Below are 144,179 nucleotides of genomic sequence, written 5' to 3'. Positions count from 1 at the left end.
CCCATTACGACGTCTGTGTTCTTGCCGTTCAGCTCTGGTCAAAGTCCTATCACATTGCATAGGCTCAGGCCTATGCTCAGAGAATACTGCCAAATGGTGCACAGCTTTGCACTCACGCAAGCGCCGATCGATCTGAATGGCCAAGGACATAGACTCATTCAGACCAGCAGGCGTGGGAAATCCCACCATGACATCCTTAAGGGCTTCAGAAAGACCCTTTCTGAAAATTGCCGCCAGGGCACACTCATTCCACTGAGTAAGCACAGACCACTTTCTAAACTTCTGACAGTACACCTCCGCTTCATCCTGACCCTGACACAAAGCCAGCAAGATTTTCTCTGCCTGATCCACTGAATTTGGTTCATCATAAAGCAATCCGAGCGCCAGAAAAAACGCATCTACATCACGCAATGCAGGATCTCCTGGTGCAAGGGAAAATGCCCAGTCTTGAGGGTCACCACGCAACAAAGAAATAATGATTTTTACTTGTTGAACGGGGTCACCAGAGGAGCGGGGTTTCAAAGCTAGAAACAGTTTACAATTATTTTTGAAATTCAGGAATTTAGATCTATCCCCAGAAAACAAATCAGGAATTGGAATTCTAGGCTCTAACATCGGATTCTGAACCACAAAATCTTGAATGTTTTGTACCCTTGCAGTGAGATGATCCACACAAGAGGACAACCTTGAATGTCCATATCTACACCTGTGTCCTGAACCACCCAGAGGTTAAGGGGAAAAGAAAGACAAAAAACACTGCAGAGAAAAAAAAATGGTCTCAGAACTTCTCTTATCCCTCTATTGAGATGCATTAATACTTTGGGCCAGCTGTACTGTTATGGACCTGGTGGTTAGGAGCACCCGGAACGACCTGATGGTTAAACTCACACAGGACAAGCTCTGGGAAGTGGGAGCTCTGCTGACCGCAACCCCTAATCCTATCACACAACTAGAAATAGCCGTGGAGTGTACCTAACATGACCTAGACGCCTCTTCACAGCCTAAGAGCTAACTAGCCCTAAAGATAGAAAATAAAGCCTACCTTGCCTCAGAGAAATTCCCCAAAGGAAAAGGTAGCCCCCCACATATATTGACTGTGAGTTAAGATGAAAGTCACAAACACAGAAATGAAACAGGTTTCAGCAAAGGGAGGCCAGACTTACTAAACAGACTGAGGATAGGAAAGGTATCTTTGCGGTCAGCACAAAAAAACTACAAAAAACCACGCAGAGTGTGCAAAAAGACCTCCGCACCGACTCACGGTGCGGAGGTGCCACTCTGCATCCCAGAGCTTCCAGCTAGCAAAGCAAATCATGATAGCCAACTGGACAAGGAAACAATGAACAAATAATAACTAGCAGGGACTTAGCTTCTGCTGGAGTAGACAGGTCACCAGAAAGATCCAAGAGCGAACTGAACCAGTACAAGAACATTGACAGCTGGCATGGAGTAACGATCTGAGTGGAGTTAAATAGAACAGCCAGCCAAAGAATAAACTACGTCACCTGTGGAAGGAACCTCAGAAGCAGCAGCTCCACTCACAGCCACCAGAGGGAGTCCATGGACAGAACTCGCCGAAGTACCATTCATGACCACAGGAGGGAGTTCGAAAACCGAATTCACAACACCCTCTCTCAAGTGGGTGCTGTCGTGGCTCTATGAAAGAGTATTACCGGTAAGTAATCAGGTTTTTTTTTGCCACCGCAACATTGCAATAAAATGCAAGAATAGGCGTTCGAAACATCATATCTACCCCAAAATTGTATTAATAAAAACATCAGCTTGGTGCTCAAAAAAATAAGCTATCACCCAGCCCTAAATCCCAAAAAGTGGAGATGCTATGGGTATCGGAAAATGGTGACATAAGCAATATTTTTTTCCTTACAAATTTGGGATTTTTTTCACCACTTAAATAAAAAAGAGCATATATATGTTTGATATCTGTTTAGTTGTACTGACCTGGGTCAGTTTTACTATTTACTGAATATGGTAGATAAACACCCACAAAAACTATTGTGGAATTTTGTTTGCAATTTCACTGCACTTGGAATTTTTTTCCCATGTTCCAGCAAACTATATGATAAAATCAATGGTGTCATTCGAAAGTACAACTTGTCCAGCAAAAAACAAGACCTCACACGGTTATATTAACCAAAAAAAAAGTTATGGAAGAAGGGGAGCAAAAAAACAAAAGCGCAAAAACTGAAAATCCCAAGGTCATGAAGGGGTTAAAGTCTATACTGCTATTCACATGTTGTGTTTTGTAGCTTTGTCATTTTTTTCCTTTTCATATGAGAAAATCATTGTTGGCAAAAGACACCAAACACTTTTGCCAAATGGTCCATTTTTTTTTACCAACTCACCCTTCAGAACAAGCTACTGATGGATTCTCAGTAAAATCACTCTGCACCCAGCAATATACAGGAAAATAGCCTGTATAAGCCAAACATTTTTAATGCCTCCCAATAGCAAACATTAATTTTCGCCCAAATACATTCAAGTAAAAAAAAGTTTGCCTGCGAAGATGGCAATATCCTTTAAAGGGGTGGTCCAAAACTAACATGTATTTTAATCCTAAATGTCTATTTAATGTCATAATATAATGTCTTTTCTAATGTTCTATAATTAGAAAGTTCCTATCCTTCCCTCACTACACTATCTAACTGCTTTCTTTTTTTTTCTACTTCCTCTTTGATGAAGCTTATAGTTTGTGATTCCCAGTGCATGCTGGGTTAGTCAAACAAATCATCATTCCGGAACAAAGACTACAATCACTGCTACAGCCTCTGCCCCCTCCATGAAAAAGTCTTATCAGTGATGTCTGTTTCAGGGCCTAGGCTAGTCCTGCTCTACTGAGCATACATCAGATGTCAATTCCAAGTGACGAGTCATCAAGAGAGCGCATTGTCAGTATGCCCAGTGTGCATGAAAAGCAGAGACTAGCGTCACCCCTGCAAGTGATGTCACTTTCTGTCGTGGGGCTGGTCTCTGCTTTCTGAGTTTTCTCTTTAAAACATTCACTGACAGTGCACTCTTTTGACGACTCATGACTTCTAATCAGAGCCGGCAAGCTCAGAGGTTATTGATTATGCTTCATTTCAAGGTAGAGGCATAGGCCATGAGTGACTGCAGCCTTTGCCCCCTGATAATGACTCCTATGACTATCCCATTGTGCACTGGGATTCTCAAAGCGTCATCAAAGAGGAAGTAGTAAACAAGCAGCTAGATCAAGTAGTGAGGGAACGATAGGGACTTTTTAATTAAAGTATATTAAAAAAGAGATTAGATTAGTACATTAAATAGATTTTGAATTAAAATCCATTTTAGTTTCCAACCCCCCTTTAAGTGTGGATCCTGGCCCAGCATATGCGAGCGTTGTAGTCTGTAAGGAAAGGAGGTTTGTTTATAACCCCTTCCCGACCTGTGATGCCACGTAGGCGTCATGAAAGTCAGTGCCAATCCGACCTGTGACGCCTATGTGGCTTCATGGCGGGATTGCATTCCTGCAGGTCGGGTGAATGGTTTAACTCAAATGTCACCTGACATGCAGGTACAGGGGGACTTGTACTTGAGCCCAGGGGGGCTTTGCCCCCCTGTGGCTACGATCCCTCTGATTGGCTGTTTCACTTTCAACAGCCAATCAGAGCAATTGTAAAATTTCACCAATGAAACTTGGTGAAATATTACAATCCAGCCATGGCTGATGCTGCAATATCATCGGCCACGGCTGGAGACCACGATATGCCCCCTCCACGACTGACTGCAGCAATCTGCCGCCGCCGTAAGTCTTTCCTCCCCTCCGTCCCGTCCTCCGCTGCCCTCCTCTCACCTCAGTCCTGCGTTACCTCCCGAGTCTCGGTGTCCTTCCCGGTGTCCGTCCGTCTTCCCCCATGGGCGCCGCCATCTTCCAAAATGGAGGGTGCATGCGCAGTGCACCCGCCGAATCTGTCTGCTGGCAGATTCATTCATTCCAGGTACATTTTGAGCACTGTGATAGACCCTATCACAGTGATCAAAATAAAAAAAAATAGTAAATAGACCCCCCTTTATCACCCCCATAGGTAGGGAAAATAATGAAATAAAGAAAATTATATTTATTTTTCCACTAGGGTTAGGGTTGGAATTAGGGTTGGAATTAGGGTTAGGGATGGAATTAGAGTTAGGGTTAAGATTAGAGTTAGGGGTGTGCTTGGGTTAGGCTCGTGGTTAGGGTTGGGATTAGGGTTAGGGGTGTGTTGGGGTTAGGGTTGTGATTACGGTTATGGTTGGGATTAGGGTTAGGGCTGTGTTGGGGTTAGTGTTTGAGGTAGAGTTGAGGATTTTTCACTGTTTAGGCACATCAGGGGCTCTCCAAACGCCACATGGTGCTACCAGTTATTCCAGACAATCTTGCGTTCAAAAAGTCAAATGGTGCTCCCTCCCTTCCGAGCCCCGACGAGCACTCAAACAGTGGTTTACCCCAACATATGGGGCATCAGCGTAGTCAGTAAAAATTGCACAGCAACTTTCGGGGGTCTAATTTCTCCTTTTACCCTTGGGAAAATAAAAAAATGGGGAACAAAATTATTTTTGTGGAAAAAAAAGATTTTTTATTTTCACGGCTCTGCGTTATAAACTTCTGTGAAGCACTTGGGGGTTCAAGGTTCTCACCACACATCTAGATAAGTTGCTTGTGGGGGGTCTAGTTTCCAAAATGGAGTCAATTGTGGGGTGTTTCTATTGTTTAGGCATATCAGGGGCTCTGCAAACGTAACATGATGCCCGCAGACCATGCCATCAAAGTCTGCATTTCAAAACGTCACTACTTCCCTTCCGAGCCCCGATGTGTGTCCAAACAGTTGTTCCCCCTGACACATGGGGTATCAGCGTACTCAGGACAAACTGGACCGCAACTTTTGGGGTCCAATTTCTCCTGTTACCCTTGTGAAAATAAAAAATTGGGGGCTAAAAAAATATTTTTTGAGGGAAAAAAAGATTTTTTATTTTCACGGCTCTGCATTATAAACTTCTGTGAAGCACTTGGGGATTCAAAGTACTCACCACACATCTAGATAAGTTCCTTGGGGAGTCTAGTTTCCAAAATGGGGTCACTTGTGGGGGAGCTCCAGTGTTTAGGCACACAGGGGCTCTCCATACACGACATGGTGTCCGTTAACGATTGGAGCTAATTTTCCATTCAAAAAGTCAAATGGCGCTCCTTTCCTTCCGAGCTCTGCCGTGCGCCCAAACAGTGGTTCCCCCCACATATGAGGATTCAGCGTACTCAGGACAAATGGAACAACAACTTTTGGAGTCCAGTTTCTCCTTTTACCCTTGGGATAATAAACTTGTTGCTAAAAGATCATTTTGTGACTAAAAAGTTAAATGTTCATTTTTTCCTTCCATGTTGCTTCTGCTGCTGTGAAACACCTGAAGGGTTAATAAACTTCTTGAATGTGGTTTTGATCAGCTTGAGGGGTGCAGTTTTTAGAATGGTATTTTCTGTCATATTGTCCCCCCAAAGTCACTTCAAATGTGATTTGGTCCCTAAAAAATGGTTTTGTAAATTTTGTTGTAAAAATGAGAAATTACTGGTCAACTTTTAACCCTTATAACTTCCTAACAAAAAAAAAATTTTTTCCAAAATTGTTCTGATGTAAAGCAGACATGGGAAAAATGTTATTTGTTAACTATTTTGTGTCACATAACTCTATGGTTTAACAGAATAAAAATTAAAAATGTGAAAATTGCGAAATTTTCAAAATTTTCACCAAATTCACCATTTAGTGGTGCCCTGCCCATCTGTTGACTTTCCATTCTTTTGGTTGTTCATAGGTCCAACAATGAGGATAACGCATGTTAGGGGTGAAAGATGATGAAATATTTTCTAGTTGCGGAAGGCCTTTTTGTTATCTGACCATTTTTGGCTTTTTCGCAGAGCAGCATTGTCAGACCGCTGTAATGTTTCCTAATATAAGGTCAGCAATGCTTTCACCTTCCAATAATAACATTGTGCTGGGTCCAGATCATCCAACAATAAGCACAAGCTGCTGTCATTGAGCCTCCACAATTCATCAAACGGGAAATTCATCTCAATTACCGTTTGCTAGACAGTGTTAATGGGGGCAAATAGAAGAATGGCACAGGGCAATGGCAGGGAGCGAGCCCGCCCCCCATCGCAAAGCTCAGTGATATTGTTCGTATGTCAGATGATCACTGTGCGGTACAAGGACGTTCCCATATCCCATAATCATGCTATGTATGGGATAGACCTCTGATTTCACCGAGTGATTCTTCACCAGTAGTAAGAAGTGTATTCTAAGAGGCACAGCGATCATTATGATTTTTAAGAATCTCCATCTGCTGAAGATTCACTTCTGTTCCATCCGAGCAACCTCATTTAAAAGGAACCTGTCAAATTGTGCTCCTAAACCACCCCCGCGGAGATCAGCTTTTTAATAGCTGTATCATTATGCTTTTTTTATAAACCATATACAGTATATATACTGTTACAAAAAAAAGTTAAAAAATCTGCTCGCTATATGTAAATTATCTGCTGCTAACAGTGACATAGCATGGGGGGGGACTAGGGTGGGGGGCTGCCCTGGAAGTGAAGTAAAAAAAATATACAGTACAGTCCAAAAGTTTGGACACACCTCATTTAAAGATTTTTCTGTATTTTCATGACTAAGAAAATTGTACATTCACACTGAAGGCATCAAAACTATGAATTAACACATGTGGAATTATATACTTAACAAAAAAGTGTGAAACAACTGAAAATATGTCTTATATTCTAGGTTCTTCAAAGTTGCCACCTTTTTCTTTGATGACTGCTTTGCACACTCTTGGCATTCTCTTGATGAGCTTCAAGAGGTAGTCACCGGGAATAGTTTTAACTTCAAAGATGTGCCCTGTCAGGTTTAATAAGTGGGATTTCTTGCCTGCTTGATTTCTAGAGCGGCCGTATAGTCTGTTCTACCGGGTCTACCTGTCCCCCACTGGGACAACCCAAAAAGCACGGTACTCAGTGAAAGGAGGAGGGCATCTCAGACTATCCCTCTGGACACCTCTGGATATATATATCTATATATTTCTGAGTTACGTGTCCTACCCAATCTTTAATCACCTCACCACGCCTGATTCTAACAGTAATCAGGATTTCAGGATATTTTGACTATAAAGGGAATTACATCACTGGTGAATCCGGGGTATCCGTCCCTTATGAGGTACGGTTCGAGCACTGGGCCCCCAACGGAACTACACCTCTATATGATTTCACCCAAAAATCACCCCACCATCGGGGACAAACCTCAGATCCTCTTTGCAGCAACAAACACAGGAAAACCACACCAAACTGTCAGTCTGAACAGTATAACTGCCAACTTACCGTAGTTGTTGTGGGGGATGATCAGTCCCAATTTTCCAGTGCCTGTGTCCAGTCCGAGGGTCCTTTATCTTGTTGTCCTCCGGTGGGCAGAGGCATTCCTGTTTGGGACCCCACATTGGGCGCCAAGCTGTTGAGGCAGTATCTGAAGTGACCCTTCACGGTTGACACAGTGATTTTCAAATTGATCCACAGGGCGTTGCCGGCAACTGAATATGACCAGACGGAGATGTGTGTCTCTGTTTGGGGGGATCGAGCAGATCTCTGAGTCCCATCTATTGTGTCACACTTTTCATAATCTTAGAAATTATACTTCAACCAATCAACATAAGAACACGCTCACATTTCTTAACCTATAAGAATGCAGGAACAGCCTGCACGTCAAGGTCCGGTAGAACAATACACCCTCAGTGTCATATCTTGTTCGGACTGGAATAATCAAGGTCTCACAACCACTATGAACTTTTACTTAGTAACAAAAATGTATCTCAAAACAGCAAGATGGAGTTGAAAAGCACAAAATGAAGCCTGCTTTAATTTTTCTTAGTTTAACCCTTCACAGTTGGTGAGATACTTTGTGACATTTGTGCAGTAATGGCTTTCTTCTGGCGATTCGACCATGCAGCCCATTTTTCTTCATGTACCTCCTTATTGAGCATCTTGAAACAGCCACACCACTAGTTTTCAGAGAGGCTAGTAATTCAGCTGATATTATTTGTGGGTTTTTCTTTGCATGCTGAACAATTTTCCTGGCAGTTGTGAACTACATTTTTGTTGGTCTGTAAGGAGATGGCGGAGAGCCTCGTTTGCCCCACCCCTACGTGGAGCTCACGCGGCCCTGTTTGCACGTTTGCAGCAGAGTTTAGAATAGATTGGAGGGGTGCAAGAGTGTTAGAGGGGAGGCCACAGAGCAGGAGGTTACAGTAGTCAAGGCGGGAGATGATGAGGGCATGGACGAGGGTCTTTGCGGATTCTTGGTTTAGGAATGTTCGGATCCGTGAAATATTTTTGAGTTGGACGCGGCAGGAAGTGGAAAGGGCTTGCATATGTGGTTTAAAAGAGAGATCAGTGTCAAGGATTACCCCAAGACAGCGGGCTTGTGGGACTGGAGAGAGTGGGCAGCCGTTTACTGTAATGGATAGGTTCGTTGGGGAGGTCGTGTGAGATGGGGGAAAGATGATGAATTCTGTTTTGTCCATGTTAAGTTTTAGAAATCTAGTGGAGAAGAAGGATGAAATAGCAGACAGACATTGAGGGATTCTGGTTAGTAGGGTGGTAATATCTGGTCCAGAGATGTAGATCTGTGTGTCGTCAGCATAGAGATGATATTGAAAGCCGTGAGATTCTATGAGCTGTCCCAGGCCAAAGGTGTAAATGGAGAAGAGCAGGGGTCCTAGAACTGAACCTTGCGGGACTCCGACAGATAGGGGGCGAGGTGAGGAGGTGGTGTGTGAGTGGGAGACGCTGAATGTACGGTCAGTTAGGTATGACGAGATCCAGGATAGGGCCAAGTCTGTGATTCCAAGGGATGAGAGGGTCTGTAGCAGCAGGGAATGGTCCACTGTGTCAAAGGCAGAGGACAGGTCCAGGAGGAGGAGGATAGAGTAGTGTCGCTTGTCATTGGTGACCTTAGTTAGGGCAGTTTCAGTGGAGTGGTGTGACCGGAAGCCTGATTGAAAGCGGTCGAAGAAGGAGCAGGAAGATAGATGGGATGACCGTTCAAGATGGACATGTTGTTCCAGTAGTTTTGAGGCAAAGGGGAGAAGTGATATAGGGCGATAGCTAGATACAGAGGATGGGTCAAGAGAGGGCTTTTTGAGGATAGGTGTGATTGAGGCATGTTTAAAGCTTGAGGGGAAAACGCCAGTTGTTAGTGATAGGTTGAAGAGATGGGTTAGGGTTGGGATGAAGACTGTGGTGAGGTTTGGGATGAAGTGGGATGGGAGTGGGTCAAGTGCACAGGTGGTGAGATGCGATCTTGAGAGTGGAGTGGAGAGTCCGTCTTCTGTAATGGTGGAGAAGTTGGTTTTGGAGGTGGAGGGCTGGGTAGTTGGGAGGAAGGGTTCTGGGGGTTGTTTACTAAAACGCTCTGATGTTCTCAATTTTCTGCTTGAAAAATGAGGCAAAGTCTTCAGCTGAGATGAGTGGGGAGGGAGGAGGTGCTGGGGGACGGAGGAGAGAGTTGAAGGTGTTGAATAACTGTTTGGGGTTGTGAGACAGGGAGGATATGAGAGATGAGAAGTAGGTTTGTTTAGCTGTATGACTCCTTCTTCAGGAAATACCACATCAACATGCCATGGATGTTACCTTTAGTAGCCATTCAAACCCATTTGTGTCAACTGTGCATGTTATCAGGCCAAAATAACCAGGGTATGTGAACTTTTGATCAGGGTCATTTGGATGTTTTGGGTTGTCATTATGGTTTAGAAATAGAAAACACAGTAGATTGACAATAAATGGCTTCACCCAACCACTAACCATGAAGGGAGAAAAAGTTTTGGTATTATCATTCATATTCTCTGAAAAAAGGCCAAGAAAGCAAAAATTCTGCCGGGGTTTGTAAATTTTTGAGCACAACTGAACTGAAGAATACATAGATATATAGATATCAGTGACATGACACACAGACACATACAGTGGGTACGGAAAGTATTCAGAACAGAAAGAAGGACAAAATTATGCATTTGCGCGTAGCTCGCTGGCAAATTTTGCCACATCCCAATCCACTCCCATTCACCATTTCTTTCTCCCCTGGCAGGAGGAGATGTCAGAGGGGTGGAGGCAGTGAGGGAAATTCAACAGACGTCTGAGACTGTATGGTGTACAGTGGGTACAGGAAGTATTCAGAACCCTTTAAATTCAAAAAAGTTCATTTTTTTCTCATTAATGTACACTGCACCCCATCTTGACTAAAAAAACAGAAATGTAAAAATTGTTGCAAATTTATTAAAAAAGGAAAAACGAAATATCACATGGTCAATAAGTATTCAGACCCTTTGCTCAGATACTCCTATTTAAGTCATATGCTGTCCATTTCCTTGTGATCCTCCTTGAGATGGTTCTACTCCTTCATTGGAGTCCAGCTTTGTTTAACCCCTAAGGGTGATTTGCAAGTTAATGACCGGGCCAATTTTTAGAATTCTGACCACTGTCCCTTTGAGGTTATAACTCTGGAATGCTTCAATGGATCCTGATTATTCTGACAATGTTTTCTCGTGACATATTGTACTTCATGATAGTGGTAAAATTTCTTTGATATTACCAGCGTTTATTTGTGAAAAAAATGGAAATTTGGTGAAAATTTTTAACATTTTCCAATTTTCCAACTTTGAATTTTTATGCCCTTAAATCACAGAGATATGTCACACAAAATACTTAATAAGTAACATTTTCCACATGTCTACTTTACATCAGCACAATTTTGGAACCAAATTTTTTTTTTGTTAGGGAGTTATAAGGGTTAAAAGTTGACCAGCAATTTCTAATTTTTACAACACCATTTTTTTTAGGGACCACATCACATTTGAAGTCACTTTGAGGGGTCTACATGATAGAAAATACCCAAGTGTGACACCATTCTAAAAACTGCACCCCTCAAGGGGCTCAAAACCATATTCAAGAAGTTTATTAACTCTTCAGGTGTTTCAGAGGAATTTTTGGAATGTTTAAAAAAAAATGAACATTTAACTTTTTTTTCACAAAAAATGTAATTCAGCTCCAATTTTTTTTATTTTACCAAGGGTAACAAGAGAAATTGGACCCCAAAAGTTGTTGTACAATTTGTCCTGAGCACGCTGATACCCCATATGTGGGGGTAAACCACTGTTTGGGCGCATGGCAGAGCTCGGAAGCGAAGGAGCGCTGTTTGACTTTTCAATGCAAAATTGACAGGAATTGAGATGTGACGCCATGTTGCGTTTGGAGAGCCACTGATGTGCCTAAACATTGAAACCCCCCCACAAGTGACCATTTTGGAAAGTAGACCCGCTAAGGAACTTATCTAGATGTGTGCTTCACAGAAGTTTATAATGCAGAGCCGTAAAAATAAAAAATAATATTTTTTCACAAAAATGATCTTTTCACCCCCAATTTTTTATTTTATGTTGCATCATTCCCAAGAAGACTCATGGCTGCACTAGTTCAAAAGTGTGCCTCTACTGAATACTGAGCAAAAGGTCTGAATACTTATGACCATGTGATATTTGTTTTTATTTTTTAATATATTTGCAAAAATTACTACATTTCTGGGTTTTTTCAGTCAAGATGGGGTGCAGAGTGTACATTAATGAGAAAAAAATGAACAACTTTTTTGACTTTACCAAATGGCTGCAGTAAAACAAAGAGTAAAACATTTAAAGGGGTATGAATACTTTCCGTACACACTGTATATATACCGGTGCTTCTCTCACAAGATTAGAATATCATCAAAAGGTTAATTTATTTAAGTTCTTCAATACAAAAAGTGAAAATCATACATTATATAGAGTTATTACAATCAGAGTCATCTATTTCAAGAGTTTATTTTTTGTTAATGTTGAAGATCAGGGCTTACAGCCAATGAAAACCCAAAAGTTATTATCTCAGTAAATTAGAATACTTTATAACACCATCTTGAAAAATGATTTTAAAATCAGAAATGTTGGCCTATTGAAATGTATGAGCAGCATGTCCACGCTGAACTTTTCTCTCATGTTGCATCTAATATTCTCTTCGACAACCTGCAATCTGGCCTCTGTCCCCACCATTCCACTGAGACTGCCCGGCCAAACTTACGAACGGCTTACAGGCAAAGCTAACAGACATTTGTCTATACTCCTCCTTCTAGACCTGTCCTCTGCCTTCAACACAGTTGACCACTGCCTCCTACTACAGATCCTCTCTTCCTTTGGTGTCAAAGACCTCTCCCCTATCCTGGATCTCCTCATACCTCACCAACCGCACATTTAGCGTTTCTGTTGGTGTTCCTCAAGGCTGTGTCCTAGAACCTCTTCTCTTCTCAATCTATACCCTTGGCCTGGGACAACTCATAAAGTCCTATGGCTTCCAGTACTATCTATATGAAACTCAGATCTACATATCTGGCCCAGATGTCACCTCTCTGCTCTCCAGAATCCCAGAGTGTCTATCAGCCATATCCTCCTTCTTCTCTCGTTTCCTCAAACTCAATGTGGACAAAACCGAACTAATTATCTTTTCTCCATCTCACATATCTTCCCTACCTGATCTATCTATCACATTAAATGAATTCACACTTTCCCCTGTCTCGGTAATCCGCTGCCTTGGAGTAACCCTTGACTCTGCCCTGTCCTTTAGGCTATGTGCACACGTTCAGGATTTCTTGCAGAAATTTCCTGATCAAAACCGGACATTTTCTGCAAGAAATCCGCATGCGTTTTTCTTGAGTTTTTACTGCGTTTTTGGTGAATTTTTTTTTTGCGGATTTTTCCTGAGATTCCCAATGCAATAATATAGTGGGAAATCCGCAAAAAATCCGCAAAATTAATGAACATGCTGTGTTTTTTACCACAATGCGGTTTTTTTCGCTGAAAAAATGCATCATGTGCACAAAAAATGCAGAATGCATTCTAAATGATGGGATGCATAATGTATGCGTTTTTTTGCGTTTTTATAGTGTTTTTATAGCGAAAAAATGCAAAAAAAACACGAAAAATCTGCAACGTGTGCACACAGCCTTAAACCACACATCCAAGCTCTCGCCACCCACAGCTCAAAAATATTTCCAGAATCCGTCTTTTCCTCAACCCTCTATCAAAATGCTTGTGCATGCCCTGATTATCTCCCTCCTCGACTACTGCAACATCCTCCTTTGTGGCCTACCCTCTAACACTCTTGCACCTCTCCAGTCTGTCCTTAGGTCTGCTGCCCGACTAATTAATCTCTCTCCTCGCTACACTCCTGCATCCCCTCTTTGCAAATCCCTTCACTGGCTCCCAATTTCCCAGCGTATCCAGTTTAAACTACTAACACTGACCTACAAAGCCATCCATAACCTTTCTCCTCCGTATATTTCTAAACTAATCTCTCAATATCTTCCCTCATGTAAACTCTAGTCCACCCAAGACCTCTTTCTCTCCTCCATGTTTATTCGTTCCTCACCCAATCGCCTCCAAGACTTCTTCCGAATATCCCCCATCATCTGAAATTCTGTGCCCCAACATGTCCGGTTATCCACCACATTTGGATCCTTCAAACGGAACCTGAAAACCCACCTATTCAAAGAAGCTTACAACCTGTAATGGCCACACGACCACCTCAACACCATCGGAGCTACCGCAACCCCTGACCTACTGTCTCCTTCCCCACAATCCTTTAGAATGTAAGCCCTCAAGGGCAGGGTCATCTCCTCTCTGTATCAGTCTGTCATTATTAGTTTTGTTTACTGTAAGTGATGTTTACATTTTGATGTAACCCCGTCTCATGTACAGCACCATGGAATTAATGGTGCTATATAAATAAATAAATAATAATAATAATGTATGTTCAGTAAATGCACTCAATACCTTTTCCATCATTTACTGCATCAGTGCGGCTTGGCATGGAGGCGATCAGCATGTGCCACTGCTAAGGTGTTTTGGAAGCCTGGGTTTCTTTGATAGCAGCCTTCAGCTCGTCTGCATTTTTGGGTCATCTTCCTCTTGCCAATGTCCCAATGGGGTTAAGGTCAGGTGAGTTTGTTGGCCAATATAACACAGTGATACTGTTGTTTTTAAACCAGGTATTGGTACTTTTGGCAGTGTGGACAGATGCCAAGTCCTGCTGGAGAATTAAATCTCCATTTCCATAAAGCTTGTTGACGTTGGCACAGGGAAGCGTGAAGTGCTCTAAAATTTCCTGGTAGATGGCTGTGCTGACTTTGGTCTTGATAAAACACAGTGGACCTACACTAGCAGACGACATGGCTCCCAAAACGATCACTGATTGTGGAAACTTCACACTAGACCTCGATCAGCTTGGATTGTGGCCTCTCCACTCTTCCTCCAGACTCTGGGATGTACTTTCATCTGAAAAGGACACCTTGTACTACTGAGCAAGAGTCCAGTTCTTTTTCTCCTTGGCCCAGGTAAGATGCTTCTGGCGTTGTCTATTGGTCATGAGTGGCTTGTCACAAGGAATGCGATACATGTATCCCATGTCCTGGATACATCTATGTGTGGTGGCTCTTGAAGCCATGACTCGAGCAGCAGCCCACTTCTTGTAAATCACCCCCAAATTTTTGAATGGCCTTTTATTAACAATCCTTTCAAGGTTATCCCAGTTGCTTGTGCACCTTTTTCTACCACACTTTTTCCTTCCACTCAACTCTCTATTAATATGCTTGATACAGCACTCTGTGAACAGTCAGCTTCTTAAGGCTACTTTCACACATCAGGTTTTTGTCGTCAGGCACAATCCGGCGAGTTTTGAAAAAAATTGATCCGTTTTTTTTCCGCTGGATCCGTTTTTTTCTCATAGAGTTATATTAGCACTGGATTGTACCTGATGGCTACACATTTCATCCGTTTTTTACCGGATCCGTCCAAAATTTCTTTTCCGGCGAACGGAGAAAACATCCATATGAACGTTTTTTCTGTCCGGCGAAAAAACGCCCAGAGTCAGTTCCAGCGATAAACTTTCTCTCTCACTCTCTCTCCTGAAACAGGAAGTCAGAATTTTATGGCCAATAAACCAAAACTGATCCAGCAAAAAAAGACGGATCCGGTGCATCAGTTTTTCACAATTTGCATCGGATCCGTTTTTTTTCCAAAAATAGACGGATTATGCTTGAAAGCAAAAAACTGTAGTATATTGCCCAGCCACATAGTATATAGCAGAGCCACGTAGTATATTGGCCAGCACAGAGCCACGTAGTAGAGAGACTTAAAAACAAACAAACATATACTCACCTATAGCCCGTTGAAGTCCTGCTATACTTACCATCCGCCGCCTTTCCCGCTACTCGCCACACTCCCGGGACCGCTCCATTGCAAGCGGCAGCTTTCAGTGCCAGTGCTGGTGTGAGCAGGACCTATGATGACGTCGTGGTCACATGACCGTGACGTCACGGCAGGCCCTTGTCGCACACCAGCCCTGGGACAGGACCTCACCGGAAGCTGCCGCTTACAATGGAGCGGTCCCGGGAGTGTGGCGAGGAGCGAGAAAGGCGGCGGAGGGTGAGTATAGCAGGTTTTTGTTTTTTTAAATTATTTTTAACATGACATATTTTTACTATTGATGCTGCTTAGGCAGCATCAATAGTAAATAGTTGGGGACACACAGGGTTAATAGCAGCGGTAACAGAGTGCGTTACACCGCGGGCCGTTACCGCTGCCATTAACCCTGTGTGAGCGGTGAGTGGAGGGGATTATGGAGCGGGCGCCGGGCAGTGAGTGCAGGGGAGATGGGGAGGGACTAATCGGACTGTGGCCGTCGCTGATTGGTCGCGGCAGCCATGACAGGGAGCTGCCGAGACCAATCAGCGAATGAATAACCGTGACAGAAGGACAGACATACAGACGGAAGTACCCCTTAGACAATTATGTATATAGATATGAGTTTCATTTTTTGTATTGAAGAACTTAAATAAATTAACTGTTTGATATTGTAATTTTGTGAGAAGCATCTATATGTATATACAGTATATTACATAGATAGAAAAAAAGCTGGCAATTCAGCAGCCTTGTGGTGTAAAATCACAGCAGGTGCCAACAGGATAGAATAGATGGATTACATACAGTAAATACATATAGAATAGATAAGTGTGTAGATGTCAGAGACATATACAATTAGTGCAGTGTGTGTTCAGTTTATTGTAGATGTGTTTATTTATTAAAAGATTAATTTTTGAAAAAAAATGTTGTGGGATCCCGCGTAATTTTCTTAACCAGCAGAGGGAAAGCCCATGGCTGGGGGCAGATGTTTACAGCCTGGGAAGGGGGTAATACCCATGGAGCTTCCCAGGCTATTAATATCAGCTCACAGCTGTGTAATTAGCCTTTACTGGCTATTAAAATGGGGACCCCCCAAAAAATGACGTAGATTCCCCATATAATTAAAAACCAGCAAAGGCTATGGAGACAGCTGCGGGCTGTTATTAATAGCCGACTTTTCTTCTATCTATCTATGTAATATTTTTAGATATATATATGTTTGTGTCACTGACATCTATATATCTACCTATCCTATGGGTAAGTATATTTATTCTATCTATTCTAACTGTAAGTTGAGCATGAATTGCCAGCTTTTTATCTATCTATCTATCTATCTATCTATCTATCTATCTATCTATCTATCTATCTATCTATCTAGAAAAATCTGAAAAAAATAGAGCAGAGAGCAGCACCTGAACAATAGCAGTAGTTGGGTGCAGGGCTTCACAGGTACATACCAGTCCTTAAATTATAAAAATCAATGGAGCAGCACACCCTCATTTCAGTGCAAAAAAAGCTATTTTCATAAGCCATTTGTGTGCGATGTTTCAGCTCTCTGCATCAGCATTTTTCAAGCATCTATCTATTATATATATATATATATATATATATATATATATATATATATATATGTGTGTGTGTTGAAGAATATTTCTTTTGAAAACAATGTTTATATGACAGAGAATTTCTCTATGTAAAAGCTCATGTTAAAATTGCATTGCAGTCGGATAGAAATCGCAGTGTATTCGGATGTAAATCGGATGCTAGATGTGAAAAATCGGATTGTAATCACAGGAAAAACGCATGACACTTGCATTACACTTGTCCGACTTCGCAGGAACAAAATCGGACTAATTTTAAACTCATTAGACTCCAGCCTTAGGCCACATGCACACATTGAGTATTTGCTGAGTTTTTTTTTACATCAGTATTTGTAGCCAAAACCAGGAGTGGAACAATCAGAGGAAAAGTATAATAGAAACATTTGCACCACTTCTGTATTTATCACCCACTCCTGGTTTTGGCTTAAATATAACAATTATAAATTGTTGGGGATCTGATTGATACTAAAGAACATTAACAAGATTTAGGCTATATTCACACTTTGCGGATTTCACTGCGGATCCGCAGCGGATTTGACCGCTGCGGATCTGCAGCAGTTTCCCATGACTTTACAGTACAATGTAAACCTATGGGAAACAAAAAACGCAGTGCACATGCTGCGGAAAAAAACGCGCGGAAACGCTGCGGATTACATTCCGCAGCATGTCACTTCTTTTCTGCGGATTTTCACCTGCTCCAATAGAAAACTGCAGATGAAAATCCGCAGAAGAAACCGCAGTAAAAACCGCGATAAATCCGCAGTAAAAACCGCGACGGGTTTTCACTGCGGATTTGGGAATTCTGCTGCGGAAAAATCCGCAGTGGAATCTGCAAAGTGTGAACATAGCCTTACTGTGAGCTGTAGCGATATGATTACTATCACTTGCACAAGCTTCTTTAGCTTCAAATATATCAAGGATGCACCATTTTTTTAATTAAAAACACTGAGTAAATGCCCCCTATTTAGTTGTTGGAAATCTGCAGGTGGCTGGCAGTCCCTAAATCCGTATCAAAGCTCTGTATATCACAGGTTTTACTTTGGACAATAGCTACTTATTTGAAGGGTTCTTTTAAAAATATCAGAAAGTGTCCCCAGAGGCATAGCTTGAAGCTTTTTATAAAGGCCAAAGGGACTTTTTGGGCCCCTTTGGTACCAGGGCCCAGTTGTGATTGCAACCCCTGCACCTATTGTAGTTACACCCCTGCGTGTCCAACATCTGGGTCCTCCAGTGATCAGTGATTTGTGGACAAACAAGGATGTATTCCGTTTCCCTACAGGAGAAAATAAGCATTACATAGCGACCTGTCAAACCAGTATTAATGCTAGACAGGTTCTTAGTACAAGAACTGCTCTTTCTAACCCCTTTCTCAAGAACAGAGAATTCTGTAGAATGTCCCTCCCCATTAACTCTGAATAATAGTGTATATGAATACTAGACAACCCCTTTAACACCTTCATGTACGTCATCAGCCGTGTTTCAGCCTTTGTGAGCCCACATCTTTTCCCCACACACAAGTGCCTCTAACAGCTGCGGATGGATCAGAGATCCACCCGCGGCTGTTAACCAGTTAAATTCTGCAGTCAATCATTGACAGCAGCATTTAATATGCACAGACAGGTGGCATATCATTGATCCCACCCAATTTGTCTTGATAAATTGGGTTTGTCTTGATAGCCATTGGTCTGATGAAGATTCTCATGTTTTTTCACTACTTAAATAAAAAAAATAAAAAAAAACATACATGCTTGGTATCTGCATATGGAGCGCCCCCAGGCACAGGGCCACGAGTTCTCGGTACCAGGCCTCTCTGGTTCGGTTCTGAGGCTGTGATGGTGGCTAGACCCGGTCCGCGACCCTGCTAAGGGGCGTCCAAATAAAGGTGGTACAGTCTATCAGGGATTCGTGACGCCACCTGTGGTGTTCAGTCAAGGTGACCGACGCTGCTGTGGGGTCCGCTGGGGTGATGGAATGGCAGCTGGATGGTATACCTTCCCACAGGTGAAGTATGTCCCCAGGGCTTCCCAGTAAGGTGGATGGTGACGGTGTGAGGTGCAGTCAATAACGAGGACACAAGGTTGCAGTCTCTTTACCTCTTTACTGAAGACTTCAGGATCCGCAATCCAGAGCACGTTTAACAGGGCTATCTGAGACCGGCCGGTCCGATGGGCACTTCCAGAGTTCCCTTTGCAGGTGGAAATCAGTGCCTACCACCAGCGCCTGTGTGTTGTAGTGCTACCCTGCTGAGCATTCGGAATAGTCCTCACAACTGCTGTTCTCGTTCGTTCGTTCTTTCTAATTCTCTCTCGCTTGTTCCAGATGTTACTAGTTTCTCGTCCCCCAGTATGTTATGGCTAGGACGCACCCGTATGACGGGAAGGCTCGGAGCTCTTCCGGGACCCTAGAGACGCCCCTCTCCACGCGTTGCCCCCTATGTCTTCGTAGGAAATTTAAGGTAGACAGCCAATCTATAATTAACTGTCCTGCGGAGATCGAAGTAAGGCCTAGAATCAGTTACCTCCGCGGTGTTCTGGCCACGGCTACGCGCCTCAGTAGGATGTTGCCTCGGTCTCATGGCACGACTCCTATTGGTTCTCCTTTGTGCTTGATCAGTTTCTCACTGTTCCACAATATCCTTCACTTCGTGTCTTTCTTAGGATACCGCCGCGGGGTGTGCAGGCGCGGTTCCGTATCGTTCTGCTCTGTTCGCTAGGCACCTGCCAGGTTCCCACGCCTGACAGGGACCCCCCTGTGTCTTCTCCCTGCAACACCCCCTGCCACGGGATGTTGCCTGAATCCAACCCAGTCAGCTTCTGACTAACTTCCTATCCAACCCCTAGTTTTACCAGTGTGAGGAGTGGCCCAATAAATAAAGCCTTTTGCTCGCCCTAGTGGCCGGAATGTGAAGTGTAATGTGTGCTGGTGATACCTGGTCAGTAGAATTCCTTCAGTGCCATCAGACGTACCATCACTCCCCTTAGTGGCAGAGTGTCATACTGCAACGACCAGATCTCTGGGGCGCTGCACTCCCCCCCCCCCCCCCCCCGGCTAAATCCAGTACTCCTGGACTGGGAAGAAGAACAACAATACATTTCAGCAAAAGACATACAAAATTTTTGAAATGCTTAAAACAAGTAAATAGAACAATGCTTCCCTTTATGGGAGGTGACGACACTTGAACGTTACAAACAAAAACAGGATTAAAAATATTTTTAAATAACATTATGACTATAAATAACTCTTATCACCCAGCCAGGTATTCTACTAAGTGCAAACTCTGAACAATAAGTTAACTTTTCCTTTAAGGGCGTATAAGCTGAACCCACTAAAGGCCTACTACAAAATACTATAAAATAACTCAACTTGTCTTTCCTTTCTAGCTTCACCAATGCAGGACCGCCTTGCTCCTGGGCCGGGCCTACTGTCATTATCTCTCTTTCAGCAACCAACTGTCGTTCTACGGTTCTCAGGAGGACTCTCGCTCTAACCCCTACGGGTTCACTTTCAATCTTTCCTGTCCTCAATCTCTAGTAACATTATCAAACTTTTCTGAATCACAACATTATTAACATTTCAACTTTTCTTAAGGCAACATTATAACTTCAGTGCAACATGTGAACATTCCCTTTAAGAGGGAACCAAGTCTCTCTGAGGTAGTGCAGATTCTCTCTGTCTGCAAGTCCAATGAAAGCAAGACCTTCTGCGTCATGTCCAAAAGCGTTATCTTCGCAAAGTCTTCTTTCTTTTGTAAAACCAGTAGGGAGCACCTTTAACCCTGCTGTTCTGTTCGGGTCATAGTGACCCGAACAGATTTTTTGCGGCCCTGTAGATTTTTTCTGTAAGTCTTTAAAACTTGAGACTCCTTGACTTTTCCTCATTTGGGGGACCTACCTATGAGTATTTTTTTTTTTTTTTCGTTTACTTTTTGCTACACGCAAAAAGTTACACTTGTTGTGTTCGGGTCATAGTGACCCGACATCATTTTTTACAGCTGTGAGGCCATATTTTCAGTGAAATAAAGGAGTTATAACCTCAGTTGGGTCTATTTATTGCATCTACTATTGTATATCAATTGATTTATTTCCTAAATTATTTCAATGGGGTCGTACACGCGCTCTACCGCGGGTATGCATTGAGATCTGCGCACCATAAAAATGGCTTTATATTGATTATTTTTGGTGCGCAGTCTATTCTAAAATGTAGAGTGCATCCGGAGAGATCACTAGGTGTGCACTACACGTGTATATTATGCGCAGAACGGACTGCTCAGAACGCGCTGTCTAAGACGTTTTTTTTGTAAAGCTGAGCTGTAAAGTCTTGCAAATAATTTTTTTTTGTTAAGTAAGTCTGTCTTCCTGGCTTATCTGCTTGTTTTCAGAAGGGTTCTTATCTTCTCTGCTCTTATCAGTACACATATGCTAGCCCAGACATGTTACCTTTCAGTTTCTTTGGAGAGCAGCTGTGTGCTTCTACCCCCATGGCCTCTTCTGGCATCAAAAGAAAAAGATGCAGCTATTGCCCTTCTACTTGTGACAACAAGACGAGTATAACATGTTCTGGCTGTAAAACATTTCTATGCAAAAATCATGTGTATTGTTTTTCATGCAAGAATCCGTAAATTTATATGATCATGTAAATATATTCACATTATAATGTTTATTACCTTTATTTTTTTTTTATCACAAAATGTTTGATTTGATTGTTTTTTTGTTTTTTTTTACAAAATATGTGTAGTTTTCTATTTTTGTTTTGCTCATTGGATGGATCTTTTTTTTCAGAATAAAAACAAAAAAAAAAGATTTCAAGTTCATTTTTCTTTTTTTTACTACCAAACATGTTCACAAACAGTCTAGTAAGCAAAAAGTATAAAAAAAAAGGAGTTAGAGTGTCTAAAATCAAGGTTTAATAAGCCGGGTCATAGTGACCCGGAACACTACAAGTGTATAGTAAATGCAAACAAAACAGCAGGGTTAAGAAGGTGCAAACTATGTACAAAACAGTTTTGGAATCATTCACTGTTCATAATCCGGCAGTCTTTGGAAACAATGATGAACAAACAAAAAGAAGAGGGATCCCGGGTCAACAAAGGGATCCCTTTAAGAAATAAAGCTAGACGGGTTTTAAGCAGCAAAAACAGGAAACAGTTAACTATTTACATACTCGGTTCTTCGAGGTTTGTTACTGTGACTCAGGGGGTAGCACCGGTCGGAGTAGCCCAGCTGGATACTGGCGGCTACCAGGTGCCACATAAGGGGCTCCCTCACTCCAGATGGGGGCCTTATGGCTTTGCATATCTCTTTTCTCATCCGATGCGGTATCAATGTCACTAATCGGTTCTTCAGGTATAATCTGGGTTCGAGTGTCAATTTTGGTAGTAGATTCAGTAGCGGCACTAATGCCCACTGTGGTAGTAGTATCAGGATTCGTCAGTTCAGAGTTAATCTTAGTCATGGCAGCAGGTGGCGCTGCTGCGGAGCCTATCAGTAGGTCTTCTGTCACTGGGGCAGGGTCGGTGTTCTTACCTGCCACCACGGTGTCCTTGGGGTCGGCCGACTCTGCCGACGGCGGGCTCCGGAATGCCGACCGCGGGGCCTTGCGCTGAGGCGTTGCCATCTCTGTTTGCAGTAGCTCGCTTTCCGGCAGGACCTTGCTTTCTGGCTTTGGAGCGCTGTAACTTCTTTCTTGCTCCGGACCAGACGAGGCTGCCGACAGACGTCTGGTGAGGACCCCGGTGACGGTCTCCTTCCGCCCGGCCTCAATGCTCAGCTGCGTCCGCCGGAGTCGATCACCGAGCTCATCCACTCCGGCCTGCAGGAAGTCGGGGCTCAGAGGTGACGCTTGGCCGCGGTATCTCTCTGGGTAGCTGGGGGAGTCCTCTGCTCCGACCCCGCGCTCCAATCCCGATCCCGGTCGGCTGGCCATGGCATCCTCCACGTGGTTCACTTCTTTTCCCTCCTTGTCCTTTTCCTGCTCTCTCCTTCGTGGGCGGTTTCGTTTTCTTTGTCTCCGCCCACCATTTAGGATCAGGAGGCAGATCTCTTCCACGCCCCCCTTCTTCTCCTGCGCTCCTCGTGGCGCTGCAATGGCGGCGGTTTTGTCGGGAATCTTGCGGCAGATAGCAATACACAGTCTTTGCAATAAATCACAGTTCAAACACGTTTCAATCACAGTTCCAAGGCACACATGACCTGTTTCTCAGGCTTAAGTATGATCCTGTTCGTGACGCCAAGTTGGAGCGCCCCCAGACACAGGGCCACGAGTTCTCGGTACTGAGCCTCTCTGGTTCGGTTCTGAGGCTGTCACGGTGGCTAGACCCGGTCCGCGACCCTGCTAAGGGGCGTCCAAATAAAGGTGGTACAGTCTATCAGGGATTCGTGACGCCACCTGTGGTGTTCAGTCAAGGTGACCGACGCTGCTGTGGGGTCCGCTGGGGTGATGGAATGGCAGCTGGATGGTATACCTTCCCACAGGTGAAGTATGTCCCCAGGGCTTCCCAGTAAGGTGGATGGTGACGGTGTGAGGTGCAGTCAATAACGAGGACACAAGGTTGCAGTCTCTTTACCTCTTTACTGAAGACTTCAGGATCCGCAATCCAGAGCACGTTTAACAGGGCTATGTGAGACCAGCCGGTCCGATGGGCACTTCCAGAGTTCCCTTTGCAGGTGGAAATCAGTGCCTACCACCAGCGCCTGTGTGTTGTAGTGCTACCCTGCTGAGCATTCGGAATAGTCCTCACAACTGCTGTTCTCGTTCATTTGTTCTTTCTAATTCTCTCTCGCTTGATCCAGATGTTACTAGTTTCTCGTCCCCCAGTATGTTATGGCTAGGACGCACCCGTGTGACGGGAAGGCTCGGAGCTCTTCCGGGACCCTAGAGATGCCCCTCTCCACGCATTGCCCCCTATGTCTTCATAGGAAATTTAAGGTAGACAGCCAACCTATAATTAACTGTCCTGCGGAGTTCGAAGTAAGGCCTAGAGTCAGTTACTTCCGCGGTGTTCCGGCCACCGGCTACGTGCCTCAGTAGGATGTTGCCTCGGTCTCACGGCACGACTCCTACTGGTTCTCCTTTGTGCTTGATCTCGTTTCTCACTGCTCCACAATATCCTTCGCTTCGTGTCTCTTTCTTAGGATACTGCCGCGGGGTGTGCAGGCGCAGTTCCGTATCGTTCTGCTCTGTTCGCTAGGCACCTGCCAGGTTCCCACGCCTGACAGAGACCCCCCTGTGTCTTCTCCTTGCAACACCCCCTGCCACGGGATGTTGCCTGAATCCAACCCAGTCAGCTTCTGACTAACTTCCTATCCAACCCCTAGTTTTACCAGTGTGAGGAGTGGCCCAATAAATAAAGCCTTTTGCACCCCCTAGTGGCCGGAGTGTGAAGTGTAATGTGTGCTGGTGATACCTGGTTAGTGAAATTCCTTCAGTGCCATCAGACATACCATCACTCCCCTTAGTGGCAGAGTGTCATACTGCAACGACCAGATCTCTGGGGCGCTGCACATACTCGTACTGACCTGTGGAATCATAAAACTTTAAATGTTTTGGTATATAATTGTTTAATATTTTTAAAATATGTATTTTGTTTAAACTATAACACCTCTAGCCCTAGGACCCTGAACAACGACACGGAGGGCCGGTCAAGTAGCACTTGGTGCTGAAAGCATGTGTGTTTGAGTCTGTTTTCTCCCTGTCTATTTTAAGACTCCCCTTAGTCAGGAGAATAGAAGCCACTGGCTGCTCCCGTTGCTGCAATGACACCAGTCTCTCCAAGGAGATCAGGGGAGAATTGATCTTGGGGAACCCATCAGCACCCCACTGAAGAAGTGACCACAGAAGAATGGAAACTTTGTGCCCTTCTGAGGTCGATGGGGCTTCTGAAGTCTCCTTCTGTCTGGAGGAGGATGTCTCTCCAGAAACTGTTCTCAACAGTGAAGAAGCCGAGGATCTCACACAGAGGTACGCTGTCGTCGCCCCCAAAAAATCAGCCTGGATGTGGCGAGCACTACAGCTGTTAGAACCACACAGGGGTCTTCTTATAATCCCTTAACATACGATTGCCTGAGAGTGATCTGTGTTACTCCACAGCTTGTCCCATCTGTGCAAAGGTTTTTTTTTTCTATTTAAAGATGCATCAGAAATGACAGCTGGGGAATATTTGCTTGAGCCCCTCCCCTGTCGTTCTGGAAGACGGTCACATAATGATCCTATGCTGTCATGTGTGATGTGCCAGTTGTGTGTAATGCCTACTGATGAGATTTTGTTGATATAATTTACGCTATGAACATATCCGGCATTGTGTCACACTTATATATTTGACCTTTCAGCTTCTTCTGCTCAGATCTATCTAATTAATATATTTCTATCTCTTTCATATTTTACTGTCTATCTAATCATATACTGATATTCTGTAAATTATAAAAAACCTGCATACGTTATTAAATACATTTTAGACCTGATGGGGCTGGTTTAAAGGCTTTGAATATCCACATCAGAATGTCTGTATAATCCTCAAAGTTTCCCTAGTCCAATTCACAAAAAAATAAATCAATAAATACAATGCATATTTTGGTTCCAGGACTATAAAGTTATTCTAACATGGATTTCAAACTAAGGCCGGCGTCACACACAGCGTAAAACAATACGGTCCGTATATTACGGCCGTAATACGCTGAAAAGTCCCGAAAAAAGTGGTCCGTAGCTCCTCCGTAGGCAGGGTGTGTCAGCGTTTTTTGCGCATGGCATCCTCCGTATGTAATCCGTATGGCATCCGTACTGCGTGGTTTTCTCGCAGGCTAGCAAAACCAACATACCGCTATAGAAGTGATCCATGTGTCCCAAAAAGAAAAGAAAATATATATATACTGTCTATATATATATATATATATATATATATATATATATATATATATATGTGTCAGTAGACACATATATTAGAGAGAAAAGCCGGTAATTCAGTGCGGTGTACAGTAAAATCACACTGACAGCTTACAGTAGAATAGGTAGAATAAATGTGTACACATAGAATAGGTATATATATATATATATGTCAGTGAGACACATATATGTATATATATTAATATTTATTCCAGCGCTAGACAGCTTGAAAGCCGGTAATTCAATTACCGGCTTTTTCCTTCTCCTTCCTAAAACCCGACATGATTTGAGACATGGTTTACATACAGTAAACCATGTCTTCTCTCCATTTTTTTTGCAGATTCCACACTACTAATGTCAGTAGTGTGTATCTGCAAAATTTGGCCGTTCTAGCTCTTAAAATAAAGGGTTAAATGGCGGAAAAAATTGGCGTGGGCTCCCGCGCAATTTTCTCCGCCAGAGTAGTAAAGCCAGTGACTGAGGGCAGATATTAATAGCCTGGAGAGGGTCCACGGTTATTGGCCCCCCCCTGGCTAAAAATATCTGCCCCCAGCCACCCCAGAAAAGGCACATCTGGAAGATGCGCCTATTCTGGCACTTGGCCACTCTCTTCCCATTCCCGTGTAGCGGTGGGATATGGGGTAATGAAGGGTTAATGCCACCTTGCTATTGTAAGGTGACATTAAGCCTAATTAATAATGGAGAGGCGTCAATTATGACACCTATCCATTATTAATCCAATACTAGTAAAGGGTTAAATAAAACACAAACACATTTTTTTAAATTATTTTAATGAAATAAAAACAATGGTTGTTGCAGTATTTTATTCAACGCCCAATCCAGTCACTGAAGACCCTCGTTCTGTGAGTAAAAAAACATAATAAACCAACAATATACTTACCCTCCGCAGATCTGTAACGTCCAACGATGTAAATCCTTCTGAAGGGGTTAAAACATTTTGCAGCAAGGAGCTGTGCTAATGCAGGCTGCTCCTCGCTGCAAAACCCCAGGGAATGAGGCTAAAAATAGATCAATGATCTATATTTAGCTTCATTTGCGGTGAGGCGCCCTCTGCTGGATGTTTATAGATCGTGGGAACTTGCCTAGAAAGCCTGGGAGCTTTCTAGGTAATTTCCCACGATCTATGAACAGCCAGCAGAGGGCGCCTCACCGCAAATGAAGCTAAATATAGATCATTGATCTATTTTTAGCCTCATTCCCTGGGGTTTTGCAGCGAGGAGCAGCCTGCATTAGCAAAGCTCCTTGCTGCAAAATGTTTTAACCCCTTCAGAAGGATTTACATCGTTGGACGTTACAGATCTGCGGAGGGTAAGTATATTGTTGGTTTATTATGTTTTTTTACTCACAGAACGAGGGTCTTCAGTGACTGGATTGGGCGTTGAATAAAATACTGCAACAACCATTGTTTTTATTTCATTAAAATAATTTTAAAAAATGTGTTTGTGTTTTATTTAACCCTTTACTAGTATTGGATTAATAATGGATAGGTGTCATAATTGACGCCTCTCCATTATTAATTAGGCTTAATGTCACCTTACAATAGCAAGGTGGCATTAACCCTTCATTACCCCATATCCCACCGCTACACGGGAATGGGAAGAGAGTGGCCAAGTGCCAGAATAGGCGCATCTTCCAGATGTGCCTTTTCTGGGGTGGCTGGGGGCAGATATTTTTAGCCAGGGGGGGGCCAATAACCGTGGACCCTCTCCAGGCTATTAATATCTGCCCTCAGTCACTGGCTTTACTACTCTGGCGGAGAAAATTGCGCGGGAGCCCACGCCAATTTTTTCCGCCATTTAACCCTTTATTTTAAGAGCTAGAACGGCCAAATTTTGCAGATACACACTACTGACATTAGTAGTGTGGAATCTGCAAAAAAAATGGAGAGAAGACATGGTTTACTGTATGTAAACCATGTCTCAAATCATGTCGGGTTTTAGGAAGGAGAAGGAAAAAGCCGGTAATTGAATTACCGGCTTTCAAGCTGTATAGCGCTGGAATAAATATTAATATATATACATATATGTGTCTCACTGACATATATATATATATATACCTATTCTATGTGTACACATTTATTCTACCTATTCTTCTGTAAGCTGTCAGTGTGATTTTACTGTACACCGCACTGAATTACCGGCTTTTCTCTCTAACAGCGCTGCGTATTTCTCGCAAGTCACACTGCTTGTCCGTGTGTAATCCGTATTTTTCACGCTTCCATAGACTTTCATTGGCGTATTTCTTGCGCAGTACGGTGACAAACGCAGCATGCTGCGATTTTGTACGGCCGTAGAAAGCCGTATAATACTGATCAGTAAAATACGGCAAATAGGAGCAGGGGCATAGAGAATAATTGTGCCGTATTTTTTGCGAGTTTTACGGACGTAGATTCTGCGCTCTTACGTCCGTAAAACTCACATGTGTGACGGCGGCCTAAACCCACCAGTCTCATCAGGTCTAAGAGATCCATTTAATAGTGTATGCAGGTTTTGTTAAATCCGCTGACAGATCTGCTTTTAAACGATTTTCATGAACAGTTTGTGAAGTTTTCTAAGGTTAATATAATTTTTAAAGAATGTAATTAGATATGAGAGGTTCTAGTTTATTCCTACCACTACATATAATATTGTCTGCCATTATAAGGTGCTCGAAAGTTCATCATGGGGCTTATTGACCGATAAACCATAGGCCAGAGTCTCATCTGAGAAAATCCGTCTGAATATGCTTATCACACTGATCAGAGTTTGATCAGAGTGTCATCACAGTGTGATCCAAATTTTCTAGGATGATGAGAAGATAGACAAAAAAATTCCAACTTCTTCATTCTGTCAGATGTCATCATAGTGCAGTATGATTTTTTCCATGATCTCATTGACTTGCATGGCCACGTGCGATCCGAATAGCGGACGCAAATTATGCTTGGTGCAATTTTATCATTGGACAGACTCAGTTGGAGGAAAAAATAGGACATGTAACACCCCAGGTAATCGGTTGTTACAATGGCATTCCTATCCTCATGGGGAGAGTGATGTTACGCTTGGAAGTGAGGATGGATCCCTTTTATCAGGTATTCAGCACATACAACACTGTTCTGACTCCAGGCCAGAAAGGAACAACCAACTAAAATAATGTAAGGATATACTTAGTTGAACAACCAAAAAGAAACGCAATATCCTAAAAAAATATACTTTATTAATAATATCTAAAAATCTCATAGACAATTAAATATGCTTCAATGTATGCTACAAACATCAGCCACCTGGGTTCGGTTAGGGTAGGAAAAATTCAGGAAATAATAACAAATGTATTCCTGACACAGTCCCTGTAAGGTGGCCCTATAGTAGCTCACACCTACCTAACAGCGGAGGTTGGCACCCTAAATTGCGATGTGGCGCCCCCGCTCCACGTCGACTGTCCCTTCTTGCCCTACTGGGCCCTACCAACTACCCACGCCCAGGTCCCCACAACATACAGACAAATTGACCAATAGGTCACACTAACCAAAAACGTGAAAAAAAGTGTAAAAAAGAAGTGAAAAAAGTGTAACAAAACATACTAAAAACAACGCGGCAAAAATAATGCTGCGTAAAGGTCCACTAGATTACATGTACCCCATGGGCTATATCAACAAATAATATGGATATTGCTCAATGAAAATATTCTTATAGTGTAAATGATGGTACACAGGTAATAGTCAAAAAACCATTGGGGTACAGTAGAGCACGGATATATTGTGCTCATAAATACTCAGAGGTCATAAAATAGGAGCCTCTAGTATGTATACCAATGTGTCACTGTCTTTGTTAGTACATCATGACCTACAGGTCATAAGGGCAGACCTATGCATAGGACTTATACAAAAAGTACTAAGTAAAGAAAAATAAGAAAAACTAAACAAGATAAGATAAATAATAAATATCCCGATTCGATACCTAAGACAGTGTGTCTCAAATCCGGAATAGCAGATATACGGGCTCACTCGATAGGTGTTTATATGTGCATGCCCTCAGAGTCATATATAGAGCAGTTCAGATGCATGCTATACACAATTGCAAAAAACAATGGCTATGCTAATTATTAGTTGTTATATTTCACATAAAGCCGTTTGCTACCTCAGAGTGTCATGTGTGGTATGTTTCCCACACAGTTAATCAGTACAATTAGTACACCTGAGGTCGATGCCTCAGTTTAGCATCAGGTATCAGAGATAAAAAATGAGCAAAATATTCAAAAAAACAAAGAAAAAAATAATAAAACACAAATGAAAAGTGTCTGCTATATCTGGTATCGCATATAATGTCTCTTATTTAGATTGGACCAATGCATATAAGAGCCCAAAACAGCTGAGGCCAATCCCTCATTGAAGTGGATATCCACTTCCGAAGCCATTGCTGCTATACCCTAATTTATCCCCTGATGAGCCCCTATACTGGGAAGGGGCAAAACGCGTAGGGATGGCGAGATGGGACGAACTATGTCACATACTCAGATAAGTTTTCTTTTTTCATTTGTTATGGCAGACTGAGCATAGCACTTATCTATAAGAAAGCAATGAGGGATTGGCCTCAGCTGTTTTGGGCTCTTATATGCATTGGTCCAATCTAAATAAGAGACATTATATGCTATACCAGATATAGCAGACACTTTTTCATTTGTGTTTTATTATTTTTTTCTTTGTTTTTTTGAATATTTTGCTAATTTTTTATCTCTGATACCTGATGCTAAACTGAGGCATCGACCTCAGGTGTACTAATTGTACTGATTAACTGTGTAGGAAACATACCACACATGACACTCTGAGGTAGCAAACGGCTTTATGTGAAATATAACAACTAATAATTAGCATAGCCATTGTTTTTTGCAATTGTGTATAGCATGCATCTGAACTGCTCTATATATGACTCTGAGGGCATGCACATATAAACACCTATCGAGTGAGCCCGTATATCTGCTATTCCGGATTTGAGACACACTGTCTTAGGTATCGAATCGGGATATTTATTATTTATCTTATCTTGTTTAGTTTTTCTTATTTTTCTTTACTAGTACTTTTTGTATAAGTCCTATGCATAGGTCTGCCCTTATGACCTGTAGGTCATGATGTACTAACAGTGTCGGACTGGGGTGCCTATGGCCCACCAGTGAAACCAACTCCAGGGGCCCACTCTAAATTTCAGCACCCAGGCTAGGTACACCTTTGTGTTGTAGTATTTTTTAGGAGGCTCAGTAGTAAGTTTCATCATATTCACTAGAACAGGTACAACATGCTGCACATTTGTTTCTGCTAAAAAGATGGACACTCTAAGGATGTGTTTCCACGGTCAGGAAATGCTGCATGTTTAACGCTGCGTAGAGCCGCAACGTCAAACACGCAGCGTTCAGATGTTACAACATAGTGGAGGGGATTTCCTGAAATCCAGTCTCCACTATGCGGTAAAACACGCAGGCGGCAGACCCGCATAAATGGACATGCGGCACGTCTTTCCAGAACGCAGCATGTCTGTTTACAATGCGGTGACGCTCCGTCGCCGCACCGTAAATTTACCATAGACTATCATTAGATGCAGTAAAACCGCATCTAATGATTAGTCACATGCGTAATAACTGCGTAAACACAGCTTACTACGCATGTCTACAAATTTAAGTAAGGTCTTACCTGTCCCGCCGCCGGAAGTCCCTCGTCCACTGCAGTTCTCGCGATAACTTAGCTTACCACGAGAACTACCGTGCAAGTGACCGGGGGTTATCTCTGGTCACTAGTCTGGTTCTCACGGTCAGCCGATTGTGAGAACGATGCAGTGTAGGTGATCGCTGGAGAGTTATCTCCGGTGATCATCTACAAGCTCTGCTATGTCTGGATGTCAGGCATCCAGATGTAGCAGAGCTGAACTCGTCATGGGACACTCGTTATTCAGGACTACGACTAATCAGGGAGTATACTGTTGGTTTATTTATTTTTTTCAGAAGATCGATGGCTTCCCTTGGATTACCAGTATAATAAAGATGACAAAACTGTGGTGGTTTATTTCATTAAAATACTTTGTTCTGCATGTGTGTGTTTTAGTAATCCTTTCACAACTATAGGATTAGTAATGGATAGGTGTCTTATTGACGCCTCTCCATTACTAAGTCGGCTTAATGTCACCTTACAAAGGTGACATTAACCCCTTATTACCCCATATGCCACCGCTACAGGGCAAGTGGGAAGAGAGAGGCTAAGTACTGGAATTGGTGCATCTTACAGATGCGCCATTTCTGGGGCGGCTGGGGGCTGGTATATATCCATGCTCTCTTCCCAGGCTATGACTATCAGCCCGCAGTTGTCTGCGTAGCCTCTCTGGCTATAAATTATTGTTGGATCCCATGTCATTTTTTTGGGGGGGTCCCCCTATTTTAATAGCCAGTAAAGACTACATATACAGCTGCGGGCTGATATTTATAGCCTGGGAAGATCCATGGGTATTAACCCCTTCCCAGGCTACAAACATCAGTCCCCCAGTCGCTGGCTCTCCCTCTCTGGTGCAGAAAATTGCACAGGAGCCCACGCCATTTTTTTTTAAATTAAACAGATATTGCATTTAAGGCCGGGGTCACACTTGCGAGAAACTTGCAAGAGTCTCACACCTCAATACCCTGCACTGCTGCTGACACTCGGACTGGAGCGTTCAGCTACATAGAAATACATGCAGCCGCACACTCTGGTCCTGAGTGCCGGCGACAGTGCCGGATATTAAGATGCAAGACTCGTCCGAGTTTCTCGCATGTGTTATCCCAGCCTAACTCTTTACATACCATTTTATTACTAAACATCGGGCTTGGTATTATCTATAGATATATTTATCTACCTATCTATTGTCTATCTATAGATATATCTTATCTATCAATCTTTTTTATCTATCAAGCAATCTATCTATCAATATATCTATCTATCTATGGAAACATACCCTAACGGAAACAACAAAGACCTGATTAATGTATTTAATTGGTTCTGTCCATCGCGATTTTTGTCTATTTTTAACTGATCCATTTCTTTAAGGCTATGGTCACACTATGGCTATGTGCACACGATGCGGATTTGCTACGGATCCGCAGCAAATTTTTCCGCACAGAAACGCTGCAGATCCGCACTGTGATGTACAGTACAAGGTAAATCAATGGGATAAAAAAATAGCTGTGCAGATGGTGCGGAAAAATCAGTGCGGAATTGCTGCGGATTTCAAAGAAGTGCATGTCACTTTTTTTGTGCGGATCTGCAGCGTTTCTGCACCCCTCCATGATAAAAATCCACAGTGGCAAAACCGCAGAAAATCCGCACAAAAATCGCACAAAATCCGCATAAAAACCGCAGCTGCGGATTCTGCCAGGAGATGCAGATTTTGTGCATAAAATTCTGCACCTCTTTTCCTACGTGTTCACATAGCCTTACAGTATTTTACGTCAGTATTTGGCAGCCAAAACCAGGAGTGGGTGAAAAATACAGAAGTGGTGATGTGTTTCTATAAGGCTAAGTTTACAGTGGGCGTTTTTGTTGTGTTTTTTTCTGCAGCAAAACCCAAGTGCTTGGCAGGAAAGAAGCTGTGGCAAAAACGCAGGTTTTGCTACATTTTTGGTGTGTTTTTCCATTCAATTGCTAAAAGAAGTGACATGCTCTACATCCAAAAAAACAAGCAAAGCACAAAATACTGATAAAAAATAAACCAATGTGTGTGCAGGAGATTTCTGAAATCTCATAGGCTTTGCTGGTACTGTAAAACGCAGCTGAAAATTAGCATAAAAAATGCATTAAAAATACAGCAAAAACGCTCAGTTTGAATGTAGCCTTATACTTTCCCTATGATTGTTCCTCTCCTTATTTTGGCTACAAATACTGAGGTAAAATACTGACCAAATACTGTTTGTGTAATCGTAGCCTTAGTATAAGGCCGGTTTCACACGTCAGTGTCTCCGGTACGTGAGGTGACCGTTTCCTCACGTACCGGAGCCACTGACACACGTAGACACATAAAAATCACTGCATCTGTTCAGATGTCAGTGATTTTTTGCGGACCGTGTCTCCGTGTGCCAAACACGGAGACATGTCAGTGTTCGTGGGAGCGCACGTATTACACGGACCCATTAAAGTCAATGGGTCAGTGTAAAACACGTATCGCACACGGACAACGTCCGTGTGCCGTGCAGGAGACTGCGCTACATTAAGCGCTGTCCCCCCACTGGTGCTGAATCCGTGATTCATATCTTCCCTGCAGCAGCGTTCGCTGCAGAGAAAACATGAATAATAGTGTTTAAAATAAAGATCTATGTGCCCCCCGCCCCCCCCCCCCTGTGCGCCCCCCCCAACGCAAATGTGAACGTAGCCTTAATTGTTCATTCTGCATATCAAAATGCCAGGTATCTTTTTAAAAGGATAGGTAGGATTTCGGGCAGCAAGTGCCATGAAGACGATGGGGGCCCCATGTCAGCATCACAGAACAGCAGTGGGGGAAGGTAAAGTGATATGAACAACTAGAAGGCAGAAAGGGTAGAGGGGGCAGAGAGTGCAGCTTTTCTTGGGATGGAGGACAGGAGAGAGTCAGGACAGAGACATAAACAGGAAGCTCCAGTACTCACTTCAGGCCACTGTGTTCCTCTGGAGCCTCCCCTCCCCCTCCTGACAGTGCCGACCACAGAGCTAAGCGCTTGGCTTGGAGCAGTGCAGGAGCCATAGGACACCACTTCCAGTAGCACTTTCTTCACTGCTAGCAGTAGCTTCAGCAGTGACTGCACAGCTCTCCTGGCCACATGCTGCAGCAGCCTGACCCGTCTGTGCTGGTGGGCGGGGCTTACTGCTGTCAGGCTTCAGTGCAGGTCAGTGAAATGTCTGTGCTGAGCCTCCCTCCTCCCATCCTACTAGCCAGAGACTCCGGGGAGGGAAGCGATCCATGCTGCAGTCTGAACCATTGATCCCCACCATTATACCAGGCAATGCAGGAGCTCAGCTTTTCTCTCTTCTTCTGATGGGCGGGGAGAGACGGAGCCTAAATCGGGCATGCAGCGATGCTCAGAAGAGAGAGACTGAGTCAGGGGCCCACCGGGGAATCCTCCGGTACCCCGGTGGGCCAGTCCGAGCCTGTGTACTAACAAAGACAGTGACACATTGGTATACATACTAGAGGCTCCTATTTTATGACCTCTGAGTATTTATGAGCACAATATATCCGTGCTCTACTGTACCCCAATGGTTTTTTGACTATTACCTGTGTACCATCATTTACACTATAAGAATATTTTCATTGAGCAATATCCATATTATTTGTTGATATAGCCCATGGGGTACATGTAATCTAGTGGACCTTTACGCAGCACTATTTTTGCCGCGTTGTTTTTAGTATGTTTTGTTACACTTTTTTCACTTCTTTTTTACACTTTTTTTCACGTTTTTGGTTAGTGTGACCTATTGGTCAATTTGTGTGTATGTTGTGGGGACCTGGGCGTGGGTAGTTGGTAGGGCCCAGTAGGGCAAGAAGGGACAGTCGACGTGGAGCGGGGGCGCCACATCGCAATTTAGGGTGCCAACCTCCGCTGTTAGGTAGGCGTGAGCTACTATAGGGCCACCTTACAGGGACTGTGTCAGGAATACATTTGTTATTATTTCCTGAATGTTTCCTACCCTAACCGAACCCAGGTGGCTGATGTTGGTAGCATACATTTAAGCATATTTAATTGTCTATGAGATTTTTAGATATTATTAATAAAGTATTTTTTTTAGGATATTGCGTTTCTTCTTGGTTGTTCATCCAGGCCAGAAAGGGGAAGCTCTGAACCCGGTTTCAGGGGAGCTTCCTTAGATAGCATATATTCTGGCTTGGGGAGGAGTTAGTGAGTCTTTTGGAGGGAGAGCCAGAGAGAGGAGTCTCACAGAGAGAGTGGAAGCAGAAGGAGAGAGTCTGAGAGGAAAGCTGGGGCCGTGCAGCCACATGAGGTGCTGCAGCTCCTGGAAATACGATCTTCTGCACGAGCCCTTACTATCACACAACCTCTAAACATTTACTCTAGTTTTATTGACATCTGCACAAAGAATGAAGCAAATGATCAATGCTATAAAATTAATCTAAAATGAATATTACAAAAACCGCTCTGATAGCTCTTTTGTAATGAGCCTTCTGCCTGTGTGTTCATCACAGAAACAGGAGCAAATTTTCATCCGCAATAAGAAAATATTGAAGGTTCCTCTTGAATAATAGCTGAGATCCTAAATACCAAAGAAAGATTAATGAATGCTTAAAATATATATATATATATATATATATATATATATATATATATATATATATATATATATATACAGTATATATAGGAAAACAGTAAACTTTTTAGTTTTATGAAGAATAGGATTTACTTGCTGGAAACGGAAATCGCCTTTAAATTAGTAAATTCTTAGTAACATGAGTGCATAGAAGAAAAATCTTAAACGTTGTCCAGGGAACGGCTGTTCCTATCAGTTTTGTGGATTTTGGCAGCTTTAGATCATGTCTATTTTCGTCCATCTCCATAGCCCTTAAGGCACAGTCAGATGGCCGTATAAATCAGACTGAGATTGGACCACAATGCTTGGACTGGCCGGCGGCTCTCCCGACCCGCTCGTGACAGCTGTATAGAAATATATGAAGCTGTCATGCTAGGGTTGGAAGAGCTGCCGGACAGTCCCTGAATTGTTGTCTGATCTTGGTCGGATTTATACGACCGTCTGACTGCATCATAATTGACGCACTAATACAAGATTTGGTAAGGACTTATTCAGATGTCCATATTTTGCATATGAGTGCTAGCCATGTTTGTGATGGCTACCAATAATAGTAAATAGGAACATTCCCATGCCCATAACTTTTTGAGGATCAAGCGGTCCGTGCCAAATTGCAGGGACATGTGCTATATTGATATGAGCGTTGAATAAAAATTGTCAGACTCAGTACAAATCTATGGGTCTGTAAAAAAAAAATCAGACAGAACTCGGATACCTTGCCAGTGCTGTTCATTTTTCACTGACTTCTAGATTGGAGAAGATCGAGAAACTTTTTTGGTTTGTTTCTCATCCCAGAAAAGCTGATGAAACTCCAACCAAAGTCTAATGTTCAAAAATGACACTGACCAAACTCTGCTGAGATTCTTATAAAAAAAGAAATACTGATGAAACTCGGACTGATTTTCTTGTACAAGAAAATCTCTGACATCTGAATGAGTCGTGCATTAAAGACTTATCTTTATATACATGTATTGCCTCAGATCAATATATCTATTTATGCACTTCCCCTTGTAGCTCCAATGTGTTTTGCTTCCTCCCTTCCTCCACGTTATTGCATTATTTCATTTGTTGATCGCCCCCAGAAATGGTGGTTTGATCATCACTGTCCTAAAGTTTCTTATTAACTTTGTTCCAGTTTTAAGGAATCTGTAAACACTGAGGAAGTGAAACCCAAGCTCCAATGTCTCATGTCAAATCCAGCCTTCTCTATGGTCACAGTTCAGTGTGAAGACAGTGGGATACACTGGGAGACCAGCTCAAGTCGATGTTCCACACCATGGGCATCAGAAGCCAGCACCACCTCGGATGTCTACAGCATGGAAAGTTCTTCTGCTGGAACGCCACCTGGCAAAGTTATCTTCATCATGGATGAGGGAAAACTACGGAGAAAAAGAGTCAGACCATCAACATCAGCAAAGTTTGCTCGGCAGTCATCACATCATAAAAAAAGCACTGAAAATCCTAAGGCATCTGCTGATAATATGGGGGAATCTTTTAAGCAAGCCCTGGAAAAAGCCAAACGTCATTTGTCCACGCATACAGAAGAATCTGGGAATGCTGATAGTTCTACAAAGGATACTGAAGACTATACAGGAGAAAACCTTGAGCCAGGAAAGGACTCGAATTCAGAAAATAAAGCACCAGATGAAAAAGCAGAACATTTTGCAGCTGAAACCTCCAGTATCTTACCAGACAAAGTGGCTGAAGAACCAACTTCTGCAGCTCCAGGTAAGTAAAGGACAACACTGTCTGTCTTCAAAACTTGATTTTCCAATATCATCTATTAATATCTGTTAGAGAAACAGATGAACATAATGTCTCCTTTAAATACCATGGTAAATGACCTGTCAAAACAGTAGGCCACTGTCTTGTCTTATCTCATTAATCAAGTGGTGAAGTAAACAGTTCAGCCTTTCTCATCAAAAACTGCAAATTGGGTGTCAGACCAAGTAAGGCTTCATTTTTCATATTTTCTTGCAACATCGGACTAATAGCCTGTCCCTTCCATATGCGGCTGACTTCTCAAGCTAATCCAAATAAATAACCTGTTATGTTATCAAAGCAAAATGGCGATAAACCAAGAAATAATGCAATTATTATAGTCATTCAATTATCCTGCTTTTGTAAAAGAGCTTTAATCAGAATTTGTCGCAACTTGTGCAAAGTTCAAATATGGTGATTATACTATGTAAAGCTCTCATACTTTGGCTTTCCTGTAATCTCATATTTTGCTTCTGCAGCTGTTTTTTTTCTCAAAAAATTAAAAGGGAAATTGTGAAACGTTTTTGGCTTTCAAACCACCACCAGCCTGTTATCCAGGATGGTAACAGGTTGACAATGATATCCTTTTATATTTAGGCTGATACAGTGTTACCTAGAAAAGTACTTTGAAAACAGCAGGCAATATATTCTAATGTCCTGTAAGAAGTAATTGGGGTGGAGCCATTCCTCTAAGTTAGACACTCTCCATGCTTGATTGGTGTCCGATAAGTTGGGTACATCACCAAAAGCCACCAACAGTGGCATCCAAGATGTGCATATGCACGCTGGCGTGCAAATGAAAGCAAGACCAGTATTTTGTGCTGCACCAGATGCTGCGGCAATTGGCTTGTAATGATGTCTTGACCTGTGGGATGTCAGTCAAGCCTGAAGAAGGAACAGCCAGTTTGACTCTTCAATGGAGCAGCTCCATTTCCATGACTCATTACTAGATAGGGTCCTCGATTTTCTGCCAAAGGGAAATACACAAATCTACCTTATGTCTTCTGAACTTGATAATTACTCCATATCACTTAGTTCTTAGGGTATCCAGCTATTTTAATTGATTAATTGCTATGCAGATAAAAGTCCTTAACTTGAACTTAAGTGGAATTGATATGCATGGTGGTACAAAATGGAGTAAGGCTCCCATAAAAATACAATTTAGCAGCTATTAATAAGACAAAGACAACTTAAAATCAACTTGGTGTTTTTATGGAATCCAGACATGTAAGAAATCTGCTCAATAATGGTGCCATTTATATTTATACTTACACGTTCTTCATTACTAATTTGTCTTCTAGAGCCTGACAACATGTCTAAGCAGTCTGAATTAGACAATCCCTGTGGAGATTCAACCTTGTGCCCAACAAAGAATATACCGGAAAAGCAATCAGTGACAAAGACAGTGCAGCAACCTCCACTGAAAAAAAACACAAATACCACAAAATCAAAGTTACGTGTCCCACAATCTTTAGCTGAAAGTAAAACTGAAATTATATCAATTAAGCATGATATTGACATCTACCCACCATTTGTCCTTGTAGAATTAAGCAGTGTTTTAGAACACATAAATAAATTATGTAATCCGGAAAAAGTTGCTGCAGAAGAGATCACAATTGAATCTCCTAACACACAATCAAATGTGTTTAGTATAGTTTCAGATGGGTCAGAAATATTAAATATCTTGGCCCCGGATCTAATATCTACTGTAGACCAGGAGGCAAGCAAAGAGATGGAAGACAAACTAGAGTACTTGGAGGAAAACCCCTTACTTATACCCAAACTGCCCTGTACAGAAGATGTGTCATCACCTTATAATTATGAGGAAGCTGCCCAAAATGGTAGTGGGTCAGTAGAAGATCAGATTAATGTCCCCGAAAATATACAAAATAGGCAAATGGATAAAGCTGGTAATGATATAGATTACTTTGAAAAGTTTACTTTAGTTGATAGCAAGGTCCCCGTTGAACCTTCCTTTAAAAGTCAAGAACCTGAAGCAAAAATAGTCAAAGAAGGACAACATGGTCCTTTCATTAAAAGTGAAACTTCCATTGACGATGACTATCAACTTTTGCAAAGCTTGGATGAATCATTCTACGGCGTATCTTTGGATGATGATGCCATTTTATTGCAGCAAGAGGCTACTAATCCAGAAAAGGCTATCACAGATAAAGGCTCCAAAAAAAATGTCAAGGATGTGAAAACAAATGAAGTATCCTTATTTAGTTCCGAAGAAGGAGTTTTGACCAAGTCATTCTTTTTCCCAACTTCTTACCCAGTGAACCACGAGCTTCTAGAAGAACCACCTGCTTTAGCTTTTCTTTACTCAGATCTTTATGAACAAGCCAGAGGAAGTAAAGCCAAGGAGGAACATGACCGATCAGATGCAGAAAGTACCAGTTCTGCACAGACTTTCCACAGCAGAATTTCAGATGACGATGGCACAGGAATATATTTTGAAAAATTTAACCTCAAGGATGAGATCCCAGCGGGAGGAGAAAAATCAGATGAAGATGATTTCTACAGCGATGAAGGAAGTGAAGAGGAACAGTACTTGAGTTATGAAGCTTTGTCGCAAGGGTCACTTGGTGATAAAGATACGACCCAGAATGAAGTAATCCTTGAAGACAATAAATCATCCTCACCTGCTCTGAAAAAATCACTTGGTGATAAGCAAAAAATAAAGAAGGAAAATCAGTATGAAGCTAAGGAAATTAAATCGGCGCACAATGATGAGGTTCGGTTGGATGACCAATCTGATTTGGCAAATAACACATATAAAGAACCGACAACAGGTAATAAACTTGTATCATCCCCAGCAGAAGGGAAAAGTCTACAAGATGAGGAAAATGCTGAGGACTTAGATTATGTGATTGTGTCTACAGATGATCTTGAAGACGATGACATTTCCTTAAAGGAAATAGCCTTTGAAGATCAAGAATCTTTAGGCCATGGTAGTGATTTGTTTCTGGATGCGGTACAAGCCACAGCTGAACATGAAGAATCTGGTTTTGAAGTGGTGGACCACGAAAGGAAATCAGAAGAAATATTAGAAACCCTTTTAACTGATGAAAAAAAGGCTCAGATTGATACTTATTGCAATACATGCAAAATTCCAATAATTGCCATTGATAAGGTTTTCGGTGACCACAAAGACCATGATGTCACAGCATTAAACACCACAGTGGATGAAATGACGGTAAATATTTCATCTATTTACACCATAATTTTGAAAAAATTAATTTGTTTGGTATGCACAATGGGCAGATCTACTTTGCTAAATATATTCTGATTCTGACTAATTTTCCACTAAAAAACTATCCTACATGCCTAGCTCCACATTGATGTGTTTTAATTAATTTCTGCACCTCTCTTGAGAAGTTTATTATGGCTGTCAAGGTCTTTGCTTGCTGTCTTTTAATAGAAAAAACTCTGCTGGTCATGTAAAGAACAAACAGGAGCACAGCCAAATGTTCACATGTCCTTTATGAAAGTCCGATTGCTTGTTCCCTTTTAGGAAAAGAAAAACGGAGTAAGTGATCTGTTGCCTCAGTTATCAAAAGAGAAGCAGAGGGGCCATATTGCCGGAAATTATTATGCGATCCATTTGGTGTCCATGGATGCAGAACGTTTTAATCCATAGTTAGAATCAGAACCCAGATGAACCCCATAATAATGAATCCGACCCCTTAGCTTCTGTTTACATAACTGAGGCAACGGATTAATTATTCCATTTTTCTGATCCTAAAATGGAACAAACACAACATTACAAAAAACATCTTTTCTAAATGTATCTGGTGTCCAGCACATAAGGACAGATTTTTTTATCCATTGGGAATAAGCATCACATTGATTGACTGCAAGCAGGCAGATTGCAATCTTTAGCTAATTAATATAGAATAATACCAAGAGGGGGATAGTCAGTAAGTAACAGACACTTCCAAAAAATAGGAAATCCCAAAAGCAATGGAAGCAGATACAGCCAAATAGATAATGATAACTTTTATTAGGAATGAATCCTACATGATAAAAAAAAGTTACACCACATACACACACATCTAGTTTATACCTTTTATTGTTAGATTATCTTTTTGTATGTATTTTTATTCACTTACTTTTACCTCACTGTGTATGGTATACTGTATATACTGTATATTCTAACTGCACATTTTTTAAATTACATTCTTCTATCTTTAATTTTATTTTTTTCTGGTTATCACTTTGCTACCTTTCATTGTTATATTTTTTCTCTGTGATCATTTTAATTTTCTTTTTATTTATTCATATTTTTTTCTCTCCATGTTTTCCTTCTTCTTCTTTATCAGTATTTTACTCTCTTTGTATATATTTTTACATATTTTTTCTCGCTTTTCATATATTTTTTTAATTTTTATATATATACAGTGGGGTAAAAAAGTATTTAGTCAGTCAGCAATAGTGCAAGTTCCACCACTTAAAAAGATGAGAGGCGTCTGTAATTTACATCATAGGTAGACCTCAACTATGGGAGACAAACTGAGAAAAAAAAATCCTGAAAATCACATTGTCTGTTTTTTTAACATTTTATTTGCATATTATGGTGGAAAATAAGTATTTGGCCAGAAACAAAATTTCATCTCAATACTTTGTAATATATCCTTTGTTGGCAATGACAGAGGTCAAACGTTTTCTGTAAGTCTTCACAAGGTTGCCACACACTGTTGTTGGTATGTTGGCCCATTCCTCCATGCAGATCTCCTCTAGAGCAGTGATGTTTTTGGCTTTTCGCTTGGCAACACGGACTTTCAACTCCCTCCAAAGGTTTTCTATAGGGTTGAGATCTGGAGACTGACTAGGCCACTCCAGGACCTTGAAATGCTTCTTATGAAGCCACTCCTTTGTTGCCCTGGCGGTGTGCTTTGGATCATTGTCATGTTGAAAGACCCAGCCACGTTTCATCTTCAATGCCCTTGCTGATGGAAGGAGGTTTGCACTCAAAATCTCACGATACATGGACCCATTCATTCTTTCATGTACCCGGATCAGTCGTTCTGGCCCCTTTGCAGAGAAACAGCCCCAAAGCATGATGTTTCCACCACCATGCTTTACAGTAGGTATAGTGTTTGATGGATGCAACTCCGTATTCTTTTTCCTCCAAACACGACAAGTTGTGTTTCTACCAAACAGTTCCAGTTTGGTTTCATCAGACCATAGGACATTCTCCCAAAACTCCTCTGGATCATCCAAATGCTCTCTAGCAAACTTCAGACGGGCCCGGACATGTACTGGCTTAAGCAGTGGGACACGTCTGGCACTGCAGGATCTGAGTCCATGGTGGCGTAGTGTGTTACTTATGGTAGGCCTTGTTACATTGGTCCCAGCTCTCTGCAGTTCATTCACTAGGTCCCCCCGCGTGGTTCTGGGATTTTTGCTCACAGTTCTTGTGATCATTCTGACCCCACGAGGTGGGATTTTGCGTGGATCCCCAGATCGAGGGAGATTATCAGTGGTCTTGTATGTCTTCCATTTTCCAATTATTGCTCCCACTGTTGATTTCTTCACTCCAAGCTGGTTGGCTATTGCAGATTCAGTCTTCCCAGCCTGGTGCAGGGCTACAATTTTGTTTCTGGTGTCCTTTGACAGCTCTTTGGTCTTCACCATAGTGGGGTTTGGAGTCAGACTGTTTGAGGGTGTGCACAGGTGTCTTTTTATACTGATAACAAGTTTAAACAGGTGCCATTACTACAGGTAATGAGTGGAGGAAAAAGGAGACTCTTAAAGAAGAAGTTACAGGTCTGTGAGAGCCAGAAATCTTGATTGTTTGTTTCTGACCAAATACTTATTTTCCACCATAATATGCAAAAAAAATGATAAAAAAACAGACAATGTGATTTTCTGGATTTTGTTTTCTCAGTTTGTCTCCCATAGTTGAGGTCTACCTATGATGTAAATTACAGACGCCTCTCATCTTTTTAAGTGGTGGAACTTGCACTATTGCTGACTGACTAAATACTTTTTTGCCCCACTGTATATATAGCACTTTTTCATGCTCGCCACTCGTGCTTGACACCTTATTTTTCCCCTATTCTTTTTGTGCCTCACACTACCTCACTTTGCACTGGATTTATATGTATTCTTTTTTTTATTAATTTATACTGTTATACAATATTTTAAAATATATGCTTGTTCTTTATTTATTTCTCTTATTTTGATATTTTTTTTAACTTTTTATTAAATAAATTTATTTTTATTATTTTTTTCCCTCAATTCTCAACTTTAAAAACTTTGTTGCTACATGGATATGTATATTTAGGGCAAATATATACAGTAGGGGATATTGAGATTCTTTATTGTTTTGATGTTTCTATGTGGCATTGCCGTTCCAGCAGCAGTTTTTATGCATTAGCACTTCACATTTATCTAGCAATGTCACTTTATCTCATGCTTCCTGTTTTTTTTGTATACACATACTTTCTCTTATGCCGTTGACATTATTTTGATACATGGATATGTACATTTAGGACAAATATTTACAGTGGGTTATACTGAGATTTTTTATTGGTTTGATGCTTTCATATAGCACTGCCATTTCAGCTCCAGTTTTTTGCACGAGCATTTTACATTTATCTAGCACTTCCACTTTAATTCATGATTCTTCTTTCTTACATATACTTAGTATATGCCTTTGACTTTATTATATCACCACTAGATGGTGGCCCGATACTAACGCATCGGGTATTCTAGAATATGTATTTATGTATGTATATAGCAGCCACATAGTATATAGCACAGGCCACGTAGTATATAGGAGCCATGTAGTATATAGCAGACAAATACTACGTGGCCTGTGCTATATACTATGTGGCTGTTATATACATACATATTGTAGAATACCCGATGCGTTAATACAGGCCACGCAATATATAACAGTGGCCACGCAGTATATAACACAGCCCAAACAGTATATAACACAGCCACGTACTATATAACACAGCCCACGCAGTATATAGCAGCAGGGCCGGCTCCAGGTTTTCGAGGGCCCCGGGCGAAAGAGTCTCAGTGGGCCCCCCCTTTAACAAATACCCCGATTTATGATGCCCAGATACGGCAGAGAAATGTATAGTACAATGCCAGATTTCACTTCTTACATGAGTGACAGCTATTGTAAATTCTGCAGTGTATATATACAGGAGAGGTGCTGTGCAGTGTATATATACAGGAGGAAAGGTGCTGTGCAGTGTATATATACAGGAGAGGTGCTGTGCAGTGTATATATACAGGAGGAAAGGTGCTGTGCAGTGTATATATACAGAAGAGGTGCTGTGCAGTGTATATATACAGGAGGAAAGGTGCTGTGCAGTGTAAATATACAGGAGAGGTGCTGTGCAGTGTATATATACAGGAGGAAAGGTGCTGTGCAGTGTATATATACAGGAGAGGTGCTTTTCTGTTTTGAGTTTTTCTATGAAATAAAGACTTTTCTACATAAACAACGTTGTTTGGTTTTGCGGCCCCAACAGATTTGTGCTACAAAGTAACAGGCGGCTCGGGCATTAATGAGGGACCTGATACTGAATCCTTTTCACAAAGCCTAATGACCCAATTAGTGCCCTGTCATTAGAAGCTCATTAAACGCCTCCCTGTCCCGAGCAGTCACGTACAGTATGGGGGGATCCTGCAGCCCACCCCCTGACTGCTCCATACCATACACTGCCCTCTGTCGCGCTCACTATTATCCTGTGCATTTCTCCACCATGGCAGCAGGAAATGTCTGCTCCTCTATTGGGTTGGAACCTGATTTAATCAAGGAATAATGTGGATTTGTTGCCGGTGGCCGCAGGGGAAGGGTTAAGTGATTCCATGTCCGTGGTGGGAGCAGTGGCAGCTGCTGGGACCTGGACAGAGACAACCAATGTTGCTGTGACTGCACAGTGTGATGTGGAGGAGAGAAGCTGAGACGCAGAAATCACCCACATGCCAGCACTGGGCAGAGTCCCTCCAGTCACCAGCCTGGGGCCACGGGGCCCCAACGTACAGCCCACAGCTCAGTTTTATCCATGGCAGCAGCTCCCCTTCTTCCTGGCATCTGGTTAACCCCATTTATGCGGGTCCGATTGTTATCTTTAAGGTTCAGCAATAACCTTCATACAGATGGGAAGGGGTTAAGCTTCTTCCTACCCCACTGGTGCAGGTTGGTGAGGAATGCATGTATTCTGGGGTTCTGGGTGAGCTGGGCGGCTGCAGGTTGCAGGCTGCTCTTCACCATCTCCTCCTCCAGACATCACCCACATTTTTAGGCAGCGGAGACAGCAGCAGACTGAGCCACAAGTCCAACCACTGCTGGATACTTTAGTTTGCACTCACTCAGGCACTGGTAGGACGGAGCTCCCCCGGAATCTGCCTGATAAGTTCAGCACTGCAGCCAGCCAGGGGCTCTCTCCGCCCACAAACAGTCACACTGGCTGCGTTCTCTTAACCCCTATGTGTGCCTGCCTGGCTGCACTAACTGAGTGAGAAGATGCTTGTGTCAGAGCTGGCACATAGGGGTTAAGAGAACTCAGCCAGTGTGACTTTGTGGGCGGAGAGAGCATGTTCTCCTGCTCTGCTCTCCCAGCTGTATCTATGATAGTGTGAGTGGGCCCCCCTCTCTCTCTAGGGCCCCGGCATTTGCCCAGGTGCGCCGGGTGCTGACGCCGGCCCTGTATAGCAGCCACGCAGTATATAACACAGGCGACGTAGTATATAACACAGGCCACGCAGTATATAACACTGGCCACGTAATATATAGCACAGCCCACGCAGTATATAGCAGCCACGTAGTATATAACACTGCCCACGCAGTATATAACAGTGGCCACGTAATATATTGCACAGCCCACGGAGTATATCACACAGCCCACATAGTATATAACACTGCCTATGTAGTATATAGCAGCCACGTGGTATCTAACACAGCCCACGTAGTATACAGCAGTGTGGGCACCATATCCCTGTTAAAAAAATAATTAAAATAAAAAATAGTTATATACTCACCCCCTGGGATCCACCGAAGCTCCGGCGATACGCGCGCGGCTGTCGCCATCTTCCGTTCCCAGGATGCATTGCGAAATTACCCAGATTACTTTCCGGCGGACTACGGAGGGTGAGAATAGCAGGTTTTTTGTTTTTTTTTAAATTATTTTTAACATTATATTTTTTACTATTGATGCCGCATAGGCAGCATCAATAGTAAAAAGTTGAGGACACACAGGGTTAATAGCAGTGGTTACGGAGTGCGTTACCCGCGGCATAACGTGGTCCGTTACCGCCGGCATTAACCCTGTGTGAGCGGTGACTGGAGGGGAGTATGCGGGCGCCGGGCACTGACTGCGGGGAGTAAGGAGCGGCCATTTTCTTCCGGACTGTGCCCATCGCTGATTGGTCGTGGCTGTTTTGCCGCGACCAATCAGCAACTTGGATTTCCATGACAGACAGAGGCCGCTACTAATGAATATCCATGACAGAAAGAAGGACAGACAGAAAGACAGAAATGACCCTTAGACAATTATATAGATTTTTATTTTTTCCCACTTCCCTCCGATTCCCTTTCCTTTCTTCTTTTTCATTATTCATCTTTTTATGTTTCACATCAGACTATAGATTGCTTGGTCCTTTTATTCAGTTGGTATCAGCCTTACTTTCTATTGTAATGGTATTTTTACTGTTTATTCTCCAAACATGCGATGCACGCTTTCTTTGGCTGGCCAGCGCACGATTGCCATGGCCTCACTTCCTTTGATGTTACACTTCCATCCCTCCTTCCAGATACTTAAGCGGTGTTCAGGGACCCGTATCTTTGGATGCTGAACCCAATGCTTCCGTTACACGGGTCTGCTGTCGGAATCACCTTTTCCACTTCCATCATTTATGATTCGTGAGTCCTCATATCAAAAGAACTTTGTGTGTCCCCTATTTACACCCCTGAAAGAAGCTAACACAAAACGCGCGTTGGGGTACTCTTTCTCACCTTCTCCAGGTTGTTCAGATTTTTACAATTAATTGATCATGTGACTCCTCTCTGCGCATATTTATTGATGATATATATTGTGCATTACCCACTATGGGATATTATTGATGAATTCTGTGGTGCCCTTGTCTATGCTATTCAATAGTCTCAGTATGATACGTAGTCTTGAGTCCTGTACGTTCTATTAGGACTACGTCTTTTTTTACTTTGTCCTACTTATCTGTGTTCTGGATAGGTGGGGTCTCTGTCACATTTCTCTCCACCCTTTTTTAAATTTTTTTATCATGTTAGATTAATTCCCAATAAAGGTTGTCATTATTTCATTGGCTCTAATGAATGTACAATGTATATTGGAAAAAGTGTATTCCAATTATAAAATAACCCTTAATGTAATTTTGCTCTATTTTATGTTGCTTATAGAACACTAACATATACTAAAGCTCTGTACAGAAATTGTCACCATTCACAATAGTCCCAGCCATACACACAAACCAAAACAAATTCAATAGAAATGTAAACTCATGCATAAGAGGGGAAAATATACAAAAAAGGGACACCACTACTAGACTTTGCTTATCAATGCCTCCAAGTAAAAAAAATGTACACTTACCTCCTGGACTGATGCTACTGCTCTTTTCTCAACCCGTGTCCCTTGCTAGTTTTGTGACAGATAATGGCCACTGATTGGCTGCAGCATTACATTTTGCCCAAGTGGAAGAAACACAGTTCTTCCACTTAGACAAAACTGTGAAGACTATAGTCAACCAGCACCCACTGATTGGCTGCAGTGGTCACAAGAAATTGTTTATGTCACAAGACCAGCAGGTAATACAGAGCTGAGAATGAAGTAGCGTCATTGGTCCAGGTGGTAAGTAATAATTTTTGTTTCCAGGAGCCTGGGGTCATTGGTGGTAGTAGTCCAGTAATGGACAACCCTTTGAAAGTCACATTGAAATCCACATTGCTGCAAGGCAATAATGCTAACTTCTGAGCAATGATATTACTTACAATAGGTCCCAGAGTAAAATTATCCTATTGTTTTCATTTTGATATCAACCTTTATTTAAAAATGTTTCATAGATTAGAAGGAGGAACTGTGATAATGTGAGTTATAGTCACCCATGTTCTGGTGGGAAGTAGTAATAGCTTTACTGGAAATAACAGACTGACATAAGAGAAAAGTAACTATAAGCTAATGTTCATTAATTCTAGAAAATGTACAAGTCTTTCCATTGCCTTAGCCTGTAATATGGACATTTTCTTCTCTTTAACAATATCTTCTTTGTGCTGCCCAGTACATGAGAGAAGCTGTAAATTCTAACTACATCAGCTCACAAAGGGCCTCCGTGGTTATGCTTGAAGCTAGCCGCTCCACTTATCAGGGTCTAGGCTCGCTGGTTTTCACCCTCTCACCCCTTTAAAAGAGATCTGACCTTTGCTACAGGGGCCATCAGCTTGCGTATGGAGAGGAGCTCCTGATTGGTGGAGGTGCCAAACAGTCAGAAACAGAGTCAGGGACAAAGACAGAATTGGATCCAAGAACATGGTCAGCAATCAATATCCAGGGGTTAATTAGGAAAATGGTTGGAATGATGGCCAGGTCAGAACTCGGAATTAGATATCCAGAAGGACTCCAGAACAGTATGGGGAAAAGAGGCAATTTTTTAAAATTTGTTTTTCAAAAAGGCAAAGGATTTAGGAGATGTAAATAGGGTGTGGGGAGCGCCCAATTAATGCTGAGTCCATGCATTGATTGGAACTTTCTGTAAGCTTCGTAGTGTGTAACTTGTGCCACACATCATATCTGGAAGAAGCAATTGGCACTAGAATGGGAGCAATTGAGTTTTTGATTTAAAGCATAGATGAGAAGTTCACTTGATATAAGCATAGCTAAACTTCACATATATTCTTCATATTGTCTTAAAGGGAACTTAACAGCTGAAACATGGTGACAAATCTATGGGAAGCATGTATCAGGCACTGGCTGTGTAAGCTACAGGTGGTGTAGGATGGTATCCGTGGATGAGGTACTCATCTCCTGCGTCTCGACATGTTACATAAAAGTGGAGGTCCTGGCTGGGTGTGTGGGCTTGTGTACACCATGCAGGCCGCATGTAACCAACGACGCAGGTTCACCAGACCAGATTTTAACCAGTTCATGAAAGGAGACCACCATTTAAAATTAAACTTCTTTTTATTGAAGAATAACTTGATATGAACTATACACAGCAGATAGTAGGCATTTATCTTCATGGATGTTTGTTTAACAACAAGTGAGCACACTCATCTCCTTCTTCTCTGAAAACACTCTTATCTTCTCTTACTTCCTCTACTCTTTGCATAGTCCAGCACACTATCTTGGGAGCTTCCATTTCCCTCTGTGGTGACCACATGGGTCGAGGAGTAAAGGTACCGTCACACTAAGCGACGCTGCAGCGATACCGACAACGATCCGGATCGCTGCAGCGTCGCTGTTTGGTCGCTGGAGAGCTGTCACACCGACACCTCTCCAGCGACCAACGATGCCGGTAACCAGGGTAAACATCGGGTTACTAAGCGCAGGGCCGCGCTTAGTTACCCGATGTTTACCCTGGTTACCGGCATCGTTGGTCGCTGGAGAGCTGTCTGTGTGACAGCTCTCCAGCGACCAAACAGCGACGCTGCAGCGATCCGGATCGTTGTCGGTATCGCTGCAGCGTCGCTTAATGTGCCTTTTCTTCCCCGACCAGCGACATCACAGCAGGGGCCTGATCGCTGCTGCCTGTCACACTGGACGATATCGCTAGCCAAGACGCTGCAACGTCACGGATCGCTAGCGATATCGTCTAGTGTGACGGTACCTTAACGCTACGGACTCTAACAGCTACTCTCAGTTTCCAGCCCACAAGAGTCATAAACTCCCAATATGGCGACACTTGAGTTTCTTTACTATAAACGCTTAGTAGCTACAATCACATACATGTTCTCTTCCTTTTGCTTCCCTTTACTTTTGCCTTCCGTTACCTCTCCAATGTAGACTCCGTACCATCCTGCTACATTTCCTTCCCTGACGCTGATATTGTTTCTCTCACTCTCTCTGTCCCGATTCCGGACTGCTACTCGCTTCTCTTCTCTAACAGAAAACAACCCCTAATACTAAAAATATCTTTATTAACAGTAATTAAAAACAACAAAGTGCATACAAATCCATCACCAAAAGAAAACACTTGAAAATAGAAAAAGAACCTAGGGAGGTGCCTGTCCCTAATAGCCTAACACTTCTCAGTACCCCACCTACCAGCGGAGGTTGGCACCCTAATCCTGCGCAGTGGCGCCCCCGCTCAACGTCGATTGTCCCTTCTAGTCTATTAGACTCTATTAAGAAGGTAAATAGAAAAATGTAGTGAAAGGTGGAGGGTGTGGATATCAAGATAAATACTGTCCCTCAAAATCACCCTACCTACCAGCGGGGGTTGGCACCCTAGACCTGCGCAATGGCGCCCCCACTCCTCGACGGCTGTCCCAATATAACTGGCCCTGGCAGAAAAATTTCCGACCCTAGTGATGGTAGGGTACTGAAAGATGTGAGAACCAAGTGAACCAGGAGAAAGAAGAAAAAAAAAAAAATCAACACTTAGAGGGTATAATAACCCCCCCAAAAAAATAGATAATGTTAGGATAACACCCAAAATGTTGGCTATATTAAATCTACAATAAATGGCCTTCCACTATAGAAGATATTCAGCCACAATACTTACTCTCAATACCACTCCTCCAAAATTGGTTTGGAATGAGAGAGAGGGAGCCAAAAAAAAAAAAAAAACACACCTCAAAACGGGGGTCTAAGAATGTAGCAATAAAAGATTATTTCACTGGTGTGCGAAATAACACAGTCCTAGGCTGCCATTGTTTGAACAAAAAGTGTAATATAACCTGCTTAACCCCTTACCGGCATCGGACGTACTATACCGTCCGATGCCGGCTCCCCTGCTTTGATGCAGGGCTCCGCGGTGAACCCGCACCAAAGCCGGGACATGTCAGCTGTTTTGAACAGCTGACATGTGCCCGTAATAGGCGCGGGCAGAATCGCGATCTGCCCGCACCTATTAACTAGTTAAATGCCGCTGTCAAACGCAGACAGCGGCATTTAACTACCGCTTCCGGCCGGGCGGCCGGAAATGACGTCATCGCCGACCCCCGTCACATGATCGGGGGTCGGCGATGCTTGTGAATGGTAACCATAGAGGTCCTTGAGACCTCTATGGTTACTGATTGCCCGTCGCTGTGAGCGCCACCCTGTGGTCGGCGCTCACAGCACAAGTGCAATTCAGCAGATCGCTGCTATGTAGCAGAGCCGATCGTGCTGTGCCTGCTTCTAGCCTCTCATGGAGGCTATTGAAGCATGGCAAAAGTTAAAAAAAAAAGTTTAAAAAAATGTGAAAAAAATAAAAAAAACATAAAATAAATCAATAAAAAAATATCAAATCTACGCATATTTGATATCGCCGCGCTCAGAATCGCCCGATCTATCAATTAAAAAAAAGTATTAACCTGATCGCTAAACAGCGTAGCGGGAAAAAAATTCGAAACGCCAGAATTACGTTTTTTTGGTCGCCGCGACATTGCATTAAAATGCAATAACGGGCGATCAAAAGAACGTATCTGCACCGAAATGCTATCATTAAAAACGTCATCTCGGCACACAAAAAGTAAGCCCTCAACCGACCCCAGATGATGAAAAATGGAGACGCTACGAGTATCGGAAAATGGCGCAATTTCTTTTTTTTTTTTAGCAAAGTTTGGAATTTATTTTCACCACTTAGATAAAAAATAACCTAGTCATGTTTGGTGTCTATGAACTCGTAATGACCTGGAGAATCATAATGGCAGGTCATTTTTAGCATTTAGTGAACCTAGCAAAAAAGCCAAACAAAAAACCAATGTGGGATTGCACTTTTTTTTGCAATTTCACCGCACTTGGAATTTTTTCCCGTTTTCTAGTACACGACATGCTAAAACCAATGATGTCGTTCAAAAGTACAACTCGTCCCGCAAAAAATAAGCCCTCACATGGCCAAATTGACGGAAAAATAAAAAAGTTATGGCTCTGGGAAGGAGGGGAGTGAAAAACGAACACGGAAAAACGAAAAATCCCCCGGTCATGAAGGGGTTAAACAAACCACAAATATTGCACTCAGAAATTTATCCACTAATGAAATGTGTCATATGTCTTGCCTTATAGATATCACATATTATATGACATAGCTTATAGCAGGCTACCACAGATTAGATGCACACAAATATTGCACATTGCCCATAATCGTCATCAAATGAGTCATATTTCCCAATATAACGCTTGATACAAAAAAAAAAAAGATACTCCCCGAGGTGGTGTCCTGGTTCACACAATACCCAGTGGGGTCATGAAGCAAACATGCTTGTTTCTCTGGCTTCAAAATTATAAGACCCGCACTCTGCAAAAAGAGGCCAATCCCTCAATTTTGCAAAAATACAAAAACTCACATTCTAAGATAGATAGGCATACAACAGTCTCATAGCTCGACGCGTTTCTCCTCCCAAAGGAGGTTCATCAGGAGTGTGTTTATCAATAATGTAAGAGACCGCTACTTAGCTTTAAGTTTATTATTATTATAAGTTGTCCATAATGATACAGGACCGACACGCCAGGCAAGTACCTTCCAGATTAAGTGCCACTTAAAGGCACTTTGTTGTTTTTAATTACTGTTAATAAAGATATTTTTAGTATTAGGGGTTGTTTTCTGTGAAATTGTTCTATTTATTAATCCCTCAGTATTTTTTTATTTTTTTTCTGTGAAATTCTTCTCTAACAGGCGTTTACTATCTGAGGACTTTACTCTGCACACTCTGGGCTCTTTCTGACTCACTACCAAGAAATCCTTTCTGATCCTGCTGCAGAGCCCCTCCCTTTCTGGGTTAAATTCTGGACTATCTTACTCTACTCACTGTCTGTTGCTGGGCAGATGTTAATGGAATGCTTGCCAGGGCCGTTGGGATACTCGGTACCGGGTCCAGTACTTAAGGGGATGTGTCACAGCCCTGAGCACCCATGTTAAGGGAAAAGTCTTTAAAGGGGTATCATGAATAAAGTTTGTTTGTGATGCCACCTGTGGTATTTGGTCAGAGGTGATCGATGCTGCTTAAAGGGGTCCTCTGGGGTGATCTTGTGGCAGCAGGGATGGTATGGCTTCCCACAGGTGAAGGTGGGTCCCCAGGGCTCCCGGTGTATAGATAGAGATGGTGGGTGGTGTAGCAAGAAACAGAGGACACAGGTTTGCAGTCTCTCTACCTGGTTTACTGATGAATTCAGGCACCCACAGTCCAGGGGTTTATAAGGGGCAGCTGTTTGGGGCTCCAGTCCTTTTTGGAAGTGCATTTGGACAGCAAGGTGGATTGCTGTTAAGGGAACTAGAGAAAAAAAAAATCTATAAATCTTCAGCAGAGCGAGTGTGAGCGAGCTGAGTGTGATCTGAGCGTAAGTGTGAATGGCGGTAAGTGTGACTTGTGATTCAGTGACTTTGGAGTCAGGGAGTTTCTAAGGGAGGAAGTACTGAATTGCTGTCTGCTTTTTTTTGTTTTTTTTTTATTAATACTTTGTATTTATTTTTTTTTATTTTATTTTTTTTTTTTATTTAACTTTTCTGTCTGGTGCAATCCCCATTAGGAAATGTGCTCCACTCTTGTTAATGCCATCCAGTGCACATCTTGCCACATGTATGCAATCCTTGAGCAGCCGATCGAGGGTGCATACTGCTGTGCGAGATGTGGGCACGTTGTGCATTTGGAAACCCAGATTCTGACTCTAAATGTGCAGCTGGCAACACTGAGATCCATAGACAATATGGAGAGGAGTCTTCTGCTCACGGAGCAGACGCTCAATGGGACAGATGAGGGGCGGGGATGGTAGGATGGAGCTGCAGGATGGCGAAGTAGAAAGCTGGGTGACAGGAAGCGGGGTAGAGGGAAGAGTGCCAGGGAGGCTAGTCCTGATCTGGAACACCCCAATAAGTTTGCTAAGTTGGTAGATGAGGGGGGTGCCAGTACAGGGGTAGCACTGCTGCAGCCAGGCATGTCCTCTGAAAGCCGGGGGAGTGACTGCTCCAGTAAGGAGGGAAATAGGAGAGCAGGGCAGGCCAGACAGGTGCTAGTAGTGGGCGACTCAATTATTAGGGGAACAGATAGGGCAATCTGTCACAAAGACAGGGATCGTCGAACGGTGTGCTGCCTTCCTGGCGCTCGAGTCCGACACATCGCTGGTCGGGTGGACAGATTATTGGGAGGGGCTGGTGAGGACCCAGCGGTCATGGTGCACATTTGCACAAATGACAAAGTTAGAGGTAGGTGGAAGGTCCTTAAAGATGATTTCAGGGAATTAGGCCGCAAGCTGAAAGCAAGGACCTCCAACATGGTATTTTCCGAAATACTGCCTGTGCCACACCAGAGAGGCAACGGGAGATTAGGGAGGTTAATAAGTGGCTCAAGAATTGGTGTAGGAAGGAGGGGTTTGGGTTCCTGCAGAACTGGGCCGACTTCTCAGTTGGCTACAGGCTCTACACTAGGGACGGGCTGCACCTCAATGGGGAGGGGGCGGCTGTGCTGGGGGAGAAAATGGCTAGAAGGTTGGAGGAGTGTTTAAACTAGGAATTGGGGGGAAGGTAATCATTTTATAGGAGGGGAAGATAGTGCAGATAGAGACCTGGGCACAAATAAGGAAGTTGGGGGTGGCGGTGGCATGGGGGGTGGGGTTAGAACAGTTAATAATTTAAGAAAGAATAGAGGTGCAGAGAAGAACATCAAGTGCATGTATACTAATGCCAGAAGCCTTGCCAACAAAATGGACGAATTAGAACTAATGTTGTTGGAGCATAATTATGACATGGTGGGGATATCTGAGACATGGCTGGATGAGAGCCATGACTGGGCTGTTAACTTGCAGGGCTATAGCCTGTTCAGAAATGACCGTACAGATAAGCGAGGGGGTGGGGTGTGTCTATATGTAAAATCGTCCTTAAAACCCATCCTGCGTGATAATATAGGTGAATTTAATGAAAATGTAGAATCCCTGTGGGTGGAGATAAGGGGAGGGGGAAAAAATAATAAATTACTGATAGGGGTTTGTTATAAATCTCCAAAAATAATGGAAGCAATGGAGAATATCCTCGTAAAGCAAATAGATGAAGCTGCGACTCAAGGAGAAGTCATTATTATGGGGGACTTCAACTACCCTGAAATAGATTGGGGAACAGAAACCTGCAGTTCCAGCAAAGGTAATCGGTTTTTGACAACTATGAGAGACAATTACCTTTCACAACTGGTTCAGGACCCAACAAGAAGGGAGGCACTGCTAGACCTAATATTAACCAACAGGCCAGACCGCATATCAAATATAAGGGTTGGGGGTCACTTGGGTAATAGCGATCACAAAATAATAAGTTTTCATGTATCCTTTAAAAAGATGTGTAATAGAGGGGTTACAAGGACATTAAACTTCAGGAGGGCAAATTTCCAACGGATGAGAGAGGATCTTGGTGCAATTAGTTGGGACGATATCCTGAGACACAAAAATACACAAAGAAAATGGGAGACATTTATTAGCATCCTGGATAGGACCTGTGCACAGTACATACCCATTGGGAATAAACATACTAGAAATAGGAGGAAACCAATATGGCTAAATAGAGCTGTAAGGGGCGCAATAAGTGACAAAAAGAAAGCATTTAGAGAATTAAAGGAAGTAGGTAGTGAGGAGGCATTAAATAAATACAAAAAATTAAATAAATTCTGTAAAAAGCAAATCAAGGCAGCAAAGATTGAGACAGAGAGACTCATTGCCAGAGAGAGTAAAAATAATCCTAAAATATTTTTTAACTACATAAATAGTAAGAAACTAAAAAATGATAGTGTTGGCCCCCTTAAAAATAGTCTGGGTGAAATGGTGGATGAGGATGAGGAAAAAGCCAATATGCTAAATGACTTTTTTTCATCAGTATTTACACAAGAAAATCCCATGGCAGACAAAATGACTAGTGATAAAAATTCCCCATTAAATGTCACCTGCTTAACCCAGCAGGAAGTGCGACGGTGTCTAAAAATCACTAAAATTGACAAATCTCCGGGCCCGGATGGGATACACCCTCGAGTACTGCAGGAATTAAGTACAGTCATCGATAGACCATTATTTTTAATCTTTAAAGACTCCATAATAACAGGGTCTGTACCACAGGACTGGCGTATAGAAAATGTGGTGCCAATATTCAAAAAGGGGACAAAAACTGAACTCGGAAATTATAGGCCAGTAAGCTTAACCTCTACTGTGGGTAAAATCCTGGAGGGCATTCTAAGGAATGCTATACTGGAGTATCTGAAGAGGAATAACCTCATGACCCAGTATCAGCACGGGTTTACTAGGGACCGTTCATGTCAGACTAATTTGATCAGTTTCTATGAAGAGGTAAGTTCCGGATTGGACCAAGGGAACCCAGTGGATGTAGTGTATATGGACTTTTCAAAAGCTTTTGATACGGTGCCACACAAAAGGTTGATACATAAAATGAGAATAATGGGGATAGGGGAAAATATGTGCAAGTGGGTTAAGAGCTGGCTCAGGGATAGGAAACAAAGGGTGGTTATTAATGGAGCACACTCAGACTGGGTAGCGGTTAGCAGTGGGGTACCGCAAGGGTCAGTATTGGGCCCTCTTCTTTTTAACATATTTATTAATGACCTTGTAGGGAGCATTCAGAGTAGAATTTCAATATTTGCAGATGACACTAAACTCTGCAGGGTAATCAATACAGAGGAGGACAATTTTATATTACAGGTTGATTTATGTAAACTAGAAGCTTGGGCTGATAAATGGCAAATGAGCTTTAATGGGGATAAATGTAAGGTCATGCACTTGGGTAGAAGAAATAAGATGTATAATTATGTGCTTAATTCTAAAACTCTGGGCAAAACCGTCAATGAAAAAGACCTGGGTGTATGGGTGGATGACAAACTCATATTCAGTGGTCAGTGTCAGGCAGCTGCTACAAAGGCAAATAAAATAATGGGATGCATTAAAAGAGGCATAGATGCTCATGAGGAGAACATAATTTTACCTCTATACAAGTCACTAGTTCGACCACACTTAGAATACTGTGCACAGTTCTGGTCTCCGATGTATAAGAAAGACATAGCTGAACTAGAGCGGGTGCAGAGAAGAGCGACCAAGGTTATTAGAGGACTGGGGGGTCTGCAATACCAAGATATGTTATTACACTTGGGGCTATTTAGTTTGGAAAAACGAAGACTAAGGGGTGATCTTATGTTAATGTATAAATATATGAGGGGACAGTACAAGGACCTTTCTGATGATCTTTTTAATCATAGACCTGAAACTAGGACTAGGGGGCATCCTCTGCGTTTGGAGGAAAAAAGGTTTAAGCATAATAACAGATGTGGATTCTTTACTGTAAGAGCAGTGAGACTATGGAACTCTCTGCCATATGATGTTGTAATGAGTGATTCATTACTTAAATTTAAGAGGGGACTGGATACCTTTCTGGAAAAGTATAATGTTACAGGGTATATACACTAGATTCCTTGATAGGGCGTTGATCCAGGGAACTAGTCTGATTGCCGTATGTGGAGTCGGGAAGGAATTTTTTTCCCCAATGTGGTGCTTACTCTTTGCCACATGGTTTTTTTTTGCCTTCCTCTGGATCAACATGTTAGGGTATGTTAGGTTAGGCTATGGGTTGAACTAGATGTACTTATAGTCTTCCTTCAACCTTAATAACTATGTAGATCACAGATGCAGGTGTGGTCCGGCCAGCTTGGAAGCGAGTTGGGAGTCCCCCTTACCAGGTGGGGTTGGAAGCCTTCCCACTTGTGCTGTGGTGTAGTCCCTTGCTGCCTTAGGCCTCACACAAGGTCCTCGTGTTCTCTCTGTCCTCCTTGCAGGTAGGACACTATACGTAAGACAGGTAGCTCGAGCCTTTTTTACAGGATCTCTACCATGATCCGGGCTCTATGTTCTATTGTGTCCTCAGGTTTCTATGGCAGACAGGTGACTTGTAGTCCAGCTGTCCTGACGGTTTCTGCTGTGAGAGGTGGAGTTCGTCACAACCTCGGTTTTCCGGCTACCAGTATCTGCGCTCAGTAGGGAGGTAGCTTAGTAACCGCTAACTCCCTAGTTCTTCACTCTCCTGCACTTCACTTCCCCTCCACGCTCTCTACAGCTTGTCCAGCTTTCTGTTCTATCTCTTTCCTTTCAGGAGCTGCAGCACACTCGTGGCTGCACGATCCCTCTTGTCCTCTCTCCCCTGTCCCTCTGACAGACTGTCTTCAGTTCCTGTCTCTGGCAGACTAACTAACTTTCCCTCCAGACCAGACTATATATAGGGGAGCCAACCACAAACTGGATCAGAGTTCCCCCTTCAGGCCTGGAGTGTTAACATGTTGCATGCTTGTGATTACCTGATAAAAGAGATCCTTCCTCGCTTCCAAGAGTGACATCTCCCCGTGAGGAAAGCAATGTCACTGTAACAACCAGGAATCTGGGGTGTCACATTAACAATGTTATTGTCATCTTGTGGCTATTATACTTAACATCACATAACATTACATATCACACAGTACACATTACACTGTACAGTGTAGTGTAGTACACTACATTGTACAGCATTACATGTAGGCTTCTCAAGTGGCGTGGACAACGTGCCCATTCCCATACAGCTGCATGATTTCAGCCTGATGTGTTTGACTCTGAAACATTGCAGCGTTTCAGAGAAACACATACTTTCAAAGCTGCCGGGGACCAAGCCGCACAGGAGAATAATCAGACAGGTAGGTCCCCAGCGGCTCCACTCTACCCGCTGCCTTGGAGTGACAGGTTTCTCCCCATGTACATACACAAGGAGAGACCTATCACTCAAATTGAGCAGGCGGCAAGAACCCACCTAGGGCCCACCTGGCTTATTAGCTTCCAGTGTGGCTCGGTCCATGGTGGCTTTTAGAGTACATTTTTTTCTAGAACTCTACAGAGACAAAACGTCAAACGTACATTGCTGAAAACAAGCAACCAGTGTCTGATACATTCTGCCTGTGGATTGGACAGCATGTATCAGCTGTCAGTATCCCTTTAATGCATAGTAAAGCCCGACAATAAACAATGTATTTACTATAAATTATTGCTTTATTTGTAGAGTAACTTGGAGAATCTCTTGGAGAAACTGCAAGAAAGTTCACTGAAGACAGAAGATTTTGTAACAAGAGTAGAAGCATTGTTTAATGAGGTTGAAGTAAGTAACTATGCTGTGAACTGTTCATAGATTCTTTACTGGTTAATGGGTGCAGTCTTGGATTGTCCACCTTTGTCTTGTCATAAGGTGTTACTAAAATAAATGATCTTCATTCTGAACTGTGATGATATGCTAAGATTACAAGAAATAGCATACCATCTTCCAGCATTCCCACTGCACAGGGCAGTGACACCGTACTCTGCACAGTGGCTGACCAGGAGTGCTACTGCACTCTGAAATAGTCAAAGATCCTGCTAAGAAAGGGGTTGGTTATCAGAAGTCTCAGAGACTGGACCACCCATCTTAATATTGTGGCATATTCTAATAACATGGGCATGGGCATTTAGGTGTTGAAAATAGGCATCTTGGGTTAATTGAAAACTCTCTCTACTTCTTCATCACAATGTCTTGATATATCATGCAGACTGATGCATTTAGAAGTCTTTCCCAATCCACATCGTAAATACAGCACAACACAACTGCAGAAATATCAATCAATTTAGTAATTTTTTCAGTTTTTTTATTCCTATAGCCAGCATGGTAAATACATATCTAACAACATTCCACACATTGATAAAAGGAAACGTGATCAGGAAGGGTTTGAGCATATTGAATATGATTTGTGACATCTGAAGTAGTGGGGGCACAACACATTTTACCCTCAGTTGATAAAGCAGTTATAGCATAGCCAACTAAGTCACTAAGAGTGAATCCAAGAGGGACATGTGGTTCACCATAATTGGTTAATACGTATTGTGAAAGTTTCTAAAGCTCTTTTCTTACAGGGTTATTTACTAAAATCATAGTGTGTTCTCACTTTTCTGTACATGTGAGCACATACAACCTATTTTTAAATCTGCTCTAAATTGCAGCTGTCACCTCCATAATTATTATCCCCTTGGGCTCTCTTTAACCTCCAATTCCAACGGATCCATCCGCCAGTAGTTCATGATCTTGCTCTGAAGATTCCCATGAACCACCAATGAAATGTGAAATTTGGAAATCGAAATTAATATTGGTCAATTAGTGGTTCATAGTCACTACATTCAAAGCAGATAGAGGGGCCTGCAGCACTGAGGAGAAGCAGTTTGCTGCTGGGAAATACGGTTTTAGTTGATAATATATAACTATGAAATTCAGATCTGGGAAGGAGATGAAAAACACCCCTTAAATGTACAAGAAAGAAATGTTATGTTAGCCTTGTACTTCATATTAATAATAGACATGTAAATATTGTGTTTTGTAAAGACAATTATTGGCATTGTGGGGTTATTCTTTGAAAGAGAACCTGATAGCTGATACATGTTGCCCGATCCACAGGAAGTCTGTATCAGACATTGGCTGCACAATTTCAGCCATATATATTTAGGTCTGAAACTCTGCGGCCTTTCAGAAAAAAACACAGTTTAATAATTACTGGGGACCAAGCGGAGAAGGAGACTAGTCAGACAGCTAGATCCCCTGCGGTTTCTCAATGCCCACTGCCCTGGAGTGACAGGTCTCTCTCTATATGCGCACGCAGAGACAGACTTCAGGGCAGCGAGCAGAAAGAAACCACCTGGGGACCTGCCTGTCTGACTATTCTATGCAGCTAGGTCCCTACAGACTATTACCGTAAATTATGTTTTTCTCTGAAATTCTGCAGCCTTTCAGAGTTAAACATACATGGCTGAGATCATGCAGACAGTCTCTGATACATGCTGCCTTTGGATCGGGCAGCATGTATCAGCTGTCAAGTTCCCTTTGAAGGCTTTTAAGTTCACACTTGCGTTGTGCAGTCCGTTCAACAGATCCGTTAAACGGACTGCACTAGCGCAAGTGCCGACGTTTGCATTGCGCTAGTGCAGATGGAGCATCTGCTAGCTCCATCTGCGCTAGCAGTGCGCTAGCAGTGACGGACCCGGAAAAGCTGCAGCCTGCATCTCGGGTCCGTCACTCAATGACGGCACATCACTAGCACACGCCCATTGTCGGCTTGCGCTAGCGATGCGTCCGCCATTGAAAGTAATGGCGGCATTAACGGACTACGTTACACCGCATTATGCCGCGGTGCAACGTAGTCCGTTAAACGGGTCACACTAACGCAGTGTGAACCCAGAGTCCCACAATATCAATCATAGCTCAGTGGTTTAAAAGCCCCAGATAAATTAACTTATGGGATGAAATCAATTACCAAAAATGCTAATATCACCCCCTTAATATCTGCATGTCATAGGCTTTACCATGTTGCCCATGGATGTGTTCTGTAGTTCTTTTTAGACAGGTCACACTGGCTCAGCAGACATCTGCTTTCCTTCTACGGGCCTGCTCTTACTGTGCAATGAGCTGACGCATGCATGGTGGCACCATTCTGTGTGTACGTGATGATGTCAAAGGAAGAAAGCTATCTACAGACTGTGACACTGTGTGAAAGACGCAGCTTAGCAAGCACAGAAGCGTCAACTGCTATACCACTATTTCTTTTTAAAGGCTTGAATATTTATGTCCATATTTGTTAACATGGACACCTCCTATGTATAAATACAATTTAAATAAAACTAGGCCTTTATTTATACTATCTAAAACTGAAACTGCCCACAGCAACAAATCAGAGTTCATCTTTCATTTTTTAAACAGCTCTGGTAAAATGAAAGCTGCACTGTGATTCGTTGCTATGGGCAAGAGCTAGGAGAGGATGCATAGTGTAAATATATGTAAAATACATACAGGATTCTTTGGCGGAGGATGGAGGATTATAAACCTTTACAGAAAAAAAGTTACTTATATTTTTATGACTAGTAAACAAATTCAATAATTAATGAATAAAATAAGTAATTAATGACTATTGATGTAACCATGTCTCCTCATGGCAGCTTTGCCCAGTGGCAACTTGCAGAGCACAGAGGCTATTTGAGGACAAGCTAATGTGATCTGTGCAATGGAAAGTACAAGGAGTCTGGACAAGAAGTATGGGTTTTTGGGAAATTTGGTTTATTTTGGCCACATGGGCAGCACTTTACAGGGTAGTCCACTACTCTGACAACCTCTTCTCAGTCCTTTGTAAAATAATAACTCTTAGGCAGGAGTCACACTACCATAGAATACGATCAAGTGCTATGCGAGAAAACATCGAATAGCGCTTGGCTCAGTGTTAATCTATGGGGCAGGCCACATCAGCATTTTTTTCTCATGCGTGTTCGATGTGCGTGTAAAATCGCAGCAGGCTGCAATTGGCACCGAGACTCGGCCGAGATTCACCAATGTAAGCCTATGGGTGCGAGTGCTGTCCGATTTTTGCACACCAATGTCTTTTGAAAAGCCGACAATTCATGTGCTGCATACAGTAAAATCACAGTGTGACAGGTTAGAATAAAATAGATAGAATAGATATATACACATAGAATAGATAGATATAAATGTCAGTGACACACAGATATTTATATATATATACATGTATATCATAGAAGAAAAGGAGGCAATTCAGCAGCCACGTACTGTAAAATCACAGTATGAAGCTACAGCGTTGAACAGATGGATTACGTACAGGATATACACATAGAATAGACTTACAGATGTCAGTGACATTTAGAATTACAAGTACAGTGTGTGCAGTTTACTGTACATGTATTTAATTAATAAAAGATAATTTTTCTTAAAAAAATGTAGTGGGCTCCCGCGTAATTTTCTTAACCAGCAGAGGGAAAGCCGATGGCTGGGGGCCAATGTTTACAGCCTGGGGAAGGGGGTAATACCCATGGAGCTTCCCAGGCTATTAATGTCAGCTGTATGCTTAGCAATTACTGGCTATTAAAATCGGGGACCCCCCAGAATGACGTAGGGTCCCCTATAATTAATACCCAGCAAAGGCTATGCAGGCAGCTGCGGACTGATATTTATAGCCTGGAAAGGGGCTACATGTAGAGTAAGCTGCACACACTGCACTAATGGTATATGTCACTGACCTCTGTATATCTATCTATTCTATGTGTATGTAATCCATCTATTCTATCCTGTCGGCTCTTGCTGTGATTTTACAGAACGTGGCTGCTGAATTGCTGGGTTATCTTCTACCTATCTACCGTATATACTCGAGTATAAGCCGACCCGAGTATAAGCCGACCCCCCTAATTTTGCCACAAAAAACTGGGAAAACTTATTGACTCGAGTATAAGCCTAGGGTGGAAATGCAGCAACTACCGGTGAATTTCAAAAATAAAAATAGATCATTATTTCCCCATAGCTGTGCCATATAGTGCTCTACACCATTCATATTTCCCCATAGCTGTGCCCCATATAGTGCTCTGCACCGTTCACTGTGCCCCCTAGCTGTGCCATATACAGTGCTCTGCACCGTTCATTGTGCCCCATTGCTGTGCCATATACGGTGCTCTGCACCGTTCACTGTGCCCCCTAGCTGTGCCTTATATGGTGCTCTGCACCGTTCATTGTGCCCCCTAGCTGTGCCTTATACGGTGCTCTGCACCGTTCATTGTGCCCCCTAGCTGTGCCTTATACGGTGCTCTGCACCGTTCATTGTGCCCCCTAGCTGTGCCTTATACGGTGCTCTGCACCGTTCACTGTGCCCCCTAGCTGTGCCTTATACGGTGCTCTGCACCGTTCACTGTGCCCCCTAGCTGTGCCTTATACGGTGCTCTGCACCGTTCATTGTGCCCCCTAGCTGTGCCTTATACGGTGCTCTGCACCGTTCATTGTGCCCCCTAGCTGTGCCTTATACGGTGCTCTGCACCGTTCACTGTGCCCCCTAGCTGTGCCTTATACGGTGCTCTGCACCGTTCACTGTGCCCCCTAGCTGTGCCTTATACGGTGCTCTGCACCGTTCACTGTGCCCCCTAGCTGTGCCTTATACGGTGCTCTGCACCGTTCATTGTGCCCCCTAGCTGTGCCTTATACGGTGCTCTGCACCGTTCACTGTGCCCCCTAGCTGTGCCTTATACGGTGCTCTGCACCGTTCACTGTGCCCCCTAGCTGTGCCTTATACGGTGCTCTGCACCGTTCATTGTGCCCCCTAGCTGTGCCTTATACGGTGCTCTGCACCGTTCATTGTGCCCCATAGATGCTCCACATTAATCTGTGCTGCCGCTGCTACTGCTGCAATAAAAAAAAAAAAAAACACATACTCACCTCCCTTGATTGCAGCTCCCGGCGTCTCGTTCCGGCGCCTCCATCTTCCCGGCGTCTCTGCTCTGACTGATCAGGCAGAGGGCGCCGCGCACACTATATGCGTCATCGCGCCCTCTGCCTGATCAGTCAGAGAGCGCAGACGCCGGGAAGATGGAGGCGCCGGCCGGGAAGATGGATCGGCGCCCGGCGGCTGGAACGAGGACAGGTGAATATAACATACTTACCTAGTCCTGGCGATCCTCGCGCTGTCCCCTCCTGTCTTCGGCGCTGCAGCTTCTTTCTCTATCAGCGGTCACCGGCACCGCTGATTAGAGAAATGAATAAGCGGCTCCGCCCCTATGGGAGGTGGAGCCGCTTATTCATTTCTGTAATGAGCGGTCCCACGTGACCGCTGAAGAGAGGAAGAAGCTGCAGCGCCGAAGCCCGTGGGACGGCAGGGACAGCGCGAGGATCGCTGGGACTAGGTAAGTATACCTCAGCGCCCTCAGCCCCTCACCTGCCGACCCCACCGCTACCGTGACTCGAGTATAAGCCGAGGGGGGCACTTTCAGCCCTAAAATTTGGGCTGAAAATCTCGGCTTATACTCGAGTATATACGGTATGTAATATATATACATTTATATATGTGTCACTGACATCTACAGTATATATCTATATATTCTATGTTTAATTATCTATTCTATCTATTCTATTCTAACCTGTCACGCTGTGATTTTACAGCATGTGACAGATGAATTGCCGGCTTTTATTTTACATATCTGTTATATATTTACTAGATGGTGGCCCGATTCTAACGCATCGAGTATTCTAGAATATGCATGTCCACGTAGTATATTGCACAGCCCACGTAGTAAATTGCCCAGCCAAGTAGTATATTGCCCAGCCACGTAGTATATTGCCCAGCCACATAGTATATTGCACAGTCACGTAGTATATTGCCCAACCACGTAGTATATTGCCCAGCCACGTAGTATATTGCCCAGTGACGTAGTATATTGCCCAGCAATATAGTATATTGCCCAGCAATGTAGTATATTGCCCAACCACGTAGTATATTGCCCAGCCACGTAGTATATTGCAGTCACGTAGTATATTGCCCAGCCACGTAGTATATTGCCCAACCACGTAGTATATTGCTCAGTGACGTAGTATATTGCCCAGCCACGTAGTATATTGCCCAGTTACGTAGTGCCTAGTGACATATTATATTGCGCAGCCATGTAGTATATTGCCCAGTTACGTAGTATATTGCCTAGTGACGTAGTATATTGCGCAGCCACCTAGTATATTGCCCAGTGACATAGTATACAGCACAGAGCCACGCAGTATATTGCCCAGTTACGTAGTATATTGCCCAGTGCCGTAGTATACAGCACAGAGCCACGTAGTATATTGGCCAGTCACGTAGTACATTGCCCAGTTACGTAGTATATTGCCCAGTGACGTAGTATACAGCACAGAGCCACGTAGTATATTGCACAGCGACGTAGTATACAGCACAGAGCCGCGTAGTATATTGGCCAGTCACGTAGTATATTGGCCAGTCACTTAGTATATTGCCTAGTGATGTAGTATACAGCACAGAGCCACGTAGTATACAGCACAGAGCCAGGTAGTATATTGCCCAGTTACTTAGTATATTGCCCAGTGACGTAGTATACAGCAGAGCCACGTAGTATATTGCACAGCCCCCGGAAGAAGAAATTTATCGAAACGCGCGTAGGGGTATTTCCCGGCCCTGTGAGTGTCTGGCAGGTAACTATGTACTTCTGATTAGGTTGCTGCTGAGGTCTGAAGTGTATTTAGCTTTCATTTATTGGGGTTATACTATCTGAACTATAGCGGTCATAGGGTTTTCATGAGTATCTATCTCTATGATGTTGCACTATTTGTACCTGCACACGGTTATACCCTGTAGGTGAGGTGTATACTCTCTGGGAATATGTGCAATATTAGGCTTAGAAGTTAGCGCTATTTTTACCTGCACACAGCTATACCCTAGTGGTGAGGTGTATACGCTTTGGGAATATGTGCAATACAAGGGATAGTAGTTAGAATTATAAGTTCACAACATATGCAGATGCAATAGGCTTCTCTTAGTATTTTCATAATAGCCCTAGTACCTCAATATAGCAATTTCTTCCCAGCATCCTACTCGACCATAGACATATATTTTTGTAGCCACAAAATATCAGTCATATGACCATAATGGAAATGTTCCTTGCATATTTTGTTTCAAAGTGAAATTATTATTGGCTACATACCTGTCAACACCAACAGTGCCGGTGTTTGGTTTGCAGGCATCCTGCTTTTATTACAGTGTGTGTATATTTTATTATATTTATGTCAATAAAAATTTTCTAGTTTGAACATAAACATTCTGGAGCCTGGTTTATATATCTACTAGATTTTTTTGAGATATTGATGTTGTGAATGTGTTCCGTATTCACCTTTTTTGGACTAATATGTTTAAACATGTCATGATTTGTCTGAAGGAGAGGATTGTGAAGCCAGCGCTGATTGGCTGCAGAATCATGTGAAATAACAATGTCACGTGATCTCTAGGAGAACCAGTGCTAACACCTCTTGAACGGCGGCGCCAACAGAGGTGAATATGAGTGTTTGAATATGAGTGTTATTATCTTATAAGCGGTAAGCATAAGGGGTTGTCCGAGTGGTGAACAACGCCTTTTAAGCACCTCCCACTTCACACTTTACCGATTGATAAAATAGCTGGTGCTCAGAGGATATGTTTAAATGGACTGGTAGGCAGCAACAGATATCTGTCTACATGATTATCGGCCTATATAAAAGAATCTTAAAGGGAACTTGTCATGTTGAAAATGGTATCTGATCTGCATGAATGATATTATGGAGCAGGAGGAGCGCATCAGATTAATGTTTATTTTTGTGGGAAACGTTTCAGTAAAACTTGCATTTTGTTCTTTGAAATCCTTGGTGATTATGTGTATATGAGTCTAGTGGACAGTGTTACTAGTGACTGACAGTCTTCCCTGTATGACTGTGCATGCAGAGACAGCTGTCAATCACTGAGTAGGACCGCCCGCTGGACTCATCTACTATATAAAGCTGAGTGTGTGTGTGTGTGTGTGTGTGTGTGTGTGTATGTCCGGGATTGGCATCTGCACCGTCGCAGCTACAGCCACAAAATTTTGCACAGTCACACGTCTGGACCCTGAGAGCGTCATAGCCTACGTTGTGAGGCGAAATTTTAACCCCGCGCTTTCCAATTCACCAAACAATTTTGCCCCTATCTACATAATGGGGAAAAAAGTGAAAGGAAAAGTGTTGGAGGCGTCGCAGCTACAGCCACAAAATTTTGCACAGTCACACGTCTGGACCCTGAGAGCGTCATAGGCTATGTTGTGAGGTGAAATTTTAACCCCGCGCTTTCCAATTCACAAAACAATTTTGCCCCTATCTACATAATGGGAAAAAAGTGAAAGGAAAAGTGTTGGAGGCGTCACAGCTACAGAAACAAAATTTTGCACAGTCACACGTCTGGACCCTGAGAGCGTCATAGCCTACGTTGTGAGGTGAAATTTTAACCCCGCGCTTTCCAATTCACCAAACAATTTTGCCCCTATCTACATAATGGGGAAAAAAGTGAAAGGAAAAGTGTTGGAGGCGTCGCAGCTACAGCCACAAAATTTTGAACAGTCACACGTCTGGACCCTGAGAGCGTCATAAGCTATGTTATGAGGTGAAATTTTAACTCCGCGCTTTCCAATTCACCAAACTATTTTTCCCCTATCTACATAATGGGGAAAAGTGAAAGGAAAAGTGTTGGAGGCAAATTGACAGCTGCCAGATGTGAACAAGGGGGACTTAAAGAATGAGAGCGATGGCGCAAAAGAGTATGTACCGATCAGTTGCTAAGGTGGGGCCCTGACATGGGATACTCACCACACACGGGGATATGAACACACACACAAAATGCGCCACACACTACCACGTGCTTGAACACATATACCACCCTCAGCACACATTTCACCACACATACACCAACCTCGCCACATAAAAGTCGAAACACAAAAGTCGCCGCTCAAAACTCGCCACGCGCAAAACTCGCCACATGCAAAAACTAGGCTCACGCAAAACTCGCCACAAGTGCAAAACTCACCTCATGGAAAACTCGCCACACACAAAACTTGCACACACGGAAAAATTGCCACATGCACAAAATTTGCAACACATGCAAAAGTTGCTTCACACAATACTTGCACATACTCAAAAGGCACCAGACATAAAACTCACCACGCGCAAAACTCGCCATGCGCAAAACTTGCGGCACACAACTTGCTACACTAACCTGTCACATGCAACTCGACATACAAAAAGTTGGTACACGCATGTTGCCACACAAAACTCATCTCACAAAAGTCGCTACATGCATGTCGCCACACACAACTCAACACACACAACTTGACAAACGAAACTCGCCCTAAAACACACACAAGTCTGGTATTAGCCTTCAAAAATAAAAATCTGATTAATAAGCAGACAAACTACAAGAGCAACAAATGTACCATATAGGAAATACAGCAGCTGTCAGTCACATGACCTGTCTATTATGTGTATGTGTGAGCTAATATATACTGCCAGGGGGAGGGCTTCCTGTTGGCTGGGGATTTATCAGGCTGCCAATTTATCTTACAAATACTGAGGTAAAAATAGTGAGCAAATAACGTGTTAACAAGGTCTAATACAGGAGATCACACAGTTATATACTATATACAGGGGAGATGACACACAGATATATACTATATACAGGAGAGATGACACACAGGTATATACTATATAGAGGAGGAGATGACATACAGGTACATACTATATACAGGAGGAGATGACATACAGGTATATACTATATACAGGAGGAGATGACACACAGGTATATACTATATACAGGAGCAGATTATCTACAGGTATATACTATATACAGGAGGAGATGACACACAGATATATACTATATACAGGGGAGATGACACACAGGTATATACTATATACAGGGGAGATGACACACAGCAGGTATATACTATATACAGGGGAGATGACATACAGGTATATACTATATACAGGAGATGACATACAGGTGTATACTATATATAAGGGAGATGACAAACATGTATATACTGAGGTGAAAATTAGAGGTGTGAGTGCAAAATGAGAGGAGTGATGGACAATAGTGTAGTGATCGGAAAATGACAGATGTGAGGTCGAAATGACAAGTGTTAGGGGGGAATGAGAGGTGTGAGGGAGAAAATGAGAGGTGTGAGGGAGAAAATGAGAGATGTGAGGGAGAAAATTAAAGATGTGATTGGGAAAATGAGAGGCGTGATGGGAAAATAAGAGAAGTGACGTGCTATAACTAACCACAGATATTTACTATGCCCAGGCAACGCCGGGCTCTTCAGCTAGTCTACTATATAAAGCTGAATGTGTGTATGTGTGTGTGTGTGTGTATGTGTGTGTGTGTGTATGTCCGGGATTGGCATCTGCACCGTCGCAGCTACAGCCACAAAATTTTGCACAGTCACACATCTGGACCCCGAGAGCGTCATAGGCTATGTTGTGAGGTGAAATTTTAACCCCGCGCTTTCCAATTCACAAAACAATTTTGCCCCTATCTACATAATGGGAAAAAAGTGAAAGGAAAAGTGTTGGAGGCGTCACAGCTACAGAAACAAAATTTTGCACAGTCACACGTCTGGACCCTGAGAGCGTCATAGGCTACGTTGTGAGGTGAAATTTTAACCCCGCGCTTTCCAATTCACCAAACAATTTTGCCCCTATCTACATAATGGGGAAAAAGTGAAATGAAAAGTGTTGGAGGCGTCGCAGCTACAGCCACAAAATTTTGCACAGTCACACGTCTGGACCCTGAGAGCGTCATAGGCTATGTTGTGAGGTGAAATTTTAACTCCGCGCTTTCCAATTCACCAAACTATTTTTCCCCTATCTACATAATGGGGAAAAGTGAAAGGAAAAGTGTTGGAGGCAAATTGACAGCTGCCAGATGTGAACAAGGGGGACTTAAAGAATGAGAGCGATGGCGCAAAAGAGTATATACCGTACAGTTGCTAAGGTGGGGCCCCGACATGAGATACTCACCACACACGGGGATATGAACACACACACAAAATGCGCCACACACTACCACGTGCTTGAACACATATACCACCCTCAGCACACATTTCACCACACATACACCAACCTCGCCACATAAAAGTCGAAACACAAAAGTCGCCGCTCAAAACTCGCCACGCGCAAAACTCGCCACATGCAAAAACTAGGCTCACGCAAAACTCGCCACAAGTGCAAAACTCACCTCATGGAAAACTCGCCACACGCAAAACTTGCACACGCGGAAAAATTGCCACATGCACAAAATTTGCAACACATGCAAAAGTTGCCTCACACAAAACTTGCACATACTCAAAAGGCACCACACATAAAACTCACCACGCGCAAAACTTGCTGCACACAACTTGCTACACTAACCTGTCACATGCAACTCAACACACAAAAAGTTGCTACACGCATGTTGCCACATAAAACTCATCTCGCAAAAGTCGCTACATGCATGTCGCCACACACAAATCAACACACACAACTTGACAAACGAAACTCGCCCTAAAACACACACAAGTCTGGTATTATCCTTCAAAAATAAAAATCTGATTAATAAGCAGACAAACTACAAAAGCAACAAATGTACCATACAGGAAATACGGCAGCTGTCAGTCACATGACCTGTCTATTATGTGTATGTGTGAGCTAATATATACTGCCAGGGGGAGGGCTTCCTGTTGGCTGGGGATTTATCAGGCTGCCAATTTATCTTACAAATACTGAGGTAAAAATAGTGAGCAAATAACGTGTTAACGAGGTCTAATACAGGAGATCACACAGGTATATACTATATACAGGGGAGATGACACACAGATATATACTATATACAGGAGAGATGACACACAGGTATATACTATTTAGAGGAGCAGATGACATACAGGTACATACTATATACAGGAGGAGACGACATACAGGTATATACTATATACAGGAGGAGATGACACACAGGTATATACTATATACAGGAGCAGATTACCTACAGGTATATACTATATACAGGAGGAGATGACATACAGGTATATGCTATATATAGAAGATGACATACAGGTATATACTATATACAGGAGGAGATGACACACAGATATATACTATATACAGGGGAGATAACACACAGGTATATACTATATACAGGAGGAGATGACATACAGGTATATACTATATATAGAAGATGACATACAGGTATGTACTATATATAGGAGGAGATGACATACAGGTATATACTGTATATAGGAGGAGATGACATACAGGTATATACTATATACAGGGGAGATGACACACAGCAGGTATATACTATATACAGGGGAGATGACATACAGGTATATACAGGAGATGAAATACAGGTGTATACTATATCTAAGGGAGATGACAAACATGTATATACTGAGGTGAAAATGAGAGGAGTGAGGGAAAATAGTGTAGTGATCGGAAAATGACAGATGTGAGGTCGAAATGACAAGTGTTAGGCGGGAATGAGAGGAGTGAGGGAGAAAATGAGAGGTGGATATGAACACACACACAAAATGCGCCACACACTACCATGTGCCTGAACACATATACTACCCTCAGCACACATTTCACCACACATACACCAACCTCGCCACATAAAAGTCGAAACACTAAAGTCGCCGCTCAAAACTCGCCACGCGCAAAACTCGCCACATGCAAAAACTATGCTCACGCAAAACTCGCCACAAGTGCAAAACTCACCTCATGGAAAACTCGCCACACGCAAAACTTGCACACGCGGAAAAATTGCCACATGCACAAAAGTTGCAACACATGCAAAAGTTGCCTCACACAAAACTTGCACATACTCAAAAGGCACCACACATAAAACTCGCCACGCGCAAAACTTGCCATGTGCAAAACTTGCTGCACACAACTTGCTACACTAACCTGTCACATGCAACTCAACACACAAAAAGTTGCTACACGCATGTTGCCACACAAAACTCATCTCACAAAAGTCGTTACATGCATGTCGCCACACGCAACTCAACACGCACAACTTGACAAATGAAACTCGCCCTAAAACACACACAAGTCTGGTATTATTTTTCAAAAATAAAAATCTGATTAATAAACAGACAAACTACAAGAGCAACAAATGTATCATATAGGAAATATGGCAGCTGTCAGTCACATGACCTGTCTATTATGTGTATGTGTGAGCTAATATATACTGCCAGGGGGAGGGCTTCCTGTTGGCTGGGGATTTATCAGGCTGCCAATTTAGCTTACAAATACTGAGGTAAAAATACTGAGGAAATAACGTGTGAACGAGGTCTAATACAGGAGGAGATGACACACAGGTATATACTAAATACAGGGGAGATGACATACAGGTATATACTATATACAGGAACAGATGACCTACAGGTATATACTATATACAGGAGGAGATGACATACAGGTACATACTATATACAGGAGGAGATGACATACAGGTGTATACTATATACAGGAGGAAATGACCTACAGGTATATGCTATATATAGAAGATGACATACAGGTATATACTATATGCAGGAGGAGATGACAAACAGCAGGTATATACTATGTACAGGAGAGATGACATACACGTATATACTATATACAGGAGATGACATACAGGTGTATACTATATATAAGGGAGATGACAAACATGTATATACTGAGGTGAAAATGTGAGGTGAAAATGAAAAGGTGTGAGTGCAAAATGAGAGGAGTGAGGGAAAATAGTGGAGTGATCAGAAAATGACAGATGTGAGGTCGAAATGACAAGTGTTAGGGGGGAATGAGAGGAGTGAGGGAGAAAATGAGAGATGTGATTGGGAAAATAAGAGAAGAGAGGTGCTATAACTAACCACAGATATTTACTATGCCCAGGCAACGCCGGGCTCTTCAGCTAGTATGTATATAAACACCAGGGATTTCAATGAATAAAATTAACAGTTATACTGAAACTTTTCCAACAAACACAAATATCATTCTGGTCAGTCTCTCCAGCTCTTGACAAGCTAAGAGGGATCCAGTTGTTTAATTATTCCTTAGCCAATAACAGCTGATTCGCATATGTAAATAAGACACATGACTGCATGCAACTTGGATAAAATGGCCACAGCAGCCTTTTATTAAATTATAACATAACGAAACCCAAAGCAGCCACAACATTGGCGTCCCCACAATAAACATTTTTAACTACTTTAAGGCTAATAGGCCCAGGCTTGAGGCAGTCCCCATGTCCTAGAGAACTTTCCCTGGCTGCACCACACCAGCCCAGGGAGTATGGTATTAACACCACATGGTTAGCACCCCTAACCATGAAGGACCTGCGCCCACCAGTTATATTGGGATGTAACCAATAACGCCCCTCATGCAAACAGACCCGACACTTAATGAGTCTCTGACCCAGACCTATCCCCCGCTGCTTGTGGCAAAGTAATACATATCTGAAAACATTCTCTTTATCAACTGTTAATATACCCATATATACATTTTCATTCATTTTTTAATTAAATATTTTTTTTTTGCACTTTCATTTTAAACACACATTTTTATTTATTTTTTTTTATATATATACTAGGGCCGGGTGGGCGGTATGACAATTTAAGAGGCAAGGGGAGGTACCTGTTCACCACTCGCCATATATTGTCCCCTATAACCTAACCTCATTCCATCCCCCTAACCTATCAAATCCATGGCATATCCACCCCCAAACTACATGTACAACGTGACTGGTTCTTAATCCTTTATTCCATCAGGTCATTCTTATTTTTCGCTCAACTAAACCCTCGTTGGTCTTATTGCTATTGGTATTGGATAGGGGTGGGGAATAGGTCTATATATAATGGAAAGTAACCTGATTCTGCAATGTCAAAGCTGTTGATCACAACTTGTCTGAAAAACCTCATCCTTTTATTTTTTCCTAATAATTAATGATCCCTCCACTCCTACTACTGTCATTGATGCAATCCATATGATCTTCATAGAAAAACTGCACAGAAGCCGAGAAACATTTCACAGACGAAAATGAAAAAACGGTACAAACAATAATTGACCAGCACAAAAAAAAGAGAGAGGGTTTTGAGGAAGTGAAGAAGATGAAGATGGATTACTTGTATGATCAGATGGTCGGTTTCCAGCAGAGTGTCGATACAGCAAAGGAAATTCTGGAGAAAGCCGCTAAGGAGCTCAATGAACTGGATCCTGTTATGTTTTTGAGTGTAAGTCACCCACATGCAGGTTATATACATTACTGAAATTACAGTATACAGGCGCTAGTGTAAATCCCACCCCCATATATTATATAAAGGTATGGCGACATTTACAGAGCTAAGTCTCAATGGCTGGTTGTACTTATATGGATACTGTTTGGATCCACCCAACCTCCGATCATATCAGAGATCCCTGTAGACGCCACGTGTGACATGGCAATACGCGTGTGGACATATAGACCACCATTCTTCACCCCTCAAGGACTTCTTTGGTCTTATGATATTTACTTCTTGCAGCAACATACTCTATTGCCTAATGGTGGATTTTGTATTATTTCTGATTTTGGTATGTCAACTATAATATATGCATGTACTTTGTTACACTACATAGCTGCACTTTATGCTGCTGCCGGGTTCCTATTTCTTTTGTTGGCCAAGGACCTTTGTTTACAGGAGGTCAGGGGGTAATTCGAGCCACTTATCATGATGAGCCACTTTGATTTCTATGTGTAGCACAATAGTACGTTTGTAATATATTTTTTTTAATAATTTATGTTTTGCCTTGCAGCACTAATAAAATAGTAATTTTCACGATGCCTACTAGTGGGCGCCACTATTATTCCTGTAGCTCTTAGTCCTGATTTTTGGATACGCGTTTTTTGCTATGTGAGCATGTAGCACCTAGGGATTGTACGTTGGTTTTGCCTGTCACTTTGCTATATGCAATCTCCATTCATATCATTGTCCACTTCCAAGCTTATATTCAGGTGTGTTAGAGCGGCTTCACATGCATTTCTGATTTCATTATGGTCCATATACGGAATTTGTATTATATGGATGTTTGGATACAAATCAATGAATTAACTGATAAATCTACCACGTCTTCACAGCCGCAACAGCAATGATATCCCCTACAACTCATGTGAATGTTGCAACCTATAACCTATCTTTAGACTCAGTGATAAATAGTTATATAAGGACACCCCCCCTCCCCAGGTTAGGTGGTGTGTAAAAATTCAGTATGTGTATATTAGCTTTATGAATCTCTATTTTTTTCTCTTTCTAGATTCATAATGATATCAATAGCAGGTACGGTCCCTCTTGCCTCGTATGTGTGCTTTGTTAAGATTGTCTGTGTTTAGAGCTGGAGATTACATTTTTAGTAAATGTTAATATACGTAGATATATTGCAGAAATGTATATGCCTTTCCATAGATCTGGATGTGGGTTGTCCACGTTGGTAATAGCACCAGTAAACAGTACAAAATAAGAAAAATCTAAATAATAAAGGGGAGAAGCCAGCGCTGCTTATGGTCAGAACGCAATACATAAAGTGCACATGCACATATTAATTTCTAACTGTATTTTAAAATGAGACATTTTGCAAACAATTGATCAATTCTTTGAGCCACCCCACCACGCCAAGGCATTCTAATAATGGAGCAGTCCTACTCTACGTTTTTTTTATATTCGCTGTGCCATTACGGCCTTCTAAATGTACTAAAGGCAAGACCACAAGACCACATTAAATGCAAAATACTCACATCTTGGACTTGCACCACTCTTCTGATGCCAGTTGTGTGTCTCCTGGAGCTCACATGGCATTGATCAATCACATCACCGCTGCAGCCAATCAGATGCTCGATGTCTGCTCAAGTGAAATAAAGAAGTGTAACAATGTCACATGACCCCGGAGAGGCACATCAGAGGTAAATATGCATTTTTTAAAATTTTGTTCTGCAAGCTGGATTATTAAATGGGTTCTTCCCCTAATATTAAGTTTCTACCCTTGAAAAAAAACAAACAAACTGCACTATAGTCACTTTCCGTGGGTCCACCGGTGAATCTCCACCGCTGCTTCTGATGTCCTGGCATTTGCTGCAGCGCTGACGTTCTGTAGACGCACAGCAGCCAATCACTGAGCTCAGTGGCTCTGAAGGGGGCGTTTCATCTACACTGGAAAAGCTGCTGAACCCAGTGCTTTACTGGAGCAGCGGGCGAGACTCGCCAGTAGACCCAGGGAAGGTAAGTACAATGTGTTTTTTTTTTATATAGTAGCCTGCAGCCAGGGTAGAAACTTAAGTGAAAGGGAACAACACCTTTAAGAAGGGGCTGTCCCATAGTGAGCACCCCCACACATTCATTACAGTTGAAAGGGATTTCTTAGAAATAGTTTTTCTATTTTATAGGCTTGCGGAAGTTAAAAATAACAAATTCAGCTACAGTATAATTGCTGGCTACTCCAGCACTGCCTCTGTGCTGCTGTCCCCAGTCTTTATTGACAAGCCGGATGATTACAGCACACAAGTTCACTGCAGCCAATCACTATGCTTAGGAGCCTGGTGCCATCTAGAGCGTCACCACTAAGCCCAGTAATTAGCCATTGTGGTCACATACTGAAACTGAAAAACAGTTTCTTGGAAAAGTAGAGGTAATTGCATACTGTAGGCTAAGTAAATAAGGCAAGTGTACAGAACCTGAGGATGCAGCAATGGTCCCCAACGCGCATTTCACCTTAGCTTCTTCCTGGGGGGTTTTCTGTAAAGGAAGAAGCTAAAGTGAAAAGCGCGTTGGGGACCATTGCTGCATCCTCAGGTTGTGTACACTTGCCTTATTTACTTAGCCTATACTATGCTATTACCCCTGCTTTGCGTGCCTATCTCCAGTGGTATTGTATTGCTAGTTCAAGTGATACGCTGCTAATTATTTTCACTATGATACACCACTATAAGGTTCTTTACCTATACCCAGCTTAATTACAGCAAGTGTATTCATTTGCACTTTATGCACTGAAAGCACTTTGAGATGCCTTTTGTCTGATGGACGTTCCTTATGTGATAAACTATCATTGTATTTACTATATATCTATTTTCCTGATACTAGTGCTCCATTTAGGCTATAATTACAACCATAGGAGTTTCTCCCCGTGCACAAAACTGAAATATAGGAGTGATATTGACTCCCTATATCCCTATTAAGGCTTCCTGGCCTATCTACCCTAACCTTTTTTCAGACTTTGTGCATGCGGTTTATCTCCCTATAGATTTATTCACATTGGTCATACACAAACCTTTTAAATTACTCCTCAAGAATAATAGGCTAATCATGAAAACACATGGAGGTCTTGAACCCTTGATGAATTTAGTGTATACTCCATGGATGCAGTACATTTTTGTATTTGTATCCAACCCAGAAAAACTTTTTTTTACTAATTATGTGTATGTATACATTTCAATAAAGATTTCCATATATTTTTATATATACTTGGCATAAGGCTTCCTTTTGTTTATAGGTTTATAATAATTAGGCTACGTTCACACGTTGCCATTTTGCAGCGTTTTATATGCTGCTGTTTTTTTTTTCTATGCAAATGAAAAGCTGATTTTTACAGTACCAGAAAAGTCTATAAGCGTTGTCAAATCTCTTGCACACACGCAGCTTTTTTTTCCTGACTGATTTGGAAAACTGCTGCTTTTTTAAAAATCTGCAGCAAGTCACTTCTTTCAGCGTTTTTTTTTTTTTTACCACAGAAAGCAATGGAAAAGTGCAAAACACTGCAAAAAATGCAACCATGCGTTTTTGGTGAATAAAACTAACTTTGTAAGCCATGTAGTGTAGACAAATTACACATTTAATCTGCTCCAAAAACGCAACAACAAAAAACAGCAAAAACCTTCTTTATTTAAGCAGCTTCTTCACTTCCAAGAGATCAGGTTTTGACTACAGGAAAAGCAGCATAAAGGCAACGTGTGAACATATCCATTGTATATCAAAGGAGTTTTATTGTATTGGACTTGTCTGAGGTAAATAATTAGCACGGTGCCATTTAGAAACCACCATAAATGTCCTCAAATACTGTACCAATACTGACTTACCATACATAAATGGGGTTTCCCAGCCATTGTAAGTCCTATTTCTAAATGAAGGTATCTGTGTTTAACCCTATAGGTTACGTAAAGCGATAGAGAACACTGTATCACTAGACAAGATGCCCACAGCATTCTCTCTCTTTGATCATATTGCCGCAAAATCTTCTAAGGACGATCAGAAGACAATCAAGCATTTACCAGGTATGAGGTATACGTGAGTCAGTGAATGTAAATAATTTTACATATTCAATATGAAATATCACATGGTGTCTGGAACAAGTCGACGCTGACTGCTCTGAAAGGCAAAAGAGAGGACATCTGTCAGTGGTGAGACGACTCCAGGATGACTTGTCACTTTGAATCCCTGAGCTTCTTAGAAGACAGCACATGCTAATTCTAGAAGACCGATATGTAAGATAACCTGTCCGGAGTCACAAGATATTGGCCGCTGCAGCTGAAACACATTTATCAAGCACATTTTGTTCAGTGTGTTTTACGCGATGAAAATTTGTTCAGCGGGAAATTTTTTTGTTAGTACAGCATGAGATGGTCAGAAACAGTGCTGGTATTGCTAATGCCAAACTTAATAATTCCATAAGTGTTTCTAACTTTTTTATTTTTCTATCAATAGAGCTATATGAGGACTATGCATAGCACGCTGACTTTTTTATTCATACCATTTGGGGTTCACGCCTTTATAATTATTTTTCTTTTTATGGCATTCACCATACGGGTATATTAATTGTGGGACTTTTATGAAAGCGGAACTTTCAGTTCTTTAATTGTTAACTGAGAAAAGGGGGTTGATTCACAATTTTACAGTGCAGTGAAAAAGTTTTAGGCACGTGTGGAAAAATTGCTGCATAGTAAGAACTCTTTAAAAATTACGCTGACCTCAACATCATCAAGTCTGTATGGGATTGTGTGATGAGATTGAAGTATTTGTGCAACCCTACATCCACACAAGATCTGTGGTTAGATCTCCAAGATGTTTGGAACAACCTCACTGCCAAGTTCCTTCAATAACTGTGTGGAGGTGATGCTTTGATGCAATTTTGACGGCAAAGCGTGGTCACCAAGTATTACAGCATTTTTTTCACACTTGCCCCTAGAGGAAATTGAACATGATTCAACTACACTGTCTCGCTATTGCATATATCCAGCGTCGGACTGGAGCACCTTGGGCCCACCAGAGAAAATCATTCTTGGGGCCCACTATGTAGCTACATAGAAATAGATACAAGACCACCAATTGTGCGGTAAAAAGCGCTAATATCAGGGTATAATATAAGGTAGTTCACGTCTTAATAATGTAGCAAGGGTTGGGGTAGCCCCCTCACAGAATATAATGTAGCCCCCTCATAAAATATAATGCAGTCCCCTCTCATAGAATATAATGCAGCACCCCACAAAATATAATGCAACCCCCTCAGGTATGACGCAGTCCCCACCATAGAATATAATGTAGCACCCCATAGGGTATAATGCAGCCCCCCCATATAGTATAATGCCACCCACCACAGAATATAATGTAGTCCCGAGAGAATGCAGTTCCACCACAGAATATAATGCAGCCCCCCCAAAGAGTATACTGTAGCCCCCTCATATAGTATGATGTAGCCCCCATAATATTATGTAGTACCTTGAGTATAATGCAGTCCCCCCACAGAATATAATGTAGCCCCCCAGGGCCGTATTTAGAGTTTCTGCTGCCCTAGGCACTTTTAGTGCTGCCTCCCCCTTTGGTGAGTATGACACTATCGGCATAGACTTTGGCAAGAATCGCTGATGTGAAAGTCGCCTTTTGCAGCAGATCCTACAGTTTTTCTGCATCTGCCGCGTAACGGATTACTTACGGCAACACTGCGTTCGGCCTCATTCATTCCCTATGGAATTTGCGGCACTTGCCGTGATCTGGCAAATGCGGTACCATACTTCCCAACTTTTGAAGAAGGGAAGGAGGCATAACGTTTGCGGCGCGCGTAGTGCGCCGCGGCAAATTTTAGGCCACGCCTCTGACCAGACCCATTTCACAACTAGTCACACCCATATCCACGTCCCAACCGCAGCCGTTTAGCACTGCTGATCACACTGTTTGCTTATAATTATTGTATATAAAACAAAAATATGGCCACACAGTGCTCCATACTGTATAATGGCCACACATGATGCTCAATACTGTATAACGGCCACCACACATGATGCTCCATACTGTATAATGGCCACACATGATGCTGCATACTGTATAATGGCCACACACAGTTCTTCATACTGTATAATGGCCACACATGATGCTCCATACTGTATAATGGCCACACATGATGCTCCATAGTGTATAATGGCCACACATTGCTCCATACTGTATAATGGCCAGACAGTGCTCCATACTGTATAATGATCCCACATAATGCTCAATACTGTATAATGGCCACAAATGATGCTCCATACTGTATAACGACCACACATGATGCTCCATACTGTATTATGTCCATTGGCCACACATGATGCTCCATACTGTATAAAGGCCACACATGATGCTGAATACTGTATAATGACCCCCCTCCTGTATGCATGGCTCATCTCCCTCCTATCCCATATACATAGCTCATATTACCCCCCCCCTGTATGCATGGCTTATATTCCCCCTGCATGGGTCATATTCCCCCCTGTATGGCTTATATTCCCCCCTGTATGGCTTATATTCCCCCTGTATGGCTCATATTCCCCCCCGTATGCATGGCTCATATTCCCCCCTGTATGCATGGCTCATTCCCCCCTGTATGGCTTATATTCCCCCCTGTATGGCTCATATTCCCCCCGTATGCATGGCTTATATCCCCCCCTGCATGGCTTATATTCCCCCCTGCATGGCTCATATTCCCCCCGTATGCATGGCTTATATTCCCCCCTGCATGGCTTATATTCCCCCCTGCATGGCTTATATTCCCCCTGCATGGCTTATATTCCCCCCTGCATGGCTTATATTCCCCCCTGCATGGCTCATATTCCCCCCGTATGCATGGCTTATATTCCCCCCTGCATGGCTTATATTCCCCCCTGCATGGCTTATATTCCCCCCTGCATGGCTCATATTCCCCCCTGCATGGCTCATATTCCCCCCTGCATGGCTCATATTCCCCCCTGCATGGCTCATATTCCCCCCTGCATGGCTCATATTCCCCCCTGCATGGCTTATATTCCCCCCTGCATGGCGGCTTATCTCTCTGCACCAGCACCCGCTCATGCTCCTGCTCGGCGCGCCGGCTTATGTCCTCCTTCATTCCCTCCGTCCCCCCCGTCCCTCATACTCACCTGTTCCACTGCACGGCCGTGCCGACATCCCTCGCGCTCTGTCCCGACTCCAGGCGGCGGCGCCGGCGCAGCAGCTTCTTCCTGCTTGAGCGGTCATGTGACACCATTCATTAAGATCATGAATATGCGCATCGGTCCAGTCCGATGGGCGTCGTGGTCCGGGTCCAGCACCTCCCATCTTCATGCGATGACGTCCTCTTCTTTGCTTCCTGTCGCGGCTCCTGCACAGGCGTACTTTATCTGGCCTGTTAAGGGCAGAGCAAAGTACTCCAGTGCGCAGGCGCCTGGCCTCTCTGACCTTTCCCGGCGCCTGCGTACTGCAGTACTTTGAGACGGACAATAAGCAATGCCCATCAGACCGGACCAAGCATATTTACATACAGCGCGGGAGGAATAAAAACGGTATACATGGATCATACGTGGGGAGTCAAGGGGCATCAAAAGTACTTATGTAATGCATAGGGGACACTAAATTGAATGACATTTTTACCTGGTAACCCAAAAAACTGGTGACAGATTCCCTTTAAGCACCACAGTTGCTGGCTGGTGTGGGATAGACCTGCTCTGGTCGTGATATCCGTCATCTGGAGGAACATAGGCTTTTACTGTAGACTATAGCGGCAGGAGATACCAAAAGCTGTGGGCCAACCAAAAGTTGGGAGACAGTGGGTATCACCTGGTACGGGGACCGTGGAACTACCGATTCTGGGTTGGGATCTTGTGGACTGAAGGCATGGTATTTTGGCCATCTACCTGTAGTTGCTGTAGGATTGTTAACAGAAGAAATAAAACTAATTGCATCCTTAACCTGCCTAGGTGATTATTACAACTAACATCATAAGATCTTCAGAGACCATCAGCATTTAGCATTCATCTTACAATGCAACCTGAAACCTCAGTGCCTGCCGTCACTCATTCTTGCTGCATGCCTTCTGCTGTGACTAGGATTTTTGACCACCTGTCACAGCAGGAATTTGGTGATAGCTTCTTATTTCTCCCATATCCAGGTAGTGTAACCAGTGTACATTAAACTTTGAACTTTTGGGCTATGCTTCCAACTGTATCTCTAGGAACATTCAATGACGTTTCTCTGTTTGTACAAGGCAATGACCTCTTAACTTTTTAGTCAACTTTCTAAACAACCAAAGATGGTGAATGTGAATGTGAACAACCCTCAGTTGTGTACTCTGATTTCCTTGGGCACACTAGTTTGTTATATATTTTACACCTATTTTTCTTCCAAGTGGATTTTTTTTTATAGCATACTGTGCCCTGAAAGCATCAATGATTGAAAGGACAAGCTTATTAAAGGGATTGGCCACATTTTCTTTGTTTCAACCAATGAGTTAATGACATACTTTTGTGGCAGTTGTCAAATCATCTCTATTTTGTGAAACTTCACCGGCTTGTTAGTCAAGCTTTCTCTACTGTGCTGTACAGCACTCCTGTTCTCAACATTCCTGCTGATGGAGGAGTATGTGACCAGACACATCAATCAGTTTCCTCCAATAGAAAAAACACTGTGCTTTGGAAAGCTGTTTTACAATTGGAGGAAGGTGATGGGCAGGTCTGGTCATATGCTCCTCCACCAGCAACCTGGCTGAGATCAAGAGAGTTAGGGTACATGTCCACAATCAGGAATAGTAGCGTTTTGGCTGCAGCGTATTTCAGGGGATGTGAAAAAGTGTATTCGAAACGTGCGTCGGGGTGGGCAATGCCTGACATGCCCGTGACCACCGCACTACATCAGGTAAAACTTACGGCACCTCTACCATCATGGCCCTTTTATTTTTACTGTCAGTGCTCTCTCAGCATTAGAACTTAGACTGTTGGTTGTTATTTTGCACAAGCACTTTACACCGCAGCCACTTTCTCTTTCCAGTTCAGGGTTTACGTTTTGAATAGGTGCATGTTTGCAACTTCTGCATCTTTGAAATATACAGTGTGCCGTAAAGTCATGGTGCACTTTTCACCAGTCACTGGAAAGCAACAACAAACTATAGAAATGTGAAATCTGCTCCAAATAAAACAAAAACTCTCCCAGTTTCATACCTATTCAGTGCAGTTCGATGTGGGCTCCATTTGTTGCCCTACACACATCCAAACGAAAGTAAAGTTCTTGCCACACACGGGTAAGGACATCTGGTGTAACATTTGTTAAAATGAAAATAAAGTGGACAACACCTGTCACGGAGTTACCGTGACAGAGCAGTGCCAGGAGACCGCAGCGTCTGATGGATCCTGCTTCGCCGCTGAAAAGAAGCACTTCTCTGGTGTATTAAATGTGTTTGTTTTCTTTCAGCAGGACAGGGATTAATAGGCCATGTGGAAATCCCTGCATTCAGCTGTGCTCGGTTAGCCACTCCTCTCCTATAAAAGCTAGGCCTTCTGACCAGGTCCTTGTCTGTGTTAGCACTTGCTATATAGACCTGGAGTGAGAGGAGCTGGTGTGGATAAGGAGAGCTGGAGAAGTTTTTTGTGCGACTGTTGCTTGGATTCTATGCTTGGAAATTCCTCATCCTTACCTGCCTTATTTTTCCCCCCATCCTTCACACCCTGGTGAATACCTATGTTATTTGTGAGAGTATATTTTGTGTGAGTGGAATTTTCTTTTACCCTTGTCTTTGTTCCCCTGTCTGTCAGGTTGGTGTACTACGGTACACAGTAGCACCTTTCTTCTTCTGGTGGGGGAGGAGGACAGATGCAGGGCTGCAGCTAGGAGACAGGACAAGGGCGGAGGCCCCGGCATTATTATTATTATTATTTATTTATTTATATAGCGCCATTAATTCCATGGTGCTGTACATGAGAAAGGAGTTACATACAGGGTTATAGATATCGATTACAGTAAGCAGGTTTACATTGACAGACTGGTACAGAGGGGTGAGGACCCTGTCCTTGCGGACTTACATTCTATGGGATAGTGGGGAAGAGACAGAAGGTAGGGGAAGGGGCAGGGGCTCTGGCGATGGCGAGGCGGTGGCTCTGGCGATGGTGAGGCGGCAGAATGGTTATTGCAGGCTGAAGGCTTTCTTGAAGAGATGGGTTTTCAGGTTCCGTCTGAAGGAGCCGAGGGTAGTGGATAGTCGGACGTGTTGAGGCATGGAATTCCAGAGGATGGGGGATATTCGGGAGAAATCTTGGAGGCGGTTGTGTGAGGGACGAATAAGTGTGGAGGAGAGTAGGAGGTCTTGGGAGGATCGGAGATTACGTGAGGGAAGATATTGGGAGATTAGTTCAGAGATATAGGGAGGGGACAGGTTGTGGATGCCTTTGTAGATCAGTGTTAGTAGTTTGAAGTGGATTCGTTGGGGAATGGGGAGCCAGTGGAGGGATTTGCAGAGGGGAGAAGCAGGGGAGTAGCGAGGAGAGAGGTGGATTAGCCGGGCAGCAGAGTTGAGGACAGACTGGAGTGGTGCAAGAGAATTAGCGGGGAGGCCACAGAGGAGGGTGTTGCAGTAGTCGAGGCGGGAGATAAGGGCATGCACAAGAGTTTTGGTAGATTGTGGGCTGAGGAAGGAACGGATTCTGGCAATATTTTTGAGTTGGAGGCGACAGAAGGTGGCTAGAGTTTGAACGTGCGGTTTGAAGGACAGGGCAGAGTCGAGAGTTACCCCGAGGCAGCGGATTTCAGGTGCGGGAGAGAGCGTGATACTGTTTACCATAATAGATAGGTCAGGTAGGGGGGATATGTGAGATGGGGGAAAGATGATGAGTTCGGTTTTGTCTACATTGAGTTTTAGGAAGCGAGAGGTGAAGAAGGAGGATATGGCTGACAGACACTTCGGGATTCTGGACAGCAGAGAGGTGACATCTGGGCCAGAGAGGTAGATCTGAGTGTCGTCCGCATACAGGTGGTACTGGAAGCCATGGGACTTTATGAGTTGTCCTAGGCCAAGAGTATAGATGGAAAAAAGTAGGGGCCCTAGGACAGAGCCCTGAGGGACTCCAACAGAGAGAGGGCGGGATGAGGAGGTGGTGTGGGAGTGGGAAACACTAAATGTGTGGTCGGAAAGGTATGACGCAATCCAGGACAGGGCAAGGTCTTTGATGCCAAGGGAAGAAAGAATCTGTAGCAGTAGGCGTTGATCGACTGTGTCGAAAGCAGAGGACAGGTCAAGAAGGAGGAGGATGGAGAACTGTCTGTCATCCTCGCCATCTGAGGTATCCCAGGGAACAAGGCGAGCTAGGGTGCCCCCCAGTGCTAGGGCCAGGAAAGGTGCCCCTGGTCCCAGTTTACTCGCCAATCCTATCGTGACAACACCTTTAAGGCAAATTAACATGTCCTTTAAAATTTGTGGGAAATCCTTTATTTTTTTTCTTCTTTTTATGGTTCTTCAGTTTTCTTAACATACTATGACGTCATTCTGAAATAAAAAATAATTGCTTTGGTATAGTGTGAAGCTTCTTGAGAGCCTGATATTCTTCATATTTTCACTTTTATCACTTTTTTATAAGGGCCTATAATTAAGCTCAATCTGTATACATAGGTTATAGCCGGTGTAGTCTCGTTAACAGAGGTCTCATATTTTGCTGTTCGTTTTACCTGTTTACTCAGCATTTACCCACAAGTGTAATAGATATCATCCATATACTTGGTATTGCTGACAGCTGGAGTTTTTCAGCTACATTCCATGTATCACAGGTCCCCAGACTATTATCTTATTGAGAGATCCTTGTCCAGAACGCTTTTATAAATCCCCACAGTGATATGATATTTGTTAAATAATTATATATATATGCATTTTACTGCTCCTTCCGAAGGAATGAAGCATTGGCACGATCAATTTACCTGTGTCCTTTCATCATTACTAGACAGCTATAAAGCTTTACCTTCCTTAATTACTAGGATTTTTGGGCTAAGGGTACCCCTGTGCCCAGTTCAAGTGTTGTGAGAAGCAGAATGCACCTTATATTTTTAGAATTACAAATACTGTATCTAACCTGGCTTTTATCTGATTGTGAGGTAATGTGTCATAAATATAGAGGCTTTATACACAACTTCTGAAAGGTTTAAATATAGTTCATGCAAACTTTCATATATATTTCACATACACCATATTACCACTGCTGGTACGAAAAAGGTTGACTATACACTCACAGTGGGACACCTATGCAGGGCAGACCAAGACCAGGTTAGTTGCATCCCTTAGGGCCATGCCAGGGCTTACGTCGGAATCCCCCACGCGTCTTGCTTTCCGCCTCCAATATGGGTATGCGGCTGAAAACACTGCATTACAGAACACACAGTGACTTCATCTCCATCATTATAGTAAATGAAGAGCAGACCAAGACCAGGTTGGTTACATCCTTTAGGGCCTCGTCAAGGCTTGCATCCAAACCCCCTTCTACTCCGTTTGTCTGCCACCAATAAGCATGGAAAGCTGAAAATTATATATGACAGGGCACACAGTGACACCATCATTACAGTCAATGGTCCTGCAGACGCATTCACCCAATTGCCATTTTTTGTTGTTGGGGAGGTGGTTTGGACGTAAGCCCAAATGGGGACAATGAACATAGAAAAAAATACAATGTGAAAGGGACCTTATTTTGATGGGTTGTGAGAACTTTAGCTTCCCTAACTGGATGTCCTCCAAATAAGTGTGTAAGAAAATAACCCAAGGATCATGGAAAAGAGATGAATGAGCATTAATATAATCGGCCATCAGCTCAAAGAGGTTAGACTTTGCACACACTACTGTAGTTGGCAAAATCTAAGGAAGTCCTTGGTTTTGCCTTTTAACCAATATATATAGGAATCTGGATTTCACTGCAGAAGATCCCAGGGTTGCAACTACAGAGTAGTCACTGACTAGTAGCGCAAGCTGAAAAAAGTTACTAAAGAAGACAAGGTCATAACCACAGAAGAACTAGAAAAAGACAAAATAGGAGTCCAAGAGTACTGTATGAGAAGAGAAGACAACAGAACAATTGTGTAAATGAAGGGATAAATAGTCTATGGTCAAAACCAGAGCAAGAGTCAAAGAGTTAATTTAGAAGAAAAGTCTTACAATAGCTGGCTCAGAATGAAAAATGTCAATCCAGAACGTAGTATCCAAAAATACAATACTTGCACAAGGTAATTTATACAACAAACTTAAACAGGGCTCAATGACCACTTAGGGGCCAACCAAGCCTACCCTTTAACTGGTCCTTTGATGGAGCTTCCTGATTGACCAGTCAGATGGAAGAGTCACTCAAATAGATTATGCTAAGCACACTCCACATGAGCCACTTACCATCTCTGACACCACAAACCTAGAGAAGCAGCAACTCGCAGAGCATTGCAAAAAATCAGGTAGATAAGTATGTTACAAGTTCATTTTGCCCTCAGGATCTATTTCAGTCTTTCCTGTTGAGCTTCACCTCTTTGCACTCCTCTTGTTAATTCTGACACATTAATATACTGGGTATGTTGATTGTCACTGTCCAGACCCTTCAAAGCAGAGATAACTGGAATAGTTGCACGAACCTTAGGATTGATCATGAGGCCTGTTTCACGTTTTGTTTTTTTAACATACATGAAAAACAGACCAATTTTTAACAGTGTTTCCAAAAAGATTTTCAGACATATTTGGTCCGAGTGTCAGGTTTTTACCATCAGTTTCATCAGTTTTTCTAGTTTGCAAAAAAAAAAGAAAAAACCGATAGAAGTTTCTTAAGCTTCTCCAATCAACAAATCAGTGAAAAACAGACAGCACATGGATGCCAACCATGTGCTGGCCAAGTTTTTCCTCTGACTCATTGATTTTAACCCATCACTAAGATCAAAATTGGACACGTCTCCATTTTTATTTTTTGTAGACTCACGGTCCACTAATAATACGGACACGTATAGAACATGTGTGAAAAAAAACAGACATGTGAAAGGGGCCTTCTTTACGCCGTCTTTATGTAAATGTCTTGTCGCTGTCAGAATAAAGTTTTCTTTAATATAATCCTTTTATATTATTAAGTCCTTTTGTCCTTAATTCTGCAGTTCCCCAGACACCAAAGTTAAAACCACAAGAGCACAATTCAGCAACCAGCACCTCTATAACCGTGTACTGGACAATAAGCGAGGAAGACGTCATTGACTGTTTCCAGGTCTACTGCATGGAGGAGCCTCAAGGCAAAGGTGATGACAACGGTAAGCTATGGAGCATGAATGCAATTAGAGGCTGATGATTGTCAATATTACATTTTAACCATTTGTATCATATGAATGTACTGAGTCCTGAAATTAATTAGAAGAATAAGGGCCCAATTCTTTAAGGTGCTTACGCCAGAATTATGGCATAAAACGCTTTAAAAAGTTTCAATTTTTTTTTTAGCTTTTGCGTATTCATGTCAGTCCAAGCCAACTTCAACTAAAAGGGCAGGGCATAGGCAAGAAAGAGCATGGCTAAGCCAACCCTATAGGAGTAGATCTCTGGAGTAGACGCCTGGCACTTGTAAGATGCGTCTAATTCATAGCACATCTGACTTCCACACACAAACTTGCATGTACGGCATCAGTCTTAATGAATCGGCCCCTTTGTGTGTCTATACCTTGTATTCTGTTTATAAATACAGTACAGACCAAAAGTTTGGACACACCTTCTCATTTAAAGATTTTTCTGTATTTTCGTGACTATGAAAATTGTACATTCACACTGAAGGCATCAAAACTATGAATTAACACATGTGGAATTATATACTTAACAAAAAAGTGTGAAACAACTGAAATTATGTCTTATATTCTAGGTTATTCAAAGTAGCCACCTTTTGCTCTGCAGACTGCTTTGCACACTCTTGGAATTCTCTTGGTGAGCTTCAAGAGGTAGTCACCAGGAATGGTCTTCCAACAATCTTGAAAGAGTTCCCAGAGATGCTTAGCACTTGGCCCTTTTGCCTTCACTCTGCAGTCCAGCTCACCCCAATCCATCTCAATTGGGTTCAGATCTGGTGACTGTGGAGGCCAGGTCATCTGGCGTAGCATCCCATCACTCTTCTTCTTGGTCAAATAGCCCTTACACAGCCTGGAGGTGTGTTTGGGGTCATTGTCCTGTTGAAAAATAAATGATGGTCCAACTAAACGCAAACTGGATGGAATAGCATGCCGCTGCAAGATGCTGTGGTAGCCATGCTGGTTCAGTATGCCTTCAATTTTGAATAAATCCCCAACAGTGTCACCAGCAAAGCACCCCCATATCATCACACCTCCTCCTCCTCCATGCTTCACGATGGGGACCAGGCATGTAGCGTCCACCCGTTCACCTTTTCTGCGTCGCACAAAGACACGGTGGTTGGAACCAAAGATCTCAAATTTGGACTCATCAGACCAAAGCACAGATTTCCACTGGTCTATTGTCCATTCCTTGTGTTCTTTAGCCCAAACAAGTCTCTTCTGCTTGTTGCCTGTCCTTCCTTAGCAGTGGTTTCCTAGCAGCTATTTTACCATGAATGCCTGCTGCACAAAGTCTCCTCTTAACAGTTGTTGTAGAGATGTGTCTGCTGCTAGAACTCTGTGTGACATTGACCTAGTCTCTAATCTGAGCTGCTGTTAACCTGCGATTTCTGAGGCTGGTGACTTGGATAAACTTATCCTCAGAAGCAGAGGTGACTCTTGGTCTTCCTTTCCTGGTGCGGTCCTCATGTGAGCCAGTTTCTTTGTAGCGCTTGATGGTTTTTGCCACTGCACTTGGGGACACTTTCAAAGTTTGCCCAATTTTTCAGACTAACTGACCTTCATTTCTTAAAGTAATGATGGCCACTCGTTTTTCTTTACTTAGCTTCTTTTTTATTGCCATAATACAAATTCTAACAGTTTATTCAGTAGGACTATCAGCTGTGTATCCACCAGACTTCTGCACAACACAACTGATGGTCCCAACCCCATTTATAAGGCAAGAAATCCAACTTATTAAACCTGACAGGGCACACCTGTGAAGTGAAAACCATTCCCGGTGACTACCTCTTGAAGCTCATCAAGAGAATGCCAAGAGTGTGCAAAGCAGTCATCAAAGAAAAAGGTGGCTACTTTGGAGAACCTAGAATATAAGACATAATTTCAGTTGTTTCACACTTTTTTGTTAAGTATATAATTCTACATGTGTTAATTCATAGTTTTGATGCCTTCAGTGTGAATGTACAATTTTCATAGTCATAAAAATACAGAAAAATCTTTAACCCCTTTACCCCCAAGGGTGGTTTGCACGTTAATGACCAGGCCAATTTTTACAATTCTGACCACTGTCCCTTTATGAGGTTATAACTCTGGAACGCTTCAATGGATCCTGGTGATTCTGACATTGTTTTCTCGTGACATATTGTACTTCATGACAATGGTAAAAATTCTTTGATAGTACCTGCGTTTATTTGTGAAAAAAATGGAAATTTGGCGAAAATTATGAAAATTTCGCAATTTTCCAAATTTAATTTTTATGCAATTAAATCACAGAGATATGTCACACAAAATACTTAATAAGTAACAATTCCCACATGTCTACTTTAAATCAGCACAATTTTGGAACCAAAATTTTTTTTTGTTAGGGAGTTATAAGGGTTAAAAGTTGACCAGCAATTTCTCATTTCTACAACACCATTTTTTTTTAGGGACCACATCTCATTTGAAGTCATTTTGAGGGGTCTATATGATAGAAAATACCCAAGTGTGACACCATTCTAAAAACTACACCCCTCAAGGTGCTCAAAACCATATTCAAGAAGTTTATTAACCCTTCTGGTGCTTCACAGGAATTTTTTGAATGTTTAAATAAAAATGAACATTTAACTTTTTTTCACAAAAAATTTAATTCAGCTCCAATTTGTTTTATTTTACCAAGAGTAACAGGAGAAAATGGACCCCAAACATTGTTGTACAATTTGTCCTGAGTATGCCAATACCCCACATGTGGGGGTAAACCACTGTTTGGGCGCATGGCAGAGCTCGGAAGCGAAGGAGTGCCATTTGACATTTCAATGCAAAATTGACTGGAATTGAGATGGGACGCCATGTTTCGTTTGGAGAGCCCCTGATGTGGCTAAACATTGAAACCCCCCACAAGTGACACCATTTTGGAAAGTAGACCCCCTAAGGAACTTATCTAGAGGTGTGGTGAGCACTTTGACCCACCAAGTGCTTCACAGAAGTTTATAATGTAGAACCGTAAAAATAAAAAATCATATTTTTTCACAAAAATTATCTTTCGCCCCCAATTTTTCATTTTCCCAAGGGTAAGAGAAGAAATTGGACCCCAAAAGTTGTTGTACAATTTGTCCTGAGTACGCTGATAGCCCATATGTGGGGGTAAACCACTGTTTGGGCGGATGGGAGAGCTCGGAAGGGAAGGAGCGCCGTTTGACTTTTCAATGCAAAATTTACAGGAATTGAGATGGGACGCCATGTTGCGTTTGAAGAGCCACTGATGTGCCTAAACATTGAAACCCCCCACAAGTGACACCATTTTGGAAAGTAGACCCCCTAAGGAACTTATCTAGAGGTGTGGTGAGCACTTTGACCCACCAAGTGCTTCACAGAAGTTTATAATGCAGAGCCGTAAAAATAAAACAAAATTTTTTTCCCACAAAAATTATTTTTTTAGCCCCCAGTTTTGTATTTTTCTGAGGGTAACAGGAGAAATTGGACCCCAAAATTTGTTGTCCAATTTGTCCTGAGTGCGATGATACACCATATGTGGGGGGAACCACTGTTTGGGCACATGGGAGGGCTCAGAAGGGAAGGAGTGCCATTTGAATGCAGACTTAGATGGAATGGTCTGCAGGTGTCACATTGCGTTTGCAGAGCCCCTAATGTACCTAAACAGTAGAAACCCCCCACAAGTGACACCATTTTGGAAAGTAGACCCCCTTAGGAACTTATCTAGATGTGTGGTGAGCGCTTTGACCCACCAAGGGCTTCACAGAAGTTTATAATGGAGAGCCGTAAAAATAAAACAAAAATTTTTTCCCACAAAAATTATTTTTTAGCCCCCAGTTTTGTATTTTCCCGAGGGTAACAGGAGAAATTCGACCCCACAATTTGTTGTCCAATTTGTCCTGAGTGCGCTGATACCCCATATGTGGGGGGAACCACTGTTTGGGCGCATGGGAGGGCTCGGAAGGGAAGGAGCTCCATTTGGAATGCAGACTTAGATGCAATGGTCTGCAGACGTCACATTGCGTTTGCAGAACCCCTAATGTACCTAAACAGTAGAAACCCCCCACAAGTGACCCCATATTGGAAACTAGACCCCCCAGGGAACTAATCTAGATGTGTTGTGAGAACTTTGAACCCCCAAGTGTTTCACTACAGTTTATAACGCAGAGCCGTGAAAATAAAAAATCTTTTTTTTTCCCACAAAAAATATGTTTTAGCCCCGAGTTTTGTATTTTCCAAGGGTAACAGGAGAAATTGGACCCCAAAAGTTGTTGTCCTATTTCTCCTGAGTACGCTGATACTCCATATGTTGGGGTAAACCCCTGTTTGGGCACACAGGAGAGCTCGGAAGGGAAGAAGCACTGTTTTACTTTTTCAACGCAGAATTGGCTGGAATTGAGATCGGACGCCATGTCGCGTTTGGAGAGCCCCTGATGTGGGGTTTCCACTGTTTAGGCACAATTATAACTGAAACCCTAATCCAAACACATCCCTAACCCTAATCCCAACAGTAACCCTAACCACACCTCTAACCCAGACACACCCCTAACCCTAATCCCAACCCTATTCCCAACCGTAAATGTAATCTAAACCCTAACTGTAACTTTAGCCCCAACCCAAACTGTAGCCCTAACCCTAGCCCTAACCCTAGCCCTAACCCTAGCCCTAACCCTAGCCCTAACCCTAGCCCTAACCCTAACCCTAGCCCTAACCCTAGCCCTAGCCCTAACCCTAGCCCTAACCCTAGCCCTAACCCTAGCCCTAACCCTAACCCTAGCCCTAACCCTAGCCCTAACCCTAGCCCTAACCCTAGCCCTAACCCTAGCCCTAACCCTAACCCTAGCCCTAACCCTAGCCCTAGCCCTAACCCTAGCCCTAACCCTAGCCCTAACCCTAACCCTAGCCCTAACCCTAGCCCTAACCCTAACCCTAACCCTAGCCCTAACCCTAGCCCTAACTCTAACCCTAGCCCTAATGGGAAGATGGAAATAAATACATTTTTTTAATTTTTCCCTAACTAAGGGGGTGATGAAGGGGGGTTTGATTTACTTTTATAGCGGGTTTTTTAGCGGATTTTTATGATTGGCAGCCGTCACACACTGAAAGACGCTTTTTATTGCAAAAAATATTTTTGGGGTTACCACATTTTGAGAGCTATAATTTTTCTATATTTTGGTCCACAGAGTCATGTGAGGTCTTGTTTTTTGCGGGACGAGTTGACGTTTTTATTGGTAACATTTTCGGGCACGTGACATTTTTTGATCGCATTTTATTCCGATTTTTGTGAGGCAGAATGACCAAAAACCAGCTATTCATGAATTTCTTTTGGGGGAGGCGTTTATACCGTTCCGCGTTTGGTAAAATTGATAAAGTAGTTTTATTCTTCGGGTCAGTACGATTACAGCGACACCTCATTTATATCATTTTTTTATGTTTTGGCGCTTTTATACGATAAAAACTATTTTATAGAAAAAATAATTATTTTGGCATCGCTTTATTCTCAGGACTATAACTTTTTTATTTTTTTGCTGATGATGCTGTATGGTGGCTCGTTTTTTGCGGGACAAGATGTCGTTTTCAGCGGTACCATGGTTATTTATATCTGTCTTTTTGATCGCGTGTTATTCCACTTTTTGTTCGGCGGTATGATAATAAAGCGTTGTTTTTTGCCTCGTTTTTTTTTTTTTTTTCTTACGGTATTTACTGAAGGGGTTAACTAGTGGGCCAGTTTTATAGGTCGGGCCGTTACGGACGCGGCGATACTAAATATGTGTACTTTTATTGTTTTTTTTTTTTTATTTAGATAAAGAAATGTATTTATGGGAATAATATATATATTTTTTTCATTATTTTGGAATATTTTTTTTTATTTTTTTTTACACATTTGAAAATTTTTTTTTAACTTTTTTACTTTGTCCCAGGGTAAAACATCACAGATCAGTGATCTGACAGTTTGCACAGCACTCTGTCAGATCGCTGATCTGACATGCAGCGCTGCAGCCTTCACAGTGCCTGCTCTGAGCAGGCTCTGTGAAGCCACCTCCCTCCCTGCAGGACCCGGATCCGCGGCCATCTTGGGTCCGGGGCTGGAGGGAGCAGTGAGGGAGGTGAGACCCTCGCAGCAACGCGATCACATCGCATTGCTGCGGGGGGCTCAGGGAAGCCCGCAGGGAGCCCCCTCCCTGCGCAGTGCTTCCCTGCACCGCCGGCACATCGCGATCATCTTTGATCGCGGTGTGCCAGGGGTTAATGTGCCGGGGGCGGTCCGTGACCGCTCCTGGCACATAGTGCCGGATGTCAGCTGCGATAGGCAGCTGACACCCGGCCGCGATCGGCCGCGCTCCCCCCGTGAGCGCCGCCGATCGCGCTGGACGTACTATCCCGTCCATGGTCATAGGGGCCCACCCCACATGGACGGGATAGTACGTCCGATGTCAGAAAGGGGTTAAATGAGAAGGTGTGTCCAAACTTTTGGTCTGTACTGTATAGCTATCTGTACGGATAAGTCATAACATCTTGAATGCATTGAGGGGTGGAATAAATAAGTCATTTAGAGAACAGTCAGTTCTTGAACTTAGTGTGTTGAATGCAGGAAAAATGGTCAAGAATAGTCTTAATGACACTGTTCTGCAGTACTCCGCAGAGGCTGGTACACTTTCAGTCGAGCTGCTTTTTTCAACTCCATTCAAAGTGTTTAACTCCGGAGATCACCAGTGCAAATAACAGCTGATCAATGGGATTGCCAAGTGTGGAAACCTTTCCGATAAGATATTGATGACCTATCAAATAGGGATGAAAACCAGAAAAAAGTACATTAGTTGTGCAGGGTCCAAATCTATCGGAACCAAAAAGAAAAAAACCCTAAAAAAATAACTTTTATTAATTTATATTAAAACACATCTCAATATTAGAACCACTCTCAAAGGAATATCATAAAAGTAAAAGGTGTGTCCTATAGTAGGCGTAACCAGGACTAGAAAAGGACTGTCAATCCCTAATGAGCCTTAAAAACTTTACCTACCTAACCTTGGAGGTTGGCACCCTAGTACACACCTTAACTAGACATTATCATGCACAAATAGTAAGTACACTTAACAATCTCAGGAATAGCATATCCAATACCCACTATATGGGGAAATCATTAAGAAGACTATGCCTTTAACTAAGTAGCAAATCCCAGGACAATCCCACAATCAATGCATCATGGAGAAAAGAATATAAATATATATGTATCCATAAATACACAAATCACCTAAATTGAGAATCTCAGGAATATTAGGTATAAAGTGCCATGCTTGGCTCAATATAAAGAGTCTTCAAAACTTATACATAATCCCACAACCTGACCTGTTTCCTCCATTGTTTGGGGTTCATCAGGGGACCCTTTTGAGTAGAAGACCACAGTGAGGAGGAGGCATGCTGGCAATACACTTCTGTCTCCTTACGGCTGCAGTAAAGGAGTATGATGCGTACATAGCTATCAGGAGATGGCTGCCATATCAGTGATTCGGGGTGGTGCGGTCACTTCCGCAGTTGCTGGAAATGGTGTTTATCGAGCACCTTGAATACACAGTGTGCTCCATATAGGAGGTTCAGTGCAATGAAACACAAATGGCTCTCCGCCACCGTAACTTCTGCTGCAAGTGAGGTAAACAGGGCGCGGAATGCAAAATGCGTTCCACAAGCAAAAAGCCCAGCATGATGAGGCACGAGATCACACATGGTAGAGAAGTTGTTACACAGCCACTCACACGCCTTCTAAGCAAAGCCCCACTCACTGCGCGGTTTGCTCTGCTCCACCCAGTACCTGACCATCACTCTGAGCTGCCTTGTGCTATCTTCCAGCTCAGCTTCCAGGGTAAGCCAAGCCCGTGGCACAGTGGGTTTACACCCACCAGCATTACAGAAGCGCATGCGCTTTAATCCAGAAACACCCCAATATATTAGATCTTGATGAAAATAACCCAAATTCTCCCTTGGGCATACATGGCATCAAAAATATGTGTGCATCACTGTTGTGCTAAGAATGTATACAACAAGAGATATAGAAAAGGGCATCCTAAGAAGAGTGTACCTATAAAATCTCATTGTAATATACACATCAGAACAATTCCAAGGAGCACAATGTCCTTGTTTTTTCATATCTATATCATTCCCAAACTCTTAACAAAAGAGATCCCTCCCATAACCGAGAGTGTTTATTTTATAAATCATGAAAATGTAATCAAGTCAAATGGGTGATATATTTACCAAAAAGTGGTCAGAAGGACCTACACAGAAACAGGATGGTCCTGTACTGAGGGTAATATACCAAAAGGTCAGATAAAACTAACAAAGCTGAGTTATTTGCTAAGCCCTCTCGGGCTAAGGGACTCCATCTAAAAAATCTGACTGATTTCTCGTTGGATTATTCTCTTATCCCAATCTCCCTGTCTGACAGATGGAGGAATAACCTCAATGACGCGAAACGAGATAGAATTGATGTCACCACCATGTTTCAAATTAACGTGGTGGGCTATAGGGGTGGACAGAAACAACAGTGACCACATCTAAATGTACCCACTGATCTGTTACCCAGCAAGGTCCCCCCTCTTTTGGTGGAGTAAAACAACTATGTGCTATATGGTCCTTAATGGATTTTCCTCTTCTAAATGTAACAGAAGGTGTCGGGGAAGTAAGATTGGCTCTTAAAATCCTCCCGTGTCTTCTTAGGGTGTCCATTATCTTGGTGGTCTGATCATCATACATCCCCATCAGCCAAAAATGATGGTCCATTACTCCCCAAAGCGTGCCTGTAGGTGGACCTGCCAACCTCACCTAGCTAGCCCCTATTCTCAAACCTTCTCTTTAGGTCGGTGGCCTGGGTGCGAAAATCTTTTAGTGAGGAACAGTTTCTCAATAATCTTAGAGACTTTTCTTGGGGATCCCTTTCTTTAAGGTATTAGGGTGGTGACCCTCCCACCTCAATGAATAGTTTGTCGATGTGGGCTTTTGAAAAATTGATGCCCTTCACTTCCATAAAGATGTTGACATCAAGGAAAGCAATCTTGTCTCCCACAATCTCATGTGTGGAGAAAGATCTAAATTGTTCGAGTTTAGATGACGAACAAATGACTCAAATGACATTCGATCCTTGGGCCACAGGATGGGGATGTCATCAATGTAGCATCCCAAACATTGAATATGGGGTACCAAGTGACATACTCATTCCTGAAAACCACAGTGTCCTCCCACCAGCCTAGGAGTAAGTTGGTATGGCATAGGTGGGGAAACAGGGGCTCCCCATTCTCATACCCCTGAGCTGGTGGCACTGCCAAGATCGTTGATATGGCAGCCATCCCCTGATAGCCATTCTCCTTTACTGCTGCCATAAGGAGTCAGACAATGTATTGCCTCCATGCCTCCTCATCACTGTGGTCTTCTATTCAGACGGGTCCCCTGATGAACTCCAAAACATGAGGGGAAATGCGTTGGGACATGGGTTTATGTATAAGTTTTGAAGACTGAATTTTGATAAGTATAGTGGTTTATAACTATATTCCTGGGATTCTCTATTTAGGTGGTTTATGTAATAATGAATACATATATATGTATTATTGTACCATGTTAGAGAGAGTCTTCAGTGGCTGATACCTTTTAACAATCACAATCATGGACGTTAATCACAGGACAATAAAACTTTCACACTCCTTATGCATGAACTGTTCCAATATTTATGGCCACGACTGTTTTCCTCCAATCCAACATCTATAGTTCTGCTTCACATTACTTTTCTTATCTATTGCATCATTCCTGTGTCCTCTTGTACAAAAATATGTGACTCTTCAGATTTTGTGTTATTCCATGCCTGATGAAGAGACCTGAGTAGTCTCGAAAGCTTGCAATTTCTTGTTATCTTCTCAGTTAGCAATTAAAAGGTATCAACCATTGAGGACTCTCAAATTTTAATATTTTACATATATATGTCAATTCTTTCTTCCATGATACATTAATATATTATTTGTGGGCTTGTCTGAGATTTTCTACTTGGTTAAACGCATAGCCTTCTTAATAACTTCACCATATAGTGGGTATTGGATATGCTATTCTTGGGATTTTTAAGTGTACCTACTATTTGTGCTTGATAATGTCTACTGTAGGTGTGTAATAGGGAGTCAAGGGATACTCAACGTTGAGTGGCGGCGCCATAGCACTACTTTAGGGTGTCAACCTTTGCTGTTAGGTAAGTAGTGTTTTTCGGGCTCATTAGTGGTTGATAGTCCTTTTCTGGTCCTGGCTACACCTAATATAGGCAAGGCTGGTTCCAGGTTTTCATGGGCCCTGGGTGAAAGACTCTCAGTGGGCCCCTTTAACACATACCACAAGTCGTGATGCACTAATACGGCAGAGAATTATAGGTATAGTACAATGCCAAAGAAAATTCTACAATAGCCCTGCTGTGTGTAGCACCGGCGATCAGATGCTCACAGCTTCTAGTCTCCCATGGAAACTATTGAAGCTAGTGTAAAGTGAAAAAAAAAATATTTTTTTAAAATAAAAAAAATATAAAAGATCAAATCACCCCCTATTCGCCCTATTCAAAATAAAACAATAAAAATAAAAAATACACATATTTGGTATTGCTGCTTTCAGAATCGCCCCATCTATCAATATATCAATATAAAAAAAGAATTAATCGGTAAACGGCGGTATGCGAAAAAAGATTAAAACTCCAGAATTACGTTTTTTTGGTCGCCACAACATTGCATTAAAACGCAATAATTAGTGAACAAAAAAGGTCGTATCTAGACTACACCAAAATGGTATCTTTAAAAACGTCAGATTAGCTTGCAAAAAATAAGCCCTCACCCTTGGAAAAAAATTACAATTTTTTTTTTTACATTTTGGGTTTATTTTTACCACTTAAATAAAAAAAGAACCTAGAAATGTTTGGTGTCTACAAACTCATAATGACCTGGAGAATCAGAATGGCAGGTCAATTGTAGCATTTAGTGAACATAGTAAAAAAAGAAAGCAATAAACAATTGTGGAATTGCACTTTTTTGCAATTTCACCACACTATGAATTTTTTTCCAGGTGTTCCAGTACACTATATGGCAAAACCAATGGTATCGTTCAAAAGTACAACTCGTCTTGCAAAAAAACAAGCCCTTGCATGGCCATAGTGAAGGAAAAATAAAAAAAGTTATGGCGATGGGAAGAAGGGGAGTGGAAAAGGGAAATACCCCTGGTCCTTAAGGGGTTAACAGAAATAAACGCTTGAAATAGATCACTCTGTTTGTAATGACTCTATATAATATGAGTATCGCGTTTAGCGTTGAAGAACTGAAATAAATTAACTTTTTGATGATATTCTAATTTAGTGAGAAGCACCTGTATGTATGTGTTTGCCTGAATCCTGTGAAACACAAACCATTGACTTGTGCTGTAATTCTGTATTAATAGCAGTGAGATTTATAGCGGTCTCTTCAATCATCTTATTGCTCTAGGTCTGCTGGAGGAATACAGGGTCACAGTGAAGGAAAGTTTCTGCATCCTGGAGGACCTGGAAGCAGATAAATGTTACAGCGTCTGGGTTATGGCTGTAAATTACACCGGCTGCAGCATGCCCAGCGACAAGTCAATATTCAGGACTGGTATGTGCAACACTTATCCTATTAGCTGGGAGACATTGCTCACAGGGATGCAATACCAATGTAAGCGTATGGACACCTGGGCAGGGCATGGGGAGCTTATGTGTGGCACAAGCTATTGCTGGCTGCTGAGTGAGTTATTATTCCATACTGACGGATTATATAATCTGTCAGTAAATTAGTTATACAGAGCAGTTTGCAAAACTCTTTTATCCTTCTTTTTCTGAGCTCTTCTCAGCAGATTCATGACCTCAGAAAACAACAAAGGAAAGCTGAACTTTGTGGTCATAAATTAGAGACAAAGAAACCATTAGGCCGGGGTCACACTAGAGAGAAATACGGAGGAGGGAGAGTCGCAAAAACAATGCATTGCACACGGACCAATGTTTCTCTATGGGGCAGCTCCCATCAGCCGTATATTTCTCGGCCGTATTTTACGGACTGAAAAAAATTGCAGCATGCTGCATTTGTCAGTGTATTGCGCAAAAAATCCACCAATGAAAGTCTATGGGGGCGAGAAAAACACGGATTACACATGGACCACGTGTGTGACTTTGGAGAAATATGCACCAGTGTTCTATAGAAAAGCCGGCAATTCAGCGCAGTGAACAGTAAAATCACACTGACAGGTTAGAATAGAATAGCTAAAATAAATGTCTACACATAGTATAGAGTATAGGTATATATATACAATATATATATATATATGTCAGTGGCACATATATATATATATATATAATCTTTATTTTTATATAGCGCTAACATATTCCGCAGCGCTTTACATTTTGCACACATTATCATCGCTGTCCCCGTTGGGACTCACAATCTAAATTCCCTATCAGTATGTCTTTGGAATGTTGGAGGAAACCGGAGTGCCCGGAGGAAACCCACGCAAACATGGAGAGAACATACAAACTCTTTGCAGATGTTGTCCTTGGTGGGGTTTGAACCCAAGACTCCAGCGCTGCAAGGCTGCTGTGCTAACCACTGAGCCACCGTGCCGCCCCATATATATATATATTTATATTTAATACAGTGCTAGATAGCAGAAAAGCCGGTAATTCAATTGCCGGCTTTTGCTATCTCCTTATCAAACCCGACAGGATATGAGACATGATTTACATACAGTAAACCATTTCATATCCCTTATATTTTTACATATTCCTCAATAATAATGTTAGTAGTTTGTGTGTGCAAAATTTTGGGGCTGTAGGTGTTAAAATAAAGGGTTAAATCACGGAAAAAACTGGCGTGGGCTCCCTCGCAATTTTCTCCGTCAGAGGGAAAACCAGTGACTGAGGGCAGATATTAATGGCCTAGAGAGGGACCATGGTTATTGGCACCCCTGGCTAAAAACATCTGCCCCCAGCCACCCCAGAAAAGACGCATCTGTAAGATGCACCTATTCCGGCACTTAGCCTCTCTCTTCCCACTCCCCTGTAGCGGTGGGATATGGGGTAATAAGGGTTTAATGTCACCTTGCTATTGTAAGGTGACATTAAGCCTGGTTAATAATGGACAGATGTCAATAAGACAACTATCCATGATTAATCCAATAGTAATATAGGGTTAAAGGGAACCTGTCACCCCCCTCAGGCGTTTGTAACTAAAAGAGCCACCTTGTGCAGCACAAATGCTGCATTCTGACAAGGTGGCTCTTTTAGTTATGATGCCTGCACACGCTAAAATAAACGTTTATAAAATGTGCCCCATCATACCCTGAAATGGTCCCGGGGCGGGTCTTTCCTTCCTAATCAGATGCAGCACAGCCGTCACTCCGGGCCTGTGCGCAATGGGCGCTGCCTCCTCTTGCTGCATTATCGTCCCCGGCGCCTGCGCTGTAAGTACAAAGGGCACGCAACTGCGCACGCCCGAAAAAAAAAGCTTAATGCACAGGCCCTGGGGACGATAATGCTGCAAGAAGAGGCGGCGCCCGGCGCGCACAGACCCGGAGTGATGGCTGTGCTGCGTCTGATTAGGAAGGAAAGACCCGACCCCGGGACCATTTCAGGGTATGTGGGGGCACATTTTATAAACGTTTATTTCAGCGTGTGCAGTCATCATAACTAAAAGAGCCACCTTGTCAGAATGCAGCATTTGTGCTGCAACAGGTGGCGCTTTTAGTTACAAACGCCTGAGGGGGGTGACAGGTTCCCTTTAAAAATACGCACACTGTATGAATAAAGTATTTTAATGAAATAAATAGACACATGGGGTTTTAATATCTTTATTGTACGCTCAATCCAACTGATGACCCTCGTCTTCTGAAAAAACAGGAAAATAAAAAAGCAACAATATCCCATACCTGTCCGCTGTACAGTCATGTCCTTTCTGTAAATCCATCTGAAGGGGTTAAATATATTTACAACCAGGAGCCTGCTGATGCAGCCGCTCCTGGCTGTAAAAGACTGGGGAATAAATGAAATGATGGTAATGTAGCTTCGGGGACTTGCAGTGCTGTCATCGAAGCTGAGCCCCATGGTGGCATAACATCATATGAACTGTAGCGTGGGAATTTTTCAGGATATTTTCTCACGCTACAGTTCATATGAGTTTATGCCGCCAGGGAGCGCAGCTTCTGTGACGGCACCACAAGTCTCCGAAGCTCCTCCCCTGCATTTCATTCATTCCCCAGTCTTTTACAGCCAGGAGCAGTCGCATTAGCAGCGCTTCTAGCTGTAACTGTATTTAACCCCTTCAGATGAATTTACATCATGGGACATGACTGTACGGCGGACAGGTATTTCTTATTTTCCTTTCTTTTACAGGAGAATGAGGGTCGTCAATTGGATTGAGCGTACAATAAAGATAATAAAACCCCATGTGTTTCTTTATTTCATCAAAATACTTTATTCATAATCTGTGTGTGTATTTTTAACCCTTTACTACTATTGGATTAATAATGGATAGGTGTCTTATTGACATCTCTCCATTATTAACGAGGCTCAATGTCACCTTACATTAGCAAGGTGGCATTAACCCCTTATTACCCCATATCCCACCGCTACTCGAGAGTGGGAAGAGAGAGGCTAAGTGCCACAATAGGCACATCTTACAGATGTGCCTTTTCTGAGGTGGCTGGGTGCAGATGTTTTTAGCCAGGGGCGCAATAACCATGGTCCCTCTCTAGGCTATTAATATCTGCCCTCAGTCACTGGCTTCCTCTCTCTGGCGGAGAAAATTGCGCGGGAGCCCACGCCAGTTATTTCCGTGAATTAACCCTTTATTTTAACACCTAGAGCTGCAAAATTTTGCACACACACACACTACTAACATTATTAGTGAGGGATATGTAAAAATATAATGGACGTGAAATGGTTTATTACTGTATGTAACCATGTCTCATATCCTGTCGGGTTGGGTAAGGAGATAGCAAAAGCCAACAATTGAATTACCGGCCTTTATGCTATCTAGCTCTGTATTAAATATAAATATATACATATATGTGTCTCACTGACATGTGTATATATATATATATATATATATATATATTGTGAGGCAGTGACCGGTGTCATATGCGAGGGTCGCTATGTGTCCCCCAGGATGTGCTTAGAAGCATATTAGATCCGCTGGAGTGCCCTGTGCTCACAGCAGGTTGCCTGTGAGACACAGGGAAGAATAAAAGTAAGTGTGAACTGGGTCAAGTTATTTGTCCCAGAATTTATTCAGGAAAACCTGGTATGGGCTTTTATTTTGAAACGGACTGCAGGATGGTAGTGGGGCCGGTCCGTTTCCTCCAGCCCAGATCTTATAGTGGCCCATGGCCATAGAATCTGGAGGATAGAAAAAAAAAAACCAGCAAGAGAGTTTGGGTGTGTCAGTCTGGTCTGGGAGTCAGACCTTGCAGGAGGCTTGTGCAAAGCTCCTTCCGTGTGGAGAAACATGGGCCAGGCAGAGCCTGAAAAGCCAGACACCCCAGCGTACACGGGGGTGTAACATGCTCACGGCAGCGGACTATGGACTGTTGTTATTTTTTTCCCGGCTGCATACTGAAGGACTTGTTTGCTTTCTTTTCCGGTTTGTGAGTATGCTGTGTAATAAACAAGACTTTGAACTTTATATGGGTCACTGCCTATTCACTGCACAGCAAGGACATCGCTACATCACAATATATATATAGATAGATAGATGGATAGATGAAAAAAGGAAAACAGCACAACAAAATGAAAGAAAGTGGACTTTATTGCCCAAACGGCGTGGCAACGTTTCGGATGTGATATCCTTTTTCAAGCCTTTGGCACAAAAACATAGAGACATCAAACTTGACACTGTAAGTTTATCGATCGATGTAAAAAATCAGACACCACTAGAACGCCATCTGTGTGTTGGACATTTTTCACGGAGTGTTTCATAGGAGAAGCTTCAGAAACCTCAAAATTGTTGTTTTTTTTTCATCTGAGAAAAACTGATGAAACTCTGACCAAACTCTGATTTTAAAAACTGACACTGATCAAAAACGCTGATGAAACTGTGATCAAAAACATTGATGACACTCGGACCAATTTTTGCGTATGAGAAAAATCACTGAGGTGTGAAGGAGCCCTTACTGTAAGTTATAGACTAGTAAAACTTCTCCATGACAACCCTATACTAACAGGAATTTATAGCACTCTGCTTTATGTCTTCATATGTTTTTTTTTAGTTCCTCTGGTTTTTGCACGGAACAGTTATCTAAATGTTTCTTAGGTAATCGTGCATTGGTTGAAGTTCTTCACTATTAGTTATTTCATGGCTCAAAAAGATTTGTCTAGAACATACCAGTGTCCTTGCGGTGATATCTGTCCCATGTCCCATCAAATCTTCATAACTTGACTGAAGGGTTCAGCTATATATAACTAGAACATACAAACAGCTTAAAGGGGTTGTCCACTACTTGGACATCTCCTTCTCATTCCCCCCGCTTGGCCCTGATATAAAAAATAGCCTATCCTCACCTCTGGTGCTGGCGCCATTCCCGCAGTGTTGGTGCTCGCTCTCCCAGGGGCATCCGTGTGGTTGTATGACACATGATGCCCGGTGCTCAATCAGCGCTGGCATCACTGTCCCCGCCTTTGGACAAGTTGAACATGAAGAGGAAGTCTGGGCTGCAGCTGATTTCTGACTTCCTCTTCATGTTCAATTTGTCCGAAGGCAGAGACAGTGGCGCCAGCGCTGATTGAGCGCTGGGGTCATGTGTCACAACAATCGCACATGAGCCATGGGGAGACCTAACACTGACACTTGAGGAACGGCGCCGGCAAGGGAGAAGAGTATAAGCTGTTTTATATTATCGGGGCCAAGCAAGGGGTATGACGAGGCGTTCTCCAAGTAGTGGACAACTTCTTTAAGGTGAACACACTGTGAGTAATTCAAGGCTGAGGGGCTCAAATAGCAATCAAGTGTGGGTGTTATGTGACCGTCGTGCTATTCCTAGTGAGGTGCTGAGTGAGAATATGTGGCAGACAGTGTACTTTGGCTTACAATCTACAATCATAGATTATACATCAGAATTCGACGGTACTACTCACTTTAACCCCTTCCCGACATATAACGTATTGATACTTCATATGTCGGGTTCCACGTCTTTGAAGCAACTCAAAAACAGAGCTTGCATCATTTCCGTAAGATGATGGCTAACAGCAGTGAGTGCAGCTGAACTCCATCCGCTGCTATTAACACTTTAAATGCTGGCATTTACAGCTAGCGGCTAGAGTGGCATGCTGTCCTAAGCACCCATAGGTCCCCCACAATATGAATGCAGGGTGCAAATGGTTGCCTTGGCCTTCATAGGAGATCGCGATTTTCAATATGTACTGCAATACTGTAATATTGTAGTATATCGTACAAGCGATCAGATGATCCCACTTTGAAGTCCCTTTAGAAGACTAACAAATAAAGTAAAAAAGTAGCTTCTAAAAATATAAAATCACATAACAAATTCTAAACACCCCCGTTACCAATTTAAAATAAAGAAATAAGTAAATTAAAAAAAAAAACATTTTGTATCTCCACATCCGAAAAAGTCCTGTCTATCAAAATGTAAAGTTAATTAACCTGACTGGTAAACGTAACGGAAAAACATTGAAGCACCAGAACTACAATTTTTTTGGCGGTCTCCAAAACACTGCAAAAAATGCATGAAGAAGCAATGAAAATTGTTGAATCTACCCCAAAATACATAAGTCTGCTCAGGGTTAAAAAAAAAACAAGCACATAGCTCTATCAACCAAAAAATTTAATTATTATGTATCTCGAAAAACATCAACACCATCAAAATGTTGTTTTTTTTTTTACAAATTTTTTTCACCACTTAAAAAAAAAAAATCACACAAGTTTGCTGTTGCCGTAATCATACTGACCCAGAGGCTCTTATTGCCAGGTCATTGTCACTGCACAATGAATGCTGTAAAAGCAAAACAATTGCAGAATTGCATTTTTTATTTTTTTTTGGGGGGGGGGGGGAAGGAAGGGGCTTTCTTACATGTCTTCTCGATTGTCCTTCATCTGGCCTTTCAGTCCAACATCTTATCACCCTACATTTGTGGCATAGTTCTGCATTTCTCCAGTTACACTTGATAATCACATTTAAGACAGCGCAGTCAGACATGAAGGATGTAACCGATGCCAGTTTCCTGTGTCGCTCTGTAAATGAAAACCAAGTCTTTAGTAGAAATATTGTGGACACAACCTATCTGGCCAATAATCGGCAGCAAGTGAAGATTTTCATATATACCCTGGGCACTAATGCAGATTCCAAGGATTAGGAAATAAATTTCTCATGTTTCAAGAAAGAAAGCTGCTAATATTGGTAAATTTAAGAGGAAAATCAGTGGTAAAAAAATGTCATTTGTAATACCAACAGATATCCCAGGTGGTACTGGGCATTCACCAGTGCGATGGGTTTCATTTAAAGGTTTTCATGTCTTATTTAGATAGGTTCTCTTTAAGCCTTATCAGTAACTTCCCCTCCAAGGCGAATGCATATGCCACCCTCCACTAGCTGGTTGACAATTAGCCCTGCTGTATGGAATCACGCATGACGCAGCAGTGCTAATTATCTGCCAATCAACAGGTGGAGAAAGGAGCGGAGCGGCCGAGGCAATGGAAGTTTATCATCACGTCCCAATGCACTTGCAGTCTCATATCGCTTCAAATTTCTTAATGAGGCAACAACCCTGATAGAATATTGATAAACATTTTTAACAGCTGCACAGTGCACACACACACGCACATGTATTTGGTTTTGGAACGAGGGCAGTTACTCACCTGTTCCCTTTCATCACTGCATACCTCATTACAAGAGGGAGACTGTCATGACTCTGTTGTCAGGTGTTAAAGGATAAGTGGCTCGTTCCTTGTCCCTAACGTTAGGGACACATAAATGAGGAAAACATTGAGGAGTGGAGGATAGCGTTAAATCAAAGTAGATGAAGAAGGGGAATTATCACACACTCAAAACATAGCAACAATCACAGATAAATCCACCAAATGCCTACTCTAACAACCACCACCAACAACAACCTCCAGCCATGCAACATGAGCTAACTTTGATAATTAGTGCTAGCCAGGGCCTAGTTTATATAGGAGATGGGAGTGGCTAACAGTGCACAGCTGAGAGCCTTAATGCACCAGCAGCTCTCAACTGAGCAGATTAACCCTTGCACTGCTAAACAAATTTACACCATTTAATATGAAGGTGAAGTGAAGGTGAAGTGCTTCTAATCAGTGCAGGAGTAGGAGAAATCAGACGTTGCGTGTTGTGAATTCTGTTGTCGGGCTCCCTCCTGTGGTCATGAATGGTACTTCGGCTGGTTCTGTCCATGGACTTCCTCTGGTGGGTGTTTCTGAGTTTCCTTCCACAGGTGACGAGGTTAATTCGTTAGCTGGCTGCTCTATTTAACTCCACTTAGATCTTTGCTCCATGCCACCTGTCAATGTTCCAGTATTGGTCTAGTTCACTCCTGGATCGTTCTGGTGACCTGTCTTCCCAGCAGAAGCTAAGTTCCTGCTTGTCTTTCTTTGGTTTGCTATTTTTCTGTCCAGCTTGCTATTTTTATTGTTGTCTTGCTTGCTGGAAGCTCTGGGACGCAGAGGGAGCGCCTCCGCACCGTGAGTTGGTGCGGAGGGTCTTTTTGCGCCCTCTGCGTGGTCTTTTTGTAGGTTTTTGTGCTGACCGCAAAGCAACCTTTCCTATCCTCAGTCTGTTCAGTAAGTCGGGCCTCACTTTGCTAAATCTATTTCATCTCTGTGTTTGTATTTTCATCTTTACTCACAGTCATTATATGTGGGGGGCTGCCTTTTCCTCTGGGGAATTTCTCTGAGGCAAGGTAGGCTTTATTTTTCTATCTTCAGGGCTAGCTAGTTCCTTAGGCTGTGCCGAGTTGCATAGGGAGCGTTAGGAGCAGTCCACGGCTATTTCTAGTGTGTGTGATAGGATTAGGGATTGCGGTCATCAGAGTTCCCACGTCCCAGAGCTCGTCCTTTATTTTCAGTAACTATCAGGTCATTCCGTGTGCTCTTAACCACCAGGTCCATTATTGTCCTGACCACCAGGTCATAACAGTACAGGTGGCCCAAAGTACTAATGCATCTCAATAGAGGGATAAGAGAAGTTCTGAGACCATTTTTTTTTCTTTGCAGTGTGTTTTGTCTCTTTTCCCCTTTACCTCTGGGTGGTTCAGGACACAGGTGTAAACATGGACATTCAAGGTCTGTCCTCTTGGATGGATAATCTCACTACAAGGATACAAAACATTCAAGATTTTGTGGTTCAGAATCCGATGTCAGAGCCTAGGATTCCAATTCCTGATTTGTTTTTTGGTGATAGATCCAAGTTCTTGAATTTCAAAAATAATTGTAAATTGTTTCTTGCCTTGAAACCTCGCTCCTCAGGTGACCCTGTTCAACAAGTAAAGATCATTATTTCTTTGTTACGTGGTGACCCTCAAGACTGGGCATTTTCCCTTGCGCCAGGAGATCCGGCATTGCGTGATGTTGATGCGTTTTTCCTGGCGCTTGGATTGCTTTATGACGAACCTAATTCAGTGGATCAGGCAGAGAAAATCTTGCTGGCTCTGTGTCAGGGTCAGGATGAAGCGGAGATATATTGTCAGAAGTTTAGAAAGTGGTCTGTGCTCACTCAGTGGAATGAATGTGCCCTGGCAGCAATCTTCAGAAAGGGTCTCTCTGAAGCCCTTAAGGATGTCATGGTGGGATTTCCCATGCCTGCTGGTCTGAATGAGTCTGTCTTTGGCCATTCAGATCGATCGACGCTTGCGTGAGCGTAAAGCTGTGCACCATTTGGCGGTACTATCTGAGCATGGGCCTGAGCCTATGCAATGTGATAGGACTTTGACCAGAGCTGAACGGCAAGAACACAGACGTCGGAATGGGCTATGTTTTTACTGTGGTGATTCCACTCATGCTATCTCCGATTGTCCTAAGCGCACTAAGCGGTTCGCTAGGTCTGCCACCATTGGCATGGGACAGTCTAAATTTCTATTGTCCGTTACTCTGATTTGCTCTTTGTCATCCTATTTTGTTATGGCATTTGTGGACTCAGGCGCTGCCCTGAATTTGATGGACTTGGAGTATGATAGGCGCTGTGGTTTTTTCTTGGAGCCCTTGCAGTATCCTATTCCATTGAGAGGAATTGATGCTACGCCTTTGGCCAAGAATAAGCCTCAGTACTGGACCCAATTGACCATGTCCATGGCTCCTGCACATCAGGAGGATATCCGCTTTCTGGTGTTACATAATCTGCATGATGTGGTCGTTTTGGGGTTGCCATGGCTACAGGTTCATAATCCAGTATTGGACTGGAAATCTATGTCTGTGTCCAGCTGGGGTTGCCAGGGGGTACATGGTGATGTTCCATTTTTGTCTATTTCGTCTTCCACTCCTTCTGAAGTTCCAGAGTTTTAGTCGGATTATCGGGATGTATTTGATGAGCCCAAAGCCAGTGCCCTACCTCCTCATATGGATTGCGATTGTGCAATTAATTTGATTCCTGGTAGTAAGTTTCCTAAGGGCCGATTGTTCAATTTATCTGTGCCAGAACACGCCGCTATGTGGAGTTATATAAAGGAATCCTTGGAGAAAGGCCATATTCGCCCGTCGTCATCACCGTTAGGAGCAGGGTTCTTTTTTGTGGCCAAGAAGGATGGTTCTTTGAGACCTTGTATTGATTACCGCCTTCTTAATAAAATTACAGTCAAATTTCAGTATCCTTTGCCGTTGCTGTCTGATTTGTTTGCTCGTATGAAAGAGGCTAGTTGGTTCACCAAGATAGATCTTCGAGGGGCGTATAATCTTGTGCGTATTAAACAGGGCGATGAATGGAAAACAGCATTTAATACGCCCGAGGGCCATTTTGAGTACCTGGTTATGCCATTCGGGCTTTCCAATGCTCCATCAGTATTTCAGTCCTTTATGCATGACATCTTCCGAGAGTACCTGGATAAATTCCTGATTGTGTATTTGGATGATATTTTGGTCTTTTCGGATGATTGGGAGTCTCATGTGAAGCAGGTCAGAATGGTGTTCCAGGTCCTTCGTGCGAATTCCTTGTTTGTGAAGGGGTCAAAGTGTCTCTTTGGAGTTCAGAAGGTTTCATTTTTGGGGTTCATTTTTTCCCCTTCTACTATCGAGATGGACCCTGTTAAAGTCCAGGCCATTTACGATTGGACTCAGCCGACATCTGTGAAGAGCCTGCAAAAGTTCCTGGGCTTTGCTAATTTTTATCGGCGCTTCATCGGTAATTTTTCTAGTGTTGCTAAACCGTTGACTGATTTGACCAAGAAGGGTGCTGATGTGGTCAATTGGTCTTCTGCAGCTGTAGAGGCTTTTCAGGAGTTGAAGCGTCGTTTTTCTTCTGCCCCTGTGTTGTGCCAGCCAGATGTTTCGCTCCCGTTTCAGGTTGAGGTTGATGCTTCTGAGATTGGAGCAGGGGCTGTTTTGTCGCAAAGAAGTTCTGATGGCTCGGTGATGAAGCCATGTGCTTTCTTTTCTAGAAAGTTTTCGCCTGCTGAGCGTAATTATGATGTTGGTAATCGAGAGTTGTTGGCCATGAAGTGGGCATTCGAGGAGTGGCGTCATTGGCTTGAAGGAGCCAAGCATCGCGTGGTGGTCTTGACAGATCACAAGAATTTGACTTATCTTGAGTCTGCCAAACGTTTGAATCCGAGACAGGCTCGATGGTCGTTATTTTTCTCCCGTTTTGATTTTGTGGTTTCGTACCTTCCGGGCTCTAAGAATGTGAAGGCCGGGTGTTCCTGAGCCGGCGGGTATTCTCAAAGAGGGGGTAATTTTGTCTGCCATCTCCCCTGATTTGCGGCGGGTGCTGCAAAAATTTCAGGCTGATAGACCTGACCGTTGCCCAGTGGAGAAACTGTTTGTCCCTGATAGATGGACTAGTAGAGTTATCTCTGAGATTCATTGTTCAGTGTTGGCTGGGCATCCTGGAATCTTTGGTACCAGAGATTTGGTGGGTAGATCCTTTTGGTGGCCGTCTTTGTCACGGGATGTGCGTTCTTTTGTGCAGTCCTGTGGGACTTGTGCTCGGGCTAAGCCCTGCTGTTCTCGTGCCAGTGGGTTGCTTTTGCCCTTGCCGATCCTGAGGAGGCCCTGGACGCATATTTCTATGGATTTTATTGCGGATCTCCCCGTCTCTCAAAAGATGTCGGTCATTTGGGTGGTTTGTGATCGCTTTTCTAAGATGGTCCATTTGGTACCTTTGTCTAAATTGCCTTCCTCCTCTGATTTGGTGCCATTATTTTTCCAGCATGTGGTTCGTTTACATGGTATCCCGGAGAACATCGTTTCTGACAGAGGTTCCCAGTTTGTTTCGAGGTTTTGGCGATCCTTTTGTGCTAGGATGGGCATTGATTTGTCTTTTTCCTCGGCTTTCCATCCTCAGACAAATGGCCAAACCGAACGAACTAATCAAACATTGGAAACATATCTGAGATGCTTTGTTTCTGCTGATCAGGATGATTGGGTGTCCTTTTTGCCTTTGGCTGAGTTCGCCCTTAATAATCGGGCCAGCTCGGCTACTTTGGTTTCGCCGTTTTTCTGCAATTCTGGTTTCCATCCTCGTTTCTCTTCAGGGCAGGTTGAGTCTTCGGACTGTCCTGGTGTAGATACTGTGGTGGATAGGTTGCAGCAGATTTGGACTCATGTGGTGGACAATTTGACATTGTCCCAGGAGAAGGCTCAATGTTTCGCTAACCGCCGGCGCTGTGTGGGTCCCCGACTTCGTGTTGGGGATTTGGTTTGGTTGTCGTCTCGTTATGTTCCTATGAAAGTTTCCTCTCCTAAGTTTAAGCCTCGTTTCATCGGTCCGTATAAGATTTCTGAAGTTATCAATCCTGTGTCATTTCGTTTGGCCCTTCCTGCTTCTTTTGCCATCCATAATGTGTTCCATAGGTCGTTATTGCGGAGATACGTGGCGCCTGTGGTTCCATCCGTTGATCCTCCTGCCCCGGTGTTGGTTGTTGGAGTTGGAGTATGTGGTGGAGAAGATTTTGGATTCTCGTATTTCGAGACGGAAACTCCAGTACCTGGTCAAGTGGAAGGGTTATGGTCAGGAAGATAATTCCTGGGTTTTTGCCTCTGATGTTCATGCTGCCGATCTGGTTCGTGCCTTTCATTTGGCTCATCCTGGTCGGCTTGGGGGCTCTGGTGAGGGTTCGGTGACCCCTCCTCAAGGGGGGGGGTACTATTGTGAATTCTGTTGTCGGGCTCCCTCCTGTGGTTATGAATGGTACTTCGGCTGGTTCTGTCCATGGACTTCCTCTGGTGGGTGTTTCTGAGTTTCCTTCCACAGGTGACGAGGTTAATTCGTTAGCTGGCTGCTCTATTTAACTCCACTTAGATCTTTGCTCCATGCCACCTGTCAATGTTCCAGTATTGGTCTAGTTCACTCCTGGATCGTTCGGGTGACCTGTCTTCCCAGCAGAAGCTAAGTTCCTGCTTGTCTTTCTTTGGTTTGCTATTTTTCTGTCCAGCTTGCTATTTTTATTGTTGTCTTGCTTGCTGGAAGCTCTGGGACGCAGAGGGAGCGCCTCCGCACCGTGAGTCGGTGCGGAGGGTCTTTTTGCGCCCTCTGCGTGGTCTTTTTGTAGGTTTTTGTGCTGACCGCAAAGCAACCTTTCCTATCCTCAGTCTGTTCAGTAAGTCGGGCCTCACTTTGCTAAATCTATTTCATCTGTGTTTGTATTTTCATCTTTACTCACAGTCATTATATGTGGGGGGCTGCCTTTTCCTTTGGGGAATTTCTCTGAGGCAAGGTAGGCTTTATTTTTCTATCTTCAGGGCTAGCTAGTTCCTTAGGCTGTGCCGAGTTGCATAGGGAGCATTAGGAGCAATCCACGGCTATTTCTAGTGTGTGTGATAGGATTAGGGATTGCGGTCAGCAGAGTTCCCACGTGCCAGAGCTCGTCCTTTATTTTCAGTAACTATCAGGTCATTCCGTGTGCTCTTAACCACCAGGTCCATTATTGTCCTGACCACTAGGTCATAACAGTTGCGGTCTTCTGGCTCCTCTCTGTTTTGGTAAACCCGTGACAGAGACCTAATACACTGTAACAAATAGTGCACATGTGTCAGTTATACATGTCAGTTATACACATATTAAGAATAGAGTTGAGCGAATATGTTTGGTTCCCTCTTATTCGGCAAGCTATAGCGCTTGCTGAATAAGCTGCAGAGGGAACCCGGCTTCCTGATTGGCTGATCAGCTCCGCAGCTGCATGTGTCGTGGCTGTGTCACAGTCATATCACATGCATGGGCAGCCTGTTTGTTGGGCTCTCCATGCATATGCTGTGTCTGTGACACAGCCACAACACATGCAGCTGAGGCGCCGATCAGCTGATCGCGATCCAGGAAGCCAGGTTCCCTCTGCAGCTTATTCGGTAAGCGCTATAGCTTGCTGAATAAGAGGGAATCAAACATATTCGCTTAACTCTAAATTAAGATAGATTTTTTTTGGCCACTGGATAGTAGTTGAACCATTTGGACCATTCCACCACATAACACAGCATGCTTTGGTCTAGCAAAAACAACCCCATTTAGCCTTGATAGTTGATTTTCGATTGTTACCATGACCAAAGACCAAAAATGATACTAACTGAAGTGTAATAGCAAGAATTACAAAAATAACAACTCTAAACATAATTTTTTCAGAGGGCTACCATACTTTATTTCAGTGTCAGACCTGTCACAAGACATACATCTGTGGCACCTGATGGACTCTATTGACTGTAATAGTAGGGTCTACTTGGTTTTCATAATAGTGTTTGCCATTTTTTTACTGGCATTCTGTTCATACCTGCAAGCGTGCCTCCAAAAGCAACAATGCACCAAACCTTATCACACAGTTAATGAGCTTTATATACAGCTACTTTACCAGGGCAGTATAGGACAATTTTTCTTTTTTTTAACCCATAAGCCTCCATACACATCAGATAGGTAACAGCACCTCTCTCCCATACACGCGCTTGGTCTGATGGCTTATTTCTAATGAACCAAAGAATTGGCAGTTTGAAATTGGCCAGATCCTTATCTCCCCCAACATCAGCTGTCAGGAAGAGGTAGGGCCCCTTACACATTAGACTGTTAGCCAAACCCATCAATATTGGTTGGTTCCATCAACATTAGTTTAATGTGTATGGAGGCTTTAAAGGGGTTACTTAGGACAAGTTATTTTTACTAATTACTTGCCTGTTGTTGCAGCAGTTACCGCTGACATCACATCAAGAGATCGGCGACTTCTCCTTTGCCCTGATATGTTGATGAGGCATGACTGCTGATGTCATGCTGATTGACGGCTTGCTCCCCATAACTGCCGGCGGTCTTCTGACTGTCAAGCAGTTACGGCCGGTCAACAGGGCAGCCTGGAATAAAAAAGTATGCTCTGCTGACATGGAGTAGCTGAATTGCTGGCAGGAGTGGTTGCTCACTGCTCTAAGCCGGTGCCTAGTAGTATAGGCTGGTAGTTGCCTCTGTTAACAAATATCTGCCTGTTAGTTTTTAGGTCCATAGCAAAACAAATTAAGTAATCCTGTACAACTCAATCACAGTTTAGCATGGTCAAATCAATATACAGTTCTGTAAAAAAGTGTTTGCCCCCTTCCTGATTTCATATTCTTTTGCATGTTTGTCACACTTAAATGTTTCAGATCACCAAACAAATTTAAATATTAGCCTAAGATAACATAAGTAAACACAAAATGCAGTTTTTAAATGAAGGGAAAAAGAAATCCAAACCTACAAGTCCCTGTGTAAAAAAGTGGTTGCTCCCTAGCCCTAATAAGTGGTTGGATGGCCCTTAGCAGCAGCAACTGCAATCAACCATTTGCAATAACTGGCAATGAGTCTTTTACAACACTCTGGAGGACTCATAGTAACATAGTAACATAGTAACATAGTTAGTAAGGCCGAAAAAAGACATTTGTCCATCCAGTTCAGCCTATATTCCATCATAATAAATCCCCAGATCTACGTCCTTCTACAGAACCTAATAATTGTATGATACAATATTGTTCTGCTCCAGGAAGACATCCAGGCCTCTCTTGAACCCCTCGACTGAGTTCGCCATCACCACCTCCTCAGGCAAGCAATTCCAGATTCTCACTGCCCTAACAGTAAAGAATCCTCTTCTATGTTGGTGGAAAAACCTTTTCTCCTCCAGACGCAAAGAATGCCCCCTTGTGCCCGTCACCTTCCTTGGTATAAACAGATCCTCAGCGAGATATTTGTATTGTCCCCTTATATACTTATACATGGTTATTAGATCGCCCCTCAGTCGTCTTTTTTCTAGACTAAATAATCCTAATTTCGCTAATCTATCTGGGTATTGTAGTTCTCCCATCCCCTTTATTAATTTTGTTGCCCTCCTTTGTACTCTCTCTAGTTCCATTATATCCTTCCTGAGCACCGGTGCCCAAAACTGGACACAGTACTTTGCAGAATTGTTGTAATTCAGCCACATTGGAGGGTTTTCGAGAATGAACCGCCTTTTTCAGGTCACATCACGGCATCTCAATCAGATGCAGGTCAGGACTTTAACTAGGCCACTCCAAAGTCTTAATTTTGTTTTGATGTTTAACTTTTGGTCTACTTCACTCATGGACGTTATTGTGTCTCAGGGCTCTATAGATCACTGAACTTAAACACTTGGAACTCGCCACCTCTCGTGGCAGCCTGTTCCACTCATTGATCACTCTAACAATTTGAACTTAGCTTCCGAAATATGTGATAAGCCACAGTTAATTTATGTTTGAAGGGGGTTGGGGGGTTTCAATCACTTTTTCACACAGGGCCCTGTAGGTTTGTATTTCTTTATCCCTTAATAATAAAAGACCTTCATTTAAGAACTGCATTTTGTGTTTACTTGTTTTATCTTTGTCTAATATTTAAATTTGTTTGGTGATCTGAAACATGTAAGTGTGACAAACATGTAAAAAAAATAGGAAATCAGGAAGAGGGCAAACACTTTTTCACACAACTGTATTTCTGTATGGGACCCCTTTGCCTGTCTAGACATAACTTTACATCCTGAGGGTTGTTTGTTTTGTTGCCCTGAGACATAATCCCGCTCTGTGATATTCTGACTTTAACACAATTGTATCATGAGGACAACTCATGTGTGGAAACCCCCATTAACTCATTGCCAACATCTATTCCATGATAAAAGAAATGTCTGCATAACTTCCCCTACAACGGCTCTGTACAAGATTCCATAAAACGTCATACTTTATAACTTTATTCGGTGTTATATAGCCACACATATGAGGCAAATGCCCTTTGTTGTTTACTCACTCAACACATCAGATACTGTTGTTTATCAGATACTGTAGTTGTAGTGTCAGAGCTTAGCACATTCATTTGGCAAATGATGGACATTCCCAGAGTGATCTACATTGACATGTAGTAGAGTACAAGACACAGACTTGGTATTTGCCTTCTTTTCTTATTTTTTGTGGCGCCTTGATGATTTTTGTAACTAGGTGTTTTAATAATAATTTATTAACATTTCTCAATATGATATTTGTGAAACATCCAATTTGTAGTTAATCCAGGTAGCCTACCAGGTTACATTTTGTATGTTCTCACAATGTTTTCTGAAATCTTAGAAGGTATGCTCACATTCACATTCATTTCTTTATTTCTTTATTTCTCTAGTGCATTTAAATGAATTAACTTTGCAAAGATTTTTCACTTATAATGTCCTGTGGCTTTGTGTATACAGCCCCAATGGAGAAGTATGTGGCTCTATGGTTACAGACTGCTAACCAACTCTATGTAGTCTGTCCTGCAGTCGTATTTCCTTCCATCTGCCCTTCTTCTAATGTACACCGCATTCCAAATTATGTCAATGGATTTAAGTGTCATAAAGATGTTATTTTTTTTGTTTTTCAAATAAACTCATGGATGTTATTATGTCTCAGGGCTCTATAGATCACAGAATCAAACACTTATGAAAATTATCCTAACAGTTGATTATTTCAGCATTAAACTGACTCATTTGGATCAATCATTTAGGAAAATCAGTGAAAAATAGCATTTGCATAATAATTTGGAATGCGCTGTACATTTAGTAGTTTTTTAATGAAAGCTTTTAAAGGATCAGTGCCTTTCAAGAACCCGTGATTCCAGTCAATGCCAGCATACAATCTAAAGGTACCTTCACACTGAACAACTTAACAACGATATCGCTAGCGATCCGTGACGTTGCAGCGTCCTGGATAGCGATATCGTTGTGTTTGACACGCAGCAGCGATCTGGATCCTGCTGTGACATCGTTGGTCAGAGCAGAAAGACCAGAACTTTATTTCGTTGCTGGATCTCCCGCAGACATCGCTGAATCGGCGTGTGTGACGCTGATCCAGCGATGTCTTCACTGGTAACCAGGGTAAACATCGGGTTACTAAGCGCAGGGCCGCGCTTAGTAACCCAATGTTTACCCTGGTTACCAGTGTAAATGTAAAAAAAAAAAAAAAAAAACACTACATAACTACATACTTACATTCCGGTGTCTGTCACGTCCCCCGGCATTCTGCTTCCCTGCACTGTGTCAGCGCCGGCTGGCCGTAAAGCAGAGCACAGCGGTGACGTCACCGCTCTGCTTTACTGCTGGCGCTTACACAGTGCAGGGAAGCAGAACGCCGGGGGACGCGACAGACACCGGAATGTAAGTATGTAGTGTTTTTTTTTTTTTTACATTTACACTGGTAACCAGGGTAAACATCGGGTTACTAAGCGCGGCCCTGCGCTTAGTAACCCGATGTTTACCCTGGTTACCCAGGGACTTCGGCATCGTTGGTCGCTGGAGAGCTGTCTGTGTGATCGGCATCGTTGTCTAGATCGCTGCAGCGTCGCTAAATGTGACGGTACCTTAAGTGTCACATGGTCAGTATTACACACCTTTTCTGAAAGGCCACAGAGGCTGCAACACCATTATCCAAGAGGCACCACTAAGAAAACACCACCATGAAGACCAAGGAGATCTCCAAATCAGTCAGGGGCAAAGTTGTTGAGAAGTACAAGTCAAGGTTGGGTTATAAAAAAAATTATAATCTCTGATGATTCCCCAGAGCACCATCAAATCCATTATCATCACATAGAAAGAACATGGGACCACAACAAACCTACCAAGAGAGGACCTCCCACCAAAACTCCCAGCCCGGCAAGGAGGTTATTAATCAGAGAGGCAGCACAGGGACCTAAGGTAACCCTGAAGGAGCTGCAGAGTTCCCAAGCTGAGACTGGAGTATCTGTCCGTTCAAACACAATAAGCCGTACACTCCATAGAGGTGGCCATTATGGAAGAGTTGGCAGAAAAAAGCCTTTACTTACGCATAAAAATTGTAAGACTTGTTTTGAGTTTGCCACAATACATGTGGAAGACTCCTCAAATGTATGGAGGAAGGTGCTGTGGTCAGATTAGATCAAAATTGAACTTTTTTTGCCACCATTATAAATGCTATGTCTGGCGTCAAACCAAAACAGCTTATCGCCCCAAGAACACCATCCCCACAGTGAAACACAGTGGTGGCAGCATCATGCAGAGGGGATGTTTTTTTGGCAGAAGGGACAGGTAAAATGGTCCGAGTCGAGGGTTAGATGGATGGTGCAACTACAGGGATACTCTTGAGCAAAACCTGTTTCAGTCTGTCAGTGATTTTAGCCTGGAACTGAGGTTTACCTTCCAACAAGATAATGACCCAAAGCATACTGCAAAAGAAAACACTCAAAGCGTATATCAGTAAGTGTATAAATGTTTTGGAGTGGCCTAGTCCAAGCCCAGACCTTAATCCAAGTGAGAATCTGTGGTCAGACTTGGAGATTGCTGTTCAACAGAGGAAACCATCCAACTTGAAGGGACTGGAGCAGTTTTTGCTTTGAGGAATGGGCAAAAATCCCAGTGGCAAGATGTGAAAAGCTCAAAGAGACTTATCCAAAGCGACTTACTTATTTTTTTCCTATTTGTTGTTTGCTTCACAATAAAAAGAAAACCAAATGTTCACAGTTGTAGGCTTGTTCTTTACATGACCTGATACAAACCCTCAAAAAAAATCCTGTGAAATTCCAGGTTGTGAGGTAGCAAAACACGCAAAATGCCACGAGAGTGAATACTTTCGCAAGCCACTGTACAGTAGTTGCCAGTCTGTGTTGCTTCTGCTTCTTTTACAGTTACGACTTAGCTTGTTTTCCTTATCTTGTTTTTTTGCTGCCTGCCCTGATCCATGCTTCCAACACTATCCCCCAAAAAATGCATACGTATGACTAAACTGTCCATGAAATAGATGCCTGTGAGGGATAATCTATTATATTTTTCCATATTTTTTTTCTGTGGTATACTTCAGAAGACTGGTCAGGCTTTTGCCTATACACCCCAACCGGCTCTTAAAAGTATATTTTCTCTGAAATTATGCAGCATTTGTGGAAAAAAGAAAAAGGAAATTGCACCTGGCCCATTATCTGGGCAACATGAACCTAATGAACGGTTCCCTGTAACCATAACTGTTACAATAGAGAATGAATTGGAAATGGAAATAATAATTGACTGCTACTATAGTGAATATATAATTCTCATTATGGGCATGTTGATATTATTTGTTTCCTATGTATTTCTTGTCCAGCTCCTTCTACCCCAGTGATTAAAGCAGAGGAGTGTACTGTCTGCTGGGACACGGCGGTGATCAGGTGGAGCACATCACATCATGAATCCACAGAGTCGTTCACACTGGAATGGTGCAAACAGTACTCCTCAGAGGGAGAGGGGCTCAGGTACGCTATCATAGTACATCTACTATAGGGGGATATTAGGTCTGGTGTTAGTTGTACCTTTTAACCCTGAAGCCACAATGAACTTTTGTTGAGTTTATGATTTTGTAGTTTTTCTTACATGCTTTTAAATCTCGTTTTTTACCCTGCATTTTTTCGTCTCTTTTTGGAATGTCATGTTTTAAATAAAGCTGCTTTGTTTGTGATACTTCATGCTTTTTGACTTTGAGAAAACTTTATTGATACTGTCATGTGCAAATTACATCCACTTTTTATGCGTTTATGCTGCAGAAACGTACTAAAACTGCTTGTGCGTTTTTTACCTGCGTATTTCCCGCATATTATGCATGTCTATGGGCAAAATCCACACGTTACACTCAGCATACCTGCAAGAGAAATTGACATGTTGCAGGTTTGGAACATGCACTGCAGGTCAGTTTACGCTAAGTTTAAAAAAAAAAAAAAGCACAGTGGGCAGATTTAAATCCTACAGTGAAAACTCATTGTGAGCACACAGCCTATAAGTAAGTCTACAAAAACTGAACTAAATCATGTATTCTTTATTGGCAATTTAGGCTTTGTACTTAGGGGCTTTGCGGACGGCTGCGTACTTCCTCCCTGAAGCTCCGTCTACTTCCGCACTTCTTCAGTTTAGGTCCGCCTACTTCTGCATGCGTGCTGCATACCTATCTTTAACATTGGTTATGCAGGACATGCGGATGTGTTGTTTCGACGTGCGCCGATTGCACAGGGACACAACAAGTCAAAACAACGCATCCAAATACATCCGCATGTCCTGCGTACCCAATGTTAAAGATAGGTACGCAGGATGCATGCAGAAGTAGGCGCACCTGAACGGAAGAAGTGCGGAAGTGTGCGGAGCTTCAGAGAGGAAGCCCCGGTACGCAAGTGTGAACGTAGCCTAAGCCAAAATCAGGAGTGGGTGAAAAAAGCAGACGTGGTGACGTGCTTCTATTAGGCCTCCTTCACACAGATCAGGAGTGGAACAATCAGAGGAAAAATGTAATAGAAACACGTCACCACTTCTGTATTTATCACCCACTCCTGGTTTTGGCTTACAAATACTGATATAAAACAATGACAAAATGCTAAACGTGTAAGCGTGGCCATAGGCAAAGCTCCCAACTGTCCTGGGTTCAGGGGGATTGTCCCGATTTGAGGGCTCAGTCCCACCACATCAAGGCTTTTAATATTCACCTCTCTCCGACATCATCGACGTCGCTCTGTAGCTCCTCCTCCAGGTGTGAGGCCACATATCTCTGCTCACTGCATAAATTAAATTATACTATTCTTTTCTTGTGACCTACTCTCCCCAAGACTTGAGCTCATGCTCGCAGGCAGCATCTCTGTCAATGAGCCAAAGCCCACAATGATGTAGATAGGAGAATTTGGTAATCTTGAGCTGTATTGCAGTCAGTGAACCCAGAAGCAAATTACGGTATACTATTAAACATAGAGAAACATTGCATATAACAGTGTATTTCTATGTATTTGCATTCTACAGTTGAAGAAAAAGTTAGTTTTTTTGTTCCTATAAAACTACTAAAAATAATGAAAATCAATTGCAAAAAAGTCATTTTTCTCTTTTGTGTTTGTGAGTCTCCCCATCATTTGAACTGACAACCTCTATAATTGCAAGTAGGAGGTAAAGCTATAGAGCCACAGGGTCTGATGATGTCTCTAGGAGAATTTTGTATACTCGATCTGAATTGCAGCCACTAACCTAACAGGCAGATTATACTGAGACATGGAGATATATTGTATATAACAGTGTATTTTTATAACTCTGTATTCTAGAAGGAGAATAAAATACCTTTTTTACTTATAAAATTACTACAAAATAATAAAAAATCACTTACAATAATGTAATTTTTTAATGTCCTTTATTAAAAAATAATAAGAATCACAAATCAGCAAAACACATGGACATATTTGATGTCCCTGTAATTGTAATGACCTACACAACGCAGTCATCAGATTATTTATGGGGAGTTTCAATTATGCGATGAAAAATGCAACAGCATTTTTCTTTACATGTGTTTTTTTCAGGCTCAACATAGAATCCCATAGATAAAAATACACCAAAACTGTAGAGTTCAGCAGCGTCTTTCGATGCACCAAGGGTGGAGATTTCATGGAATCACATCCACTTTTCTTGGACTATTATGCCATGTTCACATGTAGCATAAATGCTGCATATTTTCTGATGCTTTTTTGGGACAGAAATTCTACTGTGTTTAACTGTTCAGGCAAAAGTGGATGTGATTTCATAAAAACTTCGCCCCCTGTGCGTCTGATGACACTGCTGAACTGTGCAGTTTTGGTGCTTTTTTTTCTGCAATCTTCAATATGGAGCCTTAAATTCGCATTTAAAAAACTGAAATAACTTTTTAAAGTGAAAAATTAAAAAAACACATTCAAATCTGTGCTTCACATCTGCACAATAAACACATCGAATGAGGAGGAAAAGGCATAAAAAATGCAGCAAAAATGCAATAACCATAGACGATTGTTATTGTGTAGTTTGGTGCGCACACCTTCAGAAAACAAAAACACAGTACTTCTGCAACATATGAACACGGCCTTACAGAGACCAAAAAGCCAGATGTCATATAGTGAAGCTACATAAAGATGAGAAAGTTCTGGAGGCTTTGACTGTGAATGAATGAACAAAAAATAAATTCAGAGGTCCCAACTAGCGATGAGCAGGACGCACAGATGACATTGCGCCAGCCCTGGCTAAGGCCGGGTTCACACTTGCGTAGCGGGGCTTTGCGGAGGGCTGCGTACTTCCTCCATTAAGGTTAGAGATTCACGGCCTCCTGTACAGCAGCCAGGTACCACAGGACCTGAGACCCATTAATCCATCCGCTCATCTCTAGTCCCAAATGTCCCACAGTCTTGGATGTCTGTTGAATTTCCCTCAGGCTGCTGTCACACGGTCAGTATTTGGTCAGTATTTTACATCAGTATTTGTAGCCAAAACCAGGAGTGGGTGATAAATGCAGAAGTGGTGCATATGTTTCTATTATACTTTTCCTCTATTTGTTCCACTCCTGGTTTTGGCTACAAATACTGATGTAAAATACTGACCAAATACTGCTAGTGTGACGGCACCCTCACTGCCACCGCCCCTCTGACATCTCCTCCTGCCGGGGGAAAAAAAAATGGTAAATGGGTTTGCATAGGGGTGTGGCTAAATTTGCGGCGCAAGCTACACGCAATGCATAATTTTGGCCTTCTCTCTGTTCTTTAAAAAGTTGGAAGGTATGCCTTAGGCCGCGCTCACACGTTGAGTATTTGGTGAGTTTTTTACCTCAGTATTTGAGAGCCAAAATCAGGAGTGGAACAATCAGAGGAAAAGTATAAGGCCGGAGTCACACTACAGTAGAATATGGCCAAGTGCTAGGCGAGAAAACATTGTATAGCACTTGGCCCAGTGTTAATCTATGGGGCAGCTCACATCAGAGTTTAGTTTCTCAGGCGTATTCGACATGCATGTAAAATCGCAGCATGTTACAATTGGCACTGAGACTGAGCCAAGACTCGCCAATGCAAGCTTATGGGTGTGAGAAAATAAAATGCACAGCACTCGAACCACGCGAGTGCTGCCCGATTTTTTTTACACACTGATCTCCCTTGAAAAGCAATTCATGTGCCGCGTACAGTAAAATCACACTGACAGGTTAGAATAGAATAGATATATGCACATAGAATACATATAGATAAAAAAGAACACAGCAGCACATGTACATGAATCTAGGCCATGTGAAAACACAGACAAATATTCAATATGAACTTATACTTCTCAAAAATGTTTTTTCACAAAAAAAAATTTCAAAAAATTTTTTTCTTAAAACTTAGTTATAGATGAAATGAAGATTCTTAGCGCATAAATTGGCCAATTTGTGTGTGCCCATCAACCACGGCAAGGTGATCTCCCTCTGACGGGTCCTACTCTACCATACATGCCACTTTTGGGCCACCAGCCTACAACTCTGGACAAAACATGTCACTCTGGGCTAAACCTTTATGGGCAGGTAGAGTTGATTACCGCCACCTTCAAGGTCCATGGGAGGAGTGCAAGATCAGTCTAGATGCAGCCACATCCATATATTAAATAGAGAAAAAGAGCCAACCAGCACTCCTAATGTGAACACATGCAAGCTGCAAGCTGCATCATATAGATAAAAAAAGAACACAGCAACACATGTACATGAATCTAGGCCATGTAAAAACACAGACAAATATAGTGACTTGTTTTGTCCAGAGTTGTAGGCTGGTTGCCCAAAAGTGGCACGTATCGTAGAGTAGGACCCATCAGAGGGAGATCACCTTGCCATGGGTGATGGGCACACACAAATTGGCCAATTTATGCGCTAAGAATCTTCATTTCATCTATAACTATAAGTTTTATGAAAAAAAATTTTTTTGAGAAAAAAATATTTTTGAGAAGTATAGTTCATATTGAATATTTGTCTGTGTTTTCACATGGCCTAGATTAATGTACATGTGCTGCTGTGTTCTTTTTTATCTATATAATGCAGCTTGCAGCTTGCACGTGTTCACATTAGGAGTGCTGGTGGGCTCTTTTTCTCTATTTAACACATAGAATACATAGATATATAGATGTCAGTGATACACACACATATGTATGTATATATATATATTACATAAATAGGTAGAAGAAAAAATGGCAATTCATGTGCTGCAAACAGTAAAATCACAGCGCAACAGGTATAATGGCGACCGCAAAAAAAAAGTCTGATTTTCCATTTAATTTCTCTCTCCTCTGATGTGATCACAAATCAGAGGAGAGAGAAATAGGGTCCCCCCATCCCCCCGGTACCTCAGCTGTCCTTGCAACCCCCATGAAGTCCCCTCGGCCGCAGGCATCTTCTTCCAGGAGAAAATGGCGGACGCATGCGCAGTGCGCCCACCGAGATCTGCCCCCCAGCACCTGGCAACAATAGGACATTTTTCCTATTGGTTCATTTTGATCACTGTGATAGACCCTATCACAGTGATCAAAATAAAAAATAGTAATTCAAACCCCCCTTTATCACCCCCTTAGTTAGCTAAAAATAATAAAATAAAAAATGTATTTATTTCCATTTTTCCATTAGGGTTAGGCTGCCGTCACACTAGCAGTATTTGGTCAGTATTTGACATCAGAATTTGTAAGCCAAAACCAGGAGTGGGTGATAAATCTAGAAGTGGTACATATGTTTCTATTATCCTTTTCCTCTAATTGTTCCACTCCTGGTTTTGGCTTACAAATACTGATGTAAAATACTGACCAAATACTGCTAGTGTGATGGCGGCCTTAGAGTTAGACTAAAGTGAGTGGGGCTAAAGTTAGTGATACGGGTTGGGCTAAAGTGAGTTGGGCTAAAGTTAGGGTTGGGCTAAAGTTAGGGTTGGGCTAGGGTTAGGGTTGTGATTATAGTTGGGATTATACTTAGGATTAGGGTTTGGGGTGTGTTAGGGTTAGGGTTGGAATTAGAGTTGGGAGGTTTCCCCTGTTTAGGTACATCAGGGCTCCACCATTGATTTCAGCCAATTTTGCGTTCAAGAAGTCAAATGGTGCTCCCTCCCTTCTGAGCCCTGCCATGCACCCAAACAGTGGCTTTTTCCCACATATGGGTTATCGGCGTTCTCAGGAGAAATGGCACAACAAATTTTGTGGTCCATTTTCTCCTGAAAGCCACCTATGCCAAGCATGGTATCTGTTGTGAATTCTGTGGCTGAGTTCACTTCTGTGGTCACAAGTGGTATTGCAGTCTCTGGGCTTCCTCCCTCAGGTGTTTTGGTGAGCTCGTTGGCTGCCTTGCTATTTAGCTCCACCTGAGTCTGTCTTCCTTGCTCCTTGTCAATGTTCCAGTGTTGGATCTGAGCTACTGCATCTTTCCTTGGGCCTGCTGCTCTGCTAGATAAGTGCTTCTAGTTTGTTTTCTGTTTTTTCTGTCCAGCTTGCTATTAACTTTTGCTGGAAGCTCTGAGAAGCAAAGGGGTGCACCGCCGTGCTGTTAGTTCGGCACGGTGGGTCTTTTTGCCCCTTTGCGTGGTTTTCGTTTAGGGTTTTTTGTAGACTGCATAGTTCTCTTTGCTATCCTCGCTCTGTCTAGAATATCGGGCCTCACTTTGCTGAATCTATTTCATTCCTACGTTTGTCTTTTCATCTTGCTAACAGTCATTATATGTGGGGGGCTGCCTATTCCTTTGGGGTATTTCTCTGAGGTAAGTCAGGCTTGTATTTCTATCTTCAGGCTAGTCAGCTCCTCAGGCAGTGCCGAGTTGCATAGGTAGTGATAGGCGCAATCCACTGCTGCTTATAGTTGTGTGAGGATAGATCAGGTACTGCAGTCTACAGAGATTCCACGTCTCAGAGCTCGTCCTATTGTTTTTGGTTATTGCCAGATCTCTGTATGTGCGCTGATTACTGCACGCTGTGTTGCCTGATTGCCAGCCATAACAGTACAAGGAGCCACACCAATGATTCCCAATAGAGGGAAAAAAGAAATCCTGACATCATTCTTTTTTCTTAGCTCTGTCTTCAGTCTTTTTTTTCCCCTAGACAGTAGAGTGCTTCAGGACACAGCTGTGGACATGGATATTCAGGCTCTGTGCTCCTCAATGGATAATCTCGTTGTAAATGTACAAAAGATTCAAGATACTATTGATCAGAAATCGATGCTAGAACCAAGAATTCCGATTCCTGATTTGTTTTTTGGTGACAGAACTAAGTTCCTGAGCTTCAGAAATAATTGTAAGCTATTTTTGGCCTTGAAACCTCATTCTTCTGGTAATCCTATTCAACAGGTTTTGATTATTATTTCTTTTTTGCGCGGCGACCCACAGGACTGGGCGTTTTCTCTTGCACCAGGAGATTCTGCATTGAGTAATGTTGATGCATTTTTCCAGGCGCTGGGATTGCTTTACGATGAGCCTAATTCAGTGGATCAGGCTGAGAAAAATCTGCTGGCTTTATGCCAGGGTCAGGATGATGTAGAAGTATATTGTCAGAAATTTAGGAAGTGGTCAGTACTCACTCTGTGGAATGAATCTGCACTAGCGGCTTTGTTCAGAAAGGGTCTCTCTGAAGCTCTTAAGGATGTAATGGTGGGATTTCCTATGCCTGCTGGTTTGAATGAGTCTATGTCCTTGGCCATTCAGATCGGTCGTCGCTTGCGCGAGCGTAAATCTGTGCACCATCTGGCGGTATTGTCTGAGAGTAAACCTGAGCCTATGCTGTGCGACAGGACTATGACTAAAGTAGAACGGCAAGAACACAGACGTCTGAACAGACTGTGTTTCTATTGTGGTGATTCTACTCATGCTATTTCTAATTGTCCTAAACGCACTAGGCGGTTCGATAGCTCTGCCGTTATTGGTACTGTACAGTCCAAATTCCTTTTGTCCATTACCTTAATGTGCTCTTTGTCATCGTATTCTGTCATGGCGTTTGTGGATTCAGGCGCTGCCCTGAATCTGATGGATTTGGATTATGCAAAACGTTGTGGATTTTTCTTGGAGCCTTTGCGATGTCCTATTCCGTTGAGAGGAATTGATGCTACACCTTTGGCCAAGAATAAGCCTCAGTACTGGGCCCAGCTGACCATGTGCATGGCTCCTGCACATCAGGAAGTTATTCGCTTTCTGGTACTGCATAATTTGCATGATGTGGTCGTGTTGGGGTTGCCATGGCTACAAACCCATAATCCAGTATTGGATTGGAACTCTATGTCGGTAACCAGCTGGGGTTGTCAGGGAGTACATGGTGATGTTCCATTTTTGTCTATTTCGTCATCCATTCCTTCTGACATCCCAGAGTTCTTGTCGGACTTTCAGGATGTATTTGAAGAGTCCAAGACTGATGCCCTACCTCCGCATAGGAATTGTGATTGTGCTATCAATTTGATTCCTGGTAGTAAATTCCCTAAGGGTCGTTTATTTAATTTGTCCGTACCTGAACACACCGCTATGCGCAGTTATGTGAAGGAGTCCCTGGAGAAGGGACATATTCGCCCATCGTCGTCACCATTGGGAGCAGGGTTCTTTTTTGTAGCCAAGAAGGATGGTTCGCTAAGACCGTGTATTGATTACCGCCTTCTTAATAAGATCACTGTTAAGTTTCAGTATCCCTTGCCATTGATTTCTGACTTGTTTGCTCGGATTAAGGGGGCTAGTTGGTTTACTAAGATTGATCTTCGTGGTGCGTATAATCTGGTGAGAATCAGGCAGGGAGATGAATGGAAAACGGCATTTAATACGCCCGAGGGTCATTTTGAGTATCTGGTGATGCCGTTCGGACTTGCCAATGCTCCATCTGTTTTTCAGTCTTTTATGCATGACATTTTCCGTGAGTATCTGGATAAATTCTTGATTGTTTACTTGGATGACATTTTGATCTTCTCAGATGATTGGGAGTCTCATGTGAAGCAAGTCAGAATGGTTTTCCAGGTACTGCGTGCTAATTCCTTGTTCGTGAAGGGATCAAAGTGTCTCTTCGGTGTGCAGAAAGTTTCATTTTTGGGGTTCATCTTTTCCCCTTCTACTATCGAGATGGATCCGGTTAAGGTTCAGGCCATCCAGGATTGGACTCAGCCGACATCTCTAAAAAGTCTGCAGAAATTCCTGGGCTTTGCTAATTTTTATCGTCGCTTCATCTGTAATTTTTCTAGCATTGCCAGACCATTGACCGATTTGACCAAGAAGGGTGCTGATTTGGTTAATTGGTCTTCTGCTGCCGTGGAAGCTTTTCAGGAGTTGAAGCGTCGTTTTTGCTGTGCCCCTGTGTTGTGTCAACCTGATGTTTCTCTTCCGTTCCAGGTCGAGGTTGATGCTTTTGAGATTGGTGCAGGGGCGGTTTTGTCACAGAGAGGTTCTGGTTGCTCAGTGTTCAAACCATGTGCTTTCTTTTCCAGGAAATTTTCTGCTACTGAGCGTAATTATGATGTGGGCAACCGAGAGTTGCTGGCCATGAAGTGGGCATTCGAGGAGTGGCGTCATTGGCTTGAGGGTGCTAAGCATCGCTTGGTGGTTTTGACTGATCATAAGAACCTTACTTATCTTGAGTCTGCCAAGCGCTTGAATCCTAGACAGGCCGTTGGTCGTTATTTTTTGCTCGTTTTCATTTTGTGATTTCATACCTTCCGGGCTCTAAAAATGTGAAGGCGGATGCTCTGTCTAGGAGTTTTGTGCCCGACTCTCCGGGGTTATCTGAGCCGGCGAGTATCCTCAAGGAAGGAGTCATTGTGTCTGCCATCTCCCCTGATTTGCGGAGAGTGTTGCAGAAATTTCAGGCTAATAAACCTGATCGTTGTCCGGCCGAGAAACTGTTCGTCCCTGATAGGTGGACTAGTAAAGTTATCTCTGAACTTCATTGTTCGGTGCTGGCCGGTCATCCAGGAATCTTTGGTACCAGGGAGTTGGTTGCTAGATCCTTCTGGTGGCCATCTCTGTCACGGGATGTGCGTGCGTTTGTGCAGTCCTGTGGAATTTGTGCTAGGGCTAAGCCCTGCTGTTCACGTGCCAGTGGGTTGCTTTTGCCCTTGCCGGTCCCGAAGAGGCCTTGGACACATATTTCGATGGATTTCATTTCTGACCTTCCTGTTTCTCAAAAAATGTCGGTCATTTGGGTGGTCTGTGATCGCTTTTCTAAAATGGTCCATTTGGTGCCCTTGGTTAAATTGCCTTCCTCCTCTGATTTGGTGCCTTTGTTCTTCCAGCATGTGGTTCGTTTACATGGCATTCCTGAGAATATTGTTTCTGACAGAGGTTCCCAGTTTGTCTCGAGGTTCTGGCGAGCCTTTTGTGGTAGGATGGGCATTGACCTATCTTTCTCCTCGGCCTTCCATCCTCAGACTAATGGCCAGACCGAATGAACCAATCAGACCTTGGAAACATATCTGAGATGTTTTGTTTCCGCTGACCAGGATGATTGGGTGTCATTTTTGCCGTTGGCTGAGTTCGCCCTTAATAATCGGGCCAGCTCGGCTACCTTGGTCTCTCCATTTTTCTGCAATTCTGGGTTCCATCCTCGTTTCTCTTCAGGACAGGTTGAGTCTTCGGACTGTCCTGGTGTGGATTCTGTGGTGGACAGGTTGCAGCAGATCTGGACTCAGGTAGTGGACAATTTGACCTTGTCCCAGGAGAAGGCTCAGCTTTTCGCTAATCGCAGACGCCGTGTGGGACCCCGACTTCGTGTTGGGGATCTGGTTTGGTTATCTTCTCGTCATATTCCTATGAAGGTTTCCTCTCCTAAATTTAAACCTCGTTTTATTGGTCCGTATAGGATTTCTGAGATTCTCAATCCGGTGTCTTTTCGTCTGATCCTCCCAGACTCCTTTTCCATACATAATGTATTCCATAGGTCGTTGTTGAGGAGATACGTGGCACCTATGGTTCCATCTGTGGAGCCTCCTGCCCCTGTTTTGGTGGAGGGGGAATTGGAGTATATTGTGGAGAAGATTTTGGATTCTCGTGTCTCTAGACGGAAACTCCAGTATCTGGTCAAATGGAAGGGTTATGCTCAGGAAGATAATTCCTGGGTTTTTGCCTCTGATGTCCATGCCCCAGATCTTGTTCGTGCCTTTCATGTGGCTCATCCTGGTCGGCCTGGGGGTTCTGGTGAGGGTTCGGTGACCCCTCCTCAAGGGGGGGGTACTGTTGTGAATTCTGTAGCTGAGTTCACTTCTGTGGTCACAAGTGGTATTGCAGTCTCTGGGCTTCCTCCCTCAGGTGTTTTGGTGAGCTCGTTGGCTGCCTTGCTATTTAGCTCCACCTGAGTCTGTCTTCCTTGCTCCTTGTCAATGTTCCAGTGTTGGATCTGAGCTACTGCATCTTTCCTTGGGCCTGCTGCTCTGCTAGATAAGTGCTTCTAGTTTGTTTTCTGTTTTTTCTGTCCAGCTTGCTATTAACTTTTGCTGGAAGCTCTGAGAAGCAAAGGGGTGCACCGCCGTGCTGTTAGTTCGGCACGGTGGGTCTTTTTGCCCCTTTGCGTGGTTTTCGTTTAGGGTTTTTTGTAGACTGCATAGTTCTCTTTGCTATCCTCGCTCTGTCTAGAATATCGGGCCTCACTTTGCTGAATCTATTTCATTCCTACGTTTGTCTTTTCATCTTGCTAACAGTCATTATATGTGGGGGGCTGCCTATTCCTTTGGGGTATTTCTCTGAGGTAAGTCAGGCTTGTATTTCTATCTTCAGGCTAGTCAGCTCCTCAGGCAGTGCCGAGTTGCATAGGTAGTGATAGGCGCAATCCACTGCTGCTTATAGTTGTGTGAGGATAGATCAGGTACTGCAGTCTACAGAGATTCCACGTCTCAGAGCTCGTCCTATTGTTTTTGGTTATTGCCAGATCTCTGTATGTGCGCTGATTACTGCACGCTGTGTTGCCTGATTGCCAGCCATAACAGGTATCCATCCACAGACAGCTGTTTCGGGGTTTTTGCCCCTCATCAGTGTGGAGTAGGAATCTGGCTATTAGGAGCAGTGCCTAGTAAAAAGGCTATAAAGGCCTGGCTATTCACTGCTTGTGTCGAGAAACACGTGATGGTGTCTCCGCAGCTTCTTTACATGCATCTGCATATTTCCCATAAGGGATGGGGGCAGTGTTCTGGAATCACTGCGTTGAGAAACACGTGATGGTGTCTCTGCGGTGTTGGATGTTTTGGTCTCCCCGAGGCCAATCATCTGTGCCTTTATAGCCTTTTTACTAGGCACTGCTCCTAATAGCCAGATTCCTACTCCACACTGATGAGGGGCAAAAACCCCGAAACAGCTGTCTGTGGATGGATACCATGCTTGGCATAGGTGGCTTTCCTTCATAGGATGCTGCCCTTCCCGTGGTTGTTCCTTCCCGGGGAAAGGCCTGGCTATTCACTGCTTGCGTCGAGAAACATGTGATGGTGTCTCCGCAGCTTCTTTACATGCATCTGCATATTTCCCATAAGGGATGGGGGCAGTGTTCTGGAATCACTGCGTTGAGAAACACGATATGAAGTACAATATGTCATGAAAAAACAATCTCAGAATAAGTGGGATACATTGAAGCATTCCAGAGCTATAACTTCATAAAATTACAGTGGTCACAATTGTAAAAATTGGCCTGGTCATTAAGTACCAAATTGGCTCTGTCACTAAGGGGTTAAAGCATGACAAACCAAACAGACAAAAAACAAAGCATCAAAAACGCAATAAAAACACACAGAAACGCAATTAAATAAATTAATTTAAATAATAGATGCGAAATGGTGCAACATCAAAAATTCAACCAAAGCTCATCGTGAGAATGTAGCCTAAGAAAAACACGTTCATCACTTCTACATTTTTACCCACTTCTGGATTTGACTTACAAACAATGAGGTAAAAAATAAGTCACCAAATACTTAAAGAGAACCTGTCACCCCCAAAATCGAAGGTGAGCTAAGCCCATCGGCATCAGGGGCTTATATACAGCATTCTGTAATGCTGTAGATAAGCCCCCGATGTATCCTAAAAGATGAGAAAAAGAGGTTAGATTATACTCACCTGGGCGGGTGGTCCGGTCCAATGGGCGTTATGGTCCGGTCCGGCACCTCCTATCTTCATCAGATAACGTCTTCTTCTTGTCTTCACGCTGCATCTCCGACGCAGGTGTACTTTGTCTGCCCTGTTGAGGGCAGAGCAAAGTACTGCAGTGTGCAGGTGCTGGGTCTCTCTGACCTTTCCCGGCACCTGCGCACTGCAGTACTTTGCTCTGCCCTCAACAGGGCAGACAAAGTACGCCTGCGCCGGAGCTGTAGCGTGAAGACAAGAAGAGGACGTCATCTGATGAAGATAGGAGTCGCCAGACCCGGACCGCGACGCGCATCGAACTGGACCGGACCGCTCCTGGGTGAGTATAATATAACCTCTTTTTCTCATCTTTCAGGATACATCGGGGGGCTTATCTACAGCATTACAGAATGCTGTAGATAAACCCCTGATGCTGGTGGGCTTAGCTCACCTTCGATTTTGGGGGTGACAGGTTCCCTTTAACATGTGTTCGTAGCCTTAGACTTGCATTAGATGTAGAAAATCTGTAGGTACAAAATGCAAATACGAATTTTAGTGTATTTCCATGGCGAAAACACATGAAAATCACGTGAAATCTACACATGACAGAAAAAAGAGCATCAAAAATGTGATTAAAACAGAAGTAAAAACAACAAGAGTAACCTAATTTACTTAATAGGTGCAGAAATGCTGCAGAAAATTAGCATCAGAAAAACTCACCGATACTCATCATGGGAACGTAGCCTTAGGGTATGTTCACATGTTGTGTTTTTGCTGCTTTTTTTCCGCAATTTTGCGTTGCGTTTGTGCCTTAAAAAATGCAACATTTTACTGTACCATGAAAGACTTCTGAAATCTCATGCACATGTTGCTTATTTTTTACTTTCAGTTTTGAAGCAGTTTCATATCTGAAGTTTGACAATTCTTTCAGCGTTTTGCAGTATTTTTCAACAATTCTATAATGACTTGGAAAAACACAGAAAAAACGCACATTTTCTTTGGCTGGGGTCACAATTGCGAGTAACTCGCACGAGTCTCGAGTCTCAATACCCGGTACTGCCGCCGGCACTTGGACCGGAGCGTGCGGCTGCATAGAAATACATGGAGCCGCATCCTCTTGTCCGAGTGCTGGCGGCAGTGCCGGGTATAGAGACGCGAGACTCGTTCGAGTTACTCGCAATTGTGACCCCGGCCTTTATGTAGCATTTTTCCTGCAGAAATATCTTCAGCAAATACTTAACATGTGCACTTACCCATACTGTGGACTTTTGTCTGAAGAGCAGGTCCATCTCTGTAACAGATTTATTCTGCAGCCTGTGGATCAGATTTCTTAAGATCTCAGCCACAATGCTGGTGTTATAAAGTGCAATCGATTTTCCAAATGCAAATTCACAGCGTCAGTCCCATGTGGACGTAGCTTTATGCATTGCGGAATTTTTTTGTAACTGAAGATTCATCTCATACATGGGAGTAGCAGGATCCAGTCCAGTCTGAATATCTGCAAACGTTAATTTAGGCTACTTTCACACTAGCGTTTTCTGCAATCCGTCACAATGCGTCGTTTTGCAGAAAAAACGCATCCTGCAAAAGTGCTTGCAGGATGCGTTTTTTCCCCATAGACTTGTATTGACGAAGCATTTGCGACGGATTGCCACACGTCGCATCCATCGAGCGACGGATGCGTCGTGCTTCTGCGGACCGTCGGGAGCAAAAAACGCTACACGTGACATTTTTTGCTCCTGACGGACCGCTTTTTCCGACCGCGCATGCGCGGCCGTAACTCCGCCTCCACCTCTCTGCACCTTACAATGGGGCAGCGGATGCCTCCATTGTGCAATGCGCTCAACGCTAGCGTCGGAATCTCTCCCCGACGCATTGCGACGGGGAGATTCCGACGCTAGTGTGAAAGTAGCCTAAGTTGAGAATGTAAAAGTCACAGAAATTTCTGCAGCAAATTTGATAAGCTCACATGAATATGTTCTACTAATGATATCGTCCCTCTCAGATCTGCTGCTGGAATCAAAGATCAGCAGCTGAGGGTTTCACTGCAACCAGGAGAGAACTATTTCTTCTATGTAAAAGCCGCCAATACCTTTGGGTCAAGTGAGCAAAGTGAAGCTGCTCTCATATCTACCAAAGGTAAGAACTCCTCCACTGGGAGTCATTTCAATGACGTTTACTAATTTGTAAAGAAGTTTGATATCACAATGTTTTGCACAATTTTTTTAAATATTTTCACATGATTGAACACCACCATTGTGTAGATGTTTAAGGCAAAAAACTTTCTCTCAGCTAAAAATCTGCTGGTGCCATACACAGCCCTGGCAACACTGCAAGAGGGCCTATACTTATGGCAAACCAGAAAGCACACACCCTGTATGGTAGAAGCCACACCCTCTATGGTGCAACACACACGCTGCGTGGTGGAATCCGCACCCTGTATGGTGGCGCACACCCTGTATGGTGGAACACACATTCTTTATGGTGTAACTCGCACCCTGTATGGTGGAAGCCACACCCTCTATGGTGCAACACACACGCTGCGTGGTGGAAACGCATCCTGTATGGTGAAACTCGTCCCCTATATGGTGGAGCCCGCACCTTATAAGGTGACCTCAAGAGCCGCAGGCAGACTGTAAATGGGGAGAATCTAATGTAATGTGCCAGCAGATCTTTGTGGGCAATGAAAACCTCAATGTCAACCTTTGAGCTGATCTGCACCTGTGAAAATATTACCAGAGATTTATCATATCTGGTGAAAAATTAAAGTGGAGCAATTCTGGTGAGATTTCACCCCCCTATATTATATGTCAGAATCTGGAAAAATTAAAGCAGCAACCTGATTGATTGTCATTGCATTGGTTGGCACCAGGCAAAAAAAGAGATGTAGGCTCAAAACATGAATATGTAACTGAGAATAATTAGGAGTATAATGGAGAAGCCGGCTGGGGAGCTTTTAGGACTGGTCAGGGGAGACATGTTGAAATTCTGCGCCCTTTAGAGGACATTCCACCAAATGTTTCATGTTGAACTGGACACACGACGTAATAGTGGCTGCAGAGCAAAAAGTAAAATGTTTTTGTTTGTTTTTAATTTCGCCTCTGCGCTGTGGAAATATTAGCAATCAAAGTATTTGGTACCTAATGCGTTAACTTTTGTTAAGTAGACACAAACTGATCCACTGTTAACCTTTCAAAGTGACACTAAATCATGTATTATTTATTGGCAATTTAGTAAAGGAAATGCTGCGGCTTTGCTGCAGAGTTTACCTTGTAGGGCTCGCTCACACGATGTATGATGTTTTATTGGATAACACTCGGCTTAGTGTTATACTATGCGACAGAAAGTCCAAGAATCCAGCACTCAATTTGGTGAATTTATTTACGACATGAGGAAAGTGTACAAAAATGTTTCGGCCCTTAGACCTTCATCAGGTATACACTAAATGGTTGAAATAGATTCTCAGAGATTCAAAACATATAACAAATGCGTATCTTCCTCTTTTTGTTTCAAGAATAAGCCTGTGCCTAGGGATAGAGAGAGCCTATAGCAGTCTGCAGGATTGCAACTCCTGACGCTGCAGTGTGCAGACCATGTCATCTGAGTGCAGTCCGATTTCCGCAGACACCAGCAATGGAGAAGATGGAGAAATTACTTTCTCCGTCTCCTTCGCACCTATGCTGCGATTCTCTCATGCAAGAGCATCGGAGCACAGTGCACTGACACGGCTCAAAGTCTGACAGAGTGAATGACAGGCTGTAAAGCGGTAACATCTTTTACCACCCCATTCCAAAAAGGTACTAAACATTTCAAACAATGAACAAGAAATCACACAAGCCATGGGTAAGCATCTTTCCAAATATTACTCCCCATCCCAATAGCAACCTAACAACTGTTTACTCTCCGGGTGCCCTGGAAGCAACCTAAACACTGACTCAATAGCTAACAAAGACCCTGGCCCACAACACTGCACCCATTGGATGGCCCCTTTGAGTAAGGCAGATGAGGAATCAGCCTAAACTTATTTTGGGTTTTTATTAGGCACCACATCCAATGAGGAAACAATTAAATCATTAACTGGTATACAACATAATGGGCCAGCTATGCACTCCATCTTCACTTCCTTCCTTAGCTTCTCAATAACCACCAAGGGATAATCCAAAGCCCACCACAGACTCTTCAATGAAAATGGGATCTTATGACTTGGAGACAAAATCTGAAAACCCTCAGAAAACCTCTTGAAAATAACCTCAGCCTTCACCTTATTTGTGAACCTTCTTAGAAAGGGGGCCATCTGATCCTGCAGCCAACCCTTGCCCCTTAACCTCGCCGCTGCCCACAGCTGCCCCAGGAGGGAATCAATGTCACTCATCTGGTACTGGCTTGTGTAGAGGAGGGATACTCCTCCATAGGATTGTAAGCCCAAAATCGCCACTTTCCCGCACTTTTAGCTATATACCCCTAATCCTTCACCCCCTTATCCGCCCATAAATTAATTCCCTCCATCATCACCATGCTATCCTTTAAATTTGAATGCTCCCAGCTAATCCCTGTTATGTGGGGCCTCCTCCTAACTCCATTCAGATCCTGCCCCCTCTAGATGTGGAAAATCTGCAGGTTAAAAACGCAGATGCTCAATAAACTTTAGTGAAAGACATATAAGAGGGAGCAGCTTTATTTCAAACATGAGCTACCAACAAGAGACAAAAACCACAGCATCAAAAACGCGATATAATGCATGTAGAAAATGCACACAAAAACATGAAGAAAAATCTCAAGTAGCCTAATTTACATATGATGTGCATAAAATTTTCAACATCAAAAACTCGCCAAAAAGCTGATCGTGGGAATATAGACTGTTACTAAATGATGGTTATAAGAAAAATCAGACCAATTATTAAGAGCACAACATATTTTATTGTTTCTCACAAGTCTTGGTTCTGTCTTCTATTTTTTTTTTTTTTGTTAAAAGGAATATTTTAGATTAGACAAAAAAAAAAAAAAACTATTTTCTGTTATAAAAAAAACAGCGCCGCACTTCTCCATTGGACTTTGCAGCTCAGATGAGTTGAGTTGAGCTGCAATTCTAGTAGCAGCCTATGAAGAAAGGTGGCTCATTTTCTGAAAAACTATGTATTTTGTTTCATACATAGCCCTTGAAAATCTGGTTATATAATATTGAACTAAGTATGTCACTGACCTCAGTAGATAAGCTTATTTTCTGATTTAAAAGCAGCTTAAAAAAGAAAAGAATAAACATTTCCAAAACCTTTTGTGTCATTCATTTTTACAGGTACCAGATTTCACTTACTAAGAGATACAGCTCACCCGGCTGTGGAGCTGTCCCCAGATGGGACTGTAATCAGTATAGCTGAGCAGAGCGAGATTGTGGGGTGTGTATCCACTGACACATTTTATATTGCTAAAGGCATAAAGTTATTATTAATTCAAATATGTTTTTAATTATTTACAGAACCAAAGTTAATGTGTATGTAATGTAACACAGTTTTTGCAAAGTTGTGCTCAGCACCTGGCGTCATTCCCCCAAATTCTATATCGATTAGCCATTCTTTCCCCATTATATAGGCACCATAGTAGTTGCATTGACAATTTGAATATTAGGTATGTTTTTGGAAATTTTCCAGACGAACCTATAAGTCTCCTTACACTTGCATAAGTCTCCTTACACTCTCCACAAGGACAAAGAATATCCCTTACATCACAGTCAGAGGTCTCTCACAGAGCCAAATCAGATTCCATGCTTTTCACTGAGGAAGGGCAACATCCTTAAACACGTGTCTGCAAATTGAGATTCTGTTTTGTCTTTTATGCTAAATGTTATGACGAGGCTCGTTAATGAGTTAATAGTGACTTTTAGAATGAATACTTCCATTACGCTGCACACGAGTTTAAGTCCTCTTCCTCTCTGAAGAGGCAATTTGCATAATTAATTTTCCGAGGAACATAGCATGGCCTATATGTCTCTTTACACTGGCATGTCACTCATCACAAGGAGAAACATTACTCCTTAGACGTAAGCCTGTTAGATACCATGCAGCACTACATTCTTCATCATGAAATGGTGATTAGCCATTACAAATATCAATCCTTGAAGTTCCTGGATTCCTGAGAAAAATCTGTAACAGAGACCCCCAATCACCATGTGCGATGTAACTGGTGCCATCTTCTGTGTAAGAGGGATCTTTAAATATTAAAATCACTTGAGGCTCTGCTAGATGTGACCCAATATTTAGACTGGTTACCACAACTGATGCTATGTTTTTGTTCTTTTATAAATCTGTAGAATTCCTTTAGTCCTGGGAGAGCTACTGCCAGCGAAAGGACAGCATTACTGGGAGATGATGGTTACAGAATGCAACTCGTATAGCGTTGGGGCAACATTTCATCCTTCTCCAGAAGAATCTGCCACAACAGAGGACAGTACATCTTGGTGTATGCAATGCTCCAGTTCCAGCACAAGGTAATCTTCTTCTGCTTTGTGGCATAAGATATGGAGATATTGTAGATTGCACATGACTTTTTCATTTCTTTTTATAAAGCAAGAAAATCTTGTTCAGGTTATTGTGAGTGTAATTATCGTCATTTTACAAGTTTACAAAAAGTATTCTGGTGTGGAGACATGTATTTGCTAGAATCCTTATTTTGCATAATGGTTTTCTCTTTAATTCCGTGGACTGGAGGTGAGGTGTCCAAAAAACAGCCATTTTTAATTTATTTATTATTTTTTTTTTTTTACTGTAGTTATCATGCAGTATAAATAACATAATATTAGCATAATAAAAACGTTTTACATTTTTTGATTTATCAAATTACATGATTTCAAGTCAAGATTATTTAAACTTTTTTTACTATTTTTAAGAAACATTTTAAAGTTTTTAACTTATATTTTGTGTCACTAGAGGCTTTAACCCTGTGATCGTCAGATCCCTGGCACAATACACTACAACAGTTCCCTATAGACTGCATTTTCCTACTGTATCCTATGTCTCCTGTTGTCACTGTTCTCCTCTTAGGCCATGACTTGGGAATACAACATGGCAGACATTGAGACCTTCATTATTCCTCAAGCTGACGTGAAGGTCATTTAACACAGTGAAGTTCATTTACGTGAGTTTCCCCTGCTGGAAGGAATTCTCATAGACGAAAGACTCATTTCTACAATGTCCAGAAGGAACAGTTACTGTTGCAGCTCATTTTTAGAAATTTCCACCACGTACTGGCGCTTGGAAGGAGGGCAATGGATTAATTGAGGATCTTCCATTCTCTACCATAGTTTAGATGAGGCATTCACTATTGTTGTTGCAAAAGTTGCAGTCTGGGTGTCATGATTATTATTATTTTTTTATACTGGAAAAGTTATAAAACTTTCTAGAGTTTAGGGACGATTTATCTTTTTAACCCTTTTAAATCCTTTTGTTAAATTTGTAAAAAATATGTCTAGCAAACCGTAAAAGAAGAGAAAATAAATATGTGTGCGATGCAGCACCATGTCTACCCACTTCAGAGAGGAGCAGAGATGACTAGGTTGACAAGAGTCTACATCATCTATAGGAAAAAGAAGCGTACACAGAGTTTTAGAAAATCTGCAGTACACACAATGGATTATTATTGTAAAATTTTCCAGGCAAATTCAGTTGTTTGCTGCATATTTTATAAGGGTTTCCAGGAATTCATGTAATATTTGTCTTGTGACATATTTATATGATCCCATCAATCATGGTGGATCATGTGCTCTACATACAGATAATACACCACTGGAAAGTCCAGGGAGGATGTTCTCAGAAGATTATTTTGTGACATCACCTGGTTAGTACATACTCATACTCTGAATATTATCCACTGCTTTCTATAACATACTTTTCCTTTTTCAGCTTTTCTTATAGATTCCTCCACAATGAAATATGGAGTGAAGTTCATTTAACGGAGCCTCCAGTCCGGGTGGGGATTCTCCTAGACTACCGGAAGGGGAGACTATCTTTCTACAATGTCCAGAAGGGGCAGCTGCTGTTCACCTTTAGACACAAGTTTACAGAGGCAGCTCACCCAACGTTTGCCCTGGAAGCCCCTGGAGAGATTCACCTTCATACTGGAATTGAACTGCCTCATTTTACCAAACAGAGCTAGCGCCCAATTCCCAAAATGTGACCCAAATGCTGAAAAGCCATAAGTCGTGTTTACTAGCCCCTGCTTAATAGCAGATTCACTGTGTGTGGGGATCTTGGGGAGCATTACAAATACTGTTAATATTAGACATAGCATAAACCTACCATAATTTTTCTGCAAACATGGTTTCTCAAGGGGGTTGTTTTTATTTTGGATTGGTTTTCACGGTTTTCATTTCTCCATGTTTATGTAGGACAATCAGGACAATATCAATAATGGTGGTAGGATCGGTAAGAGTGGGTAGGATTTCTCATCCCTGTCTAGAGAAATGTGAGCTGTTCAGATCAATAAAGCCTTAGCAAAACTCTTTGAAGAGAGTATATTCATGTAATTAGATGTCTTAATGTCAATATCTCCTGTTATCCTACGGAGAAGATCATTAACGCTTTGCAAGGTTAAACTGAAGGAAAAATCTGATTAAGCTTACATTTATAAACAAACTTGACTAATAGGAAATAGTGCTTTCTAATTTATAGGGAAAGCTTTTTAGGGGTATTTTAGCCTATCTTACGTCTTCACCTATCCAGTGAAGAGGTGACAATTGTTAGATCCTTGTGGGTCCCACCGCTGAAAGCCCCATCAGTCGCCAGAATAAGGGACTTGTGTCCCCGGTTCTCCCCTGGCTGCAGGATCATGACTGTGAGAAATGAAATGGCCCTACCATCCTTTATTAAAGGGCCACTGTCACCCCTCTCCAGCCGTTATAAACTAAAAGAGCCACCTTGTGCAGCAGTAATGCTGCATTCTAACAAGGTGGCTCTTTTAGTTTTAGGTTCAAGTATACCCCAAATAAAATACTTAGCCACAATTCCTGTCTCTAGCCAGGGAGGCGGGTCCTCACTCCCCAGCTCTAATCGCTCCTCTGCCATCACTCCAATCTTCCTGCGCTTTCGGCGCCGCCCCCTGAGCGCTGTGTACGTTTCAAAACCGGCGCCTGCGCAGTGTACTGCTGTGCTGCGCAGACGCAGTAAGCTCTGGCCGTCTGACGTCCCAGCCAGGCTTGCAGACTGCGCCTGCGCGGGCATTGCGGCCAGCCACCATTGGAATCCCCGCCCCGCACTGTGTTATGGTACGCTGTGTGGACCAGTTCCTACGCGTTTCGAAGATCGCGGTCTTCTTCGTCAGGGATCTTGAGTTTTGTTTTCCTATAGAGAACTCCCAAATTCCTGCAATGAGTTTCGAAGCAAACTGTATACATATTAATTATTGGGTTCAAATGGGTATTCCCACCTTAACTATGCTGTGGGTTATTCGCATAGGATTTGACACCTCTGGGACCCACATCTATCTCCAGAATACATATTCCATGGCACATATCATGTTTGGAAAATTTGTCAAGATATCCAGGTAAAAAATAAATGGAGTGATAGCCACACCGCTCTCTGTATTATCTTTATTAAGAGTCATAAAAACAGTGGCACATGCTTCCATAATTTCTTTCAAGAGGGACCTGCATCTATCAGACATTTATTGCATATCCATTAATAAATGGCATAAATGTGTAAGGTGGGAATACCTTAAGGTGGGTGTCTAAGGTGGGTTATCAAGCCACTTAAAAAATGTTCATTATACAGTAGTCTGAAAAAATAAAATAAGTAGTGCTTACTTTACTACGGTAAGCCCCCACAACTATCTTTCCACCAC

At 42.7% G+C, this 144,179-nt stretch overlaps 1 protein-coding gene across 1 annotated transcript; it reads left to right on the top strand.

Moving 5' to 3' along the window:
* Positions 1 to 24,605: 24,605 nt before the first annotated feature.
* CMYA5 (cardiomyopathy associated 5) lies at positions 24,606 to 142,842 on the top strand. The gene is made up of 14 exons (XM_069749807.1): positions 24,606 to 24,851; positions 37,205 to 37,797; positions 39,132 to 41,029; positions 60,022 to 60,117; positions 75,363 to 75,596; positions 76,654 to 76,676; positions 79,536 to 79,657; positions 89,751 to 89,900; positions 101,381 to 101,527; positions 121,649 to 121,796; positions 136,357 to 136,490; positions 139,645 to 139,744; positions 140,656 to 140,832; positions 142,244 to 142,842. The coding sequence occupies exons 1-14, from the start codon at positions 24,733 to 24,735 to the stop codon at positions 142,494 to 142,496; spliced, it is 4,194 nt and encodes a 1,397-aa protein (XP_069605908.1). The 5' UTR covers positions 24,606 to 24,732; the 3' UTR covers positions 142,497 to 142,842.
* The last annotated feature ends 1,337 nt before the right edge of the window (positions 142,843 to 144,179 follow it).

The sequence above is a fragment of the Ranitomeya imitator genome, chromosome 1, assembly GCF_032444005.1.
Source record: "Ranitomeya imitator isolate aRanImi1 chromosome 1, aRanImi1.pri, whole genome shotgun sequence".
Lineage (NCBI taxonomy): Eukaryota > Metazoa > Chordata > Amphibia > Anura > Dendrobatidae > Ranitomeya > Ranitomeya imitator.
This window is presented reverse-complemented; position numbering and strand designations above follow the sequence as displayed.

Coding starts and splice junctions, on each gene's coding strand:
- CMYA5 (XM_069749807.1), top strand. CDS start 24,733: ATGGAAACTTTGTGCCCTTCTGAGGTCGATGGGGCTTCTGAAGTCTCC. Junction 37,798..39,131: donor ACCAACTTCTGCAGCTCCAG/GTAAGTAAAGGA, acceptor TTTGTCTTCTAG/AGCCTGACAACATGTCTAAG. Junction 121,797..136,356: donor TCAGAGGGAGAGGGGCTCAG/GTACGCTATCAT, acceptor CGTCCCTCTCAG/ATCTGCTGCTGGAATCAAAG.